This window comes from Rhinichthys klamathensis, unplaced genomic scaffold (assembly GCF_029890125.1).
Source record: "Rhinichthys klamathensis goyatoka isolate OS25496 unplaced genomic scaffold, OSU_Roscu_1.1 h1tg000114l_1, whole genome shotgun sequence".
Lineage (NCBI taxonomy): Eukaryota > Metazoa > Chordata > Actinopteri > Cypriniformes > Leuciscidae > Rhinichthys > Rhinichthys klamathensis.
Genome location: NW_026606651.1, coordinates 3,905,001 through 4,030,000, shown reverse-complemented (window position 1 = coordinate 4,030,000; position 125,000 = coordinate 3,905,001). Strand labels below are relative to the sequence as shown.

General features: G+C 36.9%; 3 protein-coding genes across 7 annotated transcripts in view; 1 reads left to right on the top strand and 2 right to left on the bottom strand.

Annotated features, from left to right (window-relative positions):
- unc5ca (unc-5 netrin receptor Ca) overlaps positions 1–31,596 on the top strand; it is a 163,308-nt gene extending 131,712 nt beyond the window's left edge. For 2 of the 4 annotated variants that reach the window (XM_056254835.1, XM_056254833.1), the window contains 9 exons: positions 10,125–10,316; positions 14,326–14,682; positions 15,618–15,705; positions 16,299–16,467; positions 18,081–18,314; positions 20,984–21,130; positions 22,125–22,289; positions 28,549–28,727; positions 31,300–31,595. In XM_056254835.1, the coding sequence (XP_056110810.1) occupies positions 10,125–10,316; positions 14,326–14,682; positions 15,618–15,705; positions 16,299–16,467; positions 18,081–18,314; positions 20,984–21,130; positions 22,125–22,289; positions 28,549–28,727; positions 31,300–31,462 (1,694 nt within the window). In that variant the 3' untranslated portion in view covers positions 31,463–31,595. Of the gene's footprint in view, positions 1–10,124; positions 10,317–14,325; positions 14,683–15,617; positions 15,706–16,298; positions 16,468–18,080; positions 18,315–20,983; positions 21,131–22,124; positions 22,290–28,548; positions 28,728–31,299 lie in introns of all 4 variants that reach the window. The other 2 variants (XM_056254834.1, XM_056254836.1) reach the window with 2 other exon arrangements.
- Positions 31,597–38,884: 7,288 nt separating this feature from the next.
- Positions 38,885–107,555, bottom strand: bmpr1ba (bone morphogenetic protein receptor, type IBa). 2 transcript variants are annotated; one of them, XM_056254842.1, is made up of 13 exons: positions 107,461–107,555; positions 79,650–79,716; positions 67,566–67,795; positions 49,820–49,970; positions 49,650–49,749; positions 48,476–48,578; positions 47,080–47,176; positions 46,733–46,871; positions 44,932–45,124; positions 43,017–43,314; positions 41,704–41,879; positions 41,152–41,282; positions 38,885–39,490 (listed from the first exon to the last, which is right to left on the bottom strand). In XM_056254842.1, exons 3-13 carry the CDS (start codon positions 67,642–67,644, stop codon positions 39,365–39,367), a joined length of 1,593 nt encoding a protein of 530 aa, XP_056110817.1. In that variant the 5' UTR covers positions 67,645–67,795; positions 79,650–79,716; positions 107,461–107,555; the 3' UTR covers positions 38,885–39,364. The 2 variants fall into 2 exon arrangements, with proteins under 2 accessions (XP_056110817.1, XP_056110818.1); XM_056254843.1 differs by lacking the exon at positions 79,650–79,716.
- Positions 107,556–111,580: 4,025 nt separating this feature from the next.
- The window catches only part of pdlim5a (PDZ and LIM domain 5a), a 57,277-nt gene continuing 43,857 nt past the window's right edge, over positions 111,581–125,000 (bottom strand). The window contains exons 8-13 of the mRNA XM_056254840.1: positions 118,529–118,623; positions 117,162–117,336; positions 113,401–113,581; positions 112,674–112,794; positions 111,865–111,980; positions 111,581–111,783 (exon numbers count right to left, since the gene is read on the bottom strand). Coding sequence (XP_056110815.1) covers positions 111,694–111,783; positions 111,865–111,980; positions 112,674–112,794; positions 113,401–113,581; positions 117,162–117,336; positions 118,529–118,623 — 778 coding nt within the window. The 3' untranslated portion in view covers positions 111,581–111,693. The remainder of the gene's footprint in view (positions 111,784–111,864; positions 111,981–112,673; positions 112,795–113,400; positions 113,582–117,161; positions 117,337–118,528; positions 118,624–125,000) is intronic.

Genomic DNA, 125,000 nt, shown 5'->3' with positions numbered 1-125,000 from the left:
TGTACTTATGTTGAACCGTGTGTGTGTGTGTGTGTTTGAGGGGACAATGTTATCTCTTTCCTCCTGAAGCTGTATTATTTATTAAACATTTTGTGCAGTCGGCGGCACCCCCTCCTCTACAGCCGCTCTCCCTCCTTCTTTCTCTCGCACTCATGTTCAAAGAAAACGTTTAATCTTCCAGATACATTTTAATGGCTGCATTTAGTAGCTTGGCACTTTTATCATCAAAGCTTGTGTTAGAGCTTGTATGATTGTTTCTCGGGTGAAATGAGTTAAATGACTCAAGGCGTATGATGGCGAGAGTTAAAGAGGGACCGAATGCAGAAGAGATCTCTTGGATAAAACGCGGGCGTACTTCACATCGAAGCCAACAGGAAATGTTGTGCTGCTACAAAGCACATTGATTTAGGTATTAAAATGAGTCTGATGCCTTTTCTGTGAGTCATCTATTGCTCATAAACTGTTGGAGATGCTAACAATATTATTTGTACACATGTAAGATTGAGACTGTGTTTCAAAAACTAGCGAGCTGCCTAGACATCAGTTTAAGGCATGTATCTTTCATGGAGCAAGCAATCCCAGAATGCACTGTGACAAACGCCATGTAAAATCACATAAAAAATGAATGAAATGTTTTGTCTCTAAGTGTTGGTACAATTCTGCCCAATATTTGTGTGTGCTATTTATTATTAAGCAATGCGTATTGCAGGGTTAGCTTAGTAACATGCTAACATCACGTCCCCCTGAGCACTATGTTTTTGGAACAGAGTCTGAGACATCACTTGTATGAAATACTCAGGTAAAACCATAGTACAGTGAAGGTAATCCATGTTTTTTGGTGTACTGTACACTAGGGCTGACTTCTAATAGTCGAGGATTCGACGATTCGATTCGGAGAGGTCTGATTCGACTGTGAACCTCATAGTCGAATAGTAGGGAAGTGTTATGTTACGTAACCAATAGGGGTGTGACGGTTATTATATAACTGTGAGACCGACGGTTATAGTTGAACACCGTCATTAGAACTCTATAACCGCCAAAACCGTGCTATTCAAATATTTTTTACAAACATTTTTTATCATAGAGAATGTTTAAATACTAATATCATCTTACGAGGGAAACGGAGGCGGAGTTAGTGGTGCTTCAGAGGCTATACTGCTGGAGATGATTCGGGAGAGGTCTGTGCACCTTACCGATCAGAGCGCGCGCTGACACGAAGTAGGCTAAAGCCTTGTTTATACCTATGGTTTATACTCGACGCGTCCGCACGAGCGCGAAGGTGCGCACGGCAAAAAATGACGCGTTGGGTGCGCAAGACCGGCAAGACCCCATTTCGCTTAGCTGTGTGCACAGCTTTTTTTGTAATAGCGCGCGCGACGCCGCATCCGAGGATGAACGACTTCAAGCCGAATCTGCCCGAGCATGCACGTCTCACCGCACCGGCTCGCAGTTTGCGCGTCTAAATTGCAAAGTTCATTGCAAAGTTTTTTTGTTAAGGTTTTGTTTACTGTGTGTGATTTATTTAAAACAAAGCACGTTCATTGCAACGTTTTTTTTTTTTTTGTTAAGGATTCATTTAATGGAAAGCACATTCACTTCTAGTTGTCTTGCTGTTCATTTTAAATAAACGTAGAGCGAGTTGTCCTATAACACAGCCTTTCTCAAACTTTTTTCAGTCGGGGCACCTTTCAAAAGTGCATAAAATCTCAAGGCACCCCAGTGTAAAATATAAATTAAAAACACTGCATAACCCAAATGTAAATGCAAATGTCCTGTTTATTTAGACAGAACAGTAATGAACAGAGCATAATACGAACTGTAAATAACAATAACAATAATAATGACAATTAGGGCTGTCACTTTTGTAAAAAAAATTTGGATCGATTTTTGAGACATAAATGTTCACTGAATCGATTGTAAAATCGATTTTCCATGTCTAAAGACGTTTCCATTTTCAGCGCCAAATATAGGCAAATCCACGGACAACTAACAGGCATTAGGAGGACGAGCGTAAAGAGGGCGCTTGTTGAGATGCACAAGTCAGCAATATTTCTGATGATTTATTGGCATGAAGTTTCGTGCACAATGACAAACAGGAGTGCAAGATTCTCGAAAAACAATAAGCAGAGTGGACTGCCATAACATCAATGAAAAACATTACTGCAGGCTTCAACATGGCTGTGTTTACGATTAGAAATGTCAAACAAATTTCGCCTACGTAGGCGATTGTAGGCCGAATCTGTATCTGTATGCACGAGACTGTCTGAATACCGGTAGAATTCACATTTTTGTTGTAAAAAGAGACACGTTATGCAGAAGTATAGTATAGTTTGTATGTGTGTTTGTCAGAGCCTGCAGTTGCTGTGTGACGCGCCTGTCGTGACGAGCTGGACGCGCTCCGAGAGAAGGCCGTTAAAATCGATTCCCTATTTTCGTTTTCGATACTTGTGTTGGTTGGTCCGATCGATTGTGCAATCGATTTTCGAACGTAAAGTGACAGCCCTTTTGCAAAGTAATTCACAAAATAATTAATCAGAGACACAAATGCCATAAAACCGTAAGAGGTGGACCGCCCAATACAAGGGCTCAAACATATATCAATGATAATATTGTGGTAAAAAAAAAAAAATGTATTTGCTTATAATTAACATGAAAATGTGTACAAAACTAAAGTGGCCTAAATTCACGTTTATTTTTTACGTTTCTGTCAGTCTGAGGTGTTGTTGCTATAACGCGTTGCTATGGGTTGTGTCAAGTTGTGTGTGTCTCTTGCTTCGGTCTTGTGAGACGGATTTTTATGGTTAATTTTATATATATATATTTATCTAAAATGAATTTACAATTTTATTAATACGTTCATATGTTTAAAAAGAAGAAGAATGTATTTATGTAAATTCAAATATATATATATATTTTTTTAGCCTACGTAATTTTTTGGCGGCACCCCTGACAAAGTCAGGGGGCTCCCCAGTGTGCCGCGGCACCCACTTTGAGAAAGGCTGCTATAACAGACGAACAGTTATTCAACCGAACGTCTAGCTGCTATCTAAAAAAAAAAAAAAAAAAAAGGTTCGACTATCAGTCGACTACGGCAAAATCTAACGAATCAGATTCGACTATGAAAATCCTTAGTCGAAAACAGCCATGCAGAATCTCATACAGTTCTTCTTAGAGCACTTGATTGGCTAACTATGCACTTTTGCTTTAGCATTGTTTTACTCTAGTATTTATGGTAATGTAGTACACTCTAAACAATGCTGGGTTGTTTTAACCCAAATTTGGGTCAAATATGGACCAACCCAAATGTTGGGTTAAAAATGTAATTTAAAATTTTAACCCAACTTCAACTTTCACTTTCAACTGTAAAAATTTTTAATTACATTTTTAACCCAACATTTGGGTTTGTCCATATTTTACCCAAATTTGGGTTGAAACAACCCAGCATTTTTTAGAGTGTACGTTAGCACTATATTAATTTATTCCTGTGATGGCAAAGCTGAATTTTCATTTTGAAACATTTCATTTTCTACTGTCACTTTTGAGCAATTTAATGTGTCCTTGCTCAATAAAAGTATCAGTCTGTCTGTCTGTCTATTGTTCTATCTATCTATCGTTCAATCTATATATCGTCTGTCTGTCTCTCCGGGTTGGACAATGAAACTTGCTTTTCCAAAATACCCCAAATAGATTTAGATCTGGTGACTTTGCAGGCCATGGGAGATGTTCAACTTCACTTTCATGTTCATCAATCCATTCTGTCACAAGTCTTGCTGTGTGTGTTGGTGTATTATCATGCAGATATACGGCAGCCTCTTCAGGGTACGATGTTTGAAGCATCAGGAGCACATGGTCCTCCAGAATGGTTCGGTAGTCCTTGGCAGTGACGCGTCCATCAAGCGCTGTCATGAATGTCATATCACAGCTCAAACATCACTGATCCACTGCTGTGCTTCAACAGTCCAGGCGTTCAGCCTCTTTTAGGGTTTCTCCACCCCGTAGCTCCCACGGATGTGGGAAAGATATTGAAGGTAGACTCATCAGAGAACAAGTTTCACATTGTCCACAGCCCAGGATTTGCACTGTTGGCACCACTGAAAGCAACATTTGGCATTGGCACGAGTGATCAAAGGTTTGGCTATAGAAGCCGACCATGAATATTGACTCTGGAGTTTCCTGACGAACAGTTTCGGTGGAAACAGGAGAGTCGAGCTGTGCATTTAATTCTGCAGTGAGTTGGGCAGATGTGGTTTTATGTTTTTTGGATCTGATCCGGGTTAGTACCTGGACATCCCTGTCAGACAGGACAGATTCCTCTTATGCAGACAGTTATTCCTGTTGGATGTGGTTCATCCTATGTGGACTGGAGCAATGTTCCCTCTAATTTTTTTTCTTGCTGAGCAAAACTTTTTTTCTATTGGGCGGACATTTTTCGCCACCTGAGCAAAAATATTCTTTATACCTGACCTGTACAGCATACGTAGAAACACAATGGGTTCAACATTCAGTTGTAACTTTTAACTTGAATGTGCCATTTATATTTTATTTGACCCTTGATGTAACTTATTGGTATTAAATCATATTTTCGAAAAACAAGCTTCTTAACAAATTAAGAAGTCACTAAATGAAGCACATTTTAGGTTACCTGATTTTTTTTTTTTTTTTTTTTACAGTGCTGTTAACTGTACAGTCTTTAGCAAGAAATGCTATGAAAAATAATTTACAAAATCTTCTGCAGGACAGTTTAATTCTTTACAATAATAGAATATAGTATGAAAGAAAAGTAAGCTTGTTACACTGAGATGGTTTGGGAAAACCGTAAAGTGTTTTGTACAGTCAATTAATTGTGTACAGGAAGCATTAAACCATCAAAGTTAAATGATTGTTTATTGCTTATGAATTTCCAATATTTTCTTTAGCAGGGGGTTTCAAACCTTTTAATTCCAAGGAGCCCTAAACAATACCCTTGTGAGATTCTTTATTTAGGCTTATAATATAATAAAATATAGGCCTAATTATAACCTAAACAATACCCTTGTGAGATTCTTTATTTAGACTTATAATACAATAAATATAGGCATAATATAATATAAAAAAAACGAATTGAAGTATTTGAAGTGATATAATATATCAGTTTAAATGCTTAAATTTGTTTACATATTATATTATTATAAAATGAAAACAAAGCATTTAAATAGATCTAATTGCTAAATATTTTCAAGAAAAGTGAATATAATCTAATCTTTTATAATCTAACCATCCCTGAAACTCCCACACACACAAAAACATCTATTTAAACTAATGATGTATTTTGATTTTGCACGCGGGTGGGTGTGTAATTGTTACCGTTCTGTGTCCATCAACCGTTATTTCCACCACTTTAATCAAACCACTCTTCTTTAAAACATTATGATTTTATTTCACATGTCTTTGCGTTTCTCGTTGCCTCTCGTATTGAGCTATTTGGTCCGCACACACGACTCAGTCAATCACACGTGCTCACATCGTTCTCTTTCTATGAAACCTGTAAACTGCATTCACCAGTTTTCTCTCTATAGCGGTTGACCAGAGCACTGCAATTATTTCTCACTTAAACTACAATCAAATGGATTTCCCCACACGTTTCGCGTCAGTCCTCTGCGTGTCATTTTATTCTTTTCTGCGCGGCCGCCGCTTAGAAGTGCGCGGCCGTGCACGCGCGCAGCTTAGAGGGAACATTGGACTGGAGATATGCCGACATTACCCTGGATACCAGAGCTCTCGATACACCACAAAGACTCTCTGTCCTGGTCACAGATGAGCCAGCGAGACTCGCACCAACAGTTTGTCCTCTTGTGAACTCTGATATGTCTTCCATTATGTTGTGTGAACTGCAATATTTTTTGTTCAGCTCTGCTAATTCAACCTTCACACTGCTATTAAAATCGGTGAAGATTGGCCACCAGGTCATGCATAGGTTCAACACTATATAGGCCAGTGTTTCAGTTTCATTGTCCAACACCTGTATCGACCAATCGATCTTCATGGTAATAATAATGTTGCATTTTATAATAATAATAATAATGTTGTTGTTTTTTGTGAGAGACTGCAGTCCACTGAGAAGATGATAGTTTAACTTTCTTGAGTGTGTGCGCTCAGTAAGACCCCTGCGGATCGATGCCGAGGGAATCTGATCAGCAGAAGGTTCTTCCGCCCGCAGACGATCAAACTGCCTTCCCCTCATTAACCCCCTCAGCATCTGCACTGTCCCAACACTTTAATCACTTCCTTCATGCAATCAATAGCCTTTATAAGCCAAGCGTGCTCCTGCATAGAAACATCCTTTCTGCCGCACGCAAACGCTCACGTATGCACATTCAAACATGGACGTGAACGTGTCTGAACACTCAAATGCATAAATGCAATTTTACTTTTGCTTAAATGTTTCTGGTCTTATTGTGAATGAATCTTCAGTGTTATTCCAATGAAAGAAACATCTGTCTTTGTAGCTTAAAAAGAGACTAAAGAGAAATAACAATGAAAAATACTTCTAAATCATTTATTAATATTATTAATTAATGTTAACCTCAACATATACATTATTCAAATCAAAAGTTTTATCAGTTAACATTAGTTTATGTACCTGGGCTGACATTGAACTAACAATGAACAGCTGTGTCTTTATCAACGTTAAAAAGATGAATAAATACCGTAAAATACTTAAATACTTGTTAGTCAATGCATGAATTAACATTACTAGGACCTTTTTGTGAAGTGTTAGCAAAATTATATGAATAATTATCTGTATAGATCCTTCAACAAAGTCGACTCAGCGTGAAAGTCATTGTGTAATTTGTACACTGCATATCGGTATCACACACACACACACGTACACACACACGCACACACACACACACACACACACACACACACACACACACACACACACACACACACACACACACACAGATCAGACCGTAATGGTTAATGAGAGAAATAACTAATGACAATCATGTTTGGTCACAGTCAGTAATCGAATAATATTAGTCATTAGGACACAGCTGTGATCAATTTTTCCACTAATTGTAAATTAATTATGGGTGTGAGCAAATCAATACTGCAGAGGAGAGATGATACTGCGGTCACTGAGGAAAAACTATGAAACGACATGAGAGATGATGAAAGGTCGCATGCTCAACGCTGTTTAGTGTGACCGCCTGCTGTGACACACACTTTAACGGCTGCTTTATACTGTAAACACACACACACACACACAGTTTTTTTGCTCTCAAGGTTTGCTCTCAAGGTTCACTGTCTGGTTATTTTGTTTACTGAGTCAAGCATCTCTGTAAATATCATCTCTGTTAATATCGAGTTGTTATAAATACTTAGAGCATGTATATGTATATATTTTTGCCCAGCAACATATTTAAAGTTGCACATAGTTCATACTTCACCCGCATACATACAGTACACTCACATAAAGCAATATATACTAGAAAATCTGCATGATTGTTTATATCGTCACAAAATGTAAACTGTATTATTGCACAGCTCTATATATAACGTTTTATATGTAGGCCTATTACATCCAATTGTTATCCATACATACAAAACACTCACATAAAGCGATATACTGTCAGTATATATTTATTTAATTGTAAGTTGTAACTAAATTATCGCCCAGCTCTTTATATAAAGTTGTATAAAAATGTGACCCTGGATCACAAAACCAGTCACAAGTAGCACGGGTATATTTGTGGCAATAGCCAACGATACGTTATATGGGTCAAAATGATCGATTTTTCTTTTATGCCAAAAAGCATTAGGATATTAATTAAAGATCATGTTCCATGAAGAGATTTTGTAAATTTCCTACCGAAAATATATAAAACATTTATTTTTGTGAGTGAATGCAGCACAATCGCGAACATAAATGGACAACTTTAAAGGCCATTTTCTCAATGTTTCGATTTTTTTTTATTGTACTTTCAGATTCCAGATTTTCAAATAGTTGTATCTCAGCCAAATATTGTCATATCATAACAAACAATACATCAATGGAAAGCGTATTTATCCAGCTTTTAGGTGATGTTTAAATCTCAATTGCAAAAAATTTACCCATGCAGGTTTTGTGGGGTCACAAATATGTCCAACTTTATACTCACACTGGGCGATATGTACTAAAATAGCACATCTCAACTGTTTGATTGCTTGTATCATCGCAAAATGTAAAGTATATTTTCAGATATTAAGATATAATCATCAACATCATGATTTTCTGCAAATCTGCTTTGAAACAATTTTGTGTATGTGTATTTTGTCATTTTTGCGCCCTCTGCTGGTAAGGTGGATCAGTGTGGCCCTAACCAATGAGCTTAAGTCTGTGAAGGACCCTAATGAATATTCATAACCCTGGGTCTAGTCTTTCTTTAAGACATGCAGCTGTCAATGTCAGCCTGATAAGTCGGATGTTTGAAGCATGAGTGGAGTTTTAATCTGTGTACCTTTGTTGCTCTCTAATGCGACTAATGAGTGATGAGCGCCAGCGTGCGTGTGCTTTACACATCCAATAGATACGTAAGAGGGGATTTAAGCACACACACACACACACTTTAAACATCAGAGACTGTGACGATTTTAGCTGCTTCTCTCTTTGATGTTTCAGAGCTGCGGTTTCATTTTGGCCCTGATCCCCTTTTAATCTTCACATACACAGATTCAGAAATCTCTCTCTCACACACACACACACACACACGCGCGCGCAGAGAGAATCCACAGGAAAAGAGGTCGGATGAACATGTCACTATTGTTCTCCTGCAGTCTGCTGAAGAATGAGGCTGATTTCCAGGAAGATGAGCAATATGGCATGTAATAATTTATAGGCTCATTAAAGGACTGGATTCTCTTCTCTCAGTCCGACTATTTTCAGGGTGCTTTTTTCATCTTCCTGCAGTCGGCGGTCTAATTTTCTCTCTCTTACTGTGAAAACTCTTTTTTTAATGATTGATGCACAGGGTTTATATACTGATTAATGCCTTTGTTTTAAAGGCCATTCTCGGGCGTGACCTTTAACCCATATGCCGCTACGATGATCTGTCATTTGAAATGAAACACTGCACTGAGTGTTAAAAATAGTAGGTGAATCAGTAGGCGTTATTCAACCATTTCAAACAATAGTGTGCTACTTTATCATATAACATTGCTTGTGAGAGGCATTCAGTTATCGTCTGTGCAAAAAATGCTTCGTTGGCTTTCTTTAATTCAATTTAGTGCAAAGCAAATATGCTATTATGAAAATATCATTTGATTTTACCCTTCTTAATGTGTGACTGGTGTGGCATAATAATATTTAGTATTTCTGCACGATATAGTATGTATACTGTGCACAGTATGCTAATTTTCTGAACACATGATATGCCTGGATCAGTGCTATTTTAGTTTTATTATAAACTATTATTGTATTTATTAATATTTTGAATTTGCATTTATATATAAATATAATATATATATATTTCTAATTAGCTTTAATTTATTTTTATTTCAGTAAGTAATTTTACTACTTCAACTCCTTTTATTTTGTTTAATGTCCCAGGGTGGCATTTCTAATTTTTGTTTAATGTTTTCATCTAATATTTAAATTTTGTTTTTTATTTTATTTATTTATTCCACTAATCTTATAGTGTTTTAAACATGTCAACATGGAGTAATGACTACTGTTTTTTTCACTAGCAGACAGTATATAGTACAGTATATAGATAGTACAGTATATATTGAAAATGAAATTTATAGTTTAGCTAGATATGTGGAAAAGGCGTGGAAACTTAGGCAAAGGAATTTATATCCTGACCTAAATTGACGGTGTCTTGTCTTGTTTTGTTTGTTTATATTGTGAAAATGATGGTGATATATCTTTTATGATGGTCGTCTTCCTATGTGCTTTGTATGATGGTCATCTTTGTCTATTATGTTTGTTTTATGTCATTAGTGTCTTTTAAGCCTAAGGGCTGGGCATGTAAGTGCAAGACACTTTAATAAATAAATATATAAAATAAAAAATAAATAAAATATAGTACACAGTATATAGATAGTATAGTATATAGTACAGTATTGATGGTGAGCATGACCTGTGTTTGTCTGTCCCGCAGCGGCTCCGGGTGGAGATGAGGTGGCGCTGTACGTGGGCATCATCATGGCGGTGGTCATGTGTCTGGTCGTCTCTGTTATCGTGGCTCTGCTCGTGTATCGCAAGACGCATCGGCGCTTTCACTCTGACATCATCGACTCGTCTGTGCTGAACGGTGGCTTTCAGCCCGTCAGCATCAAGCAGGCGCGCTCAGGTGAGACCATACAGCTTTTACTAATGAGCTCGGATTGGTTAGCGGTTATAATGAAAGGATTTTTGTAAAGAAATTATTACTTTTATTCAAAAAGGATGCATTAAAATGACAGTAAATACAATGCTACAAAAGTGTATTTTTCAAATAAATGCTGTTCTTTTGAACTTTCTATTCATCAAAGAATCTGGTTGCACTTTATTTCGATAGTCCACTTTAGACATTCTACTAACTATAAGTAACTTTTCAACTACATGTCAACTAACTCTCATTAGAGTATTAGTAGACTGTCTGCTTAATATTTGTTAGGTTATGGTTAGGTGTTAAGTTGACTTGTAGTTGTCAAGTTGCTTATAGTTAGTAGAATGTCTGTTGGGGGAGCATCACAATAAAGAGTTGGCAGATATTAAGCAGACAGTCTACTAATACTAGTACTAATACTAATACTACTAATAATATGTAGCTGCAAAGTTACTTATAGTTAGTAGAATGTCTAAAGTGGACTATTGAAATAATGTGTTACCAAGAATCTTGCTAAAAAAAAACGTGATTGCCACAAAAATATAAAGCAGCACAACTCAACATTTATAACAATAAGAAATGTTTCTTGAGCAGCAAATCGGCATTTTAGAATGATTCATTTTATACATTCATAGAAAACAGTTATTGTAATGTTTCACAGGATTACTATTTGTACTGTATTTTTCATCAAATAAATGCAGCCTTAGTGAACATAAGAGAACGGTAATGTGCATAAAACAATTTACGGTCACAAAATGAATTTATTCAATTTATTAAAAAAAAATATTATTATATATTTAAACCAATAAATATTATATATTTTTCAGCGGACTTTCTTTTGTCTGCAGGACAAATATCGTCTGGACTAGGGCTGTACTCAACCAAAGAAAATCTTGGTCGACTGAAGTCCTGAAATTTTCGACTTAAAATCGATTAAAAAAGACGTTAGAAAAAAACCCGTTAAATTAATTAGCTGCGCACAGTACGCAGTACTTGGTAGCCTTGTTGTCCGCCTAAATGAATTATAAATAAACATAAAAAACTAGTGGGCTATTTGCAGTATATTAAATCGTTTTTGACCTAATTATTTTGCACTGAAATGAGTCTAACACACGAGTCTGTCGGCTCTGACAGCGTTGCATCACGGGCACCTGCGCATATAGCCTATGATTTCCGAAAATAGTACTATGTTGTTAACTAGTGATATCATCACAAGAACTGTTGAGGAATATGCAACATAATTTAGACAATTATTTTTGTCATATGTTATAATAATAAGTTATAACTGTCAGACACTATCAATTCAGCCGCTCTGTGCATGTCCTCGCACCGAGCGAGGGTGAAGCTCAGCTTCGCGGTTGAGACACTAATAGACTATTAACTTTAAGCTTTTGCTCTTAATAAACACAAAAGGCACGTCCACTTTAATAAAAAAAGAATATTTATTAAACAAACTAGATCAAGAGCAGAAACGAAATAAAGTGCATTACTGAAAAATAAAGCATCTTAGGCTCAAAACTAACACAAACAGTCGGCATTGCGCATTAGGCTCCAAATAAAAAAGTTAGGTTATCACACTAAAACATTGAAATATGCTAATTCTGATATGTTCATATAGCCTACTCAAAACAGACAGGGCAAGCTAACGCAGACAAGTGAGCTTACCACTTTTAGATGATATGTCGTGTTTGTCGTCGAGCTGTGGAAAACTGTTGCTTGCAAACTTGCATTCGACCTTTTTCCCGTTATCAATTTTAACAAAATGCTGCCCCACTGTCGATTTCTTTGTTGTTGACATGTGAGAAGAGGACTGACTATTAAACGCTCTCACAATTAAATAAATAATATTCAGCATCAAACTTTCTATAGCCTACTTATCGTTCTCTCTTGGGTTGGGCTAATCCAAAAAAGGTGAAAACAAGGGGGGTGTTCTGAAGACAGACTGTTACCTGTGAAACAAGGCTACTCTGAAAACAGCCCCATTAGCAGTTAGTGCTTTCCACCTGATGAAATGAGCGCGCCTCAGCCCGGCAAAACTGATGAAATGAACGCGGAAAAAAATCGACCAATCAGAATTTTGGTCGAACCAGAACGTATCGACCAATTAATCGACTAATCGACTAGGCCAATACAGCCCTAGTCTGGACCGCATCGTTCTTCAAATGATCTGCTTTTGTGTTCTGCACAGGAAAAGAAAGTAATAGGCCTACAGGTTTGGAGCAAAACGAGGGTGACGAAATCATGACTGATTTTTCATTTTTGGGTGAACTATCCCTTTAATCATAAATGTAACTATTTTTGAACATGGGTGTCTTTTGTCATATTGCTGTTTTTAGGCTTTTAGGCACTGCAATCACTGTAACGCACATCCTTGAGTAGATTATTGCTTTAGTAAAACATTCAAAACACTATTCAGACAGAATCTCTCTTACTGCTGATTTCAGTCAATGCAACCGTTTCAGCAAGGAACGCGTGTGTGTGTGTGTGTGTGTCACCGTAAGACACAGGAATGATTAAAATTCCAATCAAGTGGTGAACGGAATGGAAGGCAGTGTTCCGGTGTTAAATTGTGAGGTGTGTGTGTGTGAGAGAGAGAAAGAGACTCAGGTGACATTTCATTTGAAGAACATTAGAATGCCTGTCACTCTCCAACCTGAACAGGTTATCATTAATGAAGAATCGTCGTTCTGCTCGCTCTCGTATTGTCTCGCTTTTCTCCTCATTCTCTCGCTGGTTTTCTGTGTTAATTAAACATGAAGCGGGCTGTAGGTGTAAATGGCACCCTGTCGGGGCGAAAGCGGCAGTGAATGAGTTGATGAATACAGCGGTAGGGGATGTTTTGATGGTAGAGCGAGACGTTCCACATCCCTCAGTTCTCCTGTTTTGCTCTTTCCCGCCGGAGGCTGTAGATTCGGATGCGTTTACATCGGCAGGTGTGATGCAATGCAGTGCGGTTGAATGAAGTGCGGTTGTATGATGAATAACTTGAACTCGAGCGTCAGGAGTGTGAGTAATGCTCACACCTGAGTAACTAGAGAGAGAAAGAGAGCTGGTGTGCAAAGTGACAATCCTCTGTTTAGTCACTGTTGGAAGCTGAATGTTAATGAGCAATCAGTATGGAGATTACCAGCCGCTGGCTATAAGAGTCCTTTACAAGCTCTCACACACACACACACAGTGATTTCATTTCAAAATAGCACACAACAGAAAAACATACAAGGAATAGGTCACCCCCCCAAAAAAAAAGAGTCATTCAGCCACTGCTATGTTGTTTCCAAACCCGTATGGCTTTTTGCATTGCGTGGAGTTTCGTAGAGTCACCAAGCTGCTCCGTTCCAGCCAATACAAGTGGAGAGTAGCTGTTTACATCCAAGTTGTGAATTTAAATTATGCAAAAATTATGTAGAATATCTCAAAAACCGTTTATGATTAAAGCAGTGTTTTGGCTGAATAAAGATTGTCACTTCTAGGGAAATGAAAATGAAAGTTGCAGCCACTGTGGCTTTCTGTGGTAATGTAGTAAATTATTTGCGAGTGTGTAGATGAAATGCCCTGATGAAACTGGTTATTGCATATGAAAATAACCAAACACAGTATGTCAGTTTAAATATGATGACATCAAGAGATTTGGCACACAAAAAAATGTAAAAGAAATGTATACTTTTATTTTGCAAGGATGATGAAAAAGTACAGTGTGATGTTACAAAACATTTACTGTTCTTTTGAACTTACAATTATTTCAGGATTTTTTGATGAATAGAATCACAGTTTCCACAAAAATATGAAGCAGCACAATTGTTTTCAACATTGATAATAATCAGAAATGTTTCTTGAGCAGCAAATCATCATATTAGAGTGATTTCTGAAGGATCATGTGACACTGAAGACTGGTGAAAATTCAGCTTTGATCACAGGAGTAAATTCCCTCCCCAACATCTTCAAATGTTATTCATGATATTTAATAGTAATAATTTCCCGTGTCTGTTTGCAGCAGATCTGCTGGCCGCGACCCCTGACCTGTCCACAGCGGCGGCGCTGTATCGCGGTCCAGTTTATGCCCTCCACGACATCTCGGACAAAATCCCCATGACCAGCTCCCCTCTGCTGGAGCCACTGCCACTTCCAAACCTCAAGATCAAAGTCTACAACTCCTCGGGCACCGTGACCCCTCAGGACGACATGACCTCTGACCTCTCCGCCACCCTGTCCCCGAAGGTCACCCACTCTCTTCTGGACAGCGACCCCATGACCCCACGCAACCAGACGCTGGCACGCACACGGGATCCCACGTGCACAGCGTTCGGGTCCTTCAACTCGCTGGGAGGTCTTCTGATCATTCCCAACTCAGGTGAGATCGCACACGCATGCACACACACCTCATTATGTGTGATTTATGATGCACAATCACACTCTGGTCCTCACTGAGTGTCCAACATATTTACGAATCGCCATGTGATATAATTTATGATGATTAATTGATTGTGTTGATAGTCCTACATTAGTCTAATTAAGGCATGTGGCTGAATTGGTTTCCAGTAAGATGCAATGCAAATGTCACATTCACAATCTCGCATGCATGTGATGAGGATAAACACCGTCAGTGACAGTGATAAATGAATGGAGAGGATGGCAGGATGGGCAGCAGCTAGTAATCCACGTAATGAACTGCAAAAATGACACATAACACTCCTCTAACATTATCTATCTATCTATCTATCTATCTATCTATAAATATATATATGAAAGGATGGACGGATGGATGGATGGATGGATGGATGAAAGGATGGATGGATGGATGGATGGATGAATGAGTGGAGGGATGTGTGGATGGATGGATGGATAGATGGATGGATGGATGGATGGATGGATGGATGGATGGATGGATGGATGGATGGATGAAAGGATGGATGGATGAATGGATGGATGGATGGATGGATGGATGAAAGGATGGATGGATGGATGGATGGATGAAAGGATAGATGGATGAATAGATAGATAGATAGATAGATAGATAGATAGATAGATAGATAGATAGATAGATAGATAGATAGATAGATATCTTGTCTAGGTGGATGGATGGATGGATGGATGGATGAATGAATGGATGAAAGGACAGACAGATAGATGGATGGATGGATGGATGAAAGGATGGATGGATGGATGGATGGATGGATGGATGGATGACAGGACAGATGGATGGATGGATGGATGGAAGGAAGGAAAGAAAGTATGTTCATCTGAGTTTTGAGTCCTAATTAGCCACAATCTGTAATGTCATTTCAGGTGTGAGTTTGTTGGTTCCAGCCGGTGCGATTCCTCAGGGTCGTGTGTACGAGATGTTTGTGACCGTACAGAGGACAGAGAGCATGAGGTAAAAAAATAACACAACACACACAGACACACAACACACACAGACACACACACACACACACACACACACACACACACACACACATCCCAAACATCACCCCCACATCCCACTGAGTGGAGAAATGGTGGTGTTTTCCAGGTAATGTTATAAATACACAGCACTTTACGTATCATTATCACGTAAAAAAAATTGAATGAATGTGTTAAATGCTTAATTAAAACACTACCATTAAAAGGTTTGCGATACAGTAAGATAAAATATAAAGAAATGAATACGTTTAATACAAAAAAGACATTTATAATGTTACAAAAGATTTCTATTTAAAATAAATCAATTATTTTGAACTTTCTATTCATCAAAAATCCTGAAAAAATGTATCAAAGTTTCCACAAAAATATAAATATTTGTTTTCATCTATGATAATTGAGCACCCAATTGACTTTTTCTGAACTTTTGACTGGTATAGTAATTCCTTATTACCTTTCAAACAGTGCTGGTGGTCGTTGTGTGTGTCACTGTACCTTCTACAGAGATTTCAGTGAGACCGACAGCAGAAAACAGGCAAATGTGTGTAATACCTCTGTCTCTCTCAGGCCGGCGGTCGGGGACGGGGAGGCGGTTCTCAGTGCTGTGGTCAGCTGTGGTCCCGCGGGCGCCCTGTTGACCCGTCCCGTCATCCTCACTCTACACCACTGCTCGCACGCCCACTCTGACGACTGGCAAATCATCCTCAAGAGCCTCACGCAGCAGGACCAATGGGAGGTGAGGAATTCTAATACGGGCCAATAGGACAGCCAGTGGCTGAATGAAAGCATCACAGCGAGAGGAATCAGGTCAGGGAAACTCAGGAGATGAGCCGCTCCATTTCAATAAACTACTTATCCTGCAGAGAGAGGGAAACATGACTGGAAAATAAATGTAACTATCAGTGAAGGCAGGCAGGGTAAATTGGCCTGCTGTGCATGGCAGGGCTCTACAAATAGACAACACAAAATACAATTATTGCAAGAGTGAAGCGGGGAAAAGGACGGGGTGTGTTTATCAGGAGGAATCAGGGCCGGGATTCCCTCGCAGTGCATGTGTGGACGGGTTTTTATTTCTATGGGGACCAAATGTCCTGAAGAGCACGCGGTGTGGGGATATAGAAAACCTGTCAGAAACAACAAAAGAAGAAATGATAATATGTTGTGCAAAGACAGTGATAGCTATTTTCAGGACTTGTCATTTTTGTATTAATTATTTCTGTTTCATTGTGGAACATGGTTAAGTAAGGGTTAATGCCCGACGAGGTGTGCACTGTCAGGTATTAATGGGCGAGGCGTGAACTGTCCGACGCCTCCGCCGAAGTCCATTAATACCTGGACAATTGACCCGCTTTATACCATGGTCACTTGCCAAATAACACATTTTTAAAACATTAGTTTATATTTTAATTAGTTTTACAATCGAAATCTAAAGTTTTTACAAACAATAACTTGGTTTCCCTGGTAACGCCTGACGGTTTATTTAGCAACCGGAGATATTTATAGTCCGCTCAGCTTGTAGAGTCCTTCAGTTTAGCTAACTTACGAGCCAGAAAGCTAACGTATTTTTTTTTTATGTAAGTTTGGCTTGTCTAGCCATGGGCATTACACTTTTGTTTTTTTTAAACCTATAATTAAAACACACAGGTAGGCATGTTTTTTTTTTTGTAAGGGCTAACTAGATGTTTGTTTTGATACAATAAATTGTAAACGGATACTTTGACTGCCTGTTGCTATGGTTACTCACAGCTGATGTAGCCAGCGCATTTATTTATTAATTTCAAACGGTAAACAGTCCGTTTCACCAGAACTCCTTTACTAGGTGTCCTCTATCACTTTTTAATGGACACCCTGCAGCCAATCAAAAACGAGTATTCACCCAGACCATGGTATAATCACTAATAAGATGTACTGTATTACTTTATTACTTTAAGATTAATCATTTTAATCCACTGACAGTCATGATTTTTTATATATATATATATATATATATATATATAGACAGACAGACAGATGGACAGACAAACAGATAGACAGATAGATAGACAAACAGACAGACAGACAGATAGATAGATAGATAGATAGATAGATAGATAGATAGATAGATAGATAAACAGACAGACAGATAGATAGACAAACAGACAGACAGATAGATAGATAGATAGATAGATAGATAGATAGATAGATAGATAGATAGATAGATAGATAGATAGATAGATAGATAGATAGACAGACAGACAGACAGACAGACAGACAGACAGACAGACAGGTTTATCTTATAAGTGTGTGGTAGATTTCTCCATCCAGTATTGCTGAGACACTGATGTAAATGTGTGTGTGTTGTGTGTCCAGGACGTGGTTGTGGTTGGAGAGGAGAACTTCACGACTTCCTGTTACGTGCAGCTGGGAGACGAGGCGTGTCACATCCTGACCGAGACTCTGGGATCCTACTGTCTTATTGGCCAGAGCGTCTGTCCGTCAGCGGCTAAGCGAATCAAACTGGCCGTGTTTGGGCCTGTGGTCACACCAGGTGTAGACTACCACATCAGAGTTTACTGCCTCGACGACACACAGGACACACTCAAAGTGCGGGAATCTGCTTTTCCTTATACACTTCCTGTAACCAACAACAGTCATTCAGCTTTTCCACCCTCTCTGACCTTATGAATGAAACTGTCTGCTGTTGTGTCTTTATGTAACTGTTGTATGTAAATGAACGCTGTTATGATTTAGGTTAAGATAATGTCCGGGATTACAGATTTCAATATTTTTCTTATGTTTTAAGTTAAAGGAACACTCCGACTTTTTGGGACTTAAGCCTATTCACCTTATCCCCCAGAGTTAGATAAGTCCATACATACCTTTTTCATCTCCGTGCGTGCTATAAGTCTGTTTGACGCACCCACCGCTAGCCTAGCTTAGCACAAAGACTGGATGTAAATGGTTGCAGCTAGCATACTAATCCAAATAAGTGACAAAATAACGCAAACATTTTCCTATTTACATGTTGTGATTTGTATAGTCACAGAGTGTACAAAAAACAAAGTCACATGAGACACAGACATATTTTAACCGTACAAATACTGGGAACTATATTCTCTGAAGGCAAAGCACTGCTACTTGGGCGGAGTGATAACCGCAGCACCTGAGACGAGCTCTCTGCTCCTCACCATGGCGCGTCTCAGGTGCTGCGGTTATCACTCCGCCCAAGTAGCAGTGCTTCGCCTTCAGAGAATATAGTTCCCAGTATTTATACGGTTAAAATACACTCACCGGCCACTTTATTAGGTACACCTGTCCAACTGCTCGTTAACACTTAATTTCTAAGCAGCCAATCACATGGCGGCAACTCAGTGCATTTAGGCATGTAGACATGGTCAAGACAATCTCCTGCAGTTCAAACCGAGCATCAGTATGGGGAAGAAAGTTGATTTGAGTGACTTTGAACGTGGCATGATTGTTGGTGCCAGAAGGGCTGGTCTGAGTATTTCAGAAACTGCTAATCTACTGGGATTTTCACGCACAACCATCTCTAGGGTTTACAGAGAATGGTCCGAAAAAGAAAAAACATCCAGTGAGCGGCAGTTCTGTGGGCGGAAATGCCTTGTTGATGCCAGAGGTCAGAGGAGAATGGCCAGACTGGTTCGAGCTGATAGAAGGGCAACAGTGACTGAAATAACCACTCGTTACAACCGAGGTATGCAGCAAAGCATTTGTGAAGCCACAACACGCACAACCTTGAGGCGGATGGGCTACAACAGCAGAAGACTCCACCGGGTACCACTCATCTCCACTACAAATAGGAAAAAGAGGCTACAATTTGCAAGAGCTCACCAAAATTGAACAGTTGAAGACTGGAAAAATGTTGCCTGGTCTGATGAGTCTCGATTTCTGTTGAGACATTCAGATGTTAGAGTCAGAATTTGGCGTAAACAGAATGAGAACATGGAACCATCATGCCTTGTTACCACTGTGCAGGCTGGTGGTGGTGGTGTAATGGTGTGGGGGATGTTTTCCTGGCACACTTTAGGCCCCTTAGTGCCAATTGGGCATCGTTTAAATGCCACGGCCTACCTGAGCATTGTTTCTGACCATGTCCATCCCTTTATGGCCACCATGTACCCATCCTCTGATGGCTACTTCCACCATGTCACAAAGCTCTAATCATTTCAAATTGGTTTCTTGAACATGACAATGAGTTCACTGTACTAAAATGGCCTCCACAGTCACCAGATCTCAACCCAATAGAGCATCTTTGGGATGTGGTGGAACGGGAGATTCGCATCATGGATGTGCAGCCGACAAATCTGCGGCAACTGTGTGATGCCATCATGTCAATATGGACCAAACTCCCTGAGGAATGCTTCCAGCACCTTGTTGAATCTATGCCACGAAGAATTGAGGCAGTTCTGAAGGCAAAAGGGGGTCCAACCCGTTACTAGCATGGGGTACCTAATAAAGTGGCCGGTGAGTGTATGTCTCATGTGACTTTGTTTTTTGTACTCTGTGACTATACAAATCACAACATGTAAATAGGAAAATGTTTGCGTTATTTTGTCACTTATTTGGATTAGTATGCTAGCTGCAACCATTTACATCCAGTCTTTGTGCTAAGCTAGGCTAGCGGTGGGTGCGTCAAACAGACTTATAGCACGCACGGAGATGGAAAAGGTATGTATGGACTTATCTAACTCTGGGGGATAAGGTGAATAGGCTAAAGTCCCAAAAAGTCGGAGTGTTCCTTTAAGTGATTTCATAATTTAATATAAATATGAAATTTAACAAAATAATTTAGGATTACTTCATTTTATATCATTTTTTTTTTACTATTAAATATGTGCATACATCAATATTGATATTTTTATATTTTATATTTTGTACTTTATATTAAATGTTGTACATCATTAAAATATTTAGTAAAGTAATTTAATATGACATATTTTTATACAATTGATTATTATTATTATTATGTAACAAACTTCTATACTATATATAAATGGGCTCGGTAATGATTGGCTGACATAAATCCCATATCAACCTCGACAGCTGAACAATACAGACATGAAACTGCTCTTTTAATTCTTTCAAATATACAATATACATTTGCATAAATTATTCTTCAACTGACCAAAGTGTGAGAAGGTTACATCAAAAGCATGCATTTTAACATTACATTTTGATGTTAAATATTGTGTTACGAATGGTGCAGTGTAAATGTACGGTGTGTGTGTGTGTGTGTGTCTGTGTGTTTACAGGAGGTGCTGCAGATCGAAAAACAGATCGGCGGGAAACTACTCGATGAACCGAAGTCTCTGAACTTCACTCACAGCAACCACAACCTGAGACTGTCAATACATGACATCCACTCGCAGTGGAAGAGCAAACTACTCACCAAATACCAGGTGAGGAAACATCGGGTTATGTTTCATCTTTTGAAAGATGAAGGTATTCTTAAGGTGAAGTCGAGTCTGTTTATAGAGCACAGAGACGATTAACTAATTTAGGTTACGATATTGTCAGATACTAGATCTACTGGAAGAATGACATTTAATGAGGGCCAGAAGTCATTTCATATAATATAACATTTAATATAAAGTAATTCAATATTACTTATTTTTTATGTCATAATATAATTTATTATTATTATTATTATAAAAAAATTAAACAGACTTTAATATTAATATAATAATATAATGCATTTTTTTATTATTATTACAAAAAATATATACAGACTTCCATATTATTTTTTAGAATGTAATAATAAATGTAGAATTATTAAATATATACAGATGCCAGTATTCATATTTGTTGATTATAATTATTTATTTTATTTAATATACTATAATATAAAATGTCATATAAAGTAATAAAATATTACTTAATGTTTCATATAATTTATATAATTTCATAGAATTTAAATATATATTATAATATATATATATATATATATATATAATTTATTAATATTATTGTTGTTACTATTATATATACAGACTTTTAATATTTTATACTTTAATATTTGATTAATTGTTTTAATATTTTAATTTACATGATTAAGTTATTATAACATTTAAAATAGTCTTTTATTGTTTTTTTTATATATACTGATATATGGTAAAGATATAGCCTGATTATATAGTCATTTAATATTACTTAATCTTTATATTATTTATTATTATTATTATTAAATATATACAGATTTCACTGTTATACAGATTCGTTATTTTTTATTATTTTCATATATTTAATATTTGAATTTAAGTGATTAAGTTATATAACATTTAATATAAAGTATTTTAATATTACTTAATATTAGTTGATATCATTTGTTATTATTAGTAGTAGTAGTATTATGTGCAGAGGTGATGTGATGTGTGTGTGTGTGTGTGTGTACAGGAGCTGTGTTTCTCTCAGGTGTGGAGCGGATCCGTGCGGCGGCTGCACTGCTCCTTCGCTCTGGAGCGTCAGAGTGTGTGTGTGTGTGAGCTGTGCTGTAAGCTGTGTGTGAGACAGGTGGAGGGAGAAGGTCAGATCTTCCAGCTCTACACCACCCTGAGTGAGGTACAGTATCCACTGCTGTCATCAATCACACAACCTCGCTAGATCACACTACCCTAGCACACACACACACACACACACACACACCGTAGCAATGCCCACCACATATTCTTCAAAAAATGCATTTGTGATATTTGGATGAATATTATTTCTTAGCTTATCGCAGTGCATTCTGTGAGTGAGATTGTTCATTGTGTGTCTATGATCTGTGGTCTTTCACACACTCCCCGTGTGTGTTTGTGTCTCTGGAGAAGAGGCTGTTTCTGTGTAATCCATCTGACGGGCTGAGAAGAGCCTCAGCTGCTCTTAACACTCTCACTTGTCTGTCTATACATCACAGAGGGTTTTCAGGAAGCCGCTGTGTCTTTCTCTCCTCGGCTTTAATCGATGTGTCTAATTAAGAACAGCACAGATTCATTAACATTATAGATGGATGCATTACGATGGATTGAGTCCTTCTGGGCTTCTGTCAGACTCATGTTCAATGCACCTGCCATTTTAAACTAGTAAAAAGTACATTGATTTTGAAAGTAGATTGACTTTTTTTATATATATATATATATATATATATATATATATATATACGTATATATATATATATATATATATCAAAGATGCAAATTGTGTTATACTTGTACAATAATATTAAATTAAATTGAATAAGGGGGATTCTACCAGGATTTTTTTCTTTTTTTTCTTTTCTTGATGTGGAATAATCTTTTTGTAATTTTCTTGAGAAATTAGACTAGTACAATACTAATAAAAAGAATCTAATAGAAATCTAATTTTAAAACCTGGCTTCAGTATTACGCCCATTTCTGGCTGTGGCTTTTCTCGTAAAGATTGTTTTTTTGTGTGTGTGAAATTATACACTACTGTTCAAAAGTTTGAGGGTTTTTTAAAAATATTTTTAAAGGAAGTTTCTTCTGCTCATCAAGGCTGCATTTAATTTTTTTAATACAGTCAAAACAGTAATATTCTTAGTTATATTTAATATTATTAGTAATATTTAATTTAAAATAACTGTTTTCTATTGTAATATATTGTAAAATGTAATTTATTCCTGTGATCAAAGCTGATTTTCAGCATTATTACTCCAGTCTTCAGTGTCACATGATCCTTCAGAAATCATTCTATGCTGATTTGCTGCTCAAGAAACATTTCTGATTATTATTATCAATATTGAAAACAATCTCATATTTTTGTGGACACCGTGATAAAAAAAATCAGGATTCTTTAATGAATAGAAAGTTCAAAAGAACAGCATTTATTTGAAATATAAATCTTTTGGACATAATGTTTTACTGTCACTTTCGATCACTTTAATGTGTCCTTGCTGAATAAAAGTTTTTTTTTTATTTATTTTTTTATATCTTACTGACCCCAAACTTTTGAACTGTAAATGTAAATATCTATCTATAAATTACAGGAATGTCTGTCTGTCGGTTAATCGAATATCTCTCGAACCGTTAGTCCGATGGATTTCAAACTTGACAGGTGACTTGCTACGGGCGCGAGTAAGTGCAGTGCCGAGTTTGACGTTGGTCGGATTAGAAATGCAAAAGATATCGTTAAATATATCTGTAAAAGAAGCACACATTGAAGTTGTGGTTTAAAAATAAACATTCTGACATTAGAGAGGGTTGTGGTTTAAAAATTGTGGTTTAATAATTGTGGTTTAAAAATAAACATTCTGACATTAGAGAGGGTTGTGGTTTAAAAATTGTGGTTTAATAATTGTGGTTTAAAAATAAACATTCTGACATTAGAGAGGGTTGTGGTTTAAAAATTGTGGTTTAATAATTGTGGTTTAAAAATAAACATTCTGACATTAGAGAGGGTTGTGGTTTAAAAATTGTGGTTTAATAATTGTGGTTTAAAAATAAACATTCTGACATTAGAGAGGATTGTGGTTTAAAAATTGTGGTTTAATAATTGTGGTTTAAAAATAAACATTCTGACATTAGAGAGGGTTGTGGTTTAAAAATTGTGGTTTAATAATAAACATTCTGTCAGCTAAACATTAAGTCAGCTACACTGTTTACTTGAAGTTTACATTTACTGAAGTTAAAAGAAGTAAAGAAGTAAAAGTAAAAGTAGCGATTCTTTTCGAGAAATGTAGCGATTCTTTTCAAGGTTGTTATACATTTATTACAATGTAATTATACATTACAGTGTTGATATACATTTATTACAATGTAATTATACATTACAGTGTTATTATACATTTGTTACATTATTATTATTATACATTTGTTACATTATTATTTTGTTACATTATTCTTTTTGAAAAAAGTAGTGATTTAAGAAAAAGTAGCCATTCTTTTTGAAAAGTAGCGATTCTTTTTGGAAAAATTAGTGTAATTTTTTTTTAATTATACATTTGTTACAGTCTTATACATTTATTACAATGTAATTATACGTTTATTACAATGTAATTATACACTTATTACAGTGTAATTATACGTTTATTACAATGTAATTATAAATTTATTACAGTGTTATTATACATTTGTTAAATTATTATTATTATTATACATTTATTATTTGTTTGATTCTTTTTGAAAGTAGCGATTCTTTTTGAAAAAACTAGTGTATTATACATTTATTACAATGTAATTATACATTACAGTGTTATTATACGTTTATTACAATGTAATTATACATTTATTACAGTGTTATTATACATTTATTACAATGTAATTATACATTTATTACAGTGTTATTATACATTTGTTACATTATTATTATTATTATTATACGTTTGTTATTATTTTGTCACATTATTATTTTTGAAAAAAGTAGCGATTCTCTTTGAAAAAGTAGCGTGTAGAAATTCTTTTTGAAAAAAGTAGTGTAAAAAAGTAATTATACATTTGTTACAGTCTAATTATACGTTTATTACAATGTAATTATATGTTTATTACAATGTAACTATACTATGAAAAACTGTGTGTAGAACTATGAAAAAGTAGCTTTTCATTTTTGAAAAAGTAGCGATTCTTTTTGAAAAAGTAGCGATTCTTTTTTGAAAAAGTAGCGATTCACTTTTAGAAAAAGTAGCGATTCTTTTTTTTTTTTCAAAGTATCGATTCACTTGAAAAAGTAGCAATTCATTTTTGAAAAAGTAGCCATTCATTTTTGAAAAAGTATCGATTCAATTTTGAAAAAGTATCGATTCACTTTTGAAAAAGTAGCGATTCTTTTTGGAAAAGTATTGATTCTTTTTTTTGAAAAAGTAGCGATTCTTTTTTTGAAAAAGTAGCAATTCTTTTTTTGAAAAAGTAGCAATTCTTTTTTTGAAAAAGTAGCAATTCTTTTTTTGAAAAAGTAGCAATTCATTTTTGAAAAAGTAGCCATTCATTTTTGAAAAAGTATCGATTCTCTTTGAAAAAGTAGCGTGTAGAAATTCTTTTTGAAAAAAGGAGTGTAAAAAAGTAATTATACATTTGTTACAGTCTAATTATACGTTTATTACAATGTAATTATATGTTTATTACAATGTAACTATACTATGAAAAACTGTGTGTAGAACTATGAAAAAGTAGCTTTTCATTTTTGAAAAAGTAGCGATTCTTTTTGAAAAAGTAGCGATTCACTTTTAGAAAAAGTAGCGATTCTTTTTTTTTTCAAAGTATCGATTCACTTGAAAAAGTAGCAATTCATTTTTGAAAAAGTAGCCATTCATTTTTGAAAAAGTATCGATTCAATTTTGAAAAAGTATCGATTCACTTTTGAAAAAGTAGCGATTCTTTTTGGAAAAGTATTGATTCTTTTTTTTGAAAAAGTAGCGATTCTTTTTTTGAAAAAGTAGCAATTCTTTTTTTGAAAAAGTAGCAATTCTTTTTTTGAAAAAGTAGCAATTCATTTTTGAAAAAGTAGCCATTCATTTTTGAAAAAGTATCGATTCAATTTTGAAAAAGTATCGATTCACTTTTGAAAAAGTAGCGATTCTTTTTGGAAAAGTATTGATTCTTTTTTTTGAAAAAGTAGCGATTCTTTTTTTGAAAAAGTAGCAATTCTTTTTTTGAAAAAGTAGCAATTCTTTTTTTGAAAAAGTAGCAATTCTTTTTTTGAAAAAGTAGCAATTCATTTTTGAAAAAGTAGCCATTCATTTTTGAAAAAGTATCGATTCATTTTTGAAAAAGTATCGATTCACTTTTGAAAAAGTATTGATTCTTTTTTTTTAAAGTATCGATTCATTTTAGAAAAAGTAGCGATTTAACTGAATTTGTAAGTCAGCTACACTGTTTAATTCTGAATATTATATTTTATTCTGGTGCGCTTAACGTTAGCCTTTCTCAGAGTTTAGGCTCCTGTGTAATAGTAGCCTAGGCTATTCAGCAACTCAAACATACCAAACCAACCATTACTAAAAACACACAAAAACTGATTTTGCAAGGGCATTGCACTAGTATATACAATAACAATCAAAAGAATGGTAAAATAGTGACTGCATTGCACAGATTTAGCGTTGAATGTTTTTGCAGCGAGTGATGATTTGGTTGCATTTTTGTGGGAAACTTTATATTCTCTGTCACACAAATGCAAGGCGACTGAACTTCTCTCATATCCTCCAGTTTTATTCTTATAGATGTACAAAAGCAGAAGCATGCTGTTGCTTTTTGCAAATAATATCACGAATGAGTCTCATTTAATTAAAGCGCCTCCTCCACACACACTCACACACAATTGAGATTTCAGCTCGAATTTTAATGCATTTGAAATGTCAGTCGATATTATTTCCAAGAAGCAAAGTATATCTCCAGCAGTGAAACAGCCTTGATTCTGTGAGAGCTTTATAAATACCATAAGAGCAGCCGAACTCTGCGGGGTGACGGACGCCAATTCTGACACTCTCAATCTGCTGTTTTATACATGTGAGCAGCGAGCCTTTCAAATCAACAAACGCACGTTATAGCAAGACGCGTGTCAGTGATCAGACATGTTATCAGTCTCTGTTTATTCTTAAGAATTTCAAACTCATTACTGTCAAAGTTATGAGCAAATACTCGCCATCACATGATTATAACTGCATTTTAAATGTACACTTCAGATTAAGAATACTTATATTCAAGGCTTGACATGAACTTTTTCGCTCACCAGTCGCCGTGGCTAGTGGTTTTCCAAAGTTACTAGCGACAATTTTGACATTGATACCATAGGGAAAAACTGCCATATAGATATTTTTAATATCATCTCATAATGTGGCAGGTATGTTAGGTTGCTGTCACTTTAAGTCCTGATGCACGGATCCATTAAACTGTTACACATGCGTTTTCTTTCTGTTTACGTTCACTTAAAACATAACTGACTGTGTTTACATGAATATCTCACCTTCTCACATTTTGACATTATTTTGTGTGTATTTGACTGTTTAAGTGCAATAAGCTGCGAAAAAGAACTTAATTTAGTACCGAGATGTGGCTTTATGTGCTGCACTTTGGGTGTGAACACAAAATCTGCGGGAATAAGTAAAATTATGCGCAATACACACAATCCCACGCCGAAATTTAAGCCCTGTAACACCAATAATATTCATTCGGAGCAAATGAAGTGAGTGAGGAGAGGCGGGTTTGTGTCACTCGCTGTCGGAGCGATGAGAGAGAGAAGCTGGTATAGTTAGTCTATTCTGCAGAAAATCTTTATTGAAGCGTTTCGGATATTTCAGAATTTTTGACAAGACTACATTGCACCTAGTTTATTATTTCATATGCCTTTTTTAAAAGACTACAATTATTATACAAGATTCAACCTGCCAAAGTGGCTAGTATGAGTGACTGCGTTACACGCCGCCACTGCTGAGATACACACACATTTGGTGGGTATTAATGTCAAGCCCAGCTTATATTTCATCTATGATGTTCTGGGTCGTTGCTTACTGGTTCAAATCCTAAGAGTCCAAGTGTCATCCTAGAACCAAGGTACAATAGTTCAGATTTCCAGCTTCAGAGACGAGTTAAGTAACTCTGCTTGGATGAGGGAACTTGAGGTTTGTCGTGGATAAAGTCTGATCACTGAAAGGTTGTTTTCCCGCTCAGAGTGACCGATCAACCATCAGCACTGAGCTCTCGATCAGGACACTTTAATCTCAGGTTACTCCAGGACTGAACCTTTAACCCGAGTGTGTAAGCAAACAACCATCTGCTAAATGACATCCTCGATAGTTACAGATGGGTGATTCTGGCTGTGAGAAACACCAAAACACCTCATTTATTTGAAGGAGTGTGTGTGTGTGTGTGTGTGTGTGTGTGTTCGGCAGGACGTCCAGAGCATCGACACATCCCTGATGGACCCGGGCAGCAGTATCACAGTGCTGGCCGGTCCGAGCGCGTTCAGAATCCCCGTCAGCGTCAGAACCAAACTGTGCAGCAGCCTGGACGCCCCACACACACGCGGCAACGACTGGAGAATACTGGCACACAAACTTAACCTGGACAGGTGACATTTACACACATCAACACTGCATCTGCAACCATTCACACTCGCAGTGATGCAGCCCTTCAATTCATTTTTCATTAGAGTTTATTAAAAAAAAACATCTAAAGGAGTCTACGTTTATTTGATCAAAAATGCAGTAAAAACAGTAATATTGTGAAATATTATTACACTTTAAAGTAACTGTTTTCTAGTGTAATATATTGTAAAATGTCATTTATTCCTGTGATCAAAGCTGAATTTTCAGCATCATTACTCCAGTCTTCAGTGTCACATGATCCTTCAGAAATCATAATATGCTGATTTGCTGCTCATTATTATTATTACCAATGTTGAAAGCTTTGTGGAAACTTTGATAAATTCATCAAGTTAATGCATCCTTGCTGAATAAAGATATATAAAAAAGCCATACTGACCCCAAACATTTGAATTGTAATGTACTATATCAGTTTCTATATCTGTATATACCAATATTGTTAATTTTTAATTATAAGTGGTTTAATAGATATTGGAAGCAAATAATATTAGGGATTGTTTTTACCGTATTTCAACATTTTTCTATGCCAGCTTTCTAAAGTACCAATATGCAATGCATACGGGCAACAGGATCTCATGCTCTTAGGCTTCTTTTTTAAATAAATAAATTATAAATGCTAAAAAAATATATATATACCATCTACAGTAGTTCCCCTGCAACACGGCAAGCTCCATGCTAATTTATATAAATAAGTCAAGGTTTTTATATAACCTCGTACCTAGTATGAATATTTCCTTATCATCAATGTGCTGAGACTGCAGTGTGTATTTTTATTTTTTAAAAACGATAGAAGAGAAACAAATCTGCTCTAATAGAATCTCACCGGAGAGTTTGAAGGAAATTAACGGTGGAAAAACAGCAGGGGAGCAAAAGAGAAATTTCCTGTTGTTCTTTTGGGTCTGCCTGGAGAATAGCGAGAGATAGATTTACTCTCTCTGACTTCAACTTTTCAAAACACCAGCGTCTCTACGCACCTCCACAACTCGTGTAATTAGAGAGGAGAGGCAAAAAAGGCGAAGGACCCCTATGGTTTGAGTTCTGGCTGGGGTGTTACTGCAGGACGGTTAAAGTACCAGAGATCTCATTTCAAACGAGAGAGAGAGAGTTTAGGTGGAGAGCACGCTGTTCACCTCTGAGGACCAACAGGCATGAAAGAGCCAGAAGACGAGAGAGTCTGAGTTCACAGGGGACAGGAAGTAGAGAGATAAAGTGAGGAGGATCCTGGGGAAAAAGAAAGATGTTAAAAGTGAAAAGACGGGCTCTCGAAGTTCTTCTTCAGTCGCAGACTCAAGATCTCCAGAGCTTCTGCACCTTTAACAAACTGTTCAAAACACAACTCACACTGCACGTAGTGTGTTTAAGCTTTGAGAAATACAGGATCTGATGATGTCATATGCCATGTGATGAGATTGTGCCGTACGGTACATATATTTGCTTTATGCACACATGAGAAAGATGGGAATACATGAAGGGATGAACAAATACAAAGCAACAACCTGTTATTAAGGGGTTCAGCACCTTATAGAAATCAGTTGTTTTATTGACACTCACATGTGTGTGTGTGTGTGTGTGTGTGTGTGTGTGATTTTGTTATTTTTTGTGTTATATGAATTTAAATGAATTGCGTCCATTGATATTTACTGAGAAAATGAAGATCATTCCAAGTCTATACATTATTGTGGCAGATGGGCACATCATTTAATAGACATACAGCAATTAATAGACATCATATTTCTGCAGTATGAGGGGCCTTTGAATATTGTGTCTTCAAGTCAAAAAGGTTTATAATCAATGCATTAAGGTTTGCCTATGGTTTTCCACCAAAACAAAAACCATATGGTTTAATATTTGAAAGCAAAGAAATAAAACAGACATAAATATTGGTATTTGTTAGAAACATTTTCAGTAGATTATCTGAAACCTCAATGCTGTTGAAATCAGACGGGGTCGAAACACAAAATTACTATTGAAATTATTTGTATTATTATTATTAATAATAAATACTTGTTTATTTGCAGTGCAGTAGTATTATTGAAATAAGTATTATTTCATAAGAAAAAACAATCCAAGGCACTCGAGTAATAGTAACAAATATTTTAATTAATAATAATCATTATTTTTGTTGTAGAAGAAAATAAAGAAATTATATTTGTTTATTGAATTAGTTATCATATATATATATATATATATATATATATATATATAGTTTTTATTATTATTATAATTATTGTATAGCTGTATTGTATTGAGGGAAAACAGTTTTTCCTCCTTATGTGTCTCTTTAGCTGATCATAATGTTTTATTTCCATGTCATTGCTAAATCCACTTTTTATTGTGTTATTTTATGTATTTTTTTTCAAGTTCCAAATAAAAATAAAAAGTCAAACCAGATTTCACTGGATTATAAAAGAGAATAAAAAACCTAGTTCATTAAAATCAAATCAAAACTTCTAGCACAAATATCTGTGTTGTGTGTTGATGTGTTGAAGTGTTGTGCTCCTGCCGCCCACCTCAGTGTGTGTTGATCTCACCCTACAGGTATCTCAACTACTTTGCGACTAAGACGAGTCCTACCGGAGTGATTCTGGACCTCTGGGAAGCTCAACACTTCCCACACGGCAACCTCAACCAGCTCGCCACGGTTCTGGAGGAGATGGGTCGTCATGACAACAGCATCGCTGCCATGGCGAAGGAACAATGACCCTTACAATGGCGGTGATGTCTAAGCTGAGGATAATTGAGCTCGAGTTGAGCTGCCACTTTCATCGAGCTGAAACAACGATCAAACCCGAGACAGTCAAAGCATCGGAGTACGGAGGAGAGTCCGTGACCTTTCGCATCTTATTCAGTTTCCATGGAGACGTGCGGTACTGCTGTCCATCTACGCGGATGCTGCCGATTTAGGGTTGAATGCAGGGCTGGGGGGGGTCAAAGGTGAACCAGGAACAGGGTCAAGACACTTTAGGCAACCAAAATCTTTGTAAAACCCTCCAGTTTGCACGTGCAGAAATCTCCCACATCATCTCCCGTCTCCTTCAGTGGTCGTTTCTGCAGGAATGTGTGGTGCCATCTAGTGGTTACAGAAACAACACACGCTCGTGTAATATAATATTTTGAGACCTGAATACAGTATTTAGTGTGTCTACAGAGTACCTTAAAGTGGCCTTTAAAATCCGGTTAACGTTCAGATCTGATTAGGATTGTATTATTTTTGTAACGCAGGTGTCCGGAGACGTGAAATATACGTGTTGCTTTGTTGAACAAAAGTGCAGATGAGCACTTGCAGGGATTTGAGGAAAATGTCAGAAGTTGCTCTTTGATTTTCTGGAAGGCAATGTGACGCCACACTGTAATGATCTTCACTGGCCCGACTTCTGCTACATCTGTTGAACTCGCGCGTTCTGCATGGGCTGTTTCTGTTGTGCATCGATCTCAACGTTTATGCAGTTCTCTCTACTATACGCATTATTTTAAAAAGAGGCAATTGATCCATTGTATAAAAAAAAAAACTCCCCATGGTGACTATAGTTTCTGCCAGAATGTGATGGATACAACAGTTATTATTGCCCTTTCACACAGCAATCCCAGTAAATTACCGTCAAATTACCAGAATGACTTTACCGGGAAATGCACGAATATGCTGTTCACACAAACAACCGTTCTACCGTTGCCGTTCACACATCAGCAACAAAATACCGCTGAATGTCGGTCACGAGAGAAACACGTTTATTATAGTATCCAACTGCAGAAGGCAGGGCCTCGATCGCGACACCATGAAAAAGCTGTGAAACGCGGCGCCAACAGACAAAGATGTCCGTTTAACGAATATTTTGCATAGAAAAACTATTAAAAAGCAGCGGCACTTAAGATCCTTGCACACCGAGTCCGAAATTCGCGTCCGAAATTTTCGCACGTTAAAAAATAAATACGACCTCATGTTATGTCAATCGCGCTCGCACACTGCCTCCGAAACTAAAAAAAACTCGTCCGTCATAAAAAATTAACCGGATCGGGTTTGATTTTCTGCGTTTTTTCGCATCCGTAGCAAGCAGTTTGAATGGTGTTTTGACAGTTCAGAGCCACCGAATCACGAATACGGAAAAACGCACACGAAAATTTCGGAGTCCAAAATTCACGTCTGAAATTTTCGCACGTTAAAAAATAAATACGACCTCACGTTATGTCAATCGCGCTCGCACACTGCCTCCGAAACTAAAAAAAACTCGTCCGTCATAAAAAATTAATCGGATCGGGTTTGATTTTCTGCGTTTTTCGCATCCGTAGCAAGCAGTTTGAATGGTGTTTTGACAGTTCAGAGCCACCGAATCACGAATACGAAAAAACGCACGAAAATTTCAGAGTCCAAAATTCACGTCTGAAATTTTCGCACGTTAAAAAATAAATACGACCTCACGTTATGTCAATCGCGCTCGCACACTGCCTCCGAAACTAAAAAAACTCGTCCGTCATAAAAAATTTATCGGATTGGGTTTGATTTTCTGCGTTTTTCGCATCCGTAGCAAGCAGTTTGAATGGTGTTTGAATGGTGTTTTGACAGTTCAGAGCCACCGAATCACGAATACGAAAAAACGCATACGAAAATGCGAGTCCAAAATTCACGTCCGAATTTTTCGCACTTTAAAAAATAAGTATGACCAGATTTTGTCAATGGCGTTTACACACTGCCTCCGAAACTTTCGTCCGTAATAATAATAAAAAACGGATCATGTTCGATTTTTTGCATCCGTAGCAAGCATTTTAAAAGGTGTTTTGACAATTCAGAGAAATCGTACAAGCGAACGCCAAAATCCAGAATGGGGTCTGTCTCTGTCTGACATGGTGATCCACTTCGTCTTGCAGCACAAAGCACTGTATGACAAACAAAGTGCTGAATACAAAGACACGGCATATAAAGACTTATCAAACTGAACCACTGACATCATGAAGTGAACTTGGAATCGCTCGGGATAATCCCGCCGGGGATCCCTAAAAATCTTTAGGTGGAAATTTTACGAAGAGAGAGGACAACAAAATCATCCTCTGCTTGAAGACTCCATTTTGTATTGTTTTGCGAATTTTTTCGCGACGGATTAATTAATACGCATCGGACTCAGTGTGCAAGGTTTCTGTGCGTGACAAATTTTTAGGACGACGAATACGAAAAAAAGCATTCGGACTCAAATCCATAGACTGTACAAAAAGAGTCTTATTCGGACTCAAACCCCTTCGGAGTGTGCAAGGAGTCGGACCTTTAACCATAGATATCCATAATAAAGGCTAGATGTCTCGTCCGCGCTGCTGGCCAATGGAGGTCGACGTCTGCACCTGGCGGCCATCTTGTCACAGGCTCACTCGTAACATTGTGTTTTAATAGGTCATGTACTTTTTAAATAACCATAACTTGCTCAATTTTCAAACGGTTTGGTTTGTTATAAACGTCAGAGATGTAGTTATGACACGGCACACTTATGAATAATAAGTGTATCAATAAATAATCATCCAGAAGTATAGCCACGTTAATAATGTTTGTAAGAAACTAAACCGTTTGTAAATCCGTCAAGATTTCAACGAGATAAGAGTATTTGTGTTCGTGCTGATCACTCGTCTTACATCAGGTACAGAGCCCGCCAGAAAGCTTGCCTGTGACAAGATGGCCGCCGGTGATGACGCTAGAGACTCCGCCGTAAGACATCTAGCCTTTATTATGGATATCTATGCCTTTAACTGTAAACCGCGTGGAGTAATCGCGTCGTCTCCATAAGAGCGCTGTGATTGGCCCAGAGGACACTTCTTACGTCAGCGCGTTCAGACTTCATACGCGCTCATCAGTGGTGTTTTAAAATTAGGCAAAGTCCTCCCTTTTTTAATATATATATATATATATATATCAAATGTGAATTTATGTCCCTGTTACACTTAATTTTCCTGGTTAAATAAACGTTACATAAAAAGATAAACCAAATACAATTCTATTTTGTATTTTTTACACTAACTAATGTTCTATTTATTAAAACCAAGTAAAAATCTCATCAAGTTTTATGCATTTTTACATTTATTTTAATTAAAGACTGTATGTGTGAAAGGGGCTGTTGTTCCTACTGGATCGATGTAATGAAATAAAGTCTTTGTTTTATTTTCATTTCTTTTATGACCCTGAAGGCCAATAGCAAGTTACCACAGGTTTATTACAGTAACTATAACTGTAGTAACGTTTGGTGGAAAGCTTGTGTTATGTTAAATTTGGTAACACTTTACTTAAAGCCTTTATATATAATGCATTATAAAAGCAGCGTTGGGTAAGTTACTCTAAAAAAGTAATTCATTACTAGCTACTAATTACATCTTCAACAGTGTAATTCGATTACTCTACTCTAAAAAGTATTGCATTCTTAATTAATAATTACTTTCTAAATTCCATATCAACCTGGACCAGCTGAACAATACAAGAATAGACATGAAACGCCTCTTATGATTCTTTCAAATGCATATAATATAAAATTGCATAAATTATCCTTGAACTGAAAGGGAGAAGGTTAAATTAAAAACATACATTTTAACATTTGATGTTAAATCCTCTATATAAAACAATAGTGGATTTAACATCAAAATCTGATGTTAAAATGTATGTTTTTAATTTAACCTTCTTTCAATTTAATAGTCTATATGGTATTTAATGCAATTACATCAGAAGTAACTGTAATTAAATTACTGAAAAATTAAGAGTTAATCACTTACTTTTCTTTACCAAGGAAAAGTATTTAAATTACAGTAATTAATTACTTAGTAATGGATTACACCCAACACTGTATAAAAGTACTCTGAATGCATGAATTATGTACTGTATGGTCTCATGAATAATTGTAACCACAGTTATAATACATTATATAATGCTTATCTGTTCATTGTTACACCTTTAGAAAGTATAATGCATTAAAACACCTGACAAACTACTGTAATTTCAGATTTCACATGAATCTGCAAATATTATAATGCATTTTAACGTTGGTTACAATTCCTTATGAAAAGATATAATATATTATAAGGTACATTATGAATACCTTTATAATGCATTATACACAGAGGCTTGAAGTCGCAGCCAATAAGAACAGACTTTATGATTGATATAAGGATGTGTATCATCCGCGATATGAGTCCGAAATAGAAAAAGTTCTGTTAGAAGAGATTTGATATTTTTCTTTGCTCTTCTTCTGAACACTGCCAGCACGCTGGAATCATGTGTTTCTGGTGAATATTAAATATGTCGCTCTGTCACCGCTTCACCCAGACACTTCAACTAGAAGTACCATCTCAGAACTCTCTCTAGTTTAACGAACATTAGAATACACATGAAAGACACTTTACATGATTGAAAAAGTTGGAATATATTTGCTTGTGTTGCTGTAGAGAGTGTATCTGATCATATTTACATGCACATTAATTTGTCTCGAGGGCCTGATGATGTCAGCCAAAAGAAAAGATGTTTCAGAGGCGGAGCAAGTTATGACGTTCTATTGAAGATTCGGAGAATTTTTCTTTTCTTAGGAATAATTTTGACTGATAAATCATTCACCAGACTACGGAAGCCCATTTCTGCCACATAAGAAACACTTTGGTAAATCGTAATTATGACAACAACAAAAATTGACAGTGAAAATGAAATTGAAAAATGAAATTGGCTGTTATAATTTATAATCAGATTTCAACTTTTCTTGTTTTTCTCTCTATATATATTTTTTATGACCATACTATCATAATTTCTGCTTTTGCTGTTATTACGACTTTTTATGTCGTAAGTAGAATGTCATATTTCAACTTTTTAACGTTAGAATGTTTTTTCCCTTTTCTTTTTTATTATAATATTTTGGTTGTAAAGATGTTTTGTCAACATTTTGACTTTTATTTAGACTTTTTATCTCATTATGACTTATAATTATAATAAACGTTATCATTTTTACTGTCATATTTCAACTTTTTCATATTTTAGTTTATATTTTTCTACATATTTTTTTCTTTTGTGACAGTCAAAATTATGATTAAAAATAGAAATATACATTTGATCATAATTTCAACTCAATTTCGACTGTCATAATCATGACTTTAGTCCTAATTCTAACTTTTAATTTTTACGACGACAATTTTGAGTGTTATATTTAAACTTTTTAATGTTATAATTTCTTTTTTTCTTTAATTATAACTTTTTTAATATGTTGTAAAGATTTTAAATTCTATCTCATAATTACGCCGTTACAATTTTGACTTTTTATCTCATATAGTCATATTTCAACGTTTTTTCATATTTTAATTTCCATTTTTCCTCTTTTTTAAAATATTTTTTCTTTTATAACAGTCAAAATTAGGATCAATTTTATTGAAACATTTTATCATAATTTCAATGTATGTCATAATTATGACTAAGTATCTCATAATTTTAACTTTTTTTAAATGTAAATTTTAAGTAATAATTTCAACTTGTCATAATTATGGCTTACTATAATAATTTCCACTTTTATCATAAATGTGTCTTTTTATCATTAGGACTTAAAATTTTGACTGTCATATTTCAACGTTGTTTTATGTAATAATTTCTTTTCTCATTTTATTATAATGTTTATGCCATGTCATAATTTTGACTGGCTTTTTTTTCGGAATTATGATTTTTTTTTTTTTTTGGTTATAATTATGATTTACCAAAAGCATGATTTTTTGTCTTTTGGCAGAAATGTGCTTCCTTACATTAGGACCAGGAAACATGTGTCGTTCTGATTTCATGTCAACTCAAAATATAAAATACCCATTTGCAGGAAATCACCAAAGTCTTTAGCGAGACCTAAAGTTAAACTCACGAATCTTAAACGTGTTCACAGCCGGATTAGACGGTTTACAGTTAATGATGGTCTATGCAAGCGCTTTGCAAAGAAGCTGGCGTATTCGATGCATTAATGTTTCTGCATAAATCGGTCACACTACAGTAGATGCGAGTGTTGTAAATGTGCTGGCAGTGATGTGAAACACAGGGCTCATTACTGGGGATCTGTCTGCAGTCTCACCGCCTGCAGCCGCTGCCACACACAACCAGCGCTGTGAAGAGCCTCCAAACAACTGCCATTTCCCACAATCCACGGCGAGGATCTGTGCGAAAATAAAAGCCACATTAATGAGCGAACCAAGGCAGCAGAAAAGCCCTCCTGAGGTCGAAGAGCAGTGCATTGAGTGTTTGTGTCCGGTGTAAATGCTGTGCCAACTATGCAACGTTTGCTTCTGTACAGGACAATGACAGAACCGCTTGCATTGTTATGACTTGCATGTACAGAGAGGATTGAATCCATAGAATAAAGCTTCATTAAAATAGCAATCAAAAAACACTAATATGTCCGCTGTATAAAATGTATGTAAAGGATTTTTTAAAATAAATTATATTTTTAATCAATGCTGAAAGTGCCCTTGTTTTTTCGGGAGATTACTTTTTAATACTTTGACCTTGAACAATCTTAAACGTGACTGTCCTAACAAACATTTACCATGATGACCAAAAGAGTGAAAAGGATTTCTGTCTTCTATGAATTTTTCTAAAATGTTTTTAGAAAGAAAAATACATTTTATTGGTTGTTTGTTCGAGTCAATAATGCATCCTTTGGTTGTACATTTGGACCATATTTTATTTTAATTTATTTTTGTTCATCCAAAAATGTAGAAAACTCTTTTGTGCTCTGGCAAAGCATTTGTTTTTATGTCAGTCAAATTTATGATAAACTTAATAAAAATAAAAAATAAATTCCTCATTTAAACTTTTGGAAATAATTTCGACTAATTTAAATTTGTTAGAATCTCTTACTTTTTTCAATTTCTGTTTGCCACAATAATGTCTTCCTATCATCATTTTGACTTTTGTGTCTACTTATGTCCTAATTTGACCTTTTTACCTCATTATGATATCATTTTGACTTTCGTATTTCTACTTTTTAATGTTATAATTTCTTTTTCGAGCTGCTTTCCTGCAGAATTGAACTCTGTAAAGCGGCTTTGAAACCTCTGTATTGTAGCGCTATACAAATAAAGGTGGCTCGAAAAGACCTTAAGGATTTTGCATCACAAAAACGGTTCAATCAAACCGAACAAAGAAAACTTCAGTGTTATTAGAACATTTATTCAAGAACTTTGATGCTTCACTCTCATTCTTTTACACAGCTATTTACACAATAAATAAGGCACAGCCTACCAAAAAAGGAGGGAAGCCGCAGCTCTTATGACTTTAATTTCAACCATCACACTTGTTTCAATTCCCCAAACAAGTCATGGTCATGTCCGAGCTGAACAGACTGTGAAAGGAGAGACTTCTCTCAAGGGAGTCATGAGCTAAAGCTCGAGTGTTTATACTGGACACCTGGCTCGATGAGGTGATGCTGCGTCGCACTGAGCGTTACAGGTGCTGGTCCATGAAGCCTCAGGACAGCAGGACTAGAGCGGCCAGCAGTCTCTTCCACAGGGCTGGATATCTGAGCTCTGACCACAGAACACCCAGCTCTCGCATGGCTAAACTCACCGACTGAACCCACGGCGGGCCGTTGCAGGCGGTGAGTTGGGGGTTACCGTCAGTGCTGCTTTCTCAGACTTTAATGTCCTGGGACTCTGACATCTTGGCCAGCGTCTTTTTAATGCGAAGCGCGGTGAGCCGAGAGGCAGGGTTATGAGCCCAACACTCCGTCATGAGCTTGCCCATCTGTCTGAGACACTGAAATCAAACACAATAGTGTCAAAGCCCATTCACACCAAGGACGATAACTGTAATGATAAAGACATCGGTTTGAAAATCATTCTAAATGTATGAAATATTGACATTTTTATCACAAAAAAAACAATAACTGACAAAAAAACAAACAAAAAATTTAAACATGAAGACCACGGTTGTGTATGTTTTTTTTTTTTTTACCCTCTGGGGTCCTTCGGCCCAAATGGACCCGAAGCATTTAAAAAAATTTTTTTTTTTAAATCAGCTTTATCGGAATGGTCCGAAATTTGGTGACTTTGTTGGTACTTGGTATATGAACACCCCCAAAAAATTGGGGACAGGATTTGAATAGTCTAAGTGGTTGTAAAAAAAATAGTCACACTCAGGACCTTCGGGTCCAAATGGACCCGCATAGGAAATGAATGGGAAATTGGCAAAAATGTGAAAATACAGTTTTTTTGTGCGTACAATCTACAAATCAGCCACGATCCAGAAAAAAAGCACACAACAGTGAAGGGGTGAATCTATAAAATATCAAGAGTGCAAAACAGACACATCCACACACACACACACACACACACACACACACACACACACACACACACACACACAAACACACTTTTATACACATACACACTAATAAATTCAGATTACATATGGGTTTTGAATTTTTTAAATGCTCAGTTTGTCCACCAGATGGCATCCATCTCATTTCAAAAATTGCTTTCATGAGGCCTAGGCTTGACTCTAAAATGAAATACAGCTTAAAAAAAAAAAAAAAAAAAATCTATTATATTCAATGGGGGAAAAATGGGTCATAATTATTGCATTAATATTAATTATAAATCTTTTTTTTTTTTATTATTATCTCAAAACACCAAAAAAGAAAAGAAAAAATATTATTAAAAAAAAGAAAAAAGAAAAAAAGATGATTTTTTTAAAAATAAATATTAATCCCACCCTTCCGGCCCATTTGGACCCGAAGCTCCTGAGTGTGACTCTGAAATGAAGGACCCCAGAGGGATAGTTCACCCTAACCCTCATTTCATTTCAAACCCGTAACTTTCATTCTTCTTCAAAACCCAAATGAAGAAATTGTTAAAGGAATCGGAGAGCTTTCTGTGCCTCCATTGACAGCTACACAACTACCATTTTGACGATTCAAAAAGTTCATAAAGAGATATGAATCGAGTGCTTTAGTCTAACTTTTCTGAAGACTTGATCGCTTTATATGATTGAATTTAGGCTTTTATTCACATTTAAACAATGATCAGTGAACATAAACGTAGCTCAACTGAACCTGCTTGATGCGCGAGAACAAACTTCTTGCTGAAGCTCAAACGTGCTTGCGCTTCCGTTTACCACAACTGATGAGAGAGTTGATCAATGTTTATATGTGAATAAAAGCCTAAATTCAATCTGTTCATCATATAAAGCGATCGAGTCTTTTCAGAAAAGTCAGACTAAACCGCTTCAGCTTCAAAGTGGCAGTTGTGTAGCTGTCAATGGAGAGACAGAAAGCTCTCCGATTTCATCAAAAAGATCTTCGAGAGTTTCGAAGACGAACGAAAGTCTTACGGGTTTGGAACGACATGAGAGTGAGGTTTTTTTGTATGAACTATCTCTTTAAAATATGAAATCAGTGTGAAGAGTGAGTGTTTAACCTCATCACTGGTCCAGCGGTTGGGGAAAGATGGCCGTATTCTCTTGATGCACACGACTTCTCGCATGTCTTCATACGATGGGTCATTAGGAACGTGATCGTGATACGGCAGCTGATATTCCTCAACGATACCTGAAAACAATCAATACGGAGATCTCTTTAAAAATCACAAGTGAACCTCTTATTAGTCAAAAAAAAAAAAACTTTTATACAACAATTAAATGAGCAAATGGAGACTTTTTGATTTTGCATACCTCCTGACAAAAAAATAAGAGATTATTGTCACTCACTATTAAATATTAATAAATCAAAAACTGCAAGACTTGAACCTTTCAAATGATGTATAGCTTGTCAAGATAAAATAAAGACTTATTATTACTTCACTTGTGCAGTAAATATAAAAGCAAACAGAAATGGTCACCGGTGCTCCACAGCATGTTTACAGATTAAAACATAAAAATAAATGTTTTTAAATATATAAAGGCAAATGTTGACACTTGAATGAAATATGTACCTGTACTTCATTGAAATGTTGTGAGAAAGGCGAAAATACCTCCAGACACACTTCGGCGGGCGATCTCCCACAGTATGAGGCCAAAGCTGTAAATGTCTGCCATGATGTAGGACTGAAAATGGCTCCTGTTCAGAGTCTCGTCCAGAACTTCAGGAGCCATGAAGCGTTTGGTGCCCACACGTGTGTTCAGTGGGATGTCCACTTCATTAGTGTCGCTGTTCCAGGAGACACAACAGCATTAATACAGTATTTCAATCCTGATGTCAGGATTCTGTACTTTGTCATGTCTTTTATTTTGTAAAGTGCCGTTCATGTTCTTTTGTAGTTCTTGTCATGGTCTTTGTAGTTCTTTCTGTTTATGTTAATTAGTTCCAGGTGTTTCTTGTCTGGGGTGGATTATTGTTTGTTCGTACGTGTGACCGTCATGTGGTTACGGATCTTTTGAGACTATTGTTTACACCTGACATCTATAGGCACTAGGGCTCTTTTTATTAGCATATAAAGTTCAAATGATTTTTGTGGGTTAAAAAGTTGCTACTTTGAGTTTAGTTTGCCAAGCTACAAGCTAATAAGTAGTTTAACTACAGTCAAGCTAGCCTTTTGATAAAGTAGTTAGCTACAATACAATTTACTACATATATAATGTGTGTGTCAGTGTTATTTTATTATTTATACTGTATACTATTATAGTATTTGCTATTTTGAATTAGCTGTTATTTTTAGCATTCATTTAAATTTGAGTCATTTTAAATGCTTTTGTCATTTTAATTAGTTTTCTATATTTCTGTTTAGCTTTATTTTTATTTCAGTTTCATATTAAGTCATTTTAGTACTTCAACTTCAACTGATTTTATTTTAAGTTTTTCATCTAATTTATTTTTATTTTATTTCAGATTTATTTCAAATAACGAAAACATTTTTTTAATAGTTTTTGGTTGTATCTAACAATAAAAATACTGATATATATATATATATATATTTATATGTAGTTTTAGTTATAAAATAGTATTCAATTATCAGGGCATTATGAATCTGATAATAAAAAAAGTGACAGAATTAAACTCAATAAGCACATAAATTAACATTAAACAGTAATCAATACAACTATTTTAAACTATTTGTATAGAGCAGAATTGAAAATAAACTTATAATCAGCCAAGATTGTGTACTAAATATCAGCAGTTAAAAACAAAAATAGCTACAAAAGAGTTGTAAAATGCCAGGCAGGGACTTCTGGGAAGACTTTTGACCCATCACTCAAATGAATATTTCAAATAACATATTTGAACTGGTTGCAAAGATAATAAGCAAGTGGAGTAAAGACGAGCAAGCCGCAGTGAGCGCAGTCGGACCTGATGAACTTGACGGCCAGGCCGAGGTCAGCGATGCAGCAGGAGCCGTTCCTCTTCACCAGGATGTTTTTGCTCTTCAGGTCTCGGTGGGCGATGGCCGGTTTGCCCTGCGTGCCGAAGATCTCCGTGTGCAGGTGGCAGAGCCCGGACACAGAGGAGTACGCCAGTCTCAGCATGGCTCGGCTGTCCAGGGTGGTGCACTTCAGATAGTCGTACAGGGAGCCGTTCTCGTGGTAGTCGGTGATGAGGTAGAGCTGAGTCCACGAGCCTGTGCCTTTAATGTCGGCCGCTATGAACCCTGAGGAGAGAGGCGCTGAGGTTAAAATCACTGCGTGACACTAAATATACTCGGAGAAAGACCACGCTTCATTTAATGTTATAATTAATCTGATATCCGCTTAATTAATTCGAAATGACTGCTAATCAAGACGGTTCAATCGTGCACGGTTCATTTTCCTGTAATCGCTGACTACATGTTCACCAGTAGGAGTGATTAAATGCTGCTAACTTAACTACATTTTTCAGTTGCGCTGCAGTTTTGAATATAGCATTGCTATTTTTTCTAACAACAGCGACGTAGCATGAAAAGATGCAATGCTGCTGTTTGTCGCATCAGACTGTATTGTGTGCGGAGCTTTCCAGCTGAGCGACTTGAGGAAATGATCAAACACAGAGAACGTCCTCAAGCGGCGATTAATTATAGCGACCTGATTTATACGGGATGGTTCATTTTAATTAACTGAATTCACTGATTAATTTGAGTGATCACTCAAACGTGTTCCCCGGAGTTCCTATGTCTAAAATAGTTAGTTAAATGAGTAGCTGACAAATAACATGGACATGCTGAGGATTCGGGTTAACACAGTGGTTCACAAACTTTGTAGGGAAAATATTTCCACGGTCACCACCAACATAAACACTCTTAGACGTGACACTGCTTGCAAAATCCGATCAGATTTATTTGAAACACTGTAATTAAAGGTGCAATAGGTGATTCTCTACAGACATTTTTTTTTTGTTACGCTATAGGATTTATTTGAAATATTGTAATAAATACAGTACTACAACTTCTCACCTTCAACGTGCTTCTCTTTGTGATTTTTGTGAATGCCCTGTTTACACCTGGCATTAAGAAGCGTTTTAGTCGATCGGATCACAAGTGGACGACACTAAATACAGGAGTAAACGGGTCTAAAGCGCTTTGAGCTTGTCCACTTTCGACCTCTTCCAGAGGTTGTCGAAAACACATTCGACCGGATTGCTTTCGTAGTGTAAACGCTCATGTGGTCGAGTGTGTTCAAACAGACACACAATACCGTCTACTCTCCGTCTACTGAACTAATGAGTAACATTATGCGAAGAGCTCTAGCCAGACGGGATTTAAACTGTCGGCTGAAGACCCAAGTTTGGTTTCAAGAGGAAAAACATACCAAGCACAATGTTCTCTCGCCATTCCTGATTTCTAACACACACTCACAGCGTTCGGCTGGTCTTGTGGCTGTCAGAGCAGAAACTAAACCTGATGTTCTCTGTGTGCTTTTCCGTCGTCTCCGGTCGCGTTCATATGTAAATTGCATGGGCTTATTTTGTAAAACCATTCAAATGAAATAAAATCAACTCACACAAATATCCTGTAGTTAAAGATTAGCTACACGAAGGCACACTTTTGCACACACACTTACTAACATAGTCATAGTTATACTTAGTTAAAAACATCTAACTGGGGTTCGCGAGGGGTTTTGTGACTTGATGAAAAGTAAATAATAAATGAAATCATAAAAATGTTAAATGAAATAAATAATTTTAAAATATCAAAGTAAAATACTTACTAAAAACATGTGACCTGCATGTGACCTTTAATCGACATCAGAGAGCTGTGTGTGTGTGTGTGTGTGTGTGAGAAAGAAAGTCTCACCCAGTATATTCTCATGTCTCATGAGGACAGTCTGATATATCTCCGTCTCTCTGAACCAGCTGGCCTCCTCTGTGGTGAAAAAGACTTTCACAGCTACTTTCTCTCCTCTCCATCTACCCATCCACACCTCTCCATAACGGCCCTTCCCAATCTGTGTCACCATCTGGATCTGCTTCGCTATAGTGCGCTGCACCTAGATAGATAGATGGATAGATGGATAGATGGATAGATAGATAGATAGATAGATAGATAGATAGATGGATAGATAGATAGATAGATAGATAGATAGATAGATAGATAGATAGATAGATAGATAGATAGATAGATAGATAGATAGATAGATAGATAGATAGATAGATAGACAGACAGAGAGATGGATGGATGGACGGACAGACAGACAGATAGCTTTTAACTTTTCTTTTGACAGATTGTATGAAGACATTTGAGTTTCTGTGTGTATTTGAAAATAGTTTATCATCAAATGAAATGGTGAAATGCTTGTGAAGTGGCTCTCCCATAGAGTGAGACGCCAGACGCTTATTCACACTTTATATTTAAATAGCAATCATTCTGCAGTTTAATATTTACAGACACTAGTCCATAACACAAGTGTACAGCCAATTTGCCAAATTCCATAACATTCCATGTTATCTATCTATCTATAAATTACAGGAACGTCTGTCTGTGTGTCTGTCTGTCTGTCTGTTATTCGCATATCTCTCGAACCGTTAGTCCTATTAATTTCAAACTTGCCAGGTGTCTTGCTACGGGCCCGAGTAAGTGCAGTGCCGAGTTTGATGTTGTTTGGATAAGAAATGCAAAATATATCGTTAAATATATCGATAAAAGAAGCACACATTGAAGTAGTGGTTTAAATATAAACATTCTATCAGCTAAACATTAAGTCAGCTACTATACACTGTTTACTTCTGAATATTGTAGTTATTCATAAGTAGTTAGTTGTCAGTAGTTAATATAGTTCAATTTTCCATATATAATGTATGTCATTATGTCAGTATCAGTATTTGCTTTCAACCATGCACAAATAAAAATGTCACTGAACTTTTGCTGTGTAATTGTAACAATAAGCACTCAAACACACCAAACCAACAATTACTAAAAACACGCACAAATACTGATTTTGAACTGTTATTCGAACCATTAGTCCGATGGATTTCAACTTGACAGGTGTCTTGCTACGGGCACGAGTAAATGCAGTACCAAGTTTGACGTTGTTTGAAGCACACATTGGCTTTTGCCGCTCTAGCCGCTGGCCACTCTGGCTCACACTGAGTGGCCACTCCCCAAAATAAACATTCTGACATTAGAGGGTTGTGGTTTAAAAATTTCTGAATATTATATTTTATTCACGGCCATTATTTGTAGTAGCCTCACAAACTGTTTGCTCAAGCGTAGCGTTTTCTCTGAGTTCACTGTGTAGCTGCTCCAGCCAAGGTCTGAACCTCCCCTGAATCGACGCGCTTATTCATTTGTGGATGTTAACTGAATCTGTAAGTCAGCTACACTGTTTAATTATGAATGTTATATTTTATTCTGATGGGCTTAACGTTATCATTTCCTCAGACTTTAGGCTCCTGTGTAATAGTAGCCTTGGCTATTAAGCAACTCAAACATACCAAACCAACCATTACTAAAAACACACAAAAACAGATTTTGCACGGGCATTGCACTAGTTCAGTAAATTCCATTTTTATGACTGTATTCTATGTGCATTTCATTGGGCTCTATGTGGATGTTGATTTCATGTCATGTGTGACTGTGTGCAGTGTGTGATTCTCACCAGCAGGGGGAGTCCTGACCCTGAGCCCGAGCTCTGGGACTGCTCTATGAGATCCCGCAGGGATTCTCCGGGAGGAATGAGAGTTTCGTCAGGATGCAGGCCAAGGCTGTAGCGCGGGGCCAACTCATGACGCTTATACCTGAAACACCACACAGACGACTTAGCCAAACTCCACACAAACACAACATGGAGACTTAGACTGAGGTCTCCATGATAAAAAAACAACTTCTTAAAGTAATGTTCAAATAATCTGTCAGATTAAGTCACGATTAGTCTGTGAGGTTTAGTTTCTAGTCATTTCAATTAGCTTTATTTAAGAACAAGTGTCTGTGTGGTAACTTACACACCTGAAGTAACAGAAGATGATGATGAAGGTGAGGATGAAGCTACAGACGGTCACCGAGATGAGCAGAGCGATATGATGAATATCTCCAACTACATAACCTACACACACACACACACACACACACACACAAGTATTATTACATGTCCAAGAGAGAAGAGACCAAAGGTTGAACACGCAACTCTTGCATCTTCACACAGAGCTGAGTGAAATCAGAGCCGTCTCTGTACGCCACAGCACAGGTGAGAGGGGTGTGTGTGTGTGTGTGTGTGTGTGTGTGTGTGTGTGTGTGTGTGTGTGTGTGTGTGTGTGTGTGTGTGTGTGTGTGTGAGACAGACAGACAGAGGGACTTCTATTCTACTGTGCTGATTGATGGCAGTTGTATCGTGACAGCCACAATAAACCCTACAGGTGTGTGAGGCCTTCTGACCTAGATATACTTTTGGGAACAAATCTGACTCTTTTTTTTCTACTAGGAATGGTGCCCAAAGAAAGAAATTACAAAAAAGGCTAAATAATAATTTATTTATTTGACTTTTTTAATAGTAATTAAGACTAGATTATTATTATATGGTTGCCCAAAGAAAAAATAACGAAAGAGGCTAAATAATGATTAATTTTTTTAATAGTAATTAAGACTAGATTATTATTATATAATAATATATTATTATAGTTTTTAGAGTTGTATTAATAGAATGAAGTACATTCAATTGTTTTATTTTCATAAAAAAAATTCTATTTTATTATTATTTATTTTCATTTTAGTTTAAGTTTTAGCAGTATTTTTTTTTTAATTTAGCACTTTAGTACTAAATGTGTTTTTATTTCAGTTTTAGTTTTAATTTACAGTTAGTAATTTTTGTGCTGCAAGGATTTAGCATGTTACTATGCTGTTGCTAAGCGGTTCAACTTAGGGTTGAGGGTTAAAATAACTCACTAACTTTAAATATTAACAATGTAATAATAATGCTTACCTGAACAAACACTACTCAATAGCTGTAGTAAAAGGATCAAACAACCTGAAAATGTATTCCTTGTGGGGACATTTTTGGTCCTTATAAATCATAATAAATTGTTGTTGTTTTTTAAAAGTAAAAATGCATGTGTACTGTGTGTGTGTGTGTGTGTGTGTGTGTGTATGTGTGTCCGTGTCTGTCTGTGAGTGTATGTGTGTGTCCGTGTCTGTCTGTGAGTGTGTGTGTGTGTGTGTGTGTGTGTGTGTGTACTCACTGGGTGTTTGTGTGTGTGTGTGTGTGTGTGTACTCACTGGGTGTTTGTGTGTGTGTGTGTGTGTGTGTGTGTGTGTGTGTGTGTATGTGTGTCCGTGTCTGTCTGTGAGTGTATGTGTGTGTCCGTGTCTGTCTGTGAGTGTGTGTGAGTGTGTGTGTGTGTGTACTCACTGGGTGTTTGTAGGGGAGGCAGTGTTGGGTGTAAGTCTCTGTTGCAGTAGTCCTGATCTGTGCAGCACTCTAGTGCTCGCCGCTGTTTAGAGTTCCCTGTGTCCTAAACACACACACACACGTTATATTAACACATTAACACATCAGGATATTTTAGGCTCAGCAACAGACACAATAAAACAGAACATGCAGCATAAGATAATGTACTGTAGGGGTGATACTTGAAATGAGTGGGGGAAAATAAGCTGTGATATTATTGGTTAATATCATTTTGCCCAATAAAACAAGTTTGATTAGTTTATTGTTTTTAAGTTGTATTTTGTTTTGTGCTATGATAAAGAGAAGTGTAAAGGAATAATTCACTCAAAACACGTACTAAAGACTACTATGGTGATTTTTGGAGCTTGGAAGTAAAAATAAACCATTCATTTTTACAACATGGAAAAGAGCAGCTGTTAAACTGCTGAAATATCTTAATTTGTTTTGCATGGAAGAAAGAAAATCATGAGTATGGAAACTTGTTTCCACCACAGAATCATAAAAAAAAAAAAAAAAGGTACACTACTATTCAAAAGTTTGGAGTTTTTGAAAGAAGTCTCTTATGCTCATCAAGGCTACATTTATTTGATCAATATTACAGTAAACACAGTAATATTGTGAAATATTATTATAATTTAAACTGTTTTCTATTGTAATACATTTTAAAATGTATTTTATCCCTGTGAGTTTTCAGCATCATTACTCCAGTCTTCAGTGTCACATGATCCTTCAGAAATCAATTATAATATGATGATTTGCTGCTCAAGAAACATTTCTAATTATTATCAATGTTAATATTAATATTGTTTTCAAAACTAATCTTGCCACTCATACTCATAGTTTATATCTCGCAATTTTGATTTACTGATTACAAATTTTAAGATACGAAGTTGCATAGTGACAGACAAGGTCAGAATTGTGAGTTATAAAGAGGCCAGGGTGAATAAATGACAGAATTAAATTTTTTGGGTGAAGTGTGCCAGTTGAGGACAACACATGAGTTTGTAAAGTGGGCGTTTAATTCACTGTCGGTTATATAAGGCTGTAGTTTCGTCAGTGATAGAGGACTGATGCACCAACACTTACCGGTACTGTAAGTAGTTTATTTTGGAAATTAGAGTAGTTTATGACTCACTCGGCACTGAAACTCTGATCCGACCAGACCCAGACAACCTGACGTCACCACAGCCGCGCCGCCCTCTTCCTCCACCATAGTGAAGCAGAACCCGTCCGTCCTGAACACACGACACACATGTAATACTGCGAACAGGACGTGTGCAAGTGTGGTGGCATGTGTCCTAATACCTGCATGTGTTATTAGTCGAGTCCTCCGGGCAGTGGTGATAACAGTAACACCACAGGAAGCGCTGAGGTAGAGCCGACGCATCACTTCCTGTCTCCCGATGTTCTTCCACCTTCCCAGAATTCCTCAGCAGCATGGTGTCCAGAACATTAGCTGGAGATGAACAGAAATTGGAAATAAGTCAGTTATATAATAAGAAGACATCTGTCAGAAACTCGCACGACATTTACCCAACTCAAAAATGTCCTTTATTTTCCTTCCTTCCTTCCTGTTTACAGAGGGGAAAAAATAGTGATGAGAGACCGCACTGAATAATTACTCCAGATTTACAGACTCTCAGGATCGAAACACACAGCTTTGAAGTATGAAATGTATGGCATCTGGGGAAATATGGCTGCAAATATCACATCATTCTCACTCTTTCATCTTCAAATATTCACAGGGAGAAAAGGCCCAGAGACATTTACAAATTAAAACTAAAAGATGGAAATGAAGTTTGGACAGACTATCACGTGTTTTGAAGTGATATGAAGAAGTTATTTGAGTTTGTTAAGAATACAAGAAGTGGTGGCAGATTAAAAGGACCCAGACTGCAAAATCATATATTGCAGATTCCATCCTAAAAAAAAATGCGGTGATAAACTAGATTAATTAGGCAAAGTAATTTTTGCTATGTAAAAATGAAATAAAAACAATAATTGGACCATTTTAAACTAAATTTAATTTTCATTGCCTCAAAACAAAATAACAATAAAATAAAAAATAATTATGAATTATTAGTTTAAAGTGTTAATATATATATATTATAATAGTTTATAATATATATATATTAACACTTAAAACTAATAATTCATAATTATTTTTTATTTTATTATTTATTAACCTTGCTGAGAGCACAATTGAGCTTTTGTGTCCATGAGCGAGACACTTAACCCTGGGTTATTGCTGCTGTAATTAGTGCATGGTAAATCACTTTGGGTGAAAAGTAAGTAACACAAAATTATAATACAGGGCTGTAAAGTTGATGTGTGTGTGTTTTCTTCTCCCTCTAAAACGCGCGCACACACACACACACACACAGTTTTAAATGGCCACAAAGGTGCTTATAGAAGCTGACCAAACACCCTTCAGTCAAAATAACTGCACATCTGTGAGCTGTTAAAGAGAGAGGGGGTGCTGAGCGATGGTGTATATAATTTTGACATCAAGACATAAAATAAAGTTGCTTATTTCACGGCTCTCTGGAACATTTGATTCCGTTAGGTCAATTGTGGCATTCAGTGGTCAAATATTCTAGTATAGTTATGGTACAAAGTCATGTTTATATACAGTCAAAAAAGAATTAGACCACGTGTATGAGGTTGGGAACACATTTTTGCCCATCTGTAAACACAGACTATAATAAATCAGGCATTAAAAAAACAATATGACAAATCAATTAATATCTTTAATAACATGATTGAGAAACTATGTGCAAAGTTTGGTTAACATATGTTTAGTGGAAACTAAAGTTTAGCAGGCACTCCTAAACCATATGTATATTAGTGTGCACACACAAATATAAACTTTAAAATGATTAACATATACAGTGTATACACTATTTTTTTCGGGAATAATGAAATATTTTAAATAATCAAATTCAAATTGTCCAATCATATTACATAACAGTTGCGTTGCTCACCCTGTCCGGGTTTATTTTGCGATAATGACCTTCCGACGGTACCTTTAGTGTGTTAATATCTCTTTCAACAAACTATTCCTGTCGTTCACTCTCTCTATTACAAACCATCACTAGTCTAAACTCACTAATGCACTGCTTATATTACAGTCCCGAAGTCTGGATAAAGAATGGGGGCTGGTCTGTGTGTGCCTCTAAAAGCATCCTAGTATGTCGAACACACATAATTAAGGGACAACTTTAATCCTACAAAGTACAGCCACACTTACACAGACATGTGAATGTATGAGACTCATTCATGTAAGGGTCCCGGGACGTAAACACACCGTGAGTCTGATGCACTGCTCAATATCTTATCCCATCCCTGTCTGATCCATTCATGTCACATATGCATGAAACACACACACATAAACGCAGACGGATTTGGCCCTCGCTTGCATAGTTAAGAAAGCCCTGTGAAAACAGTCGTAAACACAGTCGCCGCTGCGAGACGTAACGTATAAACAGAACAGCTCATTTATAACCGCTAACCGGAGAGCGTTTTAGTTTGTTTGGTCTTTGCTTGAATCGTTTTTTTCACAACTGCTTCGACTACAAACTTCGAACTCCGTATTAAAATCCTTTCGCTCTGAACTTCTGAGAGCCTGTGTGTAACCGAGAGGCTGACAGAAATAAACTAGTGACATGGCTGTTTTTGGCTCTGCTCATAACAAGGCAAGAGGCATGAATCTGGCACAGGAGATCCGCCATACTTGGTTTCTCACCCGCGTCACTCTCCATCTGGCTGTCAGAGCTGTGTGCGGAGTCATTTACATCATGTAAACACCGAAACACAGACTATTCGACTACTTTTCTGGATGACTAGTAAATTAGTCAAAATGAGTGGGCGTGCAAGCCCTACTGAAACGAATCTGTTCTGAACATACAGGACATTTAAAGCAATTAAACTCAGACAAACTTTATTTTATTAAAAGCATGAAGTGTTACACAGACAGATAATGCAATGTTAAAAGAAAAATATGAAATATATACTGTGTTCAGCTAAATATATGTGTTTCGCTTCACAAATGCAAGAAATGTTAAACACAAATATAGAATATAAAAATTCTGAAAGTTATAAAATGAACATTTTAGCAAAAAGAAGAAATGGTTTTATGTTTGAGAATTTATAATTGTTTTGTTTTTATTATATAAAATAGTTTATATAGTTTGTTTATGCTTAATGCATAATAAAACTGCATAAAAAAGTTTACGTCACATAAGAGAATCACAATTCTGTTAATGATCTGTTAGCTTATAAAAATATACATATATATCCTAAATATATTGTGTTCAAAAAAGCTATTTTTTTTATCTTAAAAAGTAAAATAAACAAACAAAAGATGTTTGGGACATCATAAGTAAAAATGCTTTATGAAGAGACTAAATATGTCCTCATCCCATCTAAAAATGCATTTAGAAGAATACGATTTTAGATAAATAAAATAACAAATTAAAAAAGCAAGTAAAATAGTTGGTTAGACTATTTTAAGGTGGCGTAGCTACATTGTACTAATAATTCAAATAAGTGCTGAGTAATGTTAATTAACTACATGTACTTACAATAGAGTTACGGTCAGGGTCAGGTTTAAAGTTAGTTACTTGAAATTGAAATTATAATTTACTGTCTTTACTATAGCAAGTGCATGTACAGTAGTACTGCGTAACAACGTCACCTTAAAATAAAATGGTTTGATTCACAGAGACGCAAATGTCTTGATTCACATCTAAAAGTTGGATTTCAGTATTTTGGGATTAGATGCATTTTAGGACATTCTACCGTAATTTTAATTAGCCGAATGAAATAACAATAGAAGTCAACAGGGTGTCCCCAATTACACAGAAAAGCACACATGTGATTATGTGTGTTTGAAGTAACACATCCACACATACGCTCCACCAGAAAGAGGTATGACCTTTAACCCAAACCAAAATCAGTATGCCTTATACACCTGTCAATCAAAACCTAGAGCCATCAATCAAACCCGCAGGGGTCTGGAGATAATGAGCGTACACGGGTGAAAAGAAAAAGATCAATACAACCGATGCAAGAAAGTGAAACTGCAATGAGCAGAAGAAAAGATAAGACAGGATAATAGATTAAGAACAGACAAAAGAGAGCTACAACTGTGTCTTTATCTGCTGGGCTTTGTCAACCAAGACCGGCCGTCTGAATGGGCCTGAACTCAATCAAAATCTCTTTTTCTCTCTCTGTCACTCTGATGGTTGAATAAAACCCCTGAGGACAGAGATTTTCACACACAAAGAGACACTTTTCATTCCTTCACACAGCCAAATAATCACTGCGAATCTGTCGGAGAAGCCCGACTGCTCCGGAAATCTGCTTCCTGCTCCACATTCACAGTCTCGTCTACGTGTGTGAATCTATTATGAAGATTTAAAGGAGCCTAATGTCTATATACCGCATCTGGGGAATGCTGTTGATCACCACAGACAATAATGTCGACTCATCCCTCAGTTTGTAAAAGCAAGTGGGAAACGTGCCTGCACTTACAATGGAAGAAAAGCAGACAAGCAGGTCAGAGGGTTTAAAGGCAGAAATGCAAAGATGTATTTTTGCTCTAGCTAGCACTTGAATGAATTCTTTAGCAAAAAATAAAAAATAAAGCTTGAGGTACTTTTGATTATGTGTTACCGATGTAATTCCTACAGGTGGAGTTTTAGAAATGTGAAGAATCCGATTTTGGTAAAAGCACAAACAAGAAATAATTTGTGTAAAAAATAAAAAAATCAGCTGTAAAGTTGTCTAAAAAGTCCTTTTGAGCCACAAATACTTTTTCTTATCGATTTAATTGTGTTTTAGAAATGTGATGCACCTATACTAAGTTTCTCCGCCGATACCGATAGCCGATTATTCAGAATATCTGCCGATATTGATACTGATACCGATAGTTTGATTTTCTTAAGGAAAGAAAAATCTTTGCCAACTACTGTTAACTACAAACCAACTTTGCTAACTATACAGGGAACCCTCTCATTTGGTACATTGCTATAATATTAGAGGTTAAAATGAACAACAGAGCTATTACATATTGAAATGCTATTTATTTTCAGATATAATAACACTCAAATTAAAACTGAAATGTTTGCACATAAGGTAGTTTTAATAAACTTTATTTAAATTTATACGAATACACATATATAATTAACAGTATACAGTAGGGATGTCACGGTACCAAAATTCCAGTAGTCGGTACCGATACCATTAAAATGTTACGGTTCTCGGTACCAATTTCGGTATTCCGCCGCCGGTCGCCATGTCTCAGCGCTTTCATGAACTGACACTACTGGAACTTCACATGGGACGGGTTCTATGGTCAGATGAAACAAAAAAAAAATCTACTTTTTTGGCAGAAAAAAAGCTACTTTCCTCCCACTTTCTATTCTTTTACTTCAATGAAAGGTTAGATTTTTGCTAATTTTTTAAAATAAAATATCAAAAGGATTAAAAATGCAGATTAATTTTTTACAGCCATCTTTGATCATATTTACCAAGGGGGCAAATAATTCTGACCAGCACTGTATGTCAGGGACTATTTTTTTAGTGGTAAGATAACTTAAAATAAATTTTTAAAATAGTTTGTGTAAATGTATGCCCTTAATATTTTTCTTTTGTATTAGCCATCATATCAAATGAATGTATGAGTGGTTAAAGTGGTTACACATGCCTAAAGATTCGGTCACATTAGCAAAATTTCAGTGAAAAAATGCATATTGCCAATAGTGTGTGTCAATGCATGAAGAACCGCTCACACAGAAGTCACGTTCGTTCGAACCAAACAGCTTTGGTCAACGCGGAGAAATCTTTCACCCTCATGCAAAATTCCCGATCACGTGGATTCTGATTAAAATTACTCTATTTCGCCGGTGAAAATTCACCAAACAACGGTACATGCAAGATATACAAGAACAGTTCCTGACCTGTGTGTACGTCGCCCACTAATTTTTAGTCTGGTAGTAGTGAAAGATGCATTAGTGAAGTTTAAGTAGAAACCCTTCTTTCTCTTTCTGTTTCCTTTTGTTTTTGCTCTGTTTTCACTATTGGCCAGAGGGTCTATCGTGTTTCTCTCATGTCATTGAAATGGAAGTTTGAGTTTTCCTTCTGCTGTTTATTTGAAAGTGCTGTGTTTATTTTATATTTCATAGTGTGTGGCGGCTGTGGTGTGTGTGTGTGTGTGTGTGTGTGTGTCCGTGTGAAGGGTTGCTGGAATGTTCAGGGTCAGGTGATTGAGTTTCAAGATGACCTTGTAAATTACATCTCGGCATAAATATACACAAAGCGATGGTTTGCACATGAACCTTCTGCACAGTCATCCCTCATGCTCACGGTGTGTTAATAGCAGCGTTCAGTGGGTGTTTGCTGGCTTAATATGGTGTCTGTGGGGTGTTTAAATGAAGTTCTGTTAGCAGCCTCTGGTGCCTGTGTGTGAGTGTCAGATAAAGGCAATTGCAGTCTCATCATCACCCTACAGCAAACCTATGTCATCTCAAGATTTTAAATCACTTCTAGTAAGTTGAAATCAAGGTTATCACTGCCACACCAGCTAATTAATGTAGAACAGTCTGTTTTTACCTAGAGTCAAAATCACTTGGAACTCCAGACGCCGTTTCATTCCAGATATGAGTGGAATTTTCTTTATTTACATAACAGACAGTTGCTGAACTCGCTTAGGAGCCATGGAAACAGACGGGTCTGAAACCAGGGGCGCATTTCAGACATCACCGAATAAGAGACACGGTCAGCCTGTTACGATTGCAGATGTATGCTTCATGTATGTTCTAATTAGGAATGTGTTTATACCAATACCGTTACAGTGGAAGGCTGTGTAATCAAAATAGGAGTATCACATTTCTAAAACCACACACACACACAGTAACATTAGTTACACATCCAGAAGTTCATCTGCTTAGATAAGTAGTCTCACCTTAAAAGGAATTTTTTGACAACTGTAGAGCTCAAATAACAATTAAATTTTTTCAAATACTTTTAAATATTATTAAAAATGCATTTTATTTTTTCTGAAAGATTTCAAGTTGGTGCTTTAACCAAAATTGGAGCTTCACATTTCTAAAACTCCACACATTGGTATAAAATGTAATGCATAACCAGAAGTTAAAAATAATAATAAAAATAGTCTCAGCTCAAATTGACAGTCTCAGCTCAAATTGACTTTTTAGGCAACTTTACAGCTCAAATAACTTTTTTTTTTTTTTGAAAGATTTCATTTTCGTGGTTTAATCAAAATAGGGATGCACCGATGTATCAGCCAGTGTTCGTCATCAGCATATAAAAGCAATTATTTTCACTATCGGGCATCGGCCAATTGTTTAAAAACAGTTGATGATCAGAGCCGATTATATCCTGTCAATCAAAAGAGTAGAGATCGACTGATGTTGATTTTTATTACTGATATCGATACCAATTATTTGCATGTTTATGTACTCGATAACCGATATATAGAACTGATATTTATTTCTGTTTTTGGCAATAACAACAGCACTGAACTGAACAAACCGATTATTGGTCCATCCTTTACAAATAAGGTTGGAAAAATGTGTCAGACAGCAAGTCCCAAATACATATTGCTGTCTGACCGAAGTTGATGTGTGCTTTTGGATGTTAAAATACTTTGTCCAGGAAACATGTGTGAAAATAGTCACTATTTCTGCAGTCCCCTTTACTGATGCGTGTGCCAAAAAATGAGTCATTTCACCTTTAATGCTTTGGGCCTAATTTTCTACCCAGAGGTTTTGGACATCTTGCTCAGATACATGGCATCATGGATTCCATCAAATACCAACAGATAAAAAAATTAAACCTCTGCTAGAAATCTTATAATGGGCCATGTTTGGATCTTCCAACAGGACAGTTATCCAAAAACAAACATCAAAATCAAAACAAAAATGGGTCACTGAGCACAAAACCAAGCATCTGCAATGGCCATCCCAGTCCCTGACCTGAACCCTATAGAAGATGAGTGGCTGAACTGAAGAGGAGAAGCGCCAACATGGATCTGGGAATCTGGAGGATCGGGAGAGATTCTGTATGGAGGAATGATCTCTGATCTCCTGTCAGGTGTTCTCCAAACTCATCCGGCATTATAAGAGAAGACTCAGAGCTGTTATCTTGGAATAAAAGGGGGCAAATAATTGTTCCCAATGTGTTTTGGAGAAAAACATTTATTTCATAATGTGATTTCCCCCCCACTTTCAATTTTTCAACTTGAATTAAAGGTTCGATTTTTGCTTGTTTTAATAAAATATCAAAAGGATTAACAATGCAATTTATTTTTTACAGCCATCATTTTACCAAGGGGGCAAAATAATTCTGACCAGCACTGTATAAACGTACCTAGTTGAAGGTTATAGTCAGCTGGGTGCTGAAGAGCGGTTTCATATTAAAGGTAGGGTCGGCAAGCTAGCTTTGAAAGCATGAGATCCCACCCTCCCTTCAGAGCGCTTCATTCGCACCGAATGCAATGATTGGACGAACATTTTATGTTCCTACGCCTTCCACAGATGATATACATATAAATACATTTAGACCACTTAACTTAGTGATTGCTATCAGGATGTGAAGAGACTTTCAACCAGTATAACAATAATGTTTTTGGAACAAATCGCCTACCCTGCCTTTAAGCAAACTAAGCAACAAGAGTAGCTAGCAACCTGGCAAGATAACAATTACTTTCCAGCTGTAAAATAATAAGTAAATGTATTAACATCTCCCCTGATATTGTAGCAGACAAATTACATTGTTGCTTCTGATCGGTCCATCATTTGAAAACTGAAATTGGTGCAATATAATATGAGAACTTTTGAATTGAGATGTCCAAAAAGCACAATTTACATGCATGTGTATATAAAAAAACAATTATAAAATAGTGCAGACAGAATACAAAATGCATTCCTTGTTTAAGCCAACTTAAAGACCTCAAGAAATTAAAATCTTCAGACAATGTCCGACAGCTTCAAAGTCATCTTTAAATTAAAAATTTAAAAAAGAATTCAAAAAAAAATTAACTAATACCACTAGTGAATAAGTAGTAAGTCATGGCTGACGGGTTTTGGCTATTTAGAAAAAAACTAGGTAAGCCTTTCAATATGTCCTGCCACTTGCCCAAAATGTTCTGTTTTAACAGTGAATATTTCGACAAGAAAAAAAGCATTTCACTGCTGCTAAACTCCACACTTCTCACTTTCTGATGTGAAATCTGTTCATGGTTACTGCATCAGACGCTTTCAGCACAAACTGAAATAAAAGAAGGCATGTAAACCCTCAGCTGGCCGTCCAGGTGGGGCGCTGGAACGAGAAATGAAAGGTGGGAACAGGTGTGTCCATGGACGGGGTCAATACTAAAGATAGAGAGATGAAAGAGAGGACAGATTATAAAGGACTGAAGATAAAGGCATTAAGATGGACTGACACACAACACATTCAAATACCAAATCCAGCTGCTTCCTTCCCATGGTGCACTTGGGTTTGTGTGAAACAGAGAAATAGAACAGTTTCCCAAACTGAGGGTTGTGAATAATGTGAATGTGAACTAATATTTAAACTAAGTCAAATTTATTTGTATAGCACTTTTCACAATAGACAATGTTTCAAAGCAACTTTACAGAAAACCATGACCACAATGTTTATAATGTCTTAATATCTTCATGCCTTACAGTCGCATTTTGCAGATTAGAGCTGGGCGATAATATAGATTACATTTTGCAAAGACACAAGCAATCAAGCAGTTGAGATTTGGTCACATGGGAGGCACTGATACACCTATCATGTGACCATTAAATGACATTAGAGAACCGCGAACGTCAAATGTGTTGTTGAATTATTTAAAATATTAAATCCAAATCTCAGAGGGTACTTCTAGAAAATATTTTATGTCAAAGGTGTTTAGCTGACACAAAAGTTTGTGAATCACTGAAATACTGTATAAAGCTAAAGAATAGTTTGACTGGTCAGGTACGATGACCCTAAATAAAAATTTGTAATTTTAAATGTTTTATATTTTATTTATTTCATCAAATGTGTATTTTATACAGTATATAGTGTCTATTAAATTGGAAAATGACTGTACAAACTGCAAACCAGCTGTTATCATGTTACCTGTTACTTTTCTCACTGCTGGTCAGGCTGGACCAATCACAGTCATTTGTGATTACCGGAAAAGAGTTTGCTGGGACGGATGTCACGTATCTTTAAAATGAACAGTTATACAATATAATTATACATTTTAGAGTACAAAAATCTACAATAATACAAAAACGCCAGAGGTCTGAATGTGAACACGAGTGTTTCTCCTCATCATTAACCTCTATTAATAATACACTACAGCACAGGCTCCTGGCTGACTACACACAGAGTGCTGTTTCTGAGTGTTACTCTATGCAGTACCGCTGTTCTCTATCATTAAAATGCCATTAATAAATCAAGGAAGTTCAGGCTCCAGACTGACTCACATACACAGACACACCTGAGCAGCATTCAAAATCCATTAAGTGTGTTATCACACAGAGACCCGGAGGCTCATGCGAGCCTCGTTCTGAGATCATGAGTGCATGAGTTCATGCAGGTGAATGCAAACACACTCTCAGCTCTCTGACCACAACACTGTTGTTAACCCTATGAACAAAGTCATTCTCATTTTGAGGATTCTGCAAAATATACACTACTGTTCAAAAGTTTGGGGCCAGTAAATTTTGTTTTTAAAGAAATCAATAATTGTATTTAGCAATGATGCCTTAAACTGATTTTTTTTAAAGACAGTAAAGACTATGCTACAAAATATTTCAATATTAAATAAATGCTGTTCTCTTGAACTAGAAAAAAAGAAATCTAGAATCAAAAGAAATCAAAGAATCTAGAAAAAAAAGCACAACAACGTTTTCAATATTTTGAGCAGCAAATCATCGTATTAGAATGAAGGATCATGTGACACTGGAGTAATTATGCTGAAAATTCACCTTTGATCACAGGAATAAATTCAATTTTAAAATATATTCAAATAGACAGACTTCCTAAAAAATAGTAAATAAAAATCATAATGACCGCAAACTTTTGAATGGTACTATACTTGCTGGATTTGTAAAGTTTAAGGCATCATATCTTAATAAAATATTATAATCTTCAAAGTCTGGCTTGACAGTTTTAAACATAATTTTACAGAAATTATGCAAAAAGAGTATAAGTCAATTAAACAAGGAACTCAGAAAGGATGAAAGCAGCGTTCACCTCCATTGGTTTTCAGTGTCTGCAGTTTCCATCATGTTACTGTGCGATTTAACAATTTTAGTGGAGAATTTTTTTTTTTTCAATGTCTTAATTTATTCAAGCCCACATAAGAATAATATCTAATCAGTTTTGGCCACTTTATGAGAACATTTTACTGGCGGAAAAAAGCCTTTCACAGAAATCTCCGGTTCATTCATATGGAACGTCCTGTAAAGCTTGTCTGCGTTAGCAACAGTAACCATGGGGGGCAGAGATTAGTGAAGGGTTGATTAAAAAGCATGAAAACAAAGTGATAAAAACCAAGCCAGCGGTCGGTCATCGGCCAACCGTGAGGTTTCAAATACTGCAGGTATTTTGGCCAATTGAGCTTGTTGAGCTCAAGAGTGAAGAAAGTGATCAGCGTGACTGCTATTCAAAATGGTGAGCAAGCGCGGTTTTGTTTTCAGTTTGTATCTGCAGTCCTAGTTTCGGTTTCCCTTTTTGAATGACGTATATCGATTACTGATACCTCCTGATGTAGACAGCAGGCGCAGAAGTGCTAGCTGACATGTGTGTTCAAGCGCAGATATTTGGCTGAAACGCAGGCGAAAACACAGTCAGCTTTCGTCTCCGCTAGTTCTTTTACGTTGGCTTGGTGTGTCGTGGCCTTTACACTATGTTTCAGTATGACTGCACACTCTGTATTGTGTTTTCCCACTTGGCATCGAAATACGTGACTAACAAAATTACATGCAAGCAAATCTCAGTTTCTCGGTATTGTGCCGTTCCAAACAAGCTTTTTTTTTTTTTTTATTCCTCTCTTCAACACCTCGGTCTTTCCCACACTCCAGAGATCCAGTGTGGTGCTGCATCTGCCGGCTGTCCATCACAATCTTCTGGACTCCAGCCATCAAACCAACTGCAGCTGGACGGCCCATGATACAGTCTCCGTGAGCAACTTAAAGCAGAACATTAACTTTCAAGAGTTACTATGCAGTAAAACTAAATCTAAAACACATAATTTATCATTTAGGTGGCCGCTGACAGTAAAAAGACAAACCTATGACGGTCATTATTAATCAGAGCCATCAGAGAATAAACCTCAAAACCTCCCAGGGAAAGAGGTGAGAAGGTGATGAGAATGCTGATGACAGGCAGAGCAGTGAAAGGTGAAAGAGTTTTTCCTCTGGGATGCGAGACATGCCTTCTTTCCAAGCCAAACAGAAATTGAGCGACTCAGAGAGGTGTGACTGACGACTGAAGACGTCCTGAGAAGACAATCACACAACCTCAAGACTGGAAGGGTTTGGCTTGAATTATTTTCTCACCTGAATCTTTTAGACGTTCTGTGTTTCTCACGCTGTCTGACCATAAATCACCCAACTAAATAAACCAATGTTGGATCAGGCTGGTTAGTGCTAATCTAGCTGGTGGACCGACACAGTAATGCTGTTCACCAGCGAATCTTCTTGGTGGAACTGGTTGAGTAAGAATGTATTCCTGGTTAGGCTTCTGGAAGTAGTTAGTTGCTGGTCTGAGGTTAGTCTCAGCCTCAGACGTGATCACGCCCACGGACCGTTGGCTGAACGTCTGATGCATATGGCAGACAAACACTTCAAGAACTTCAAAGTCATCATTCGATTGGTTGAATTTTCCAGGATTTCCAGGAGACGTGTGTTGCGTTCTTTAACGGTCCGTCTGGAGACAAAGCCGTCGTGAAGCCAAACCCCCTCATGGAAGAAGAAAGTCATCGTCTTTACAACTGTGATAATGCGCACTTATTACCAACTAAACGCTGGATGTTTCAAAAGTAGCTATGTGAAGTTCGCGGCTCCATTGTAGCAGTATACTTGCACAACGTTCTTAAATGATTAATGTATTAGGCCATGTTTACACGGAAACGATCTGAAGAGAAAACGCAAAAGTGGCGTTTCGTTTTCACTTTTTATTCTGCGTTTAGACGAGCGTTATGGGGGGGAAATCTGCGTGCATATGGAGACGCAAAAGTGTTAGAAATGCGATGTAGTATGCACTCCAGGCGGCTAGGTGGCAATGTGAAGCACTGCCACACAACAACAACAAGTCCGTGCGCCTGCGTACAACCTTCCTTCTACTTCTCTCCCTAGTAGCGCGAAATTGAAAAGACTCTTGGACGTTTATCAGAGCTGCTAGGGCAACTTGAACTTATTTCCGACGTATGGAAATAATTCGACATGTTGGTTGTTATTTTCCTGTACTGGCGCATGCCTGTGACGTAAATGCGTACGCGACGAGAGCCGCCATGAGCAGATTTGCGTTTTTACCCGTTTAGACGGAAACGCGATGGTGGAGCGTTTTTAAGATTTCCACTCTGGAGGGTGGTTTCCCTTTTTTGCGTTTTTAAGCCCCCAAAACACCGTCGCCGTGTAAACGAAAGGCACATCCGATAAAATATTATTACGTTTTCACCCGGAATCGTTTTCGTGTAAACAGGGCCTTAGATGCAGACTGGTCTGTTATCGTAGGGACATCAATGTTATATTTTCACACCCCTTAATATGACGCGTAACAAAACGAACTGTGATTATTTGTCTTGCATGTGGGTCAGATGTCCTCTTGGACGATCCTTGGCCAATGAAAGCTGTGATGGCAACGCGAAACTAGTCTGAGGTGGTCTACCAACCTTAACCAACTTGACCAAGATGGCCTACTAGGCAGTCCTGCTCATCCATCATCTAGACCGACCAATGAGCACAAATGACAAGCTAGGAACCATGCAAAAACAGCAAAAGGGCTGCAAGATTTGAGGGGGAAAATGCAGTTTAAAATGCAATTTAAAGAAAGCTTCAGGTTTGCTGTGCTTATTTATAGTTAATGACTTTGTTTTATATTTCCCTAGTCCTTAAAGGGATACTTCACCTCTGGAAAGATGACTGTGTATTTAAAATGGGTCATTTATGTAGAAGAAATGTGAAATTATTTTTGAATTTGGAGCTTTCTAGACTGAGAAAAGCCAGAAAATGTATTTTTGGCTTATGTGGATGAAAGACAACAACTCCCAGAATGCACTTGCTTCGCTGCCCTAGGAGGCCACGCCTACCGGTAATAGAGCGCAGTAGTTAAACAACAAGTCTAGGCCACTAGTGAGTCTCCGTGATGAGATCGTCCAAAATGTCCGGGATTCGGCTTTTGCGTTCTACAGTCGCCATTCATTATGTTTACTGTGGCGAGCAGGACGAGTGAGGGCCGCGGGAGAATGGCGCGAGGCCGGTGGCGTGATTACCGATGAGCGACACCTGTGAGATGCACCGGTCTCGTATCTCTCACGGAGGAGCAGGAATTTTCTTAGCAATGTTAAAACGCACATCAACCGATCACTTCTTTAGCGTTCATCTAAACATTACATTCAGATTCACCAATCGGAATGAATTCAGTTAGATTGAAACAAAAGGTGTGCATGTAAACAATGAATGGCGACTGCAGATGAATCCCGGACATCGACGGCCGGACATGTCCGGGAAAAAGAGGATGGTAACCCCTACTACTCCGCTTTCTCCACAGAACAAGAGCCTGCTAGCTTAGCTTCCAAAAAAAGATGGCTGACACTATGTGTACATTCTGTGAGTGAGATCCCACCCTCTATGGGCGGGTGAGAACATGCGGGACAGCCTCTACTACTGACTGTAGTCTTTAGCCTCTGGCCAAAAAATCCTCTGATGATGCAAAATGACGATATTTGCGTCATCGGAGGATTTTTTCCAGACAAAAAATACATAAATCTCTCGTCTCAGGGGCATATGAGGGTGGAAAGCACGGTAATTTGAAAATACTACAGGTTTTTACTAATAAAAAGCTTAATGCTAAATCCTGAAGTATCCCTTTAAACAATTTATTTGTTGTTTATTTTTGTATGGCATTTCATTTTCTGATCTTGGGTTTTATTTGTGTTATGGTAATGGAGGTCTTTTATTTTGACGTTCACTCGCGTGAGCGGATATATTGTGCGGAACGAGATCCAGACATACATGGTCGTGACGTCAAAGGTTTACGGTTTGCAAGGAGTTTAAAAGGATTTAGCTCCTGGTTAAAATGGAGAACAAGGTACGGTTATGGACTTCCTGTTATCATTATGTTGTTGTTTTGATTTGTCTTCTTTGTATCAAGATTACTTGTTTGTTGTTGTTTTGTATGATGTTTAGGTATGATGTTTATGGTATGTTTAAGTCATTAACCTTACTTATTTGGTTTTGATGTATGTTTATTTCAAGGTAAATTCGTTTTGGTGTTTTGTTTTCTTTTTTGTGCAAGCTCTTACATTGTTTCTCAACGAGTCATGGTGGTGTAATACGTCTTTTGGCGTCAACCGGTGATCTTATCTGTGATGACGGACATTCAAATAAAGTGTGGGAGTCATCAGTCAAAGTCAAAATCAAATCAGTCAATCATGCTGCACAATTTGGCCAAAAATTATGCAATAATATATCAATATGACTACATAATAATAAGAATAATAATAATAAATTCACTACTACTAAATAAGTTACTATTATATGAAATATGAAAACATTTAGCAACACATAATAATTACTATTGTAATATTTCACTGTAAAACAGAAAATCAAGTATTTAATAATAATATTTGTTATAATACTTCTATTTTACAACAGCACAACTGTTAAATTACAATACTAATATTTGTGGCTGACATAAAGTGCTTCTCATTACAAGTTTGGGAAGATGGTTGGCGGATGATCCCAAATGCACGTTACACGCGACCCAAACACAAAACACATGCAAAGTTGAGTTTGTGTGGAGCAGCATTCACTGTGAACCGAGCAGACACCAAAAACACCGGCTCACAAGCTGTAAAAGAACACAGTGCTGCGCTTTACTCTGAAACAAGCAGCACATATACTTATTTAATTAAATGGATTTGATAATTGCACTAAGCCATATCATGAAATGAATCGTGCACCCCTAGTAGTTTATATATTCCACAAGCAGTAGACCTGCATCCAAACACACACAAACATGCGAAGGCCTTGTCAAAAGGGCAGACAGGACGTACTCATCATAGACACACACACCGTTGGACATGCGTGAGTTTGTTTGGCGGCAGTGGGAGTGACGTGCAGGAGTGATGGAGAGGGTGAGATGCTGTGGGCTGTAAATAAAGTCTGACAGAGACACTGCAGGCTCCTCTGCTTTCGGTGGACAGCAGATGAGTTCATTGTGCGTCTGGGTGTTGGGAGACAGGTCTGGACCGTGTCTTAGGGTTATTATGGGATGGGAAATGATGGGAATGGCTTCACTTTCACTTAACCGCTCAGGAGGAGAAAGAGACAGAGTGAGTGCACACAGGCTAACACAAAGAGGATATGAGCAGTCAAGTCAATTTCCTTCACTAGCTTAGATAAAGTTAAGTTAAGGTTAGTAAAAGTTAGCTAAGGTCAAATTTTACTAAAATACAGTGGCTCCAAGGAAAATTTGGACACTTAAATCACACTTATAAATGGCTAAAAGACATTAGATAAACATAATTAAATTATATATATTTTTGTTTAAATAATATTTATAATTTAATCATCAAATTAAAATATTAAATGCTACATAATTTAATAAAATGTAAGTTATAAAATTCTGTTTAATTTAATGATTTAATTTATATTATAAATTCCGATTAAAAAAAAAATAGTAATTTAAACACCAATGTTATATTTATTAAATGTTTATATTATTGATTATATTATTAATATTAAAATTTAATTATTTACATTATTGAATTTATTAAATAAATAAATATTATATTAATATCAATAAAATATATCATTAAATAAAATAAAACATTTATTACAGCAAATACAAAAATTAGATTCCTTCAATACGCAATTAAACCTATTGCTGGAAGGCAAAGTTATTGAATATTAATAGAACAAAAAAACAAGGTCTGCCTAGAAAACACACACACACACACAAAACAAGTGTTCGAGAGAAAGGGAGTCTGTTGTATAAATTAAACACTGAGTGATTTCAAAGCTGGACCTCCAACTGTGTGTAAAACAAGTGTTAGGCAGCTGAGAGGCTGGTACAGCACTACAAAACGAGAAACACACACAGCAACACCTGGCTCACCATTTGGTACACCATCTATGAGGTTTGAATAAGCCAACATACAGAACACCATAAAGCACATATACACACTAACAAAGAATTAAAACATGCTTCATAGGAAAGAAAATCTCTTTAATCTCAATCATTTCTCCTAGACAGAGCTGTAACCATCATAGACATTACCGAGGACATGTCAATGACCTATTCTTAAACTTTTATGTTCGTTCCTCTCCCCAATATTGCATATTTGATTGCCCCGAGATACCACTGAGACTAAATGGAAACTTTTACTGAAGTAACCTTTCTCCAAAGAAAAAGACTCTCCTATAAACTCCCAAAAGAGATCTTAATAATGTGCTCAATCATGCCAAGACACCAAAGTCTGCAATGAACAATCAGAGATCTCAATATGAACTCAAGTATTTCTCAAGAACAAATTATCTGCCATCCATACTCATTTTATAGCTCTATACTCTTACTGTACTGTTGACTACTGACTCATCTATTTGTATTTCTCCCAAGGAATTTTAGGAGAAACATCTTGATACTTAGATGAAACCACTGAGAACTCAATTAAAATATCCAGAGCAACATCTGAGTGAATGTGAATGTGTGTGGCGATCCGTAGAGCAGAGACCAGCTGCGTTACAAATCCTGCATTAGAAACGCGCAGTCCGTAAATTTTCTGAAGGTTGACACTCACCCAAGCTCTCCTCCACGAGTCCCAGAAGTCCAATGACCAGCACGCAGACCCAACGCAAGCAAGTCCTCAAGAGATCCATCTTCCGTGTCTGCAACTCCAGGCAGGGAGCGAGTGAATCCCTCAGCTGTCTGCTCAACACACTCTTGAGTGTGTGTGTGTGTGTGTGTTTCCTCTACAGAATGTGAGAAACTGCACACCCCACAGCAGTCTCAATCACAGCTTCACACTGACTGCCCAGCGAGAGAGAGAGAGAGGGAGGGAGGGAGAGAGAGAGAGGGAGGGGAGGGGATTATTCACAGTCTTACACACAGTAGCCTCAGTGTAGTTGGGCCAAACCCCGCCCCCACTTTAAGACCACGCACCCGTATTTTCAAATCCCCCTCCCTTTGCCTTTTTAACCAAACACACCAGTTGCATGGAATACTAGCATACTGTGTCCTACACACTGTGCGGTATAAAACTTATTTGTGTGTGTGTGTGTGTGTGTGTGTGTGTGTGTAAAAACGTCTTAACTTTTGGCAGGCTGATCAAATTATGTTAAAAATCCTATTAAAGATCGCAGGTTAAGTACATTGCATTGTGGGATACAGTATTCCAGTCCAAGACAGTCTGCATACTATGCATACTACAAAAACAGACAGTCTGCATACTGTGCATACTACAAAAATAGTATACATAGTAGTGAGATTGTATGCTATTTCAAACAGACATTATTTCATACTTGTGATTTGATTGACAGCTCAATTCAAATAAAAATGCATGGTTGATTAACATTTAAACTAGAGCGACAAAAACACCACTACAATACCATTGTTTCTGCAGTTAATGGTACTACAATAAAAATGCAGAACTGGCTGTGCAGATCGGAACAATCCAAACACTTCAAGAAAAGAGAGAGAGAGAGAGCACACTAAAACTAATAAACAAGCAAAACAATGAGAAAGAGGTCAAACAAATGAACACGGCTCCCTCTTACTGAGGCTTCTGGATAACCAATCAACCAGTAAATCTGTGAAACACACACACACACACACACACACGCTTCTGCCAAACATAACGAGCTGTGATGGAGGTCATCTCTAAGCTTTGACCTGTGACTCTTCTTCCAATTTGTGCTAGGTTGACCTTTAACACATATCAAACCCAGTCCAAATAAAGCTGGAGCAAAACAGTCTATGTTCCTACAAAGGGCCACATACTCATTCATGTTAAATATGGTTGTCTAGACACTTTATCTTGTTCTAGAGTTCAGTTATCAACTGGAGTGGCAACCAAACTCACTCTTAAAACATTCACACTTGAGAAAGTTAACCCTGGGTCATTCTAAACCCCGGGTAAACGGAGACCTGGGCTATCTTGATTAGAGGTCGATTGATTGATCGGTTTTGCAGATTAATCGGCACCAATAACCGATAGTTCCAGCAAAAAATATACCGATAGTTTTTCTGGGTTGGTCCCTTGCTAGAATATAAGTACAACAGCGGCCTCTAGAGGCCAAATCACTGACACCTTGTGGAGTTTGTTTTGACACGTGAGACGTGAGCAGGACACCGCAGGTGTGGATTTAAAACATAGAAAAACGAAACGGCATGTGTACAGTACATGTTTTCGTATCGTTACAAATTCATTAATTTGTTGACTAAATGCTGGATTAGTAGAGACAGAACAGCAGTATGTTTGCTGTCAAGTCTGAAAGGACACAAACATCAGTAGTTCCTCAAGCGGTTAAAACAATGTGACAAAAATACACGCAAGTCTGACCCGAATGATTAATGTCACGATTGTTACCCTCTATTTGCATTAATTTATATCCAGCTGGTCAATTTTATGCATTCGTTAACCAGCGAAGTTGCACATTTAATGCTAGTGACATGAGAAAGCATATTGTATGGTCCAAAAACATATAAACAAATCAGAAACGCGTTCAAAATCAGTTCTTTTTTATCATCTATGTAATACATATGTTGTTATTTTGAATAGAAAACCATTGTTCAGACATGTGAGAGTATAGTACATACAGTATACATATGTGTCTATTTTCAATACTATGGCCTTTGTGTAGATATTTAAAGATTGCCATGGTGTCAATGCCTGGCCTCTTTAAGCATGACTGTTTGGATTTATATGAAATGGTAACACTTCACAATAAGAATCCATTTCTAACATGTTAAAAAAAGTATTGTTCCTTGCTAGAAATTTCCTAATTTCAACATTTACTAATACACTTTTACATTTTAAAGTTGTATCTGTTAACTTTAGTTAATGCACTATGAACTAAACATGAATGATCAAGGTACAATTCATATATTAATATTTAATATTAATATTAATATTTATTTCATGACATCTCAAGGAGTGTTTGACATGGTAATGGATATGACAATGTTGATTTTTGGTCTTGGTGGAATAGATCTGATACGCTGCTTTTGATTATTGCTGCTGCTGCTCCGGGACTTGCTACTGTTATTACACACACGACACGCTGCTGTGAGCAAGTAAGACATGCTGCTGCTGCTGCTGTACAATATAGCATACATCAATTACCTGTTCTATACATGAATTAGCAGTTCTATACAAGTGGAGCTGGGGAAGGAGGAGGGTTTCTGAAGCGCTGCAACTGCTACAGCAAATGCTGACCAAGCATTTGAAGGTTGAGCAACGAGCTCATTGGCTACTGATACAGCAGGAACCAATCAGTGGTACCGTACAGAGAATGATGTGATAGCAAGCAGATTGAGTTAAGGTCCTATCAGCCTAAACCATCTAGAGTTTGAATGAATGAGGCATTTATATAGCGCTTTCATACGTACAACTGTACACCCAAAGCGCTTTACAATCATGTCCGGGGATCTCTCCTCGATCCACCACCAGTGTGCAGCTGGTGGTGAGTTTCATGACAGAACTTGTATTTATATATTTCATTTAAAAAGTACAGTACATTTTCATGGTTCCGTTTTTTTTCTTTGTTATTGTAATAAAGTTCAAAACTATTTTACTTGGAATGTTATGTTTGTTTTCATTCAGGTAAATCATCAACACTATTGTCCCTTACATGTGTTTTATTAAACTGAATACATTTTCATTGGCTAAAACACATGCGCAGGTTACTTTACTTCCTGAACAAGTGTGCACCCAAGTCCGTGTTGCTTTCACTTCGAGCCACAGTTCGAGTACAAACGATCTAATGGCTCGTTTCCACTGAGCGGTACGGTACGGTACGGTACGGTACGCACTTATTTGCGTTTCCACTGTCAAAAGTTGTGAATGGTACCAAAAAGCCGAACCGTACCGTACCACTTTTTGGGTACCCTTCCGTTGGGGTACCTAGCACAGTGGCACGGTACTAAAAGGTGGAGCTAGACTCACTGCAGAACGTTGATTGGTTGACAGAGTATCGTCACTTGCGCGTGCTACAAGGTTATTGTGTCACGAAATGTAGTTTTAAGAGTTTTTCAGGCGAGAATGTCGTTTTTTAAAGCTCAAATCTGTGGTTTATTTATAGATTTATGATAATTTGACTGAGATCCATTCCAAGCAATCACCGGGCGCTCAGCGCTCAAGTACCCCGCCTGGAACAGCCTTTCCTCGGCTAGTCGTTCTGATGTTTGCCGCTGACTCTGACGCCTCTGTAGTGGTTAAACATGAGATATAATTCGTCTTGTATAGACCTAACAGGCGATCTTTGGTCTCGTGAATCTATAATTCGTTCCCTGGCCAATAGTTTTGGCAGAAGGCTAAGTGAAGTTTCATATATTTGAGCGCTGAATTTGTATATTTGACTGAATTGTTTGCTTTATGTTATTAAAGCTTTACTGTATAGCTTTTTGTACCTTTTACTTATACTTTTATAATGGCTATTATTGATCAAACTGAAATTTAACAAAAAGAGATAGGGTTGAGTTTTGTCACTTTTTATTTTATTACAAGACCATCTGTAATGTTGTTTATTGCAACATTTGTACCAATGCACATATTGCCTGGAATATGTTTAATATTTTTAAATTTAAACGAAAAGAGGCAGGGTTGTGTTTTATATTTAGTTTTGTTATAAATATAGGCTACATGCATGCAGTGAATAAAATCAATCGGCTATGCGTTGCCTGAACCACATTTGTGTGCTTATAATGTTTAAAATGTATTTAAATGAAATCGAAAAGAAGCAGAGTGGTGTTTTATAACATATTTCGTTTTATTGTTGCCTAAAATGTACATACAGAGATAACCGGAGTAGCAGAGCGAGCTAAGTGGCGCTTTCAAGAACGCGCTGTTCCATTAGCAGAATTACTGGACTCGCGTCCTCGGGAGTCATTCTCCTGAGTCGGACTTTGCTACTTGGTATTGAGAAACGCCTAATGCCGGCGCTTGTTTCTTGTGACAAACATGCTGAGAAGCAAGAACAAGATCTGCAGTATGTCATCCATTGTTGTTTACTATGTCGCTTTACTATGTCACTTTCTTCTTCGCGCGAAAATGACGTCGATCGCTTCTTTCCGGCAAACACCACGCCTATCAAGTAAGGGTACTGTTGGCGGTGGAAACGCTAGCCGGATCATGGTTTACCGACCCGAACCGTACCGTACCGCTCAGTGGAAACGAGCCATTAGATACCATCTCCTTCAGGTAGTATCGGATTCGGTCCGTTCCTTTACCTAAGGTAAATTGTAGGGGTGTTGAAATGAATCGTTGCATAATCGATTAGGGTCTATTACTGCATCAATGCAGAATCGTGCACGTATGCAGTAATGGACCCTAATCGATAATAGCCTACTGACGTCATTCGTCACATAAGCGCGAGAAGCGTAAAATGGCGGAAGGAGGAGAGAAAAAAAAGAGAGTAATAAAAAATGCACCCACTATTTTTCGAGTGCAAGTGTGTGTGAGTGTTATTGTAACATATTGTAACAGTTTCATGTGCTTTTAGCATACACTGTCGTCTGCTGTGTTCAGACTTAAGTTTTGTTTGTTGTTTGCTACATTCAGGAAGTGTACTTTCTTGGAGCATATAAAATAAAAAGGGAGTTTATATATCTGTCTGCTTGTATTCATTGATGAAAATGTATGTGCAGTAATATTGAAAAGTGAGAATGCAACGCCTCGTGATGCATTGTGATATCAAATCGAATCGAATCGTTGACATGATAATAGTAATCGAATTGAATCGTGAGACCAGTGACTATTCACATCCCTATAAATAGTGGGGTTTAGGACAATGATAACCCGGGGTTAAGTGCAGTGTGTGAAAAGCCCTCGATTGTGACAACACTGCAATAAAACAAATTTCTTCGAATTTTCTTACTTGTCTTCTTTTCCAGTATAAATATATAAACATTCGTATATCAAGATACAGTATATTGACTTCAGAAGCCTTCAGAAAAATAATTAAGCTATTAAGTCAAGTGACTATATGCTTAAAACAAATATCTGCCAGTGGGGTCAGAAAATACACTTTATTCAAATGAAAAACATGATTTCCCTTCAGAAATCATTCTTTTCAGATTAAATCAAGCCCCACCCTACATTTTTTTGTTAAATATCCTATTTTACTAGTAAATGCATCACAAAACAGAGGAAAAATAGTTTGATTCCAGGAAAAACTGTTTGATTCCAGTTTTTTTCGGAGTCGACTCCGACCTCCACCATAGGAGTTGACGAAATCGACTCCACAACTCCATTTACTTCAAAACAGGGTCAGGAATAATACAAGATTGCAGTCGTTATTACACACTAAATGTTTCCCCCTCCCTGAAACAAAGCCTTAAATACCCCACATTAAAACACACACTTTTACCATGTCTGTTCGAATGAGTCAAATTTAGCGATGATGACGTTACCTTGAAATGATGAGTATCCTTAACGTTGTTACCTAATTGTTGCCAATACCTAATTTTACACGGTAAAAGTCACGAGAAACAGCTGTGGTAGAATATGATGTCCGAATGAAATAAACAAGAAGGAAAGTAATGTATTAATGAACCTTATGAATTCCTCGCTTCATTTTGTTCACTCCTTGCTGATATATAGTTAACTAAACTGCCGTGCTCTACACAGGAGAACGAGTGAACAAGTCAACAATGAGGGAAGATTCCTGTGCTGGAGTCGACCCCAACTCTACGGCTATTCAGAGTCGGGGAATCAACTCTTTTGGAGTCCAATCCCCATCACTAATTTCATGTTACTTTAAAATGTAAGGATGTAGCTTAGGGATTTTAGAGCAGAACTACAGTGTTGTTATTTATTTTGTGTCTGTTCATGATGATCAAACGAAAAATCCAATGTATCAAATCAGCAAACACACATTCCCCACTAAAGCCATAATGGCACCGGCTCCCTGACTAACACCCGCCAATCCGTTCCATCTGTTACCCGGCCCACACAACAAACTCATCTTATCTTCCAAATGTTTGCTCCTGTTTTCACAGCTGACAGAAGCGATGCGTTAGTCTGTTATAGGAGCGTTTGTCAGCTTTTGGTTCATGTGAGTGTGTGTTTTGATGCCATTAGGAGAGGTGAGTGTGTTGTCGCTGCCATTATGTGGGGTGTCATAAAGCGAGGTGTTGATTGTCCAAATGTAGAGGTGTAAGAATAAGCAGCAAAAAATAGACCTTCAGCTGTCTGAACAACACACGCATGCTTTCTAATACTGTACTCTCCTAAATAGCACTGAAACTAATAAAAGCATAAACAGTTTAAGCCTGTAGCTGCTCAGACAATGCCTCTGTTCCTAAACCTAGTGGACTGCCTTTGTAGGTCGTATTTTAAGGCTGTACTTCTCTATCAAAAAGTATCAATAAAAGGTTTCAACTTTAAATGTAATTTAATATCAATCAATGTGATCATCAATCATATCAATGTTTATGTGGTTATAACATCACAGCTCACTATGCTTTGGAGCCGAGCTTCTGTGTGTATGTGTGTGCGAGAGAGTACCTCAAAGGTCAGGGTTTGCAGAGAGAAAGGTCAGAAGTCAGTGTAATGACCTGAAGAGCTTCAGCGACCTCACACCTGTTTGAGATCATCCGTTTGGTCACATACCATCACACACACACAATATACACCAGTGTTGTCTGGACCAATATTTAGCAGTGAGCCACTGAACTCACTATCAATAAGCAATGACACACAAGGCAACGTCCAATTTGTGAACGAATCATTCATTTGAACTGGTTCAATGATCAAAACAAGACTATGTTCGGAATGGCATACTACTAAACTATTTTTACACAATCCAGTATACTGAGCACGGTACTGTATACTCACAACTACAACACATACAGGAGACAACCAGACTACCAGTACAATGCAGGAATACTAGAAATATTGTATCCCACAATGCAATGCACCTGACCTTGTTGCTTAACGTTTTGAATGCAAAATTGTGAAGTAATTTTTACATAAAATTGGACTAAAAATACAAAATACCCGTTTTAGTTCCAAAATGATGACTGGGACATGCACATCTTGAATGTGACATACTATTGTTTGAATAATAAGAGGGTGAGTAAATAATGACTTCCCATTTTTGCATGAAAAAAATCAAAGTTTATCATCTAAATTTATCATAACCGTTTCAATGCACTAAATGCTTGTTGTTTTGCGTTTTATTATTGTCTAGTTAGAATCAATGGAAATGGTCAACGGCACACAGACAGCGAGGCAGAGTGAGTGTGTGTGTGTGTGTGTGTTAGCGGGCCGTGAGGGGAATGTGTTAGAGTTCAACATGGGTGAATGGAACATAATCAGCACATGCAGACTGCTCCACATTTATTCTGCTTAAACAAAGACAAACACGCACACACTTTCACACACTAACGAGGGCCATAGCGGCTCCGCTGCCACCTGGCTCATCCCTCCAATTAAGCATTCCCTAACGAGGTGCCAATTAGAGGAAAAGAAAGAATGATACAAAAGCAAAAGGGTCGCAGAGGGCAGAAAACATTAAACAGAGAGAGAAAGAGACAGAAAACAAGGCAAGAGGAAGTAATAGCAATTACACATGACAAGACAGGACGCAGACAGAAATGTGTCTGTTTAGACTCTCTATTTGATCTATTTTTACACGTTATTGTCAGGAGTTTGAAGGGCAAATGTTTAACATTTGTAAAAGTGCTAAAAGGAAGCCCCTATTCACATTAAATCGTTCTGGATGGGAACATAAGCAGTTAAGGATCAAGGTTGTGGGTTCGAAGTACTCTGGAAAGGTTTTGTTCATGACAGAAATGTATGTATGGTCGGGCTGCAATTCTGGGTGATGTAAAGGTACACTATGTAACTTTAGGTGCTCTAGCGGTTAATAAACAAAAGTGAATGCGTCTTGCAGATGAACATTGTAGCTGGAGCTACTTCTCTCCGTTTATGTTTATGACGAGTCACGCAGGTACTGGGCTACTCCGCAGTGGTTGTCGTCCCGCCCGGTCTAAAAAAGTATAATGTAACACCTATTTGTCCAGGATAGAACAAAAAACAGTTTGGAAAATGGATTCATGATGTACTCACTCATTACATTTTGTAAAGTTACAAAGTATACCTTTAAAAAAGCCAAAAATAAATACATGATAAACTGATACATGGCCAATAATTAAATAACAAGTTATTCTTTTTAAATGAGCAATTGTAGTCATTCGCAAATATATCAACTTTACGTGGGTTGTGTCTCGACACGGCACAGCGCGGATGAATCCAATGTTTGAGGAGAGTGTGCAGCTGTTTAGTCACGCGCCGGTGTGGATACTGGCATTCAGAATCATAGATTATTCTTTTTGGAAGTATGACCAACATCATAATTTTCACCGGAAAATGTCATCTGTGCAAGTAACATCCACTTTTGTTCTGACCAACTAAGGGGAAAAAATCATAGTAAATCGCGTTGATTAAATCTAACGATCGCTTATCATATCACGTAAAACCGTGCAAATTATACTTTGTTCTCAAATTGTTAATGTTCACCATCAGCATTGCGTGACTAGATTTAATGCCCTTCAGATATTTATCCTTGTTTTCGCATGGGTCCGGTTGCAGTCTCTTTTTCCAAACTCTCAGTCCAAAGTCTTTTGCATTTTACAGAGGGTGAATCTCCTGTTGTCACTGGTGATTGTCTTTTGAACCTTTCTGGATCCGCCATCAAATTAATAAATTTAATTTTATCAAGTGCTGTGAGAAAAGGCTATAAATCTCCACCTCCAACATCCTCACACGCAACATAGCCTACTAGCCGAGACTCCTTTATGTGTACAGATGTGACGTAATGACGCAAAGACATGCTCGAATCTCCCGCGGAAATCCACCAGTACCACTGGAGTTAAAAACATTATTACAAGCTTACCGTTTTGAATCGAGCTACGGCAAGCAGAGAGTTTTGAACACTGGCTGGTTATGTACTTGCTCAAAAATTTATTTTGGATCATTTTTAACCCAAAAAAGCTACGGACTGCAGCTTTAAGTAAATATTAATGAAATGAAAAAATAGAGGAAATTACTGATAAATAAATAAAATCTCAAATAGCCGTTAAAAAAATGGGAAATTCACAACGAATGAATTGCAGCCACTAATAGTGTCATTTAGGAACCCAATCAGGTAAATGGCATAAACATCCCCACATGTTTCAGTCTGGACATAAAACCTCAACTGTTTTTACACCTGCACGCCTCAACAAAAAAAAATGTACGCAAATGGATCCTACTTAAAGCTCTGATAACCACTCCCACGCAGACATTCCCCTGGAGGTCAGGACCTCTGAACATGACCTTCGACCTCTGTCTTAGGATCAGTCAGTCAGTCAGAGCACTGTGAAAAAGTCGACTGCCTGTGAAAACATACAATATCCCACCCGGAAGAAAAGAAAGACGGATGAATGGAGTAAAGAGAACAAGAAGAGAAAGGATGAGGAATTGAAGCGTGCATGTGTCTTTATATCAGTCAGCTTAGTCTGACCACGAACCGCCCACTTAGACAGGAAGAGATTTTTAGAGCGATATGTAAATGCACCAACCGCTTTGTTTTGTCTTTGCATGTCATTTAAAGGAGGGGTTTATCTTAAAATAGATCATAGCATATACAGGTATGGAAAAAAAGAAATTGACTTGATACTAAATGCTTTAAATGAAATTGTAATTATCCTTCAAAGACGTTCACTGTAGCAGCCTGGGAATTTGTAAACGTGGCAAGTTTGTTTCACAGTGAACTGATAAAACTGTGTGCGCTTTTCGAATCTGTAGCCCAAATCCAGCCAAATAAATTCTTGCCATATTCGAGAGCAATATACATTAGACCTGGGCATTGAGGTTTGTCTGGTTAGCCCCTGCTGGTTAAGATGCACTACCTACTGTACCGATAGGGCTGAAAAAAAAAAAGAAGATTTTTCGATTAATCTTTTTTTTTTTTTAAAGTGTTTGATTCAAAATCAATTCTCAAAGGCCACGAATCAATTTTTTCCATATTTATTTATCTATCACCCAAAAGCCAGTATTAGTTTTCCTGCACTGTTCATAGGCTTGTAGCCTCCATGTTACAGCTAATGCTGTGAGATTTTATGTTTGTTTTATCTTAAACATAAAATAACCTGATCCTGTTTGATTAAGGCATGCGACTGTTCTGACTCAATTTTCAGCATCAATTTTTCATCTTGAATCAAAATCTTGTCTATTCATTGTATGCATTTGAAATATAGAGTTGGGTTCTGTTTTAATATACTCAAGTGTACCTAAAATAAAAAGAGTTTAATATACAGGGTTGTGGCTCTTAATTTCTTTTTATTAATTAACCACTTGTAAACTTATGTTCACTGTTCTTTTTTATAAATATAGGATTTGTATTAAATCTATATTCATTGAGTCGAATCGAAAATTGAATTTAGAATCGAAATCAAAAATCGAATCGAATTGAGAGCTTGTGAATCGAAATCGAATCGAATTGGAACAGCTGAATGTATACCCAGCCCTACCTACCTAATCTATATTCATTGAGTCGAATCGAAAATCAAATTTAGAATCGAAACCGAAAATCGAATCGAATCGAGAATCGAAATCGAATCGAGAGCTTGTGAATCGAAATCGAATCGAAACAGCTGAATCAACACCCAGCCCTACCTACCTAATCTATATTCATTGAGTCGAATCGAAAATCAAATTTAGAATCGAAATCGAAAATCGAATCGAAATCGAGAATCGAAATCGAGAATCGAAATCGAATCGAGAGCTTGTGAATCGAAATCGAATCGAAACAGCTGGATCAACACCCAGCCCTACCTACCATACTGATACAAAAAAAGTATCTTTCTCTGTTAAAAGCCATAAAAAAGCAGCATACAGCATATGTATTAAAACATATCCAAATATATATGCAATGAGACCAACCTGATTATGTTATTTGAAATGATTCTTGGGAGTGGGTGGCTGCTACTGAGTTCTTTTGGAGTTCGTTTTATGTGGTTCTTCAAACGGACTGAGTGTAGTGTAGTTGAAATCAAACTGACTTTTGGTTTCTACAAAAGTATTTTCATCCCTACAGTCTCAGATGCTCTTGAACCATTAATGCAATTTCATTACAAATCACTTCCGCAACGAAGGAAATGAATGAGATTTTACTTCCAGAACCTGACAGTTGGGCTCTGTTCCCAATGACACACAACCCTGGTGTGTGTGTGAGCAGGTGGTGGAGTGGATCTAGGGGTCATCAGTCGTGCTTCAGCTCCCAAATATAGAGCGTCCGTGTCACCGACTACGAGATGCAGATCTCATATCACGCCACAGTCGACCCTCTCTCTCCCGTTCACACTACCGTCTTTATCTGCCCTCCACAGACTGGCATTCAGAGCAGTATCATGTGTGTAGTGTTGTCTGTCTGTTGTCTGTACACTCACCAGAAACATAAAACCACCTCAGGGCCCCCCGAGCATGACCTCTGACCTCTCTTCCTCTCCACAGATATGAGACTCCTGCTAATACGGAGTGTGTTTGCGCACATATAGGTTATGGTGTACCTAAAGCTTCCGTGTTGATCACGTTACGGTGGTATAAAGTGTACAGGTTACAGCAGTGAACGCATGTATGTAAGGTAAAGCTGTGTTGAGTGTGTGTGACTGTGTTTACCTGCGAAGGTATCGCTGTCCCGCATACATTAGCTCCCACTAACCATCGAACCCTGAGCACTGGAAATCTGTAGGAACAAACAAAGCAACCACAGCAATTTGAATAAATATGACTTATGGGATCCCATAAAGTATATGGAAGCTTAAGTCACAGTTAGGGCCAGATTTACTAAACAGGGCAAATTAGTGTGAGAGCGCAATCCCAAAAAAGCGCAGATGAGAGTGGAAAGTTCTGCGCGTGATCTACTGACGACACACAAATTAAAGAACACAGACGCATCCGGATCATTTCCATAATGACCAACGCAATCTACCAATTAGCATCTGGTTTAAAGGAACACGCCGACTTTTTGGGACTTTAGCCTATTCACCATATCCCCCAGAGTTAGGTAAGTCCACACATACCTTTTTCATCTCCGTGCGTGCTCTAACTCTATCTGACGCACCCACCGCTAGCCTAGCTTAGCACAAAGACTGGATGTAAATGGCTCCAGCTAGCATACTAATCCCAATAAGTGACAAAATAACGCAAACATTTTCCTATTTACATGTTGTGATTTGTATAGTCACAGAGTGTACAAATAAAAAGATCATATGAGACACAGACATCTTTTGGTATTACCTGGTCTCCACTGTTTATTGTCGCAGCTCTTTACAATACAACGAACACCCATGATGAACTATGCTTTTCTATCTAGTAATTGCTGACTCTATTACTCCAACTCTGAACGAACTCTCTGCTCCTCACCACGGCGCGTCTCAGGTGCTGCGGTTATCACTCCGCCCAAGTAGCAGTGCTTCGCCTTCAGAGAATATAGTTCCCAATATTTATACGGTTAAAAGATGGCTGTGTCTCATATGACCTTGTTATTTGTACACTCCGTGACTTTACAAATCGCAACATGTAAATAGGAAAATGTTTGCGTTATTTTGTCACTTATTGGGATTAGTATGCTAGCTGGAGCCATTTACATCCAGTCTTTGTGCTAAGCTAGGCTAGCGGTGGGTGCGTCAGATAGAGTTACAGCACGCACAGAGATGAAAAAGGTATGTGTGGACTTATCTAACTCTGGGGGATACGGTGAATAAGCTAAAGTCCCAAAAAGTCGGCGTGTTCCTTTAAGACATGCTTTTTTAGGCAGTAAAAAAATAATGGCACAAATACCAGTAAATTGACTAGCTCATTCTTAGTAAATCACCTTGTATGATCTATTTAAATTCTCTCCTCCAATAAATTTAGCGTCTGGAAGGGAAACTCCAACAAATGCATATGCAATAAGATAAGCCGCAAAAATAACCCTGTCCTCAACCTTTCAGCGCTAAATTTTCAATGTGTGTCTTTAGTAAATCCTGACAGTAGTTTTTTAACAGCAAAAGAGCAAAAAAGCGCTGGAGGAAGCCGTTAGTAAATTTGGCCCAATTTTTTTTAATGTCACTCCATTTAAATTACACTTTCTTGAAAAAAATATCATAATACCTTTTTAAATAATAAATGACACTTGCTTTTAGACTCTTTTTAATTTGAATCAATCAGTAATCACCCAGAACACCCTCATCTAGTGAAATCTAGCATTATCAGTTTCTATTTAAGTAAAATCTACAAAATATATATATATTTTAAATATTTTATACAGAGTGCTTGACTCTTGCATTGTCAATACAAAAATTGTGATGTTATTTTCATCAAGAGGTGCATCAGTTTTTCCTCAAGATCTTGTATTGTCAGTGCAAGAGTACAGCACTCTGTAAAGTCTCCTCCAGCACATCCCAAACACTTTCAATGAGTTTAAACTCTGGATTCATGTGTGAAAATTATTCTTCATGCTCCTCACAACCATTTTTTCACAATTTGAGCCTGATGAATCTTGACATTGTCATCCTGGAATATGGCCATGATGTGTCTTCCTACATGTTTGTTTAAGAAATAAATAAAAAGGCTGCACACTCAATTAGGGTTGGACGAATTGTTGCCAAACATATATCATGCTACAAGCATACTAATCACTGCAATAATGATCCAGTCATAGACTTTTTAAGCATCTGCCTATTAAAATCCAAACAGCACATGTTTTGGGCCGGGCAGTGTATGGCACACCAATAGGTTGAGAAAACTGTTGAAGGGTTATTGGCTGATTATTAGCTGCCTGATGCTGTTGATTTCTGATGTCATGTCACTGCATGTTTCCACCAATCAGATAAAGAAAACAACTAATGTGAAACACAAGACTTCAGACACAACCACATCAGCACCAGTCACAAGTCAGTCAATGTAATCGAATCTGTGAAAGAAAACCCTTTCATACTGAGAGAGAGAGAGAGAGTGAGAGAGGGAAAGAGAGAGAGAGAGAGAGAGAGAGAGAGAGAGAGAGAGAGAGAGAGAGAGAGAGAGAGAGAGAGAGAGAGAGAGAGAGAGAGAGAGAGAGAGAGAGAGAGAGAGAGGGGGGTGTTTAAATGAGTTAGAGAAATTAGCTCTAATTCAGTCTGGGCTATAACGTGTATGGCAAAAACAAATATTTTTTGTACATTCACGGCTCTCTCTGCATCACACACACACACACACACACACACACACACTGAATTTACTGATGTTAATCAGTGAAAACTGAATCAATTTATATGTGGGCCCATAAAGTATTATTTGGACACACTTAAAAATATCAGTAACACTTTACAATAAGGTTTCATTTGCTAACATTAGTTAATTACATTAGATAACATGAACTATTAATGAACAATACTTCTACAGCATTTATTAATCTTATTTAATGTTAATCTCAACATGTACTACTGCATTTTAAAGATCGAAAGTTTTATGTTAACTTACATAAGCAAGTTCCGGTTATGGCGACGCGCTGACAAGACGCACGAGTTGGCTCCGCTGTAATTTGTAAAGATATTTTCTAAATTTTACCCCTGCTTTCTTCAAACTTCGACCACGATTTGTTTTTCAAGTGAATTCTGTCTAAGATGTCGCCGAAACCAGCAAAACAGAAACCGAAAAAAGTAACAGATATTGTCTCCGACTCCGAGGGCATGGACGAATTGCCGGGTGCTGCTCATGGCGAAGAAAATCCACCGCCGAGTTTTGGAGACCATGCGAGCACTTCCCACTCTGACACAAGTGACATCCTTCAGGCAATACACTCAGTTAGAGTCGATATGGCTTCTCAATTTGAAACGGTACTTTTAGCTGTACAAGATGTCAAAAACCAAGCGGCAGAATGTTTCGGAAGATTGACGCAGACGGAGGAACGAATCTCACAAACCGAAGATTCGATTTCTACACTTCAATCGAAGACCAGTGTTCTCGAAAAGAACTTAGCCGCACTTACCTGGAAAATTGATGACCTGGAGAATCGAAGCAGACGCTCCAATCTGAGAATCTTAGGTTTACCAGAAACATCCGAGGGTAGTGACGCATGTGCGTTCCTAGAAAGTTGGCTACCTGAGGCGCTGGACATGGAGCCTCTGCGAAAACCCTTGGCTATAGAAAGGGCACACAGGATTGGCAGTACTCGAAGGTCTGATACGGACACAAATTCAACACCGAGAGTGATGATCCTGAAATTCCTGGATTATAGAGACAAGGAGCGCGTAATGCATGCGGCTAGGGTGAAGAAAGACGTGCTGTTCCAAAACCATCGAGTCATGTTATTTCCAGACCTTTCTGCTGATGTAAACAAGCAACGCAGACAATTCGACGAAGTCAAGAGAAAGTTACGAGCTAAGGGCCTACTGTATGGATTCATCTTCCCAGCTCGTCTTCGGGTAACTGTTAATGGCCGATCTCACGTCTTTCAAACGCCATCCGAAGTTGACAACTTTCTAACGAATTTATAATCTGGTGGCATTATTTCAACGACGGGAATATGTGTATAACGGACGAGCATTCATGTTGACATTCTGTATAAGGGGACATGGTAAATCCAGCGGAGCTCAGGTGGGAAACGACTCTTCGTAAGGGTATTTTCTTTGGTGTGTTTTTTTCTTTTTGGTATACCCAGTTATATGGGGGAAGTTAGAAGTAAAGTAGTGTGTGTATTTGCTGGTGGTTCTCGGCAATACATAGTTGTGGTGTTAAAGTGTTTCTATTTGATGTTTTTATTTGTTTTGGCCTTTATTTTTATTTTGTATTGCTACACGATACAGGTGATTTTATGTTTCAAAATGAGGGAGTGTATTGGATTATCTCATAGTATAAAATTTGGCAGAGATTAGAGAGGTTAAGTTCATTTCATGGAACTGTAGGGGGTTGCATACTCTTACTAAAATCAAACAAGTGATGACTAGGATAAAGCAGCTACAATCTAAAATAGTTTTCCTCCAGGAAACACATTTAATGTCAAATGATATATGTAGAATACGTAATAGATGGCCTGGTCAAGTGTTTTTTTAGCTTCATTTAGCTCCCAGGCAAGAGGGGTTATTACAATGATCCATAAATCAATTCCTTTTCAAACAGTTAAGACAATACAGGATCCTTCAGGTAGATATTTAATTGTTCAAGGGACTTTACTATCTAAATCACTGATTCTTGTCAATATCTATGGTCCTAATGATGACATCCCAAAATGTTATAGTAACCTCTTTCTGACTTTATCCAGTCTCTCTGGGTCATATGTAATTGCTGGGGATTTCAATTGTACACTGGATCCAATTAGAGATCGCTTCTCTGGCTGCGATCAGTCTCATAGACAGACCAGAAAGACCCTTCATTATTTTATAAAGGACTTAAATTTATCAGAAATTTGGAGACAACTACATCCTAAGGATATCCAATACTCTTGCTTCTCTAGAACACACCAGTCCTATTCCAGAATCGACTATTTTTTAATTTCAGCAACAATTTTGTCATATATTACTGATTGCTTTTATGATACAATAGTAATTTCAGACCACGCCCCTATAATACTCACATATTCTGACCCTAGGCTATTAAGTAACCCTCCAAAATGGAGATTTCACCCTAAATGGCTCCTAGATGAAAAACTTTGTGATTATGTCACACGGCAGATAGAAATTTATTTTGATATTAATACAACGCAAACATCGGCTTGTATCAGATGGGAAGCTTTTAAAGTTTTCATTAGAGGTATTCTTATAAGCGTCACAAGCAATAAATCAAAAAGCTACAAAAAAGAATTGACTGCACTTGATACAAAAATTCAACTTCTTGAAAAAAATCCATCACATAAAGATGATTTAACCATTCAGCAAGAATTGTTAACCCTCAGAACTAAATACAATGAAGTATCTGCCAAAAAAGCGGCTGCCAGCCTAATGATGTTAAGGCAAAATTATTATGACCAAGGCGAAAAAGCTGGGAAACTGCTAGCTTGGAGGATTAAACAAAATCAGTCTGAAAGGACAATAAATTCTATTGAAGATATTAATGGCAATATCACAAGTGACCCGGTTACAATAAATGATACTTTTAAATGTTTTTTTGAGACTTTATACACTTCTGAATATTCAAACAATGGTGCACAAACAGCCTTTCTGGATAGTTTATCCATACCTATTCTTCCCGAAGAGGCAAAAATGTCTCTGGACAAGGATATGACGGAACAAGAAATTTTGGAGGCTATTGACAGTTTAACAGCGGGTCGAGCACCGGGGCCAGATGGTCTTAATGTAGACTTTTACAAAAAATTTAAAATAAAATTGGTTCAACCAATTATAGATATGTTTAAAGAATCTTTTGGAAATTGTGTGCTCCCAGACTCCTTAAGAAATGCTCTCATTACGTTACTTCCTAAGCCTAATAAAATAAATACTAAGTGTGAATCATACCGGCCGATTTCATTACTTAATACAGATGTTAAGATATTGAGTAAAATTCTGGCAAGGAGGTTGGAGGCACTTCTACCCGATATAATATATCGAGACCAAAATGGATTTATTAAGGGTAGGCAAGGTCTTCATAATGTTAGAACTTTGCTTAACACTTTATATCTTAGAAAGGGGGATTTGGATACGGCCATTCTATCCCTGGACGCGGAAAAGGCTTTTGATAGGGTGGAATGGCCCTATCTATTTGAGGTCCTGAAAAGATTTGGGTTCGGGGAATTTTTTTGTAAATGGATTGAGATACTTTACACGCGTCCTATGGCCGAAGTACTTACTAATGGTATAGTTTCCAGGACATTTAATATTCAAAGGGGCACTCGTCAAGGGTGCCCCCTATCACCTCTTCTTTTTGTCTTAGCAATCGAGCCACTTGCCGTAGCAGTAAGGTCTCATGGTAACATACAGGGCATCAGATTAAACACCACAGATATAAAAATTTCTTTATACGCAGACGATGTCATATTATATCTAACACAGTTGAATCACTCCATACCTTCCCTAATAAAACTTCTTTCAACTTTTGGTAACTTCTCTGGCTATAAAGTCAATCAATCTAAATCTTGTATTCTTTTATTGAATAAGGATGATAGTCAACTATCAGCTCTTGCTCATTTTAACGTAGTAGACTCTTTCACATATTTAGGAATTAAAATCACAGCTAATATAGATAATGTATCTTCGGTAAATTACCAACCCCTTTTAAATGACATCTCCAAATTCATAGACAGATGGAAAACTCTACCTTTATCTTTAATTGGACGTATTAACGCAATAAAAATGACCGTATTACCAAAAATATTGTACCTTTTTCAAAATATTCCTCTGTGTCCTCCATCCTCCTTTTTTACGTTACTTCGGAAACTATTCACTGATTTCATCTGGAGTAATAAAAGAGCGCGTGTTCGTCTGTCATTGTTATATTTATCATACAATAAAGGTGGTCTTCAATTTCCTAATTTACAGTGGTATTATTGGGCAGCACAATTGCGTTCTACTTTATACTATTTTTCTTCTGAAGTCCTCCCAACATGGCTGGACATTCAATCTTCACTTATAAAGTCAAAATTACCACTTAATCTTTATCTTTATTCGAGAAATATCAAAGTTCTCAGAAAAGACAAGGATATTTTATCTCATAACCCTATTCTCATTAATACAATTAAAGTCTGGTGTGATGTGCACAAGTATATAGGTCAGTCAAATACTTTATCATGTTTTACCCCAATATGGGGTAATGAGAGTTTCAAACCAGCTACATCGGACCCAGGATTTAAACTATGGTATGATAAAGGGCTGCAAAAAATTGAGGATTTTTATAAAGGAAATGACTTAATGTCTTTTGCGGAGATTGTTGCACAGTTTGATATTCCTAAAAAAACATTTCTTTAAATTCCTTCAGTTTAGGAGCTATGTTTCATCCCACCAAGGTACAAAGCTTACAATACCCACTAAGACTTCTTTTGAGATTTTATTATCAAAGTCTTCCCAATCTAAAGGTTTAATATCGATGTTTTATAAACTGTTAGAGTCATACTCTAAAGAATCTTCAGAATCCAAACTGGTCTTATGGAGAGAAGAGTTAAAAATGAACATATCCTTAGATATATGGGAAAATATATGTTTGAAAGCTCAATCACAAACTATTAACAGTAATCTTAAATTAATACAGTACAACTGGATTATGAGAACGTATTTTACTCCAGTTAGGTTAAATAAAATTAATCCGAATTTTCCAGACACATGCATTAAATGCTCAACTGATAAAGGCACATTGTTGCACTGCATGTGGAATTGTCCTAATGTGCAGGAGTTTTGGAAAGAGGTCATTTTACTAATTTCTCAGATGGTATCTGTCAATCTCCCAATGAGACCAGAAATTTTTATTTTGGGGATTTTACCAGAGAATTTGGTGCATTGTAGAAGCACTTGCAGATTCATTGACATCTGTATACTTCAAGCAAAGCGTTTAATAGCTATGTATTGGAAGAAAATGGAAAAGCCACCTATTTTACAGTGGATCAATAATATGTCCTTTTGTTTGTCAATGGAAAAGATTACATACATATTGAAAGGTAAATTGTCTTTTTTTAAGAGTATTTGGAAACCCTTTATATCCTTTATTTCAAATTCTGATTTCAATAATATAATAAATGAGGTAGAAAGAGATAAAATAACTTGATTCTCAACCTATTCTCACCTCATGTTATGACTAGTAAATCATTAGTCATTTAATCATTTACTATTTCTCCTGAAATAGTCCCTCTCATGTCATGATTTGCTTCTCTTGTATGCCTGATTTCTTCCAACTAATGTGTAGCTATCCTATTTGACCTATGCCTGTTTTTTATTTTTATTTTGTTTATATACATGTATACATATACTTTTTTTTTTTTGTCACAATTATTATTCCTTATTTCCTTTTTTATTTATTATTACTATTTATTTATTTTCATTATTATTATTATTATTATTATTTTTATTATGTAAAAGAGATCCAACCTTTTAATTTACGTTATTGTTGTATTATACTGGCATAAGCTGTTGTATCTCAATAAACAAAGTATTACAACTTACATAAGCAAAGGTTAATAAATGTAAGAATATATTCGCTCATTGTTAGTTCATAATGCATTAACTAATGTTATATTTTTTAAATATTCTTGATATTTTGTGTCTAAATGCAACAGCATTTTTATGAAACTTACCCACATTCAAGTGTTGATAAAAAAAATGTATTTTAATATATTTCATGTTCGGATATTCAGACAACAAAATATTCTGGGGGCCATGAAACTTTTGTGAAAATGATCAGAAATGCAGGCGGTGACTGGCAGCTTTTTTGAAAAACACTGGCGGGGAAAGAGTTAAGATCCACATGCTTTCTAGGGCCACTGTAAATTAGATCTATCTTTAATATGGCACGAATGAACGATGCAAATGAAGCATGAAAAGGTCACTTGTGGTGTCCATATTTGTGTTTCTTGGTTTTCATAGAACGTGCGACAAAAGACAATACAAATCTCCCAATTCATTTGCTGATGCTTTTTTAGTGGTGACGAGTGCCTCAGACAGGTGCACATCCTCCATTTGGAAATTACCCATAATTCTCTGCTGATGAACCTGAATGACTAAGCCAGCACACCTGTAGGAATCAAGTTTTCTGCTTTGAATAGTCCAGCAACATATTAAATTTTGCAACATGGACTCAACGTCTATGAGATTTTTTTGTCCTATTTGATCATCCGCCAAGTTTAATCGCAAAAAATACACAGCAGAGAACTAGGTGTGTTTGTTAACACTCTAGAGGAAAGGGGAAAAACACACACAAACCTGCCAATGCAGTCAGGGCAACACACACACACACCTCAGTCGTACTGAACCACAGGGGAAAGACTTCACAGTGCATTGGCTTTTACGGCAGTTGGGTAAAATATTCCGGAGCTAAAATTAGCAGCACGGCACAAAGACCCTCATTGAGAAGAACGTCTGGCACGGAAAGTAAAATCACAGCGAACCTGTCCAAACCGTAAGATAGCTCAACAGCTCCCGACGGTTTACCACAAGACCACATCTCCAGATAAACCTTCCCGAGAGCGAGGTGAATCTGATAGCGCCTCAGAATACGTATGATGACGCTCTAATCCAGCGGTCGGGAACCTATGGCTCGCGAGCCATACCTGGCTCTTTGGCAAAAATCATGTGGCTCGCGAGGTCTCTCACCCTTTACCAACAAACGAGCGAAAAAAAAAAAAAAAAGACATCAATAGAGATCGGCTCTCTGCAGAAAAATCTGCCAGTTACAATTCCCTTGTAGCACAGTCTACTGAAGTTAGTTAAACGTTTATGATAATAAGTATATTCGTGTTGTACCGGCAAAAGTGCGTATTCAGTGCTGGTCGCGCTCACGAGTTTTACGAGTCATCAGAGCTATCAACTTGTCTCTGTGATAACCTACAGCTCCTGCATTGGGATTCAAGCAGCTGCAGCTTGTTTAAGGTAGGCATAATGGCGAAAATCAGCATACACTTTAATACTTTCACTTTTGCCGCTGAGACCCTTTATGACAAATGGGTTTGATAATCCACGCAGATTTCAGTTGACGATTCTGTTTTAAGTTATTACTAACAAAAATTGAAGGAATGAAAAAAAGAGAAGGATGTGCTTTATATTGAAAAGAAATATTAAAAGCGCGATAAGTCGCGAAAGAGAACGGAATTACTGGCAGGATGCTGTGTGCGCGCGCAACACGGAAAAGCATAGCCTTTGTCTTCGGTCGCGCACCGAAACGGCCAAATAAATACAGAAATATATAAAAATGGCAAGTCGAGTATTCACGTAAACACAGTAAATGTAAGCTCTCGCTCTCTCAGACAGAGAGGATTTATGCTCATCAGTTGATAACTCAACCTCACAGTGAAAGCCCTTCACAATTAATATTGAAACTTTGCTAAATATTTGTTTGTTTTTAGCCTAATGCTGTTGAAATTATTGATAAAAAGCACGTCTTTAATAATAATATTATATAATTATTTTACTGTGGCTCTTTTGGAAAAATGCATTAACCAAAAATGAAAAAATGGCTCTTTGGTCAAAAAAGGTTCCCGACCCCTGCTCTAATCCTTAGCGCCGGAACACCGGTCACCTTGGAAACTCCAAGGATTCCCTCAGAAGTCCCTAAGTGTGTGTGTGTGTGTCTTGCAGACGTCTCTATTTCAGCGCGAGTCACTGAAGGATAATACTCACATCTCTTCTTTCCCGCTGAGCTTTAACACACACAGAACAACACTGGCTCTGTTGAAAGCTGCTATTGTTCAAGTAGATACTTCAGAACAATAGACGCCATCAGCAAAGCTTCACAACACCACTAATATCCTCCTGGGACCCAAGAATAGACTTTTGTCCACTGTAGTGGACATTATATTTTAGTGAATTTCTCTGACATCATACATGTCACATGACACAACCTGGGTGTCCTGTAAAGAGCACATTCAGGACTTTTCAGAGATACCAAATGTTTGGAGGTTTCACCATGAAAACAACTTCTCCTTGGTCTTTAAAAATGTCTGACATTAATTTAGTGATCAAATGTAGCATTCTTATGGAAATATGATAATATAGTGTAATTATAATATAAATTGGACTACTTTTCAAATTGTATTTCATAAAACAACATCTCAGGAAAATGTTAAGGGGTTTAAAAAAAAAAAAAAACTTTCTGTTACAGAACAGGGCATTGATTTCAAACGTGTCCACTGTAGAGGACATCAGGACTAAAATCATGTTTATCAGGCATTCTGGGAGACACAACAAGTGAATATGGAAATAAATTATACATCAATATTCCTATGAAATGTTAGATATTATTATTAAAATGTTGCCAATTATTACTCCAATTATTACCCTTTATTCTTTCATTAAATGTTGCTCCCAGAACACATTAATGTGCAAATTAGATACAGTGTATAGATACATTGCATTGAATGGGAATATTAACTTATGGCCATTTTACCCACATATTGCAAAAAGTAAAATGGTGTATCAATTCATTCCATTATTTCTTTCATAACATAGTTGAGAATAATCTTTATACAAATTTTGGTTGAAAAAATCCTGAAACCCCAAAATGTATTGGTGATTGAAAAAAAAAATCCCATTGTTTTTGCCTATACATATAATTTCATGTCATTTTATTTTTTAAACAACTTAGTCCTGGCGTCCACTACAGAGGACATAGCATAACGTATGAATAAAATATTATTTTATATATATGTTTTTTTACCATTTGTTTATTGTGCTCTAAACAGTGTGATGACATGGAAAAAAACTAAATTCAAAAAACTTTTTTTTTCTGGGTCTCAGGAGGATATATCAGCCTATTACACGTTACAAATTAGTACACTGATATATGAGTTTATCTATGGTGATATCTGAAGAGCCCATTAAACATCAACCAGCGAAAGAATGCTAAAGCAGCCAATCAGAAAAGCTTAATGATAGCAAATGAGACTTTGTTCAAAAACTTACTAAATGAACAGTATTAAAGAATATTCAGAGTTCAGTGTTGATTACCACACAAATATGTTCTTAAAAAAAGAAAAAAATCAGTGAGAGGCTTGATTGAGGCCAAATGCTTATTGTTGCAATAGTACAGCCATGAGACGTATGAAATATCTGTGGAAGTGTAACTAGGATCTGATTTGATTTTGTTTATTTCTGAATATAAAAATGTCGACACATTGTAAAAGTACTATCTCTGTCCCTTGTTTTAAGTGATTTTGTTCTGATGTTGTGCTTGTTGTTGTTGTCGTCTGTTGCTGTTGTACAAGCAGGACGTGGCAGTTGGTCAGTGGGGTATTTGTCCCGCCCCTCGTCCACTGTGATTGGACGGCTGGCCAAAAGTGACAGTATGGGGGTTTACGTGGAGCATTGTATTCCAATTACAATCAGTTTAAAAGTCCAACCCGGATGAAGATGTTCCATGTTAACACTTCAATCGGAATAAAAAAATGCCCAAACCGACTGAAATTTCAGTCTTTCGGTTTGAGAGGGGTGAGATAAACCGTCCTTTTTTAATCCAATCGATAAGACATGTAAACACTTGATCTGATTGAAAACCGAAACTGGAAAGTTTTGCGCAAAATGGCGTATGACGCATGGAACGAGTTGATGTTGTTGTTGAACCTAATAATAAATGACTGTCTTGTCAATCTAACAAGAAAAAAAAAATCGAACAACTCTTTCCACTCATCGTCTGTGAAGTGGTGCAGGACAAAGTTGTCCCACAACTGGTTCGGACTCTCATCTGCAGACGCCTTGTTTTGGGTGCGGGAATGAAAGTATTATGGCACAAAGATTAATGTGCTTGTTGTCTCCTAATTAGGACCCAAAATAGATCAATATTAAGTCTGATTTTTATTTTATGATTAGTATTCGACAACAGAGCGAAACTCTGTATATTCGTGCAGTGTGCGCATGCCAAAAGATTCAATCTGATTTGAAGCTTGTGACATATAAACGCGCACATCAACCCGATCAGTTTATTTAGCGTTCTTGTAAAAACTGTTTGGAATCATTTATCGGATTGAAATCAAAAACAAAAAGTGTCCAAGTAAACTTGGCAAGTGATGAGTGCTGCGTTTTACCCAAAATTTTACATTTTTGCAACTTCCGGTAAAAACGGCTTCCGGAAAAAACGTCAAGTGCTCCGTGTGAAATGCAGTAGATGTATAGCGCCTCGTCACGCTGCTGCCATTGTAAACCATTGAAAAAAAATAAGCTGGCTTTAGGAAAAAATGCACTGGTGGACACACGGCCTAAACCTACAATTAATCATTTTAGTAATTGAAATCAAAAAATAATTCTGTCAAAAAGTCAAAATCAAGCTGTCGATTGAGGTTCACTCTTATTAGACCTGAAATATAGTAGATTCACAGTTTTTAACTCTTAACCTCAGGATGGCGTAACAAAACCAGCCTTATTGCTATTCAAAACCCACACAAAGACGGCAAAAACTGTGTAAAAGTAGCCCAATTGGCAACACAGCTTAACCTGACCATTTCTGACAGTTTTGACCCATTCAGGCCAATTTCTGACCAGTTATGAGTATGATAGCTGAACATTATCACATTTTAAGGAGGATCAGCCAATCACAGTGCTAAGGAGCCACAGCCTCTTCCAATGACGCACTTTAAAGAGAAAAAATATGATGATGTTGATAGATGCTGAAACTATGTCAGATGGAGGCACCGCCATCAGTCAGGGAGAGTTTATGTGCATGTGAAAATGATGTACACTGCATCTCGGGGCTGCAAGATAAATGGGTTATGTGAGGGCTATCCGTCAGCAGTCTATAACTTTATAAGTGCATATTTGAGTAGTGTCAGGCATACACATACACACATACAGCCTTCATCACCAGTCCTGCCCCTGAGACAGGAAGTAATGAAACTCAACTAGCATAAGCTCTTTAACAGACATGAGCAGTGGAGTGGGGGTGTGGCATACCGCAAGCGTGCTAAATCAATCTTAATAGCCAATCACGAACATATAAGAGCACAGCAGGGCATCTGTGTAATGTCCCATGTGATAACTAGATTACAGTTTCTGCAGCTAATGTGAATGGTGCTTGCCTGTACTAAACTCACTGCTATGATGCTAGGGTGCATTTATTTTATCAAAAATACAGTAAAAAAAACAGTAATATTGTAAAATATTATTACAATTCTAAAAGAACTGTTTATTATGGAAGCTTGTTTCCACCACAGAATGAAAAATAAAAAAGGTAATTGCGACTTTTTATCTCACAATACTGACTTTTTTTCTCACAATTGCGAGTTTACATCTCGCAATTCTGACTTTATTTCTCAGAATTGCGAGATATAAAGTCAGAATTGCGTGATATAAAATCACAATTGCGTGCTATAAAGTCAGAATTGCGAGATATAAAGTCAGAATTGCGTGATATAAAGTCGCAATTGCGTGTTGTAAAGTCAGAATTGTGTGAAATAAAGTCGCAATTGCGTGTTATAAAGTCAGAATTGCGAGATATAAAGTCAGAATTGATTGATATAAAGTCGAAATTGCGTGTTGTAAAGTCAGAATTGTGAGATATAAACTATTCTGAGGGGAGAAAAGTTAGTCTTTTTTCCCCCTTGGAATTGGCCTGATGTCTAGAAAAGATGTCAGAATTTCGAGATATAAACTCGCAATTATGTGTTATAAAGTCAGAATTGCGAGATGTAAACTCGCAATTGTGAGAAAAAAAGTCAAAATTGTGAGATAAAGTCGCAGTCTTTTTTTCTCGCAATTCCGACTTTATTTCTCATAATTGCGACTTTATATCTCGCAATTCTGACTTCATTTCTCGCAATTGGGAGATAAAAAGTCGCAATTATTTTTATTAATTTTTTTATTCAGTGGCGGAAATAAGCTTCCATAGTTTATTCTGTCTATTGTAAGATATGTTCACGTAATTTATTCCTGCGATTAAAGCTGAATTTTCAGTCACATGATCCTTCAGAAATCATTCTAATATTCCGATTTGCTGCTCAAGAATTATTACTATCAATGTTCAAAATTGTTGTGCGGCTTCATATTTTTGTGGAAACTGTGATGCATTTTTTTAGGACTCTGATATATAGAAAAAAAGACTCAAGAATGTCTTTACAGTGAGTTTTGTTCAGTTTAATGTCCTTGTTGAATAAACGTTTTTTAAATACTTTAAAAAAAACTTATCGACACCCTTTAACTAAATATAAATATATATTTAAATATTAAAATATTACATTTAGAGTGCTAATCTCACAATCATAAAGTGCTTCTGTACACAGGCATCGAGAAAGCTAGTCATTTCTAGATTGTCTTTCTTTCTTTTATCTCTCACCTCAAAGCGAGAAAATAGGTTTGTGGGTCGTGGGGGATGGGTGGTTTTACGGTATATTGCGCACAGACGTAGAAATGTGCCATTTAGACGTACTGTTTAGTGTTTATACCACAGAAGACAAATTTGGACAGCTATGAGAGGACAAAACAGCTTTACATTATGTACACATGAGCGTATCAAAGAAAGATGTGTGAACATGTAAGGATCGCATAACCTCAAACGTGACTCATTCAATCAAAATCTAGAGTTAGAACTATCTATTTTACAGTATATTTTACTTTTTTGTTATATATTGCGATATAAATAATCATCTTTTCATTTACTTTTAAACCAAGAGAAAATAATAAAGTAAGGTTTAATTTCTAAAGTATCCAGAAATAGATATGACCACATGGTTATAATATATAAACCACTTTTTCCACACAAAAAAACTGATACAGACTGCTACCGTCATAAGAAATTACTCACACCATGATAAGATTTGGGTCACACCGCCCACCCGTAGTGGGTGGATTGCAGAGAGTATTTGCCTTTTGGACAATGGAAAAATGACTGACTTTTATGAGTGTGTGTGTGGTGTTTTATTCGGCTGGTTGCCAAATCTTTTCAGAGAGACAGTATAATACCTGACAGCCATTAATCATAAAGCGCTCCTGGGATTTAAATGGCTCAATTTCCTCTTGATCTATATCTCTTTTCAGCAAGCGATAATATCAGCCCTGCAGACACCAGTGATCTCTCTGTCACTCGCTTACACACACACACACCTGGGTCAATTGGAGGTGTGTGTGATCGTATATTACCTGAGGAATGTGCCGTGATAACATTATTTCCTGTATGATAAATCACTCAGTTGAACCTGAAGCCTTTATAGACTCGCTAAACTCCAGATTGGAGATTCTCAAATGCTTTAAATCTGTAGCGTTATCGAAAAGAGCTACTGGGGCCTGCAGAACAACGGCTGATCCCGTAGGAAACAATATCACGAGTGAGATCTCATTACTATATCTCAATCTTTTCTCATAGACTACGAGATTAGAGAGAGCAAATTGAACGCCATGGAACGACATGAGGGTGAGTAAATAAATTCAATAAACTTGACATTCTCCAGCAGTTTATAATTTACAGGCTAAGGATTTTTAAGAATATTTTTAGTATATTAAGAATGTACTTAAAATTACTACTAGGGGAGTAATGATTTATTGTGATTCAAGATTAGATATGCACTAATCTTGAAACGTGGATTTTTTAATCGTGACTTTAGACGGTGCACTCATATTACTATGAATAGGAGAAAGTGCAACGCGCAATATGGCGGAATAGGCCCCGCCTTCTAAATAAAAGAGCCAATTGCCAAATCACCCTTCACAGGGAGTTTGATTGACAGGATATCTGACCAATCATAATCCGCTATCAGACATTTTGTTCGACAAAGCAGTCAGAAGAGTTAATAGATTACCGTCGGTGGATTTGAACTTGAAAAACGGTGTGTACTGACGTCTTTCCACGGTTGAAACAACATTCCTTCTGATTTCCATTCATGTTTCTTTAATGCTATAAATTAACTAGAAGGAAGAGATGATCGGTTCACGAGCAGCTTTAACTGAGGCTCTACAGCGATCTGTCACGACACAATAAAGAGCCACAAAATGGTATTTATTGTTTAAATATCTTTAAAAAATGACCAAATTTGACAGTTGAGACTTTTGTTTCATATAATTTTTCACTGCGTGAGAACATGGTGTGGCGTGAGAGCGGCATGGCTTGTCAGACATAGCAACAGTAACTAAAGGGGGCGGGTCTTTGCGACTGGTCAACTGGTAAAGTCATCTGTTGTTAGAAGCTGCGCTTGCTATAGAAACAGACGCGCGCTTACGATTACACACATGCGCATTGGCTAGTCCAGCATGAAAAACGCTTTTTTTTTGTCATGATTTGAGCATTTAGAAACAAAATTTACGAGACGGTTGTCGTCAGACTTCATTGATGATTTCAAATGTAACATTTAATTATAAGCTTGGTGAATGGCTTTGGAGAATTTGATGTTTTCCCATTCAAAGGGATAGGAGCTGGACTTGCATGACTGAAATAGCTGTCTGAGAGGCGTTTCAAAGATGGCCGCCAAGTGAAATGACTTGACTTAAAAGGTTTTTGGCATAGTGGAACAACCTACACAACTTACACTCAAAGACACCTGCACCACTTTAACACCCCTTTAATAAATAAGGAAAAAAAGAATTGCCCACCCCCTACTATGAAGGAACTTAAAAAATACTGAATCAAATTGAATCAAATCTCATTGTGAATCGAATCATCTTGAATTTGCAAAAAACATTCCTGTGTCAAATCGAAAACCTATGAATTTAGAATCAACTCGCTTCCCCTAATTCCTACCCCTTAAATTATTTTATGTTTGAGCTTGGCACAACTAGAAAAAAATATATTAGTTATAAAAATGTCCATAGTAAGATGTTATTAATTTTCATGACTTTTCCCGATCTGTAAATCACACTTTAAAAAATAATAAAATAAAAAACTTACATAAATTAATATAAAATATAAATATATATCCAGGTTTTATAAGACCATGGGAGTCCAGGTTCTTCAAAGAAAAGAAAGTTGACAAAAGGTTGAAAAATAAGAAATATTTTTTTAGCTGTTTTCACTTATTTCAAAGTTTTTGTCTAATTTTTAATCAATTCACCTTGAGGCCCCCTGGCTGCCTGGTTAAGAATCACTGAGCTAATCCATGCCAATTCTTTTCAAAATGCTAACATTGAAACTGTAACTTTACACCTCGTGATTCATAATCCACCTGAAGAATCAATACCCCTCACCTTTCTAAAATAAGGACGCTCCATAACCAGCCAGCTGTCAATCAGAATGCAGATCACCTGTGAAGAGAAAACACACTATCAAATACGCCCAAATCCACATGTGAAACTTTTCCTACATACTACACGAATATACAAAAGTATGAACACTAGCACATAATCCTCCAATAAATATTGAACTTCTGGGCCTGACACTTCTCTTGAGTCAAATGATGCAATCAATATGACATGAACATAAATGTGTGTGAGTTAATGTGAGCAGTAGTGTCAGGGCGAGGGTGAGACTAATGAAGTTTAAACAGAGACTCCCTTTAAGTCTCACACACACAGACACACAACCACACTTACATACACACACAGCATGTCTGTGTTACATTCCGCTAGTCATATTATCATGCTGAACCCAAAGGAAGTAAAAAAAAAAAAAAATCCAAATAGCTAATGACACCCAAACACGGTGTCTACACTGTAAGAATGCTAGTTTTGTTGACTTAGCACACTAGCAGTTTAGACAGTGAGCTTTGTTGATTACGTACAGTATAACAAGAGGGTTCTTTAAAAAAATTGGCAGTGTTGCTTTGTTGATTCAAACTGAAGCATTTAAGATATGACGCCTTTGCACACTTGCACTTCAGACAGCTTTGCAGTGTTGTTATTGTTAACTAAAACTAAAATAATTTTTCGGTAAAATATAAAAGTGAAATAAAATCAAATGCAAATATTATATGAAAAACTTAGACTAAAAAAATATTAGAACTGCCTTGGCAACTAACTTAAAAATAAAACTGAAATAAAATAAATTAGAGATACAGTATAGAAATATTAAAACCCCCAAAACTAAAATAAAAATGAGTCGTTTTTAGTAGTTTGTTCGACTTACGCAAGCATTCTACTGTTGATTTACTTAATACTATCTATAGGGGCTTTTGCACCGGAGGAACCTTTTCATAGTTCCTAGCACTATTGGCTAAAGTACTCGGATTGTGGCGCGTTCGAACCGCAGAAACTAGGAACGATTTTAGTTCCAGGAACTCTTTTTGAGGGAACTAATTTAGCTCCTACTTCAGAGCTCTAAGCCAGGACTAGGAACTATCAGTGTTGCCAGATCTCGCGAGACAAATAAGCAACCAGGCCCGTGAAAACAAGCCCAAAACAAGCGACTTTTTCTCATAGACTGTGGGTACAGATTGTCAATTTACATCCATGTGGACAGATTGGTAAACTGTGCGCAGTTGTGTAAAACTGTGCACACGGTACAGTTTATTTTTCTTCAGTAATGAAGCTTGGCTGTCCGTCTAGTGAAAAATGTTGGTACTGCGCCCAAATAAAATCTCACTGAAAGCTAATTTTTTGAGATATCAACCTAAAATTTGGAACACAACTTCTTCAGATTTTTGGCTTACATTTTCTTGCAGTTTTAGAGTAAAATATATTTTGTAATATATATATATATATTTTACATTGTTCATTTTCATAAACTCAAACTTGTATAACTTTTTTTCTGTTTCACTTTCATAATTTCATAATACTTCACTTCAACAATAATCTGGCAAATGTCTTCTTTAAAACAAGACCAACCATAGGTCTATATTCCAAAGCATTCTTGAATTACAACCATTTAAGTTTGGATAGTGATTTTCATGTCTATCTATGCGAAAAAAGGGGGAGTGACCGTTAAAGGGTTAAACAATATTAAACTATAATATCTATAATATCTAAAATATAATTAATATATAAAAACTACAGTCCAGTCACCATCAGTCGCGACTCGCACGTATTTTCATTTAAACGTCACTCACTGACGTTTTCCTAACCAAAAAAAAAAAACCATTGCCCTGCTCTGCCTCTGATTGGCTAGTACTCGTTGCCATCTGGGTCAGAGCCAATTAGAAGCAGGATGTGGGTGGGAAAAAACTCTACTGTCTCCTGTGTGTATGGGGAAAGGGGAGGGACAGAGGGAACAGGCAAGACAAACTCCTACGTTTAAATAACATATAGAAAATATCTGCTTGACAACGAGCTGGGAACAAGCCCAAATAACCAACTACACTTTAGAAACAAGCCCAAAAAAAACGCGACCCGCGACTACCAATAATTGTAAGCGACTTTACAGAAAAACAAGCCCAAAGTCGCTTATAATAAGCAGACTTGGCAACACTAGTGGGAACTATCCGTGACGTTAGTGGGTGCTTCTCAATTCTTATTTGTCCATCCTCGTTTCCTTTCCTCGCGTCTCAGCTCCGCCCCCTGTAGGATATGAGGGAAGGCTGCAAGGAAAGAAAAGGAGGACGGAGGAATCGAATGAAAGCTTTTTTATACTTTGGAATACTTGACCACTCGAGCGTCTTCATCAGCAGCGGTCAAAGGATCTGCCCTTATGTTGTTTTAGGGTGTATTCACACCTGCCTTGTTTGGTTCGATTGAATCGAACTCTAGTTCGTTTCCCCCCTTGGTGCGGACCTTTTGGGCAGGTGTGAATACAGCAACCGAACCGAGACCCAGCTGAAGAGGTGGTCTCGGTACGGTTCCAAACGAACTCTGGTACGGTTCGTTTACGGTGTGAACATGAACCGACCCAATTGCAAGAAAGCACTGCCCCTTTGAGTTAACAGGCTTCCGTAGTCGGAGATTTTGGCATAATGGTTTGTGTTATTGTTGTTCAAGTGCGAAAGAGAATTCCATTCCGGCGCGCTGTCTGGCCCAGTAGCACCTCAATGCAGTACATAAGATCCACGGGGAGGAGTCGGATCAAGATCCAAGAGGTGGAGATGGGTAGGATTAGGGGTGGGTTTAGGGATTAGGGGTGTGTTTAGGGATCAGGGGGCGGAGATGGGTAGGTTTAGGTATATGTAAGGTGGGAGGAGTTGGATCTGGATCCGACTCCTCCCCGTGGATTTCATGTTCTGCAGTGAGGACCATCTCGTCTGGCCACACGATACTGTTGCGCGTCTTTCTGCGCGTCGTGTGTGTGCATCATTGGAATGGAATGAATGAATGAGTGTGTGCATCAGGACATTCACATACAGAGCGTTCTCTTCAGTCTAATCGCGCATAGATGCAAAAAAAGCTCGCAAGCGTTAACATTGACAGCACTTGTTAGCAGTATATACAATAAGAATCTCATTATTTGAATGTGTGAACATAGCCCCTCTCTATGAATGAAAACTTTATACCTTATCCGTCTTCTGCGCAGTTTCTTCATTTGCGTTTGTACAGAATAACACAAAATTAGTAAAATAACAAATATTGCAGTACGAAATATCTCCATGCTGAGCCTTTTTTGCACTTCCTGATTTCCCTACTTGAGAATCCTTGTCCAATGAATGGACGAGCTTAGCACACGTGTGGTTTTGTTTACAAATTTTGGTTCACTTGCAAAAAGAGCAGTGTGAAAGCGAACCGAACAAAAAATATATATATATATTATTTGGTCCGGACCAAAGCAAGTGAACTATCGGACTTTCCTGGTGTGAATACACCCTTAGTTTGGTTATTTAAGAAATTCCTAATAAATAGCCTAATAATAAAGCGAGATATCCTGTTGAAATATGTGAGATGTGTGGTTTATTTAAACTGCAAAGGTAAAGTATAAATTAAAATGATTGTGACCGATGTGAAGGGGGAGGAGAATTATACGTGCGTCATGTTTAGTCGATAAAACACTTCCACAAAGGATACACCCGTGCCTCCTCGCTCATAGCTCCTCTGGAAGCCCTCGCGGATCTTCGACTCCTCGCGGTGCAATTAGAGAGTTGAGATGTCCTTCAAGATGGCTGAGCTCGATCGGTTTCCGCGTCATAGGATGGAGGACGGAGGAGCGAGGAAACGATGAGGGGTCTTGAGAAGCACCCTATGCTGATTGGCCGAACGCACACGAAACACCAGCACCCGCCATTTTTAAAAAGCTTTGTAAACACACCGATTACAGCCTATATATTTACTCCAGAAACTAACTCTACTAACATGGAAACCAGTGATGGAGACCAAGCGAAACATGATTATATATTTCTGCTCAGCTAGCAACACTGGACATCAACCACACGGCATACGCTAATAACCTTTTTTTTTTATATACAGTCTACTTTCTATGTATAACAGTTCTATCTAATATCGTATTAGACAGGACTGTTGGACAGATCGTAAACTAATGAACACAGAGAATGCGAGCACTGTTTGTTTGCTCAGGCTCTGGCGTTCTCAGCGCCGTCAAAATAAAAGTCACTTCAGAGTTCCTACAGGCGGTGCGAATGCAACCAGGAAAACGTTTCTAGGGGAACCACCCTGGTGGCTCGCTAGAACTACCCGGTGCGAAAGCCCCTTATGCTTATGGTTTAGACAGTAATATAAACGACCTTGACGATTATCATTTAAGTCAGCAAGAAATGGATGTATTTGAAATATTTCCAAGTTAGCACGGATCCGCGAAAAAGACTAAAAACACTGTGTTCTGCTGCCAGGCCAGTAGTTGGCGATGTCACTTTGTAAAGAAACCACCAGCCTATAGACTGAACACGTAATACGCATGATGTCACCGTTTTCACACAAAAAAAAGGTTTTGTAGTTTACAGAGACGATAACTGTATCATTTTCAAAAACTTGCACTTTGAAACCTGTTTCAAATGCCGTTGTCATTATAAATAAATGACTAAAACACATACAAAGTTTCCGTTTTTAGTTGAAAAGTGTAAACGCCCAATTAAACTTAATTGAAAATCAGAAATGTTGATTTGGCAACTAAGTGAAATAAATAGGCTTAAGTTGAAGAATCAAAATTGAATTTATTAAAGCTATATAGTTTTTTTAACTAATAAAAATAACAAAAGCACAAACTAAAATTAATATGAAAACTGAAAATATAAAAATAAAAGCTAATTAAAATATTTAATAAATAGTATAATAGTATAAATTGACTGGATTGTGAAAAGTGAGAGATGTACAGTATAGGAATGGAGGCAGATCTGAATGCAACTGCATCGTGCCCTTGAATACATCATAGATGTCTAGAGTCGTATCACAGGATAACCAAGTGATTAAAAATCACAATGTCAAAAAACATTAAAAATATATAAATATCTGCACCACTGAATCATTCACAATATGACCAGTAACATGCATTAAGAAAATAATCAGGGTCACTTTTGAATCCAGTTTGACTTTTCTAGTTTTTGTCAAATGTGTGCGCTTGCACTGTAGATGGGGTGTACTGCTACTCACACATTCCATCTTTCTCTCTCATACACACACTCACATCTGCTGTTCGACTCTGGCTGGTCGTTGAGTCTTTCCTGCCTAGTCCCATGACGAAAGGTGGGGGGTGAGGTAAGAATTGGACGCTTTATGCCATATGGTCACACACTCTCCAACGTGAACTCCACATAACACACTGACACACAGCTGGACCTGATTAGTGCCTCTGTGTGTGTGTGTGTGTGTGTGTGTGTGTGTGTGTGTGTGTGTGTGTGTGTGTGTGTGTGTGTGTGTGTGTGTGTGTGTGTGTGTGTGTGTGTGTGTGTGTGTGTGTGTGTGTGTGTGTGTGTGTGTGTGTGTGTGTGTGTGTGTGTGTGTGTGTGTGTGTGTGTGTGTAAGCTCACATAGTTTCAGGTCTCTCTGTTCATCCGTGACATTGGGCCTACAGTCATATCAGTGAACTTGTTTTGATATCACACACAACGGCGATGATACTGTTCTAAAATACATTTTCGTAATTAAAATAAAGCTTAAAATAAAATATAAATATTAGATGAACAACTTAAAATAAAAAAATAAAAATGTTGCAATTAACTGAAATAAATAAGTGTAAGATAAAGTACTAAAATGACTAATACTGAAAAAAAGAGACAAAACAAAAGCACATAACATAATAAAACAAACTAAAAATATACAAAATGCAAATAAAGATTATTAATAAATACTATACAAATATATAGACAATACTAAAACAACGCTTTAATAAACAAGAACACGTCCTAAGTAAATTCCCCTCTGAAAACACGCCTGAAAAGAACGATTAATAGTCTAATATGTAATTAATAAATCATGCTCACATCGAACAAATACACCTCCAGTGTTTCCCATTAATTACATAGACAGTGGCAGCCCGCCATAGTCTAATCTGTGCCGCCACAGTTTCATAATGAACCGGAAATATTTTAAAACTTCTCACGATAACATAAAAAGTCTCTAACATTGTTTTGCGACTTTAAGTATCTGTCATAATCGAAAGTGCGCTATGACTTTGTGCCCTTACCAAATCGCAAAAAGTATATAGTCTGCTTGTGATGTGAGGATGATACATCATCGATGTGGGGCCAAAACCTTGTGTCTCTATATTTCGTAATTTTTGTTTTATAAAATTAATGCTATTAGTCATCCTTTACGTCTCTATGTGGGTTTTACAAATATTTAACCTATAAAAAGCATTTAAAAGAGGTTGTGACTAAACCTCGTTAATCCATTGGCTCCTCAAACTGTCGTTTTTTTGTATTTGAAGAGCAGAGAATATTAGTCTGCTATTTGCCGTCTAGTTGAAGCAAGTTTTAAATATCATCTGCGTAGCGCTTCATCTTTTGTAACATGACTTACCAAAACTGTAGCTTGGCTCCGCCCTCCTACGTACTTCCACTCAATTTTCATTTTCTTTCAGTGCTACGTCTGGGATTGTGCTGTATTCTTTGGTTTTCTCCGGTCAATTTTTTACCGGGCCAATCAGCGAACAGAGGGAGTGGCTAAGAACGATCGTGCGCTAGTTTGAGTCGTCAATCGTCATACGAAATGAAACGAATGAAATGTACGAGTCTGGTGGGTCCAGGCTACCAAAACTGTGCCGTGGCAAAAAAAAAAAAGGTTGAGAAACACTGATGTAGTTTTATAAGCGTATCGCTGCTTTGTAACCGCTAATTCTGCTGTTCCACAAGCGCCACCTACTGGCAAAGACTGATTTTGAATATTCACCAATATTTTACCCATATTTTTACGCAGCATACAAACAGTGTTGTAAATGTTATCGACAAGATAAATTTCTACATAAATAATTGGCAGGGAGCTAAAAACAAATGTCTATATGGGTGGGGTGGGGGGCCTACCGTAATGCTGTAGCCCAGGGGCCTTTGGTTATCATATCTCAAAATCCTTTGCAGGGCTCCAGACTAACTTTTTTTACTAGGAGCGCTGTTGCCCCTGACTGAAAATTTTAGGAGCACAAGCAGAAAATTTAGGGGCACACCTTAAATCAGCTTGCAATGCAATTATTCAATTTTCCCCCAAAATAACTGTAATACTGACAAATTCTTTAATAATAAAGAGACTTAACGTACAGATTTTACGATATGCAGTTTTATTTTAAGTTCACAGGGCTCCAGACTCAAATTTGAGGGCAGCATCACCTCAAACCACGCGCGAGAGATCACTTCCGGCGCTTTCCGGAAAAGACCGAAGCGCCGGCGCCCTCAGATCACTTGGACGTGGCTGTGTTTACAAGAGGTAAAAACGATATAAATACTGTTCGTTTTCTCACACAAACCGCTCGTTTCGTGTCTTAGGCCATCAATGTGTACTTACATTTACGAGTCATTAAATCATGTTTAATTTGGACTTCTCTGTGCATGCTCTTTGAGGTGGTGACCATAGACCTGCATTATATGACTGACAGACAAGAACGGTTTGACCTAAAAACATCTTGGATGCCCTTGAGGTAAGCTAAAACATACCAAAAATTTATTTCAAAGTGAACTATCCCTTTAAACTGCTGACATAGTGTGTGAACTGTGCTTGAGTCAACAATTGTTTCTTGTGTTCAAGAAAAAGATAGTTCATAAAAGTCAAAAATCAAGATGTCTAATGGACACAAACAGTCCAATTCCCCTATTATCCCTAGAGAAAGTAGCTCCTGTTGGGATTACTCTTTAAGTGCTGAAAGAGTAGAGGCTATCAAGATAGTGTGAGTTAACTCCTTATCAGAGCAGTTAAAAGTTTCTGTCGCTGTATCATATTCCCACCAGACGTGTCCCGGACACCATATATCATGACAAAATCACCACTGCAAACCGATCCAGTTTGTTAAAGGAATATTCTGGTTTCAGTACAAGTTGAGCGAATCGACAGCATTTGTGTCTGCTTAATGTTGATTACCACCAAAGAAAAATAATATCTCCACCTGTTCCTCCTTTTCTTTAGAAAATTAAGCAAAAATATTGGTTAGAGTGAGGCACAATGGAAGTGAATGGGGAAGATCCTATCAGTCACCATGAAATCAAAATGGACAATTCTTGCTTTTAACGGACTACTATTGCAATGTTTATTGTAAATGATTTATCCATGCACATCATTATTTTTTTAAGATTCATGTGCCCTTATAATCTTGAATCAATATAACTTCTCTATGCATCTCTTCTGACGTGTTTCCTGTTATCACTGTAAAGCTGCTTTGAAACAATCTATACTGTAAAAAGCACTATATAAATAAAGGTGACTTGACTTCACTGGCGCGAGGGCGGGACAATAACCTCTACCCAACAGTAAAAACCTGAGATGAGATGGCACCAGCAATAGCAAACCACAACGACCCACGATTCAATCTATTTCCAATGGACAAAATTAAGTCCCGCCCTACATTTTTTCTTGTTTGAGAAGCCGTTTCACTCGGATATACATCATAGGGAAGAAAAAACAATCGCAACTTCCTTTAAAATGGACACTGTTTCAATAGTATAGCCACATGACACAAACGATATGCATGTTTGAAAAAAATGGCAAATGAACTTACACTAATATCTAATTTTACAACTTTGTCGCCATGACTGTGCAACACCATAAACCGTAACATGACTGTAAAAATGAAGCTTCAAATGATTGAAATAAAAATTACTAACTTTTTTTGCGAAAAGTTTTAAATTATAAAATAATTCACTATTTTAACTTAATAATAAGTTCGAAGAACGTCCCACTGTTTGTCTGACCAATGGAAGACATTTATGGGAAACGTGTTTGAAAACAGCCATTATTTTTATGTACTGACACAGAAATTGCAGCATTTTGTAATGTTAAAGTGTAAAATGCAAACTATCATGAAATCAAGTGCATTTGAGAAAGGCAACAATCTTTTCAGTCTTCCCTAACGAAAGAATACTGTGGTGATACCATAGTACAATGTATCAGATGTTGATACCATGGTATTATGATTTACACCATGGCACTAAATATTTACTATATTTATCCGCCATGATAGTGGTACTCTGCAAGATAATACAAAGAATACCGATAATAACCACATAGTAGTAAATTGGTTTTACATGGATTACATGGATCATGTTGTTCAAAAAGACAGTAATAGTGAAAAGTGTTGGTTTCATATAAACATTTACTCTATATATAACAATTATTTATCATGGTAACCATAGATTATCCTAAAATACCATAACTGCAGATAATGTAGATCATATAGCCTAAGTTAATAAGAGATCTCCTCTTAATAAGTGTGTTCTCTGGATGTAGGCTACACAGTACGTGTTACCTTGTAGTAGGCTAGTAAGTTAGTATTTCGGCGGAAATTTACCATGGTAAATGTTTGTATTAATGTAAAGTGCTAACGTTACCCAAAAGCGCATCTTACGAATCGTCATCAGGACGCACCGATTTAACATTAACGTTAGATTTCATGAAAATCATTCGCAGTTTCTGTCAGATACACTACGAGACCGATCCGATCACTTCCCCCGGTTCAAAAAGATGTTGATTCACTGGATTCTTACCCGCTCTGAAGAGAGAAAGTCCCCGTGAGTTGTAGTAAAGCACACTGTCCGTGTGAAGAAGTGAATGATGTGTCAGTTCAACACAAATGTCTTCAGCGTTCGTCAACATCAGCAGCTCGAGACGCGCGCGCTCACCACACCACGGACACGCGCTGACAGACAAACTCACCTAGGCTACTTAGTTTGGTGGGTGGGTCAGATGATTTAAAAAAAAAAAAAAATGTACATACATTTCATGCATACATTATTATTGTAATTTATTACCTTTTCCATTGTGATTTTTTGTTTGTTTGTTTTTGATTAAATTGCCAATAATAAATTAAATATGTTTTGGAAGACTGCTTTATTATCACTTGAAAATAACTTAAACTTTATATATATATATATATGTATATATATATATATATATATATATATATATATATATATATATATACACAATTTATAGCATACTTATCTTAAATAACTTCAAGAATTTTGCTTGTCAAATAAGCATATCTCACTCGTCATCAATATTTTTGTATTTGTTCATATCTTCAGATGAATTCAGCCACCTCATTCAGACCAGTGTGAAGAGAAAGGATGAGAAGAAAAGACAGAAAACCAGAGAAGTTGTTCTTTGTGGCCTTAGTGAATGTCTCATTCATGTGTGTAGCAGAGGTCACGACCCCTGAGCTCCTGTTCTGGTGTGAGTTACGGACATTACAGCCAAACCACTCACCTGAGAGAGAAATACAGACAGAGACACACATAACAGCAATGTACGGTACTTCAACACTCTATCCTGAGGAAAATGCTGTTGCCAGGGTGTTGCTATGCAGTTGTGGTGGTTTCTTGCCCAAAAGAATCCACATTCAAGTCACAATATTGTGATCAGTTGTCAGATATGGCAGATAAGTCTTCAATGTAAATCTGTGGGATTTGTTGCCCGTTTTTCAGGTTGATCACAGTGAAGTAACAGCACACCTCTCTTCAATAAGACACATGATTCGAGAAATCCTTGAAAATCTGGAACAAAAACACTGCAGTTTGAGTTCAAACTCTGAGGTTGTATATTTAGTGTTATGACTAACCCCAAGCATGAGCAATAACAGTGATGCTGTCTTAAAAGGTTTCATTAAAATAAACATGGAAGAATTGACTCTCCTTTTGACATTCAAAAAGGATCAATTTCCAACATATGGGAGAAATGGACTGAGTAGCAAATCAATAATCAATATTTGTGAATCTGTATACCTCAAAAACAGAATTTATATGCCTTTGTTCTGTTTATTTTCCATTTTTACTATACGTAAAACATTTTCTTGAAAATTCAATAATAAAAAGTTACTAAAAAATCAAAAATAAATAACTAAACGTATAGTAAAAGTATAGTATAAGTAAAAAGTTAAACAAAAAAAAATGCAATTAATGTACAGTTCTCCATATAAGTTTTGTTACACATTTTCTGCTTGAGTGATAATTAGGATAGTTACAAATAAGAGTTAAAATAATAAATTGAGAAGATGGCAAAGTGTTGACATTAAATTTTTATTAAACTTATATAAAAGCACATCGGAGTTTTAACAGTGTTACGGAAACAGAAATCATTAAAAGTGCAAATCTAATATCAAAATCAAAAAACAAAACAATAAACATAAAAACAAGCACATGATACAGTAAAAGCAAAGTTGCCCACTATCCCAGAGCTTGAAATAAATACGTTCCCCTTTAATTCACTTTTCCAAATGCATATGATGTTCCTTCTTCTGTGAAACACAAAAGGCGCAGTTTAGAAGAGGCTGCCAAGCTCTGAAAATGACACAAAAAAGCACCGTAAAACGAGTCCATATTCTGCTATAAACCCTTTATGTGTTCCACAGAAGCAAGCAAGTGAACATGATGTTGATGTTGAGTAAATCATGACTGAATTTACCTTTCTGACAGCATTGTTCCTTTAAAGGTGAACTAAGTAACTTTTTTACCTTAACCGAACAGCTTTGGAGTCATTGTAATGTTTATATTACTGATTTCGTGTTGAATGGTGGTCGTCTCGCACCCCCCTGGTGCCTGTGAGCCGCAAAACCAGCCTTGCAACTTTGGGCCAGCGAGCCGCCGGCCTCAGTGTTAGGAAGTATCGTGTGATATCAGGTCTCGTGAGGTAACGAATTGCTTTACGGCAAAAAACAGATCTGATAAAATGAGCATCAAACAGAAATAACCCGGCGCCGTATACATGTGGTGTTGGGCGCGCGCAGCTCTTAAAGGGGCCACACCTTATTTCCACTCGTTACAGCGTCCATCCTACTGAACAGGTACCGGTGTACAGGGGGAGGGGATCCGGCGAGCCATCTCTGCGTGAGTGCTATTCACGACAGTACAAGTACTCCACAGCGACTCTAGGGGTCGCTGTTTGACAAAAACGGAAGTCCTACTTAGTGCTGCTTTAAGAACAGAACAGCAGATGACTGACAGAACACATTTCATGAGTTTTCATTTCATTATGTTACTAAACATACATATTTTGTGAAGTTCGCTATATAAGTGTAAGGCAGCATAAGCCTTTTCATGATATGTTGGCGATAGAGAGCTGCAGGAATGAGTCCTAAAACCCAACACAAGTTGGCAATTTGTACTTGCGGTTCCATCGTCTTGAAGCAAATGGGTTTTTGGTTAAATGTTTGAAATAAGCTCTGTGGTGAACACAAGCTCAAGATATTTTCACGTTTTATTCTATGACACAAAATTCATCAGTAATACCCCACTCACGATTTTTTAAAGCTTTCATGTGTCTTGAAAAAGGCGGTTGCTTACAAGTGCTATGGGACTACAGTTAGGGATAGTTCACCAAAAAATGAAAATTCTGTCATCATTTACTCACACTCATGTCATTTGAAACCCGTAAGACTTTCGTTCATCTTCAAAACACAAATGAAGATCTTTTTGATGAAATCTGAGAGATTTCTGTCCCTCCATTGACAGCTACGCAACTACCACTTTCATGCTTCAAAAAGTTCATAAAGAGATCGTAAAACTAATCCATATGAATTGAGCGGTTTCAGCGACTCGATCGCTTTGATTGAATTTAGGCTTTTAAACAATCACCCGCCGAACAGATAAACTCATGGTGAATGTGATTTCACCAACACAACATCTTTATTGATCCTGGAACAGCATTCCAATCAACCAATGTCAAGTTTAGGCTTACAACCAGGGTTAGGTGCTTCTACATCAGTGTTATTCACTATCTGATTGTAGGGAAAAGTTATGGGTAGGGTTAGGGATAGGGATGGGGTTAGCTCTACATTTTCAGACAGGAATGTTGTTCCAAGAACATGTTTTACTTGGCAAAATCACGGTGACCGTAAACTCATCTACACACTAGTCGCTTTCAATGCCTCACTGTTTATAATCATGCTCTTGCAAACTATTCTCACTCGAACCTTCCAACTTGTAGATTTTAAATAAAGATTGAGAGAGTTGTTGGAAACTTATGGTGGTGGTGTTTAAGTTATTCGCCCTTGGTTTAGTTTGTTTAGCTTTTGCTTCTGGTGATTGGATTTAGGCTTCAAAATTCATAAAATTGGTGTTCATTTTGGTCACAGAGCTTATTTTCTGCAATAACCCTAAAGCCAATAGAACAATACTGGCTTTTTGACGAAGGAGAGAACCAAAGTGATGCGAACTTCTGCGTTGACCTACAAAAATACATCATCACAGCAACACAACATTAGATAAATGAATGTGCATTTACTCTCAAGTATGTTCTCATTCCAATTGTTTTGGTCCACTGTAAAAAAAATATTGTTTCAACTAAAAAAGGAAGTGTTCGTGCTTCCTTTAAAATCTGAAGTTTAGTCAACTCAAATATCCAAGTTGTCATTTAGTACAACTTCACATTTCAAGTTGACTAAACTTACAAATTTAAAGCAGCATAAACACTTACTTTTTTTAAGTTTAAACAACCTTTTTTTATATACAGTGTATTTTATAAATAATGCACACATTTGTGTGAAGTGAGAAGGTTAAAAGAGAGAAAAGCAAAAGAAAAGATAAAGAAAAAACTTTCCGATACTTTGATCTGATAAAATAAGAGTTTCAAACTCCAGCTCTCACACAATCACCTTCAAACAGATCATTCTTCATTTCAAACCTCATCAGAACTGCTTTTACTTTGAGTATGTGATATTTATATTGTTGTAAATATGTGTTCTTTACATTTTTTGCACATACTTCAACAGTTATGGAGTGTTTTTATATTTTGAGAGTCTGAGCGTGTTTCTTGCAAAGCGGTTTGTTCTTTTTGGAGAAGAAGGTCTGGCCCTCCAGACTGACGCTGCAAACCTGAAGAGAACAACAGACACTCATCACACAACACTCAATGAATACCCTAACACTCTCAGACAAACCTGAACACACACGTACTGAGCACACGAAGCAGGTGTCGTGCCAGGTGCCGCCCAGGGCCTCTAGAAACTTGTCTCCTGCTTCTATTGGGAAATCACAGCCACGGCAACCCGTCCCAAACAGACCGTAGTAATCTGAAGACACAATTACAGTATCAACGACTTTATCTAAAGTGCTCAGAGACACTTATATTGTCTCTGCATTTAACCAAAAACCCATTCAAAAAACCCATTGGCTCCAAAATGAGATACTTGCAAATGTGAGGACAATTCCAGATCTTGTTATTATTCTTTTGAAAGCACAAGTCATTACTGGAGTCTTTTTTAGGAGAAACATCTGAGACGCTGGAGACTTCATAACTGTCTAAGAGAACTAATTGCGATATTAAAAACACATAATTGTGTAGGATCTTCTTATTTTGTAGCTGAAATTTTCTACATTGACAGGAACGGCCAACATTCCCCATGAGGAAAAAAAACACACAAAATATTGTCTTAATGTACATCTATATGTCATGTAAACATAACATTAACCACATGACATGTACTAAATTAAAGCTCTATATGACTGCCATATAGACATTACTGGTGGATACACTCATCTCTGGTGGATACACTCATCTCTTACTTAAGATTGAAACAAGCAAATTTGAAACAAATGTTGCAGCTTTGAAACATATGTACTGTAAAAAGCGCTATACAAATAAACTTGACTTGAACTGAATTTAATGCAGAAAGGTTTGTATGGGAGTTAGTTGGTCTAAAACACCATTAGCTCAGTATTAAAAAGTAATAGAAGTCTATAGAAAGCAATAGACAAACAAACACCTCTCTCGCAGTACGGCTCTCCATCCTCGAGGTGAAAAGTATCGTTTCTTATCGGTTGCTGGCAGGATGCACAGAGGAAGCAATACACGTGCCAGGTCTGCTTGAGTGCATTGATCACTTCCTGTTAAAACACATCATCATCATGGTTACACAATACACATTTACTACCATTCAAAAGTTTGGGGTCGGTACGATTACTTTATGTTATTGAAAAAAGTCTCTTATGCTCACCAAAGCTGCATTTATTTGATTTAAAAATATAAAAAAAATAGAAATATTGTGAAATACTACCGTTTAAAATAACGGTTTACATTTTAAAACGCAATTTATTCAATTACTTTCAGCATCATTACTCCACGTCTTCAGCGTCACATGATCTTTCAGAAATCCTTCTAATGTTGAAAACAGTTGTGCTGCTTAATATTTTTGTGAAAACTGATTCTTTGATGAATAGAAAGTCTGAAAGAACAGCATTTATTTGAAAAGCAAATCTTTTGTCACTTCTGACAAATGTAAAATCAATCAAACATCTTACTGACCCTAAACTTTTGAACGGTAGTGTACACGCACATAAAATGAAGAAAAGAATGTTCAAACAGTCCTAAAAGACACATTAATGTCTCTCTGTGTGTGAATATATTTGCATAGCCGAGCCAAAAGCTCAAGCGTTTGACAGGCAGTTAGAGATTGAGTATATTTCATGTTTATGAAACACACAGTCACGGACCCCCAGGATTTTGTGCTGGCAGCGTGAGCATGTCGGAGCGAAGAACTCTTCGTAGCAGTGTTGGCAGTAGACAGAGCCCTGTTCCTCCACAAACCCCAGCTCGCTCAGAGACACGCTGCAGTGAGCGCATGTGAACTCCTCCGGGTGCCAGGATTTACCCATCGCCATCAGGAACGGCCCCCTGAACCACACCAGAAAACACACACTCACATCAAACAGCAATACAGATTTTGTGCTATTGTACATTGGGTGAATATTATGTTGTGACATGGCCAAATTTTTGGTCCAATTTGCAATTATTCCAATTATTCTGGGAAAGGAAACCTAGATGGTAAGAGACTAACAAGCCACCAACCACAGTCTGTTTTGCAATATTTATTCCATAAATACCCCATAGAAGGAACGCTTTGCTGGATTATTGGTTTCAAAGCACTTCAGTGGACCTTTAACCCTCCTATTGCATCTAGGTCCGTTTTGACCCGGAAGTGAACTGTGGCTTTACACATGAAATTATGCTGATTTCTTTTCTTTTTTTTTTACATCTATTAGAGACACACACATATATATATATATTAGGGGTGGAATGGTACACAGAAGTCACGGTTCGGTTCATACCTCGGTTCAGACATCACGGTTGGGTACGATTTCGGTACAATGGAGGGAAAAGCAAAACAAAAATGCAGAAGGCATTGTATTTTTTAAATAAGTTTTATTAATAAAGGCAAAGAACCCGTTTATTTGTAGTGCACTGACAATAGTTTTATATAATTAGTTTATTAATTAAATGAATAAAAAGACAAAAAGACCTTGCGATATGTTTGGTAATTGTACCTGAATTAATTTAAAATTAATTTGCTAGATTTCAGATCAATATATTTGTTTTCCTTAATTTTAATTAACATTATTAATTAACAATGTAACATTATTCTCATCTGAATTATAAATAATTGATTTCTGTTTAAAATAATACTACCATTAAAAACACATTCGATTTTCTTTTTTAATCAATGTAAAATGTGTAAGATTAGTGCTCCGAGGACAAGAAATGAAAACCAATGCAATATGATGAAAAAGATGGAACACACAGACTGTTTTGAAATGGAGTTGGATAAATATGTTTTGCTTTTAAAACAGTCTGTGTGTGATTTTGGTTGGGTGACAGTTGTAGGTTACAGTTTGACAAGAGTTTACAGTGTGACAAAAGCACAATGTTGTGTTTTATTGGGAGTGTACACACATATAAGTAAACACTTTTTAGGTTTAATGATTTGTATGAACAAAATGACCGAGTATTTTTTTTATGTTTCCACTGTTCGATCGCGCCCGCGCCTCTCTCTCTCGCGCACACACACACACACACTCCAGCATTTCAATCTTGACATCGCAGCCTGTTCATTGTGCGGTCACACCAAACGCAAATAGAGCGTCAAATTCGCGTCTATCGCGTCTAGTTCGACGCTAGTCAATAGGACGCGCATATAAAGCCAACGTTTGAAGTGAACGCGCGTTCAGAGCTAACCCGATGGTACAGATTATGTGTCCCTAAAGAACCCGCGTATCTAACAGTAGTTCCGCATTACATTAATTAATTTGCACGCGAGTTTTATTTATTTTTATACCGTGTATTCTCCGTGTAAATTCGTGCACCGAACCGTGACGCCCGTACCGTTTCGGTTCAATACGAATACATGTACCGTTCCACCCCTAATATATACACATAACATAACACGTTATACATAACATATACATAACAGTACACTCATATATCACATACACTCATAAATAAGTTGTATATGCAAGTATGTAAGACCAACTTGAGCTGCATACAATATATATATATATATATATATATATATATATATATATACATATATACAGTATACACACTATAGCAAATCTCAATACTCGCTCATATCATCACAAAATGTAAACTATATTATTGCCCAGCTCTAATCTGCGAAATGTGAAGATATTAACATATTATAAACATTAGCATCATGATTTTCAGTAAATCTGCTTTGAAACAATGTGTATTGTGAAAACTGCTATACAAATATACTTGACTTGACCAAAGGAATTGGAATATTTTTGGCACGTAAATTACACACTTCACCTTTGATCACTAACGGCTTCAGCAAATATCTGAATATCAGAGGTAATTTAGTGTGCTAGTGAAACTGAGAATGTGTGTGTGTGTGTGTGTGTATGTGTGTGTGTGTGTGTGTGTGTGTGACAGTCTGGTGTAATGCTTACTCTCATGTGGAATAAATATTCAGGGTTTAATTTGCTAAATGAAGGCTCTGTGAGAAGAGACTGATCCTAATTACTAATAACCACACACACACACACACACACACACAGGTAACTAAGTCTACACTTTTTTTGCCGCCGTGAGTGTGTGGTATCTGGTGTGTGTTACACAGGTGTGTGTTTCTTGTTAGATAAGGTGGTCTGTGAAAGTAAGAGGTGAGTTTAGAGTGACTATTGTTATTAAATATCGCTCTTAAGCTAATCATCTCATTTTCAAAGTGGAAGAGAGAGACAGCCAGAGGAAAGATGGAGAAACAGAAGCTCCAGTTCAAAACCTAGAGTCATTAGAGATTAGAGAGTCAGTCAGTCACAAAAACAATTTATCTATGAAGGAAATGAATGGGATTTAAATTTCTGAAACCCGAGTGTTGCTTCATTGATTTTAGAGTTTCTTACAGTAGCTTGTTGCTGAGCTAATAACACAATACTTTAATAAGCACACACATATTTAGCCCACAAAATAGTGGAAGAAATAGTCCATTTAGGTTTATATGATTTTTTTATATAGTTTGTTAGGTAGTTAGTTAGTTAGTTAATTAATTAATTATATTAATATATTTTATTAATAATAATTATAGATATTGTAAGAATTAGTCAATGTCTAAAAAAATTTTTTTTATAAATTCTTAAGGAATTATAAATTATAATTAAAGAATTAATTATATTAATATATTCTATTGAGAATAATTAGACAGATATTGGAAGAAAATGTCTGTTTATGTTCATATTATAATATATTACTAATAATAATTAATATACAAATATTAGAAGAAATATTCCATTTAAGTTTAAATGAATTGTTTTAATAAATCCTTTTTATTTTACTAAACTCATTTGATTAATTTATTAATGATAATTATATTAATAATAAATGTTATATTATATTAATAAAAAGGGATAGATATGCTTCCATGATGCCTTATAATGCTGCCTACATATGCAGCTCATTCACTATTAGAACAGAATCAGAAGAGCTGCAGATTTGAGGGTAAGAAGTGTAAATGAAAGATCACATGGAGGAAAGCTAATCAGTATGAACATGTGTTATGTGACATTTTCATGGCGAAACTATATTAATGATATTGTGATTCGACATCCTGTAATACTGTGCTAAAGGTGCAGAGAAAACGAAATGTCAATGTCAGTATGTGTTCCAATTAAACAACAATGAAGCAATAGTGCCAGTTGTTGTTAAACGTGTTTTGAGATATCACATTCATTTTGCATTATACAGTTTTTTTATATTGTATATTCATTCCAAAAGCTTGTGAGTTTCCTACCTAGACAGCACTGTAGGGAATCAGAGGCATAATCCCAACACAAAGGCTGTTTCAAATGGTAAACAGCATCGTGTAGCCTGATATGAGACCTAATTTTGGACATATTCTGACTCCGCATCTTACAAAGCAAAGCAAAAAATGGACTATTTCATTGAATACTTGTTTGCATACCTGATAACCATGTCGCAGTGAGCACACATAGGAGTGCGTGTGCCGGCAGGGATGTGTTCTGCCATCTGGACCAATGAGGCTTCGTCTTTTGGGTGTGGGCGGGGCATGGGGCGGTCTAAGGCGGGGCCTAAAGGTGTACTGTTGCTCACGACACCAAACGTGGGAGTAATGAGACCTGCCAAAAGACACAAACCCAAACACACAAACACTTGTTAGAGCTTTAGCTTGTCTTAAGGTGCGTCGGCTACCTAAGGCCTGCAGCTTAAATATATCTGAAGTATTACAATTAAGTATTATTACTTAATCCTAACCTTAAAACAGAAACGATACGTCAATTTGTCTTCAAGTGGAATAATGGCAGTTAAAGTCATCATGAAATCAAAACTGACAACTCTTATTTTTTATGGAACATTGCAGTATTTATCATCAATGATTTATTCGTGCACATAATCATTTTTTTATTTTCTTTTACCCTGATAATACTTAATCAAAATAACTTCCCCTCCCTATAGCAGCGGTATCTCATCTCTTCTCTGATGATCATGTGTTTACTGATGTGAGGGCAGGCAACCTGTCAATCACATGAGATCCACCAATAGCAAACCACAACCATCCAATCAATTCCCCATGACAATATCTTTTTTGTATGACAATATCAAACAAAAAAGCCATTTTACTTTGATATATATATATATATATATATGCCACAATAGGGAAGAAAAGACTATCGCAGTGTGTTAAATTTACTTGGTAAAGTAGAGTATATTAGTGACATGCGGGTCACGGTTATATCTGCGGACACCGTGGGTAATCCATGGGTCGGGGGGTCAAGTAATAAAAAATTAATTTTCTGAAATTGTGGGTTGATGAGATTAATCATAAATGATAGAAATATTAACTGCATTCTCTAAAATGTGACCGTGTTTAAAACTTAATTTTGTTGTCAGACACTATTTTGCAGAGTTTCATTAAGATACGCAGTTGAGAGGTCCAGCAATGGAGGCAAAACAGATACGAGAGAAAATTCAAAAAGGACAATTAAAAACACAACGAAAGGAAGGAAGGAAAAAAAGGTGCGTTTTAGTGAAATATTTCACCAGGACGAATCAAGTGCTGGGTATGTGATATGTAACGGCTGGGAAGCGCTGTATGTATATGACAATAAACTAATAAATTATATCCAGCCTTTGCTCCGGCTGAAGGTATTTAATATTTTGTGTGTGTGTTCGGGAAGCTGCAGTGACCAAGACATATTTAGACATACTGTCGCATATTTAGTTTATATACACGTGCAGCATTATATACACAGTGCTTATTGGAAGACACTGTGGTCAGTATCTGGACAGAGAGAGTCATGAGCTGATTACCTGCTGTGTTTCTGACAGGCGTTCCTGGGGCTTTGGTCATGGTCTTAACAGGACAGGTGACATGAGTGTTGGGCTGAGGATCATCCAGCTCCTCGCTGAGAGAGAGAGAGAGAGAGAGAGAGAGAGAGAGAGAGAGAGAGAGAGAGAGAGAGAGAGAGAGAGAGAGAGAGAGAGAGAGAGAGAGAGAGAGAGAGAGAGAGAGAGAGAGAGAGAGAGAGAGAGAGAGAGAGAGAGAGATATTTATAAGAGCAAGACAAGAAGAGTGATAGAGAAAGTCAAATTCCAAACTACCTACTAACCGATTATGTACAGTACTTTATAAAACCAGTAGAATTGTGCCAGATTTTGCATCAAAATCAAACAAAAAATTATTAGTGTAATTTTGATTTATTTTAAATTATGTATTAGTATATGTTATAGTTTGAGGGTATTCAAGAGAAGTCTGAAATTCTGCTGCTTTTATTTAATCAAAAACACAGTAAAAAACAGTATTATTGTGAAATATTATTCTAATTTAAAATAAAAAATGATTATTGTTCAATTCAATTCAAATGTATTTGTAAAGCGCTTTTCATTGTTTCAAAGCACCTTTACAGAAAGTGCATTTCAGAAATGTACATAGAAAAAACATATCGCCGTCGTTGAGTCATCTCTTCACAGGCGTCGAGTCGAGTATTGTAATATATATTTTAAAATGTAATTTATACAGCATCATTACTGCAGTCTTCAGTGTCACATGATCCTTCAGAAATCATTCTAATATGATGATTTGCTGCTCAAGAAACATTTCTGATTATCAGTGTTAAGAATGTTGTGCTGCTTTATAGTTTTGTAGAAAAAAAAACAGGTAGTTTTTTTTACGGTATTCTTTGATGAATAGAAATTTCAAAAGAACAGCATTTATTTGAAATAGAAATCTTTTGTAACATTATAAATGTCTTTACTGTGACTTTTGATCAATTTAATGCACGCTTGCAGAAAAAACTATTTAAAAAAACTTTTGAACGGTAGTGTACTGTGTGTAGATAAAAACTACTTAATTTCAGTATTTTTTCTCCTAAAAAATACTGTACCAAAGTAATACGAATCTATTTAGGGTTTGTTGAGAATAATAAGAAATACAAAAAAAGTAAAAGGTCTTAATGTATTGTGAAGAAATTCAAATGTTTTAGGATCTTAATCCTAACATTGGCTGTATTTAATATGCAGATTAATGTTTTTGTTTCTGAGAAATGAGATCTGGACCTGTTTTTGTGAAACTCAGAATCCTGCATTTGCCAACATGTGCAGCATAGTGGAACCAGAGCACACTCGCCGGGGCAATAATGTATCCCACAATGCAAAGCATTCGTCAATGCATCCCACCATTTTCAGTGTGGAAATAAACCAGAGCAAAAAAGTAATAACATCATCCACAATTATTTTTCTCATTCTTGACTCAATATTTGATCAGACTGTGAATGTACATTATGTATATTTTTATATAAAAAATATGATGTGTGTGTGTGTGTGTGTGTGTGTGTGTGTGTGTGTGTGTGTGTGTGTGTGTGTGTGTGTGTGTGTGTGTGTGTGTGTGTGCGTGCGTGCGTGCGTGCGTGCGTGCGTGCGTGCGTGCGTGCGTGTGTGTGTGTGTGTGTGTGTGTGTGTCAAAAGAAAAAGCCCAAATGTAAAAAAAAGACGTTTGTACAGTTTTAAATAATAAAACAGCATTTAGGGTTGAATAGATGACTTTGTGTTTGTTTGTGGTTAATGCGATCTCTACACCTGAGTGAACTTGACAACTTCATGTACACCAAACAAATGTGCTTTAAAATGAATTGAGACTTTAGAAAAATGATTAAGAAAAGTGAAGAGAAAAGATCCTGCAGCATACTGAGACAAGACTCTATATTTGATTTCTTATATATTTATATATGTAGTATGCACTAAGCAATATGCTAGTACTCCACTGTAAACAGCCAAAGCCACACGCAGCTCACACACACACACACACACACAGCAGATCCAGCTCATTTCTACTGTACAGACAGACATTCGCTCATTAAATCCTCAGCAGGTCTGGCTGTGTCGTCCAGCAGCTTAAATTTAGTGAGGCACGAAGTGAATGTTGATGGACAGGGAGACAGAAGTTTGGCTCTTGTGTGGCCAACACAAACACACACACACACTCATACCCACACGTACTGTACCACCCGGATTCTCTGCCACACAACTGCGCTCTGTCAATCTCTCCGGCCGAATTACAAGCCCCCGGAGACAGAGTGTTATGGCAACGGCAGCCATAGAAACCGAAAGGACCACCATTCAGTCCTGAATCCGGATACTGATGAAATATTCCACAGCCATGATACACGTACACGCAGCTTCACCAAAACACACACACACAAATTTCAGAAAAGACGTCCGTACAGGTTTAAATAATAAAACAACAGATTTAGGGTTGAATAATTAAGTCAGATGACTTTGTGTTTGTTTGTGGTTAATGTGATTCTCTACACCTGTGTGAACTTGACAACTTCATACATCCAATAAATGTGCATTCAAACGCATTGAGACTTCAGAAAAATTATTAAGAAAAGTGAAGAGAAACGACTCTATATTGGATATTTTGTTATATTATGCAGTGACATTCAGACTTTTCTTGGTATCAAAATATGTTTGGGTTACTGCATTACTTAAAACATTATACAGTAGTTATGGAGGTCAAGAAGTAGAAAAAACTCAATATAGGTGAACCAGTTAATAAAGCTACTGGCAAATGCTAAACATATTTAATAATAATACATTATATTTACATTATTAATGAATTAATTAACATAAATGAGTTATTTTATTGGTGTATTTAACTGCATTGATAAACATTAATTAAAATCAATCATTTAATCATGTAAAGTCCTCATGAAATCAAAATTTACAATTCTTACTATTTATGTAATATTATTTATGATTATTTATCCATACATATAAACTTTTTTTTAAATTAATTTAAATTCTTAATCTTTAATCAAAATGACTTCCCTATAGCTGCGTCATCTCTTCTCTTCTCTGATGATCATGTGTTTACTGGCGTGAGGGCGGGGCAACCTGTCACTCACATGAGATCCACCAATAGCAAACCACAACCATCCAATCAATTCCCCATGACAATATCAAGTCCCGCCCTACATTTTTTCTCATTTACATTTATGCATTTGGAAGACGCTTTTATCCAAAGCGACTTACATTGCATTTCAAGGTACACTGCTCTTTTAAGAAGCAGTTTTACTCAGATATACATATATATATTTAGATGTCTATTTATATTTCACTTTGACATTTACTTTAATATTCAATTTAAAACACCAAACAAACATGCCCTGTTACAGTACTCTGCTGATATCAGATGGTAATGCCATCCATGTACTTACTGTATACAGGTGAAACTCAAAAAATTAGAATATCGTGCAAAAGTTCATTTATTTCAGTAATTCAACTTAAAAGGTGAAACTAATATATTATATAGACTCATTACATGCAAAGTGAGATATTTCAAGCCTTTATTTGTTATAATTGTGATGATTATGGCTTACAGCTTATGAAAACTCCAAATTCAAAATTAGAATATTGTGAAAAGGTTTTCATAAGCTGTAACCCATAATCATCACAATTATAACAAGTAAAGGCTTGAAATATCTCACTTTGCATGTAATGAGTCTATATAATATATTAGTTTCACATTTTAAGTTGAATTACTGAAATAAATGAACTTTTGCTGTGCTGATGGTAGTACATCAGCACTTTTGGTACTTTATTGTTAATGAAATTGATAATCCTTCATATACAGTACGGAATGAGAGACATCTGTAGACCAATTGGTCATCAGCAGAAAAAAAGTGTTAGAGGACGAAGGAAAAGATAACTCATGGTGAGAGCAGGGTATAGCAGCGGAGGAGCACACAAACACACGGGAACGACAGAAAACAGACACATCTTCACATGTCCCGTCTACCCAGATATAAGACCGATCGTTACGGCTCTCAGCCAATCAGATTCATTACAGAGCAAATAATCCAATCAGACTGGAGCAGCACAGCAAGCTAATCGAATCAGAGAGGAGCGATAACAAAACACACAGGAAGTTTTCCATCACACACACATCCATGAGGACGGGATGAAATCTGTCTTACTGTAAACATGCACATAGTGATAATCTGAGCCCATTTATCACATATACACTACCGTTCAAAGGTTTGGGGTTGGTAAGATTTTTTATGTTTTTGAAAGAAGTCTCTTATGCTCACCACCAATGATATTGTGAAATATTATTACAAATTTACAATGGATTTTAAAAAGGATAGTTCCGGTCCTTGATTCTGATTGGTTGAGCCGCGTTCAAAGCCGTTGTAAATGACTCTACAAACATACACCTGTGACCTCATGCCGTCAGTATTACTGATCCACTGCATCTGTGTGTTTAAATAAATATTCAAATAAATATGTTCATGAACTAACCGTTATACAAAAGCAATAAGCCCAGTGAAGCCGTGGTTTACAGCGAATTTAGAACAGGTCATTTTAAGCAATAAATAAATTATTGCTTTAATTTATTCCTGTGATCAAAGCTGAATTTTCAGCATCATTACTCCAGTCTTCAGTGTCACATGATCCTTCAGAAATCATGCTAATATGCTGATTTGCTGCTCAAGAAACATTCCTTATTATAATATTAACAATAACATTTAGAGTTTACTTTCTGCATGGTTTTAATATGTAACTATAAAAATGTTTTTGATTTAAAACTTCTCTGAAAATGTATGCTCATATATGCAAATGAGGCATTATCTAATTCAATATGCACTCATTTTCATACATTTCCAGAACAGAAATTTGAACATTGGATATAGCCAGGTTCAAAATTCTTGTTTCATTCTGTTGACAGCAATCTGTTTTTACAGAGGAGATTTTGGAGATCTCTTTTTATCACTCCATAGTCCATAAATCAGAAACAGCCAGAAATATATATATATATATATATATATATATGTATACACTCACATTAAAGGATAATTAGGAACATCTGTTTAATTTCTCATTAATGCAATTATCTAATCAACCAATCACATGGCAGTTGCTTCAATGCCTTTAGGGGTGTGGTCCTGGTCAAGACAATCTCCTGAACTCCAAACTGAATGTCAGAATGGGAAAGAAAGGTGATTTAAGCAATTTTGAGCGTGGCATGGTTGTTGGTGCCAGACGGGCCGGTCTGAGTATTTCACAATCTGCTCAGTTACTGGGATTTTCACCCACAACCATTTCTAGGGTTTACAAAGAATGGTGTGAAAAGGGAAAAACATCCAGTATGCGGCAGTCCTGTGGGCGAAAATGCCTTGTTGATGCTAGAGGTCAGAGGAGAATGGGCCGACTGATTCAAGCTGATAGAAGAGCAACTTTGACTGAAATAACCACTCGTTACAACCGAGGTATGCAGCAAAGCATTTGTGAAGCCACAACACGCACAACCTTGAGGCGGATGGGCTACAACAGCAGAAGACCCCACCGGGTACCACTCATCTCCACTACAAATAGGAAAAAGAGGCTACAATTTGCAAGAGCTCACCAAAATTGGACAGTTGAAGACTGGAAAAATGTTGCCTGGTCTGATGAGTTTCGATTTCTGTTGAGACATTCAGATGGTAGAGTCAGAATTTGGCGTAAACAGAATGAGAACATGGATCCATCATGCCTTGTTACCACTGTGCAGGCTGGTGGTGGTGGTGTAATGGTGTGGGGGATGTTTTCTTGGCACACTTTAGGCCCCTTAGTGCCAATTGGGCATCGTTTAAATGCCACGGCCTACCTGAGCATTGTTTCTGACCATGTCCATCCCTTTATGGCCACCATGTACTACTTGGCTACTTCCAGCAGGATAATGCACCATGTCACAAAGCTCAAATCATTTCAAATTGGTTTCTTGAACATGACAATGAGTTCACTGTATACTAAAATGGCCCCCACAGTCCCCAGATCTCAACCCAATAGAGCATCTTTGGGATGTGGTGGAACGGGAGCTTCGTGCCCTGGATGTGCATCCCACAAATCTCCATCAACTGCAAGATGCTATCCTATCAATATGGGCCAACATTTCTAAAGAATGCTTTCAGCACCTTGTTGAATCAATGCCACGTAGAATTAAGGCAGTTCTGAAGGCGAAAGGGGGTCAAACACAGTATTAGTATGGTGTTCCTAATAATCCTTTAGGTGAGTGTGTGTGTATATATATATATAGATATAGATAGATTTAATTATATATAACATGTGAATGATATATGAACAAACCCTTTGTAAAAATCTTCAGAATATAGAAAGGAGTAAAACAAGTGTGCTGTTGAAGTGGAGATTTCTGCCTTTTTTTGGTCCTGAGACTTCCACAGAAGATTTATGTACCTGTTTTAATATTTAGACCACTTCTATTATTGATTTGCAGTCAGGATGT

What these genes read in the sequence shown, in the direction of transcription:
- bmpr1ba (XM_056254842.1), bottom strand. Translation starts at nt 67,644, where the DNA reads ATGGATCTCTTGAGGACTTGCTTGCGTTGGGTCTGCGTGCTGGTCATT. An exon ending in TCGACTAATAACACATGCAG is followed by an intron (nt 49,750 to 49,819) that starts GTATTAGGACAC and finishes TCGTGTGTTCAG; the next exon opens with GACGGACGGGTTCTGCTTCA. An exon ending in ATCATCTTCTGTTACTTCAG is followed by an intron (nt 46,872 to 47,079) that starts GTGTGTAAGTTA and finishes GTGGTGTTTCAG; the next exon opens with GTATAAGCGTCATGAGTTGG.